This window comes from Hibiscus syriacus, unplaced genomic scaffold (genome assembly GCF_006381635.1).
Source record: "Hibiscus syriacus cultivar Baekdansim isolate YM2019G1 unplaced genomic scaffold, ASM638163v2 tig00111409_pilon, whole genome shotgun sequence".
NCBI classification, from domain to species: domain Eukaryota; kingdom Viridiplantae; phylum Streptophyta; class Magnoliopsida; order Malvales; family Malvaceae; genus Hibiscus; species Hibiscus syriacus.
The window spans coordinates 1,162,530-1,306,708 of record NW_024063086.1 but is presented as its reverse complement, the minus strand read 5'-3'; the positions used below and the strand labels follow the sequence as shown (position 1 = coordinate 1,306,708).

The 144,179-nt window shown below is 34.1% G+C and overlaps 1 pseudogene; it reads left to right on the top strand.

Moving 5' to 3' along the window:
• The first annotated feature begins 16,908 nt into the window (after positions 1 to 16,908).
• LOC120162899 lies at positions 16,909 to 17,516 on the top strand (annotated as a pseudogene).
• Positions 17,517 to 144,179: the final 126,663 nt, after the last annotated feature.

Sequence of the window (144,179 nt, the reverse complement as noted above, 5' to 3'; positions counted from 1 at the left end):
TGTTGCTCTAAAGGAGTCAATAACACAAATAAACATAACATATACGATAATGACCAAATAAACATACAAGCACGATAAAAGTAACTACACTTAACTAAAGATTCTCGATTTACCTTGATTTAAGCACTCATGAGAACCTTAGCTTTTCCTCTTGGAGTGGTGCCTTCCATTAATTTCTCTTGCTCTAGCAAGGTAGAAAAACACTTAATCAACAATAGTTCATCATCCCAAATGATTAATTTAAGCAAAATCCTTCAATTTTACCATAAACCCTAATTTGAATATTATTTAAGGTTTTAGTTAAACTTATCTGATTCTTGAAATTGACACTACTAATGGAAAATTTATGTAATAAGGATTCTAAATATGTATTTATCTTTCAATTTGGGTGAGAGAAATGCCTTTAATTATTAGAGAAAGTTTAGTGTTTAATGGAGTATTAAGATTTCAAAAGTGTCAAAGGTTAAAGACGATGGAGAAAGAAATTTGTTTAATGCCCTCTTTGCTTAGATATAACCATTGGAGCAAACCTCTCCAGGAAGGAAACTTAAATTATCTAATTTATATATTATAGAAATTGGGAATAAAATGTACAAGATGGAAATAGGTAGCTTATTCACCATTTTGGAAAAGGTATAATACCAAAAATGCCCTAACATTTGAATAAATAATCATTTTAGCCTCTATTCTTTTTGAAGCATAATATCTCCCAACATTTCATTTAATGGGGAAATGGCCCCTAAAATTTTACTAAATAACCATTTTAGCCCTAAACGTTTCATTTAAGGGGGAAAATTCTTATTTTATCAATAAATAAGATACCATTGTAAAGATCTCATGAATTCGAATATGAATAAATAAATTCATCATTCGAATCTCCACCTTTACCCATTAAAAATATGGCTTAAAGTTTTCAATTTATCATAACTTTTCCAACAATCCCTACATGAATGAAATTGATGATTTTATCAAAATATTTTGAATCGATGTGATGATAGACTCTACGATTGATTGTTGCATATGATAGGTAGGTTTCCTCCTATAGACCTACCCTTGTGACAACATATTTACTTTACTAGCTGACCAATAGAAGTAATGTCATTGAATTGTTCTGTTGTTTGCATAAATGATGATATGCTTCACACAAATGTCTTTCTGACAAGTATATTAGTTCTCATGGGTATTTCCATATAGTTGTGAACATCGTCTGGTTCTGCAAGCATTTGAAAGAACTATACCATATAGTCTTTTTGAAGTTGACACACTTCACTCTCACATAGGTGACTTAGGTTACTCAGCTCACCGAAGCACACAATGGTCGTTAAAAGCTTTTCTTAGCATGTACCTCTTTAATCATTGTTTAAATTATAGGAATAGACTTGGGATAAGAAATCCCCACAATGACTGCACACAGTTTATGCAATTATATTATCCTTTTGAACTTGGATCTTGGGGTCTTCATTCAATTAGGTAGTGTTTTCCTTCGCATAACACCTTTAATATTCGTGGGCTTTAGTCCATTTCCTTTAGAGATAATTCCATTTGAGATCAGTTGTCTAGCGATATTATGTCAACAATGCATATATCTTGATTTATCGTTATACATGAAATTTTGTGCTCTAGCAATTATTACTTGATTTACACAGTATAAACATATTGTAGGTATAGGTTTTGACTATTCGGAGTATTATTCTAAAACAGTAGGATCTCTAGAATAATGCATGCTATAATCTCGAGTATATCTGAGATATCTCAATACTCTTATTATTACTTTTCAATGATTTTCCCATGGATTACTTGTGAACCTGCTTAGACTGCTTACACTTAAAGCAATGTCTAGTCTAATACAATTCACTAAATATATTAGGCTGCCTATGATCCTTGTATATTCCACTTTGTGAACACTTTCACCTTGGTTTTTAGATAGATGTGAACAAGAACCTATTGAAGTTATGGCTATACCAACATCTCAATGTTAAATTTCTCAAGAATTTTGTTAATATAGTGCGGCTGAGTCAGATTGTAGCCTTTAGATGACCTTTTAATTAGGATTCCTAAAATAGTATCGGGTAACCTCATATCTTACATTCCAAATTTTGAATTTAACATGTCTTTGATACGTTTTAACATTTCATTGTTTCTTCTAACAATAAGTATGTCATTGACATACAAACATAGATTGATATATCTAATGTTTGTAGTTTTGACATATACACATTTGTCACACTTATTTATCTTGAAGTCGTTTGTCATCATGATACTATCGAATTTCACATGCCATTGTTTTGGTGTTTGTTTAAGTCCATACAAAGACGTTACCAATCTACAGGCTTTCCTTTTTGGACATAAAACAACATGACCCTCAAATTATTCCATGTATACTTCATCACCAAGATCTTCATTTAGGAAAGGTTTTTTTATCCATTTGATGTGCTTCTAGATTTGACAAAGTGAAAATTGCAATTATCATTCTTATGGATGTTATTGTTGATATAAGATAATACATATCAAAATAATCAAGGCCTTCTTTTTTTTCAATAATCTTTTATAATTAATATGGCCTTATACTTATCACTTTCTCCATGTGCTTTCATTTTTTGTTTGAAAATTCATTTAGAACTTCGTGGTTTAATTCTCGGAGAAATATCCACTAATTTCGATGTATGGTTTCACGTGATGGAATCAATTTAACTTTTAATGGCTTCCTTCTATAAGGTGCCTTCAGAGGATTGCATAGCATCACTATACGTTTGAGGTTTAACCTTTAACATAAAAGTTAGGAAATCGGATATGAAGGATCCTTCCACTCTTAGTCATTTGCTCTTTCTTGGCTCTATTTCAGTTTCAGCCTCTTATTGATCATTTGGATTATCTCCATTATTAGTCTAAAGTTTGTTTTATTAAACTTTGATCAACCACCATAGATTTATAAGGGGTTATATTTTCAAAGAATGGTGCATTCTTTGATTATATTATCATGCTCTTATGAATCTAAGGGTTATCTGATCATACACAAGAAACTGATATGCATTTCTATGTTATGCGTAGCCAATGAAAATGCAATCCACATTTTTGACCTATTTTTATTTGCTTTGGTAATGAGGTCATTACCTTGGCAAGACACCTCCACATTTTCAAGTGTTTATAGGAAGGTTTTCGACCTCTCCATAATTCATATGGTGTCTTGTTCTTTTTCCTTTTGAGGAACCTTATTTAGAAGGTAATTAGCTGAAAGAACATCTTCCCCCACATGTTCTATGATAATCCAATGATTCTTAACAAAGCATTCATCATTTTATTTAGAGTTTGATTTTTTCGCTCTACTACTCCATTTGATTGAGGAAAATAAAGTGGTTTTACTTCGTGAACAATATCGTGTTGTGAACAATATTCACCAAATGGTTCAACGTATTTATCACCACGATCGCTTCTCACCATCTTAATTCTTTTATAAAGTTAGTTTTCGACTTCATACTTATAGAGTATAAATTTCTCTATAGCATCATCTTTTCTCTTAAGTAAATACACATAGCAATAATTTTTGCCATTGTCGATGAAGATAATAAAATATGTATTCTCTCATCTCGTTTATTTTTTTTAAGTCACAAACATTACTATGTATTAAATCAAGCAGTTCAATATTTCTTTCAACAATTTGAAAAGAAGACCTTTTCAATTTCACCTGAACACATGTTTCACATTTATTATTAAAATTAATATGAAACGAAAGAATGTGTTGATAGTTAATTAATCTATGCATAGTATCATAATTAACATGTCCAAGTCTATCATGTCATAAGTTAAATCACTCAAGCATATAAATGGAAGAAAAAAATGATATTTTCATACATGCTCTTTGCTTTTAGAGAGATAACATTGAGTTTTCATATATCATTCAATAAATATCCTCTACCCACAAATATTTCCCCTTAGACAAAATCAGCTTTTTGGGATTCAAATATCATTTTAAAGCCGTTAACACTTAATAGTGCCCTAGAAATAAGGTTTTTCCATATGTCAGACACATACAACATATTTTGTAGCTTTAATTCTTTTCCATAAGTCATCTTCAAGATCAAAATTCCCTTCCCTTGATCTTGGAAGTCGTAACATTACTTATGTAGAGTTTCTCCCCATTGTCGCAAGGTATTAATTTAGAAAAGATGTCATTGTTACCACAAATGTGACGCATGGCTCCATTGTCAATCCATCATTAAGTTGGTTAGAGTCAACCATGTTGAATTCAAAGATCACAACACATAGATCCAAGTCCTCTGCATCCTTAGCAATTCCTTCCACAACATTACCCTCATGAGCTTTAACTTTCTTTAGATGTATGCATTCAGTGGACTTGTTCCCCATCTTTTCATGGTTGTAGCATTTTCCTTAGAATTTTCCTTCTTGGAAATTGCACCTTTAGGTTTCAGCTTTAACATGTTACTGGATTTTTCCCCTTATTGAAGTCCTTAAATTTTATCATGTTTGCCTTAGCCTCTTTGAAGGTTTCTTTGTTGATCTTTTTAACATTAACTATATTGTCATGTTCTATTTGAACTCTGACAATCAATTCCTCTATTGTCATTTCCTTTATTTTCTACTTCAGGTGATTCTTGAAATCATTCTATCTAGGAGGTAATTTTTAAATGATAGCTACCAGGATTCACTTATGACCATTCTTTTTTGCAAGAATTCCATGAATAATTAGTTGGAGTTCCTCTACTTGATTCACTACTGGTTTAAAATAAACCATAATATACTTTAAGAACTTGGCAACTAAAAACTTTTTAACTCCAACATTTAAATTTATATTTATAGACTAATGCCTCCCACAATTTCTTAATCGTTTGATAAACAGAATACACTAAATATAATAAGTCTTGTAAAATATTAACGATATGGTTTCAGCATAAGAAGTTGGAGTGCTTCCAAGCTTCAATAATATTGAAAGGCATGTAATATTTCTTATCTCTCATTCTCAATATCCCACTTTAAAAGCTAGAGGATCTTCCTTCAAGAACTTATCAAAGTTCATTTCGGTAAGATAGAACAACAATTTTTGTTGTCATGTCTTGAAATTCTATCCACAAAATTTTATCGGCTTCTCGTTGTAGGTAACTCCTCATCCCAAAGTGAATACATATCCATTTAAATTTTTTGTATCTTGAATATCATATATCAACTGGCATCAGAATATCCTTCTAAAATAGTAGGATCTCTAGAATAATGCAGTCTATAATCTCGAGTATATCTGAGATAGTTTTTGAATTTTCTTAGATTGCTCACACGAAAAGTGATGTATATTCTAATACAGCTCATGAGATACATTAGGCTGCTTATGATCCTTGCATATTCCACTAGGTGAACACTTTCACCTTGGTTTTTAGACAGATGTGAACAAGAATCTATTGGAGTTAGGGTTATACCATCATCATCATTGTTAAATTTCTCAAGAATATTATCCACATAGTGTGTCTGAGTCAGTTTAAGGCCTTAAGGTGACCTTTTAATTTGGATGCCCAAAATCATATCGGGTAATCTCATATCTTTCATGTCAAATCTTAAATTTAACATGTCTTTGGTATGTTTTACAATTTCATTTTTGCTTCCAACAATGAGTATTCCACTGACATACAAACATAGAATAGTATATCCAATGTTTGCAGTTTTGCATATACATATTTGTCGCATTCATTTATCTTAAAGTTATTTGTCATCATGACACTATCTAACTTCTCATGACATTGTTTTGGTGCTTGTTTAAGTCCATACAAAAACTTTACCAATCTATAGACTTTTCTTTCTTAACCTAAAACTACATGACCCTCAATTTGTTCCATGTATATTTCTTCACCAATATCTCTATTTGGGAAAGTTTTTTTAACATCCATTTGATATACTAGATTTTGCAAAGCGACAATTGCAAGTATCATTCTTATAAATATAATTCTTGATATAGGAGAGTACGTATCAAAGTAATCAAGGCCTTTATTTTGTCGGTAACCTTTTATAATCAATTTGGCCTTGTACGTAACATTTTTTTATATGCTTTTGTTTTTTATTTGAAAACCCATTTATAACTTAGTGGTTTAATTCATGGAGGAATATTCACTAATTCTCTTGTATGGTTTTTCATGATGGAATCAGTTTCACTTTTAATGGTTTCCTTCTATAAGGTGCCTTTAGAGGATTGCATACTATCACTATATGTTTAAGGTTCAACCTCCAACATAAAGGTTAGGAAATATGATGCAAAAGATCTTTCCAATTTTGGTCGTTTTTCTCCTTCTTGGCTTTATTTTTGTTTCAACCTCTTATTGATAATTTGGATTATCTTCATTATTAGTCTGTAAAGTTCGTTTTATTGAACTTTGATCAACCACCCTAGATTTATAAGGGATTATATTTTCAAACAATGATGCATTCTTTGATTCCATTACCGTGTTATAGTGAATCTAAGGGTTATTTAGTTCATACACAAGAAACAGATAAGCATTGTTATGTTCTGTGTAGCCAATGAAAATGCAATCCATATTTTTATAACCTATTTTGATTAGCTTTGATAATGAGATCATTACCTTGGCAAGACACCCACACGTTTTCAAGTGTTTATAGGAAGATTTTCGACATTTCTATAATTCATATGGTGTCTTTTTCCTTTTGGGGAACCTTATTTAGAAGGTAATTAGCTAAACTAACAGCTTCCCCTCACATGTTCTATGATAACCTAAAGCTTCCTAACAAAGCATTCATCATTTCTTTTAGAGTCTGATTTTTTTTACTCGGCTACTCCATTTGATTGAGGAAAATATAGAGGTGTTACTTCGTGAACAATATCATGTTGTGAGCAATATTCATCAAATGGTTCAACGTATTCACCACCATGATCATTTATCACCATCTTAATCATTTTATTTATCAAATATATAGTATAATTTTCTCTATAGCTTCAACTTTGCTCTTAAGCAAATACATATAGCAATACTTTTTGCTATTATCGATAAAGGTAATAAAATATTTATTCACTCCTCTCACTCGAACAAATTTTAAGTCACAAACACCGCTATATATTAGATCAAACGGTTCAGTTTTTCTTTCAACAGTTTGAAAAAAAAGACATTTCCAATTTCGCCTCAATGCATGTTTCACATTTATGATTATAATTAATATGAAACAAAATGATGTATTCCAAGTTAATTAATCTAGGCATAATATCATAAATAACATGTCCAAGTCTACCATGTCATAAATTAAAGGCTTAAATATACAAAAGGTGCCCAACCTATCCCCTTTTTCCAGTTTAGTGTCTAACATTTATTTCGTTCCAATTTGGTGTCTAATGTTTTATTCCATTACTCAAAATGGGTCAAGCCGTGATAGGTCATTAGTTTTCTCCTTTAAGTGACACATGTGACAATCTCATAATTTTGAAATTTATTATATTATAAAAAATTAAAAATATTATTATATTTATAAAAACCCTTATTTCTTTTAAATTACTCAAAACCTCAAAATCTCTAAAACCTCAAAATCCTAACACTAACCCGCTGCCGCCCTTTCCGGCCATGACCACCATCGCTGACGTAGTCCTTGTCATCATCTTAGTTATAAGTCGCCGTAGTTGTCATCGATTGGCTATCGAAATCGCTTGGGATTGCGATTTTCATCCTAGTGTTTGCGGGTATAAACTGTCGATTCGCCATAAATTAACCGTTGATTAATAATGATTTCATAGGGATTTTGGTCATCGGGGGGAGGTGAGGTCGGGTGGAACTTCGTCGACGGTAAAGGGCGGCAGTCGGCGTGGGTTTAGGGATTAAAAGTAAGGTTTTCAAAGTTCTTGGGTTATTTCGAAATTTATGTGTTTTCTTTTATAAAAATATATAATTCTATTTTTTTATTTTATATAAAATTTTTAAAATTATCAGATTGTGAAACGTGTTAGTTAACGAAGGAAATTAACGTTCTGTCACGCCTTGACCTATTTTAAGTAATGGAATGAAACGTTAGGCACCAAACTGGAATGAAATAAACGTTAGGCACTAAACTGGAAAAACGGGCATAGGTTGAGCACCTTTTGTATATTGAAGCCTAAATTAAATGACTCAAACATATAAATGGAAGAAGAAGCGACAATCTCATTCATGCACTTGGCTTTTAGAGAGATAGCATTAAGTTTCCACATATCATTCAATAAATATCCTTTACCCATAAACATAGAAAAATTAGCTTTTGGGATTCAAATATCATTATAAAATCGTGAACACTTAAGAGTGTCCTAGAAACAAGGTTTTTTATATGTTAGACACATACAACACATTTTGTAACTTCAATTCTTTTCCAGAAGTCATCTTCAAGATCAAATTCCTCTTCCCCTTGATCTTGGAAGTCGTAACATTGCTCATGTAGAGCTTTAGATTTTGCAACTTACGAGTTGGCGCCACGTAAGGGTAAGGTGCGAATCATCATTCGCGCCTTTTTGGGGTTCTGACATGCGCCTGAAAGGCGCAGATCACCATCCGCACCTTTCATTATTGGTTCCGAATTTCTCGTCCTTTAAACTCTCCCCTCGCCTATAAATAGCACCCCCTTCAACCGTAAACATCACCACACCAATTCCACCTATATTTGCTTCACCAATTCGTTCGATCTTTTGTTGTAAAGTAATTTTTTTAATATATTATATTTATTTGATATATGATTATTTGGAAAAAAAATATTGTACTAATTACTTTCTATTTTTTTTTTGCAGTTATAAAATTAGAAAGTGGGATCATACGTCGAGATATTTTTGCCGATACGGTAATAATATAAAATTATTTTATTTAAATTATTGTTAATATTTTTTTAAAAAAATTATTAGGTTATATTTTAATTCATATACTATTTATTTAATTAGGCGTATTTCATCTATTATTTTTGCAGATATAAGACTCTCAATCTTTCAAACTCTCAGAATGACTCGTATTTGAGCTATTGTTTACTATGATGGAGAAATTTGGGAAGATGAAACCAGCGTTGTGTTCACATCAAATCATTCTGTCAAAATATCCTTCAAGAGAAACATAACTTTTGAGGAGCTAATAACAAAGATTTCAAGGAAGGTTCATGTTGGAATTACTAGAAGATTGTCCTCACTTCAGTATAGATTTCCAACATCAGTGTTTCCGTTAACTTATACAGCGTTCGAACTAACGAACGATGATGATGTTTTAATGATAGTTGATTCTCAAAATCATTATTCAGAAGCCGATACGGAGATGTATGCAAAATTTTTTGAAGTGCGTGTTGTTCGTGGTATGTCATTATGCTCCCACTATAGGATGGCTCAACAAGCTGATCAAGTTGACAACCCAACTACAGTAACGTGTAATGATTTTAATGCCATAATGGGAAATCCGCATCATGGTGACATCCCATCAAGTTCAATAGGGAGACATTCATCAGCAACTTCTTATAATATGTACCAAGGTGGGTCCACAAACAATCTGTATGACAACATCGCGTCTAGTTCAAGGGGAAGACATTAATCTGCCAATTTCTTTGACCTGAATATGGAGATTTCCTCGATGCAACAATCTGTGCAGTACCCATTTGATATGATGCCTTCAAGCTTCAGGGGGAGGCATTCAACTGCGAGCTTCTTCGACCTCAATGTCGAGATGCCTTCAAGTTCAAGGGGAAGGCATGCAACTACCAGCTTGTTCGACCTAAATGTCGACAGCGTGGAAGAACCCTCATCTCAACCAGAAGAACCTCTTTGTGAGTCAGGTGCGGATGGTGCTAAGACTGGACTATTCGTTCACCCAGAATCACCGCAGTTCAACATAGACTTCGATGATGATGATGATGTAGATGAAGTTCCCACAAATACGGTACATACTGAACCTCCAACACACATGTATAAAGTTGACTATGGTATAATGTATGAGGCTAGAATTTGTGGATATGCCTAATGTCGGTGACTATAGATTTAACTCATCAGTCTATGATGGTGAGTTATATAAAGGAATGAATTTTTCATGCAAAGAAGAAGCGATGATGACAATTAAGAATTACAATATTCATAATTCTGTTCAGTCTGGAGTCGACCGCTCTACCACCGAAAAGTATGTCTGCCATTGTGCCCAACGTGATAACGGATGCAATTGGATGGTTCGCGTATCAAAGAGGAAGAGGAAAAACAATATATGAGAACTAACGATATACAATGGTCTAGAGTCGAGGGACGATGGGGTTGTGAAGGTGGATGTCTTTGGCGACGTCGATGAATACTCCCGTCTCGTGCTTCCTCGGAAAGTAGGAACGGTTTCCCGTTCCAGTTGAACCACTCATAATAACCATCGGCAACCGTCGAATGGTCCACATAAATGGGTTCTTTACGGGGAATACACCCACGTCGACCCTCCCCATATCATCACCCACTCATAATGCTTCAGTAGCCAGTCCACATCTTTTTTTCGCGTCGATCGGTGCTATGCAAATCGTCAAGATTTTTAGGTGCTTCCGGAATTGATTGTACAAAACCAAATTGGCGGAGCAAGCGACCGCCATCCAAACATCTAATAGGCCCCTTAAGTCATGTGGGATACAAATCCTTATATCTTTAGTACAATAAGGAGCCCATTCAAACTAAAACAAATATATATAATTCTAATCAAAATAATAATCTAATTATATAATGATAATTAAAAATATATTTTGTTATTTAAATACATACCTCTATGTCAGCCTTCTGATCAATGAGTAACCTAATTGATTCTAATTCATCAGGTAAATCCCGATGATATTTCCTTGCAGTAGACCACTTATTCAATGAAATATTTTTTATTATATACTAAATAAAATTATTAATATACGAAATCAGTATTGTAATTATCTCAATAATAGCGTGAAGACCAACGGATTCTTCACAATCGGACATAAAAATAGCATTCAATACCACGCCCAAGACTGCAGCAAAAAGAGACATCCTCCGATAGCATTTTTTCTATAGCCAATAGCTCGACACATTTCCCTATAGAGAAATATCAAAACTGCCGAGCCCCAACTCAGTGTGCCAGCCAGATGAAAATCGGCCAGGTGTTGCAACCACATACAATGAACTTGGTTGCGATTTGTCCGGCATCAGGAACCCTCCTATTAGTTATAATATGCAAGACCGTGCATACATTTTAACCTGCTCCTCCGAGGTATCGCTACTCAAATGCTTGAAAGTTGAATCCAACCAATTTAACGAAATCCAACCACCTTTAAAATTAGGCGAGACACCTCCAAGATACTCCTAGCACAATGAATGCTAGTCACCGTGCGCCACCCCAGAAAGCACATCTCCATCTACCGGAAGCCCCAAGTGCATGGAAACATCCTCTAGCGTAATTGTGCACTCTCCGCATGGAAGATGAAATATGTGTGTCTCCGGTCTCCTCCGCTCGACCAATACAGAAATCATGTTGGATTCTATGTTACAGTGCCCTTCGTATCCGGCTACATAACCGAATCCAGCCTCGACTAAATACGACTAGACATGGGTTGGTATCTCTAACTTAAGATTACGAATAAAGGGATCTAATATACGGTCTCTATACTAATTTAATAAATATTATATAAATTAATATATAAACTAATACTAAAAAATTAAATAAACAAAATATTAACAATAATTAAAATTAAAATAGAATTTAAAAATGTTATCGTATCAGCAAAATGCCTCGAGATATGATGTTCATCTAAACGAACTAGACCGTCTTCCATTTTATAAGTGCAAAAAATAATAAAAAGTAAATATAATACAATTTAATAAAAAACTAAACTATTCATTTATTATAATACAATATAATACTTTACCTTCTAAATAATATTTGACTGGGTTTGAGTTTTAAGAGGGTTTGGGCTTTGAGATGGTTTGAGAAGATTTGAGATAATTTGAGAATTTGGTGTGCTTGAATGAAGAAAGGATGAGATATTTATAGGGATGGGGGATGGGTTTGGCCTGATCGGATAATTAATGTAGGAGACATGAACGATTGAAAATTAATTGCAATGCGCGTGTCAGAACCCCAGAAAGGCGCGGATGATGATCTGCGCCTTACTCTTACATGGCTCCAGCTCGGATAAGGTGCGGATGACCATCCGCGCCTTTGATTATGTGGTGCCACATCAGGGTAAGGCGCGAATCATCATCTGCACCTTTCTGCAAATGGTGCTAGAACGGTAAATTTTTTTTAAACGATGCATGACAGGTAATTATTCATGTGATTTTTGGGTACAAACGCGGTTTATTCTTATGGTCGTCCCTTCTTAAACAAGAAATTGAAAGTGATATTCACTTCGAAGAAACTTCATTGTCCCAAAAAAAATCAAAATGAGAAAGAAACCACACAAATTCAGGCAAGTAAATACAAAATTATGGTAGGCCAAGCCAAGGTCCAATTTGACCAAATATTCACGAGATTAGAAAATTTCTTCTCTTTTAACAAAGTAAATAATCACACATTTTATTATTATTAAAGCAAATTGTCCAGCACAAACAAGAGTTTGTTGGATATTTTATTTTAGAGTAAAGTATACAAATAGTTTCCCTTCTATATAGCATTGTTTTATTGAATATTTTGACTTTTAAAAATTATAAAATAATTATTTGATTATAATGTGTTACTTAGTTGAGTTTTTTTTACAATTAAAAGTTATAAATTGATCACATGATTATTCATATGTTCTAAACTCGTCATTCTCTCTTAAAAGATTGACGACCTTATGATTTGGACGTTAACTTATTGTCTGAGATAAGATAAAATATGATCTTAGAACTGTTTCAGGTGTATTTTGTGGATCGAGTCTTTGTTTTCATTATGTCGTCGAGTCAGTGCTTGAAACATTATATTGTCGAGCTAATGCTTGAAAGCAACGGTGGTGCTAGTAGACATCATTAAAATATGATTTTACCATATCTCAATAGCATGTTAACGTCTAACTCAAATGGTCGTTAATTTTTTAACAGAAAAAAATGCATTTAAAACATATAAATAGTTGAATGACCATTTTATAATTTTTAATAATCTGGTAAATAAATTAAAAATAAAGTCATGCAAAGACGAGTGATCATTTATAAAGTCATGGTAACAAAAATGTATTAATATTATCATTTTATATAACACCTATATTACCAATTTTCTCATAATCACTTAAATTAAAATAAGGTTTATGTATACAAAAATGTCAAATATATGTCGTTTTTTTAGTTTAGTGCCTAATAATTATTTTATTCCAGTTTAGTGTCCAACGTTTCATTCTGTTATTCAAAATAGGTTCAGTCGTGACGGACCGTAAATTTGACTGTTAATCTATTAAAAAATGCCCTTGGTATATTTTTTAATATTAAAAAAATAATTTCTGAAAATAAAAAATTAATTAAAATGAAAAAGTAACCCTAAGAAATATTTCCCTCGTCCCCTTCTCCGCCTTTTTCTGAAATTGAATTCAAGAACTCTAAGAAGTTCTTGAAGCACTCGATGCGTGTTGGACTGAGGTTTGCTGAGCTCAACTCCCAGGCTGCAACACGAGATTAGAAGCTAATAAACAACCTTGAGTGGGGCTTAAAATGCTTCTGCTTTATCACGTAGGATTTTCTTTTCGGGATAAATTGGGTTCTTCTTCCTCAGATGAAAGATGATATGATGTCGGGGTTGACTGTTGTTGTTAATCATAGGACTTGAAATTGAAATAGACAACAATGGAATGCTTTGAAATCTTACCCACTTGTATAATAGTTTGATAATCAGAATGAGAAAGGAAACAAAATGGAGTAAAAACGATGGCTTATCTTTAAATTTAAGATTATGGAATGCATAAAGCAGGACCGTGTTCGAAAGGCACGACGTAATCAATGAATGATTCCGTTTACCTTACCAGTGAGTAGTTACATAAAACCATGCCAAGCTATGAAATCCGAAAGAGCTTTTTCAACAGAAAGTCTAAAATGTCCACCGGCGGCCAACATCCGTTCCCGTCTCCGGCCATGTCATCCCTTTCCTCGACCTTACTGACTGGTTACTCAATCGCTGTCTAGCTGTTACTATATTGGTTACACCCAACAATCTGCATCTCCTCGACCCCCTCCGGACCCGCCATGCTTCCTCTTCTCTGCGCCACCTGGTTCTCCCCGACCCAGACCCGTTGAAAACACCTCTTTTCATTCGTGAGCTTCACTATATTGGTTTAATTAATCTATTTTAAATAATTTCTTATTTTCAAAAATTATTTTTAATTAAAAAATATGATATGTGATAATTTTAATGGGCTAACGGTCATTTTGAGTAACGGAATAAAATATTAGGTAACAAAATAAAACAAAATAAACGTTAAGCACTAAATTAAAAAAACATACATAGATTGAGCATCTTTTAATAGTTAAGCCTTAAAATAATTAAGGTTAAATAAATTTAAATTTACATATTTAAACGTCATCTTATTCATTGGTAAACTATCGTCCTCTCTTTTTTTATTTTCTTATCTCCGATTTTGATTTAAATAAATATTCTCTCAATTTTTTCTTTTCGTATATTCTTAAAAAAATTATTTTTGTCTACATTTATGACACAATTGTTCGTTTACTTTTATGACACGATTATTCGTCAATTTTTATTACACGATTATGTATATTGTTATGATAATTTGATGTTTCATGTTGTATTCATCACGATGCACCTCTTAATTAAGTAAAGTTAGTTGTCTCATTAAATTCACATACATGTGTCGATTATGCTGCTTGAACCCAAGTCACTAAAGAAAAACAAAATTTCCTTAAGCATTAGGACTACCCCAAGAGTTCTGGTCTCACACAGTTAAATCCCTCTTTACGGTTAGGGATGGGCATGTAACCCGAATCCGACAGGTTTCGACCCGACCCGATCAGGTCGGGTTTTTTATAAAAAAATCGAGTTCAGGTCGAGTCGGTTTTTTTTTATGTGGTGTTCGGGTTTAGGGTGAAAAAATCCGACCTGACCCGATCTGGAAAAATATATAATTTTACCCTATTTATTTAAGGATAATTACAATAATACCCCTCTATATATAATTTTTTTCAATTAAGTCACTGTTTTTATTAAATAAAAATATTTTTTTATTATTTCGGGTCGGGTCGGATCTCGGGTGGAGACTTTCTTGTTCTCGGGTTGGGTCGGGTGGACCAAAAACCCGACCCAACACGACCTATACCCATCCCTATTTACGATAGTTTTTCGATATATTCATAACCCTTTCTGGAGTAATCTATCATATTAGTTCTTTCAATCTCTATGCCTGCATCAATATTACATCTAGGTTCGAATAACGACGAAAAGATTATTGATAGTTCTTGACTTTCTAGAAGATGAATCATGTATTAAAGGAAAAGTTTTGATTTTTTTTACGCCCTTTAAATTTCAAAGTTCGAATTGTGTTGCCTTTTTATTTAAAATAGGAACCCTGTTTATTCTTATGGCCGTCCCTTCTTAAACAAGAAATTGAAAGTGATATTCACTTCATTGTAAAAAAAATCAAAATGAGAAAGTCAAAGTTAAACAAGACAAGAAGCAAGTTCTAAGAAAGAAACCACACAAGTAAATACAAAATTATGGTAAGGCCAAGCCAAGGTCCAATTTGACCAAATATTCACGAGATTAGAAATTTTCTTCTCTTTTAACAAAGTAAATAATCACACGTTTTATTATTATTGAAGCACATTTTCAAAATTGTCAGCACAAACAACAGTTTGTTGACTAATTTATCTAAGAGTGAAGTATACAAATAGTCTCTCGACTATATAGTATTGTTTTATTGAATTATTTGATTTTTAAAAGTTAAAAAATGAATTATCAGACTATAGGTGTTACTTTGTTGAGTTTTCTAACTATTAAAAGCTATAAAATGATCACATGATTATTCATATGTTCTAAACTCGTTATTATCTCTTAAAAGATTGACGACCTTCTGAGTTGGACGTTAACTTATTGTCTAAGATAAGATAAAATATGATCATAGAACTATTTCAGGTGTATTTTGTGGATCGAGTTTTTGTTTTCATTATGTCGTCGAGTCAGTGCTTGAAACACTATGTTGTCGAGCTAATACTTGAAAGCAATGGTGTTGCTAGTAGACATCATTAAAATATGATTTTACTATATCTCAATTAGTAAGTTAACGTCTAACTCAAACGGTCGTTAATTTTTTAATAGAAAAAAATGAGTTTGAAACATATAAATAGTTGAATGATAATTTTATAATTTTTAATAATCGAGAACTCGACAAAGCAATACCCTGTATATTTATAAATAAGTTATATCATAATTTTTGTTGTGGAATTATTCAAAGGAAATGACCCGTATGTTGGAAATAAAACACTCACACAAACAACTTTTATTGAAACTCAAACAAATATTACAAGAGTACTCTCACTCAAAAACAAGAACTACAACTCACTCTTATAAGACTTTGCTTCTTCACTCACTTAGAAGCTCTTAATTTTTCTTGATGCTTAAAACTAAAATGGGAAGGGGTATTTATACTACTCAAGAACAATCCTACACCACACAAATAAACTAATTTAAACCATTACAAATTCAACAAATATCTAACTCTCACCTAACTAAATTGATGTAAGCAATGACATCATTAATTAAATGATGTAAGCAATGACATCTTTAATTAAATGATGTAAGTAATGACATCAATTTAGTTTGAATTTATGTTTAGGCTCCCATAATGGATCAAGTTTATGATCCAACACCGTATGTTTTTCTTAATTTATTTGACGTTGGTCGACTTGGAGATGAGCCTTACAGGCAGTTTCCCCCTTCCAAACCACCGTTGAACACTTACAAATACCTATCCAAACCTTACCATTCCATCAAATCCATGCTAACTATTCTCTTCATTGTGAATACCATTCTTTCTACTTAGAAGAAAACCCCAACATACTTCAATGGAGACATCATCTTTAAACTCAAACTCCAACCAGTTTCCATTGCTTGATATGGTCTTGTTGTTTCATGGTTTTTCATGTTATAACACCATCAAAAGTTTTTTCTCGAGATATTGTTCTTCTTCCCTACAATCCCAGACACCCAGCAGATTGGGACCTGAAAACCCAGAAATCTGGGCTTTCAAGTAAGGAAGGTTTTTCATCTGGTGAGAGATTGTCTGGAAAAGATGTGGAAACTTTGATGGGAAATCTGGGAATTGTTTGCAGCCATGAAAGTGGAGAACAGTTGAGTGAATCATTTGGTTCTGAGGAGATTTCAAGGTTGTTTGAAGAAGAGCCTAGTTAGGAAGAAGTGAAGGAAGCTTTTGATGTTTTTGATGTGAATGAAGATGGGTTTATTGATGCAAAGGAATTGCAGAGAGTCCTCTGTGTTCTGGGATTGAAAGATGGTTTAAAGCTTGAAAACTGAAACAAGATGATCAAAAAATTTGATGAAGATGGTGATGGCAGAATAGATTTTCAGGAATTTCCACAATTCATGGAGAAAAGTTTTTGCTGAATCACTTTCTTTTTTTCTTTTTTATTCTTTGTTATAATTATGTTTGTGGATGTGACTGGAAACTGAGAAATGAATAACATGAAATTATGATATCAGAAAATTTGTAAGAAGTTCCTTAAAAGATATTCTTTCCATCTCATCTCATTAAATGTGTCAATTATTAATTTTTTAAATTTTAATTATGATTATTTTAAATATTTTAAACAATTAAATTTGTAAAATATATATTTAAAAATTATTTGATTTATTATTTTTAAAATATATTTTTTTATATTTTTATCAATAATAAATTTTAAATAATAACGAGTCAAATTTAAAAAAAATTGAAGTCAATAATAGATAAATTTAATGTGATAAAGAGAGTAACTTTAAGACGTTAAGAACTTACAAAACAACGACTTAAATAATTTTTAAAATTATTATATATAATTATATTAAGTATCTAAACGATATTTTGGTAAAAAAATAAACCACTAAATTATGTTATTTTTTTACTTTAAGTCCCTAAATTATATTTTATCAAAACAAATATCTAATTTTGTGTGACATAAACATCTCATTAGTTGAAACAAAATATTTTAACAGAAGAAATGACAGGACTTAAAATGATTACATATAGTAGTTTAAGGACTTATTTTGACAAAAAAAAATAATTTAAGGACTTGAAAACAAACCCATAGCTTAGAGGCATATTTTTACTTTAAGCAGCTTACAATCAGTGGAAAACTTGATAGAATAAAGCATAAGATCAGGGGCATCCTAGCAGGGATGGACAGAAAAGAACGATCAATGTATCTTAGGGTTTAACTTCTCAAAACTCCGAACGTTCGAAAAGTGTGATGAAACAAGATATGAACAAGAGAGGATGCTCTAGGCAAGTTCAAAATCTCCTGTCGAACCAACTCCGCTGGTCGACTATGTGGGACACCACAGGCTAAGTATTGAGGATTAAGTTGAGATACATTGATCATTAATTTCGGTTGTTATCCCTGTGTTATTATGTTATATAATACCGGGGATTTAAACTGCGGTCGTTATGCAATAACAGTCTCAGACGGTACTTTTACCGTTATTCTTATGACAGACCGCTGTTTAAATCCCTGGTCGAAAAGTGTACGAAGGTATGTTCTGATGGAGGGATCTCATTGTAAGGAATTGGAATGTCAATGGCTGTGGTGAACTTCCAGAGGTGGATCCGTCTTCTGGATAAGATGGTGGTCTGAATCGATTGTTTGGTTGGCAAGAAAGACAGGATTTGATGGAGAATTTCATCTGGTAATGCGCTGATCCTATCCTGTTCTTCGGACATGGCGGTCAACAGGAACAAAAAAAGGTGGGAAGAAAAGAGAGCTTTGACTTTTGAAGTTTGCTGGAACGTATCATCCCAGCTGGTCCTGCTCTGATATGTTATACTCAAGTTGAAAAGCATCGGTGTTGACTTCCAATTTTTAATTTCATTTTATGTAATTGATCATTAAACTTGTGGAGGATTGATTTTATCCTCAAATCATTTCATTTTATTTTAAAATTTTAAGATTAAGATAATTGGTTTTGAAACTCGAACTTTTTAACTTTAATTGATTATAAATTTAAACTAATTTTTAAAACATGAATCAATCGATCTCAATGGTTAAAGGATTTATTGTTATCCTTTTGAATTTCAGATTCAAACATCACGTATCCCAAAGATATAAGCTTTCATTTTTAGAAGGTTACAATTCGTTGAACAGATACTACATCCATTGTCTATTAAAAAAGAAAGCTTTAAATTTTTAACTTTGGAATGCAAGATTTTATCCGCTACAGCTATGATATGTTATATTTCAAAAGGGATTGGTGTAGACCCTTTTATATTGAACTTTTATAATTAAATTGAGTGACCAAAACAAAACAAAACAAAAATGATAGTTAGGATACTAAATGTGTAATTTACCATAAAATTTAAGATTGGTTTTAATTTTTTTTTATTAAGCTAAAGCGTTTATAAAGTAATATGTATTCTAAATACTCTAGTATCATTTGATAATAAACGCTCAATCACCCTTACATTCGTTGATACTCGAACCTATAACTTCTAGAGACAACAATAATTCCTTTAACCACTGAGGTAAGTTGATTCATATAGACTAATTTTAAATTTTAAATGGTTCTGTCTACATTGATTGAATTTATTTATTTAATTTTCTTCATATTATTTCAATTTAATCCATTTAGGATTTAATAGTGACTCTCTTTCTCGCATCACAGTATCTTCTGCACAACCCACAGTAAGTGCTACACATGTGAAAACTCAAAAGGCACCCTTCATTCATCCTAATCTAATTGTGTTTAATTCAAATGATTTACATATCCGACATCCGACATCCGACATCCTAATCTAATTGTGTTTAATTCAAATGATTTACATATTCAAGCTAGAATGCGAGTTCAAATACAAATTCAAATGTGCCTACTAAGTTATGTTTAATATTTTTCAAGTACCCTTTGTATGCAAGAAAAATAAAACAAATATGCGACTTGAATTCAAATGTGAGCGTGAATATGGAAAAAATATGTATAATTTCTTTCAAGTATTGATACGCAAGAAAAGAGAACAAAGGTAGAAGAAACCTTTATTACTTGATTCCAGCGTGTGCGTTGGATATGAAAATGTCGACAGGGATAGAAGATGGATGAACTTGCAGGCACCTTCTTCTTTTTAAAGTCATAAGCAAACATCAATTTACAGAGGTTGAAAGGGAAAATACAGCATGAAACCATGTCTCTCACATTAATTTATCAATTCATTTTGATCGTAAGCTCCTTCTACATCAATCGTAGAGATGGTCTCGAAATGAGAAGGTACACTCTTCCAATCCAACATAAATTTAATTTCAATCATAACCAAGGGATCCAATCGGTGAATCTTTATGATGAATATAAGATAGAAAGACGAGGACTAATTTGAATTCATGACAGAAAAGACAGTTTCATTGACCATAATAAGGAGGCTGACCTGGCACCGGTGCACCATCTTGTCTGACATTAGCCCATGGCTGCTGCTGCATGCTCATGGAAGGCACACCAGCTTGTGAAAGAGGTGATTAACCAGCAGGTGTGGCAGGGTTCACATATGTAGGGACTGAAGATGCTTGATATGTTTGACCAGGAACTGATCCATAAGGTGGTCTACCCTGAAAATTTGGATCCCAAGCTGAAAATTTGGTCATATTCAAGATCAAATTTCTCCTCTCCTTGATCTTGAAAGTCGTAATATTGCTCATGTAAAGCCTCTCCTCCTTGTCACAAAGATGTAACTCAAAAAATGAGTCATTATAGCAATAAATGTGGCGTGTGCCTCTAGTTTCAATCCATTATTCTCTTGGATTAGAGTCAACCAGGTTGTCTTAAAAGATCATGACACATAGATCCAAGTCATTCATGTCCTTGGCAATTCCTTCCATAGAATTAACCTCATGAGCTTTGGTTTTCTTTGGATGTCTGCATTCAGAGAACTTGTTCCCCATCTTTCCATAGTTGTAGCACTTTCTTTAGAATTTTTTCTTCTTGGAAATTTCACCTTTAGGTCCCAACTTTGACCTGTTATTGGATTGTTTTCCCTTTTTGAAGTCCTTAACTTCTATCATGTTTGCCTTAATCTCTTTGAAGGTTACTTTGTTGAGCTTTTGACATTAACTATATTGTCATCTTCTATTGGTAGTCTAAAAATCAGTTCATTTATTCTCATTTCCTTTCTTTTGTGCTTCAGGAAATTGTTGAAGTGATTCCATCTAGGAGGTAGTTTGTCAATGATAGCTACCACTTGGAAGGATTCACTTATAACTATTCTTTCAGCTAGAATTCCATGAATAATCAGTTAGAGTTCTTCCACTTGAATTACTACTAGTTTAGAATCAAACATAATATACTTTAAAAACTTGGCAACTAAAATCTTCTTAGCTATAACATCTTTGAATTGATATTTATGGTCAAATGTCTCCCACAATTTCTTAGTCTTTTGATAAACAGAATACATTGAATACAGTGAATCTTGTAAACTATTTAGGATATAGTTCCGGTATAGGAAGTCATAGTGCTTCCAAGCTTCAACAATATTGAAGGCAAGTAATATTATCTACCCCTCCTTCTCCATCCCCCTCTTTAAAAGCTAGAGTATCTTGTTTCAAGAACTTAGCAAAGTTCATTTTGGTTAGATAGAACAACATCTTTTGTTGTTTGTCTTGAAATTATATCCATAAAATTTCACCAGATTCTCGTTGCGGTTAACTGTCACTATCGATTGATTCAAATTCTGAGTTGAAATCATCATTCTATCTAGGGTGAGCAAAACTCGACTCGAGTAAAAGAAATGATTTTTTTTTCAATTTTGAGTTATTCAAGTCAACTAGAATTATCAATTCGGTTTTCGGTTTCTAGTCGAGTTAAAATTTCAAAATTTCGAGTTACTCGAAAAACTAAAAATTTGAATGAGTATTTTGATAAATTTATGATTTGGTTCCTGATTTCCTATTCCTTCAATTTCTCCTTTATTCTAACTCAAATTTTCACCAAATTTGAACCACATGCTCCTAAACCATCATATCATATATATGCACTTTCAATTCCACTTTTGATAATAAATTTTCTATTTATTTCAATTCAGTTCCTCAATTTTGCATGATTTATGTATTTCTTCAATTTATCATTCATTTTAAGTATATTTTTTTTACCAACCCTTCCACTATAGAATACTTCTGTAACTTCAATTCTTATTTTTTTTATTAAAATTATACTCTCTCTTTTTAATTTAGTCCTTTAACTTTGCATTTTACTCAATTTAGTCTTTTGACTACAATTGTTTACAAATTCTTTCTTCACATCAATTCTTTGACTCTCTTACACTCTCATAAATATTTTATCCTCAAAACACCTTATTTAAAATATAATATTTTAAATATATTTTATAATTTTAGATTGTATGTGATATATTAAATAACATTGTAATGTGAAAGGAATATGAATAAATATATATATATATATCTTATATGGTTGGAGAAAGTTAAAAAATTAGAATAAATTCGTACAATAATACTATAAATAATTACAATTAAATTTGTGTAGAAACTCGAACAACTCGACTCGAATTTCTTAAACTCGACTCGAATTTCTTAAACTCGACTTGACTCGAAAAAATTTCAAGTCAACTTCGAGTTGTAAAATACGACTCATCAACTCAAATAACTCAAAATTTTTTGACTTGACTCGATCGAATGCTCACCCTAATTCTAGCATCTGAGCTAGGTGAATTGGTGGAATATTTCCTATTCACTGTTCTGTTTTAAAAAATGAATTATTAATCATTCCAATAAATAAAAAATTAATTCTCATTTATTTTTTATTTTACTATCAAACAAATAAACGTTCTAAAAAAATCATAAATCTTTGTTACTTTAACGATAATTTCTAGTAAACATATTTGTCCACTTTGAGATTAAGCAAACCCGTTGAAACGGTAGGATAAATTATGAAAACAAATTTATTTGCTATCTCTATTTCATCAAGATTTCTGAATCATTTCGAATTAAAGAAAGGTAAAATAAATAATTTGTCTTAAAATTTTTACAAGTATAACAATCTCAGACGAAAAGAAAGACAAAATATTTTTATTAATAATCAATGAGAACAATTTAAAAATAAATACATGATTTCTAACAATTAACAGATTGGAAACGAGTTTAGGCTTATAGCTACACAATTTCCTTAAGGCGGATTTTAGGTCACTCGTTAGTGCTCGAGATCATCGGTTATCTGTCTCCTAGTATACAACAACTAGATGATCAACCTACAGTAGCATATATGTAGAGATCACAAACTATATCATTGCCAGCGCTCATCACCGAAAACTAAATGATAAGAATAGAGGCTTTAAGTTGTGTTTAACCTAGAAGGTCTACACGGTATTTATAGGATTTCACATAGGAGAATAATTGAAAATAATATATTTTGAAATTAATTTCATTAATGAGTATCCGAATAAATTCAAAAATAAGACATTAATATTGTATTTAATCGAATATATATTCGTGAACTACAAGACATTGCCATATTAATATTTGAATTTAAAGAAACCATAAAACATCCTTTTAATTCAAAATATTAAAAAAGATGTCACATTTAAGGAAAATATTTAATTTTTAATGGTAAAATATCCACAAGCTCTCGAACAGTTCAATCATTCATGTTGCACATGTTGTGCAAGTGTCCCCAACCTCGATAAGGTTTGGCAAGCTTAGATTTACAACTACTACACATGTGCCCAAGGTACATTTTTAACCCAAATCTTTCAAAGATTAGTAAGTGGGTTGGTGTATATAAACACTTCTCATACTTGTTATCCTACCAATATGGGATATGGGTTTTCCATTTTCCTTACACAATTCACAAGTACCTTACTTTGAGCATCAATTTCTCATTCATCACTCAACCGTTTTGAGCATACGAGATACTGTTGAGCTAATCAATTGACGAAATAGCCAAGAGGGGGGTGAATTGGCAATTAAAATTTTGGTGGAAGCTTTTGCAGAAAATAGAAAATATTTGTACAGTGTTTTAGAGTGGTTCAACTTTCTCAACCAAAGTCTACGTCCACTACCTTAGCTATCCACACTAAGGATTTTCTAACAAATTCACTAATTTGTTCTTTCTTTTGAGGACAAAGAGTATCCTTACAACTCCCTCAAGAATTATATCCCAAATTCTTGAGAACACTTTATCCCAAAGAGAAATACACAAATTTGCAAACTTGCAGAAAAACCTCACAAGGTAAGATGTTTGTACAATTGTAGAACAAAGAAAGAACACTTAAAAATGAATACAATTGAGCACAATAAGTGTTCTTGAAAGCAAAATGAATATTGAATGAAAAATAGGCTTGAAATGCTCAAACTTGAGGTTTGATGCTTTCTCTTTGATTCTCTCTCAATTCTTGTTTCTTGTTATTGATCAATGGCTCCTAAGCTTATTTAAATACATCTTGAATCACTTCTGAACGTTGGGGATCATTGGTGAAGTCAATAGAGCCATTATTGTCTGAAAACAATTAAATAAAACAGTTGGGAGCGTGTGTGCATCAGTACACTCTCAGGGTGCATTGATACACTATGTGTAAAATTCAAATATTTTGATCGTTATATGACTTAGTGCATCGGTACACTAGGGGTACATTGGAACACTAATTACATTCGATGTTTCAAAAGAGCATGAAGATGGGTCGATGCATGGCTTGTCCATCGGTACATAAAATGCATTCGATGTTTCATTAAAATCAAGAGTACATCGATGCATGGTTGTGCATAGGTACGCAAAATGCATTCGAAATAGGGTGTGCATCGATACACTAATGAGTGCATCGATACATCCCTTTATAAAATTGATTTTTGGCTCAATTTTGGTTTGAAATACTTTGTAAAATTGTTTCAAAGATATTTTAAGTTTAAAACACAATTTTACACTTTAGTAAGGATTGGAATTGATCTTTGAAAAACTTGGAGTAATATTTTGATATTCGAATAATTTGATCAAATATACTTTAAAAATGATTATAAAATCTTAAAATTCAATAACACTTAATTTGTTATATCGAAACATCAAAATATTTTCAACAATCTCCCCCTTTTTGATATAACAAAACATTTGAGTAATTTTAAGATTTTCTTTAAAAATTGTTTTTGAAATCAATTTTGAAAATTACTCCCCTTACTATATTCTTCCCCGTTTTGTTAAATCAAAAACACTCTATAAATGTTTTTTAAACAATATTTTGAAAACAAATAGCCAATTGATTTAAAATTTAAAGCTTAAGCTGCTAAGATCACAAGCAAGAGAAAGGTTAGCCATCAGTTTCATAAATTAATATTCATTAATATTATGTAAAGGTAATTGGTCATATTTCAACTAATATGTAAATGATGCAAAAACTAATAAACATTAAGCTCAAATTAAAAATTCAATCAAACTAAATATATAAGCATTTAAGTTCAAACATCCAAACATCCATATCATCCAAATATCTACCTCCTGATGGTCTAAAACACCAAGAGATAATCAAGTGAAGGAATCGCTCATGATGAGTTCTTAAGGTACTTACACTACCCTTAGCTTGATAGGGAGTAGCCACAAGATTTCTTTTATTATCTAGACCCATGTTATCTAAACCAAAGGCATTAGTGATTGTGTTCAAGTCAATATAAATGAATTCACCTAAGAGATAGGATCGAATTCCTATGGTTTCGGGTTGACACTCATTTTGAACACAGACTGCATTGGAGTAGAAAATGCGGACTAATTGGTGATAAACGATGGGATGAATTTGAAACAGTTTATCAAACTTTCAATAACGGAGGAAAGGAATATATTCAAAGTTCATATCGACCATTGCTTGAATAGATGAGATATGTTCTTCCTGGATTTTGTATGATTAAAAAGAATTAACGAACCTATGATAGAGTTATTCACGATGACGACCAGGTTGGTTAAAACAAGAATTAAGAATGGTCATTTCGGGTTCGTTTGGATTTGGATTTTGAGGTGGAGAAATAGGAGGTCAGTTTTGAGTTGAACGACTAGATGACGACCTAGGGCATTTAGGATTAGACATGGTTAAAGAAATCAGAATAGGATAGATACCTGCAATTTAAAACATATGTATGCAATACAATCAATCCCAAAACTCAATTGAGTCTGCAATATTCAAGGTTCTCTAAACCAAACCCTAAAGGGAAATATTTGAAAATTATTTTTGAAAACAATGTTTGAAATTTTAAAAACAACATAATTATATCAAAATCAGCAATTTAAAATAAATAAATTATTTCGAAAGTTTGAATTTTTTTAAAAAAAAATCTTGTGTTTTTGATGAAATTAGTTGTAGAATTTAGTTTATAAACATCATATAATCAATGTCCGATATATAGTTCAACCTAGAACTAATCAAAACTAGTTTTAAGTTCAAAAATCAATAAAATAGGGTTTTTGAAATATTACCTTGAAAATTCGGATTTTGTGAGAATGTGATGTTTGCACGAATTTAATGAATGTAGCAGGTTTTGGAGTTGAAAATCGAGTAGATTCCAACTTGAAATCGTTGATTTGAACACTTTTTGAGAATATGACGATTTTGAGAGAGGAACGACATGAGAGGTTTTAAGTTTTAGGTTTTGAAAAAATATGAAAATTTAAGGATTTAAACCTGAAACCCGACTAGTGTATCGATACACTGCATAGTGTATCGATACACATTCAAGGAATGCATCGGTGCATCTTCATAGTGTATCGATGCATATTCAAGGGATACATCGGTAATTTTTCTAGTGTATTGATGCACTTTGCACAAAAATGTCAAAAATCCGTTTTAAACACTTAAAATGCTAAATTAATTAGATCTAATGACATTGGAAACTCATAGAACGAAAATTAACAATGTTCAATCAATCAAATCTATCCTTTTATTTGAACATAATATTATTCTTCTCTAAAGATCATAAACTCTCCCTAACTATTAGCAAAGAATGCAATCAAAAATATTATTTTTATAAGCATTTTTCAATTCTAATTTAAAAGTGCTAAAATTATTTTAAACACTAAGTCAAGGTAGGTTAGTCAAACCTAATTCTCTCCTAAGTGTCCAAAATCTTTCTTTATCTAAAGGTTTTGTAAAAATATCCACTAATTGGTGCAAAGTCTCAACAAATTCTAGAACTACATCTTCTTTAGCGACATGATCTCAAATGAAATGATGTCTAATTTCAATGTGCTTAGTTCTAGAGTGTTGGATGAGATTTTTAGTGAGACAAATAGCACTAGTATTGTCACACTTGATAGGTATGGTACCTACTTCAATTCCATAATCTAAAAGTTGTTGTTTCATCCATAAAACTTGTGCACAACAACTACCGGCTGAAATGTATTCCGATTCAGTGGTATATAATGCAACACAATTTTGTTTCTTTGAAAACCATGAAATCAACATATTTCCTAGGAATTGGCAAGTACCGGAGGTGCTTTTCCTATCTATTTTACATCCTCCATAATCCGCATCAGAGAAGGCATGCAAGCTAAAGTTAGAGTCTCTAGGATACCAAAGTCCTAAACTAGGAGTGTCCTTAAGGTATCTAAAGATTCTCTTAACAGCTAGTAAATGTAAATGTGATTCCTTAGGGCATGATTGAAATCTAGCACATAAGCAAACACTAAACATAATGTCTGGTCTACTTGCAGTTAGATAAAGCAAAGAGCCAATCATTTACCTATACAATTTAACATCCACATATTTACCTCCTTCATCTTTGTCAAGCTTTGTTGACGAGCTCATTGAAGTGGCATGAGGTTTCCCATTTTCCAATACAAATTTCTTGAGCATATCCTTGACGTATTTTGCTTGATTGATAAAGATGCCATCTTTTCTTTGCTTGATTTGGAGTCCCAAGAAAAATGAGAGCCCCCCATCATGCTCATCTCGAATTTACTCTGCATTAGCTTAGAAAATTCTTGGCAAAGAGCATCATTAGTAGAACTAAATATTATATTATCAACATAAATTTGAACTACTAATAATCTTTACCTTTATGCTTTAAAAACAATGTAGTGTCAACCTTCCATTTTGAAAAACCTTTTTCAATTAAAAAATTTGACAATCTTTCATACCAAGCTCTAGGAGCTTGTTTTAAACCATAAATTGCTTTTGTCAATTTAAAAACATGATCTGGAAATTTTTGAATCTACAAAACTAGAAGGTTGTTCCACATACACTTCTTCTTTTATAAAACCATTTAAAAATGCACTTTTAACATCCATTTGATATAATTTAAATTCATTGAAACATGCAAATGCTAATAACATTATTATTGCTTCCATCCTAGCTACGGGAGCATATATTTTCATCATAATCTATGCCCTCTTCTTGAGTATAGCCTTGAGCAACAAGTCTAGCCTTGTTTCTCATTATATTACCACTTTCATCAAGCTTATTCCTAAATACCCATCTAGTACCTACAGTAGATTTATTACTAGGCCTTTCAACTAATGCCCATACTTTACTTTTCTCAAATTGATTTAACTCTTATTGCACAACCATAATCTAATTTTCATCATCTAATGCTTCTTTGATATTCTTAGGCTCTATGCATGAAATAAATGTAACATAATTACATATATTTCTAAGAGAAGATCGAGTTGTTACCCCTTTGGATGGATCACCTATTATTTCACCATCCTTGACATAGTTGTATTCTCTTGGGTAAGAGACTTCCCTTTCTTCGATGGTTGGATTCTCAAGAACATCATGAGTTTCCTCATCTTTCACTTCTTCCTTTGATGATGGTTCTTCAACGTCATGTCTAACATCATTTGTGTTTACAATACCTACATCATCATTCACACAAGAATCCTTCCTCGGAAGGGGATTATCATCGAAAATAACATGTATAGACTCTTCTACAACTAAAGTTCTTCTATTAAATACCCGATAAGCTTTAGAATTTAAGGAATAACCCAGAAAAATTCCTTCATCACTTTTAGCATCAAATTTGCCAAGATTTTCTTTACTGTTGTTTAAAACAAAACATTTACATCCAAAAGGATGAAAATAGCTAATTTTAGGCTTTTTATTTTTGAAAAGTTAATATGGAGTTTTCTTCAAAATTGGCCTAATCATTACTCGATTAATAGCATAATGAGCGGTATTTGTGGCTTCCGCCCAAAAATATTTTGGCAAATTGTTTTCACAAAGCATGATTCTAACCATTTCTTCTAAAGTTCGATTTTTCCTCTCAACAACTCCATTTTGTTGAGGGGTTCTTGGTGCTGAAAAATTATGGCTAATACCATTAGAATTACAAAAATCAGTAAATCCAAGATTTTCAAATTCAGTACCATGATCACTCCCAACGCTAGTTATGGAATAACCTTTTTCGTTTTGGATTACTTTTGAAAACATAATGAACTTTTCTAATGCTTCATCTTTAGTACTTAAGAATATAACCCAAGTATATCTAGAATAGTCATCTACCAATATAAAACAATATTGTTTTCCACCCAAACAAACAATTCTAATTGGGCCAAAAAGATCTATATGGATCAATTGTAATACTCTACTAGTTGATACATCATTAACAGACTTAAAGGAAGCTCTTCTATGTTTTCCTTTAGCACATGCATCACAGATTTTATCATTATCAAATTTTAGCTTTGACAACCCTCTTACTAAATCTCATTGAATTAGTCGTTGTAAAACACTCATGCTAGTATGTCCTAGTCTCATGTGCCATAACCAACTATCATGTTCATCTTTAGCAACTAGGCACAAGTTAGTCATATTTATTGAATCTAATTGCACTATGTAAATGTTTCCTATTCTATGACCAACAAGCATAATCCGATTAGATGCAATGTCAATGACTTTAAAATCATTAGTTTCAAACATGACATTGAATCCCTTATCACATAATTAACTAATACTCAATAGATTATGGTTTAATCCATTCACATATAAAACATTTTTAATTTGTATGGAAGAGGTATTACCTATAGTACATATACATTCAATGTGACCTTTTGAATTATCACCAAAAGTTATCTCTCCTCCATTTTTATCGTTAAGCTCTATGAACCAGCTCTTGTCTCCGGTCATATGTCTTGAGCATCCACTATCAAGGTACCATGAGTTTGAATTTGTTTCCCGTGCCTTGTAGCAATGCTCCTTTCCCTACAAACATAGATTAATTTTTGATTTTTGGTACCCAATTTCTTTTGGGTCCATATTCATTGGTTTCTAAAATTCTAGTCCCCTTAGGTATCCATTTATGTAGGATATCCATATCTTTAGTGGTAATGAGTTCTTTAGAAACCCATATACTTCTAACGATTTTTCTATTAGAGGTTCTTCGGGGACCTCTATGATTGTAGTTTATAAAACTTTTTCTAACAAAGTTGGATTTTGAACTTTCTCCATTTTCAAAACTTTTTGTTCCAACTTTATTAAAAGAAGCTTTAAGATCATCAATTTCTTTTTGATGATCATCGTTGACCTTTGAAAGTAAATTATTCAAATCAGAATTTTTCTTTTCAAACTCATCTAGTTTGATTTGTAAATCTTTAATTTTACTTTCAAGATCATTGTTGGTCTTGGATATGAGATTATTTTCATTTTTCAATTTTGAAATATCATTTTTGTATTTTAAAAATAATTTCTCATAATCCGAAGCCAACCCAGTATATTCCTCTAACAGCTCATCAAAAGAATAATCTTCGAAATTAAATGAGCTAGAGGTTACCTGAGAGCTTTCCCCAATTGCCATCAAGCACAAGTTTGCTACTTCTTGTTCATCTTCATCGGAAGCTTCTTCATCGCTCCATGTAGCCACATGTGCCTTGTGTTTTTTCTTTGATTGACCCTTCTTTTTCAATTGTGGGCAATCGTATTTGACATGCCCCGGTTTTTTGCATTCATAGAAATGATCGGGTCCTTCTCTTTTGGTTCATTCTTGAAGCCTTCATTACATTTGAATTTTATTCCTCTATTGGGCTTCATTAGTTTTCTGAACCGTTTGTCAAATAATGTCATTTCCTCATCATCTCCATCTTCATCCAAATCACTCTCATCCTTTGTGGATTTGAGAGCAACTCCAATATTCTTCTTCTTCTCCGTCTCTTTCTTTATCCCGTCCATCTTTTAGAGGTCTACCTCATCTTGAAGCATCATTTCATGTGTGAGGAGAGAACCAATTAGCTCATCGAGGGTCAAGGATTTTAAGTTTTTAGCCTTGATGATCGTCGTCTTCTTTGATTGCCAAGATTTTGGAAGAGAGTAAACTAAATTTCTCACAAGCTTCTCGTTTGGAATGATCTCTCTATATGATTTGAGACCATTGGCAATCGTGGAAAATCTATCCGTCATAGCTTTGATATCTTCATCCGGATTCATCCTGAAATTTTCATAGCTATGAGTTAGAAGACTAATTTTAGATTCTTTTACCTCGTTTGTGCCTTTATTAGTGACTTGTAGTTTATCCCATATCTCCTTGGCAGTTGTACAAGATGAAACTCTCTCGTATTCATCTGGTCCAAGAGAACAAAATAAAATATGGATAGCCTTTGAGTTGAGCTGGAACATTCTTGTCTCTGCTTCACTCCACAATCTTGAATGAGTGGAAGGTATAAAGTATCCGTCTTCTATGATATTACACGCTCCCATGTCACTTGCTTGAATGAAGTACCTCATTCTATTGTTCCAATAAGCATAATTAGCTCCATTAAAGAAATGAGGATTGTTGACGGGCAATGAATCAAGACCGAAGTCGAAGTTTGAAGTGGAGGCCATTGATGACTTGAATATCGATATAACTCTTCCTGAATCGACTCAAGAGGCGATTAAACCTTCAAATGAGTGGGGCTCTAATACCAATTGTTGCGTTAATCGATCGACGAAATAGCCAAGAGGGGGTGAATTGACAATTAAAATTTCGGTGGAAGCTTTTGCAGAAAATAGAAAATATTTGCACAACGATTTAGAGTGGTTCGACTTTCTCAACCAAAGTCTACATCCACTACCTTAGCTATCCACACTAAGGATTTTCCAACAAATTCACTAATTTGTTCTTTCTTTTGAGGACAAAGAGTAACCTTACAACTCCCTCAAGAATTATACCCCAAATTCTTGAGAACACTCTCTCCCAAAGAGAAATACACAAATTTGCAAACTTACAGAAAAACCTCACAAGGTAAGATGTTTGCACAATTCTAGAACAAAGAAAGAATACTCAAAAAATGAATACAATTGAGCACAATAAGTGTTCTTGAAAGCAAAATGAATATTGAATGAAAAATAGGCTTGAAATGCTCAAACTTGAGGTTTGATGCTTTCTATTTGATTCTCTCTCAATTCTTGTTTCTTGTTATTGATCAATGGTTCCTAAACTTGTTTAAATACACCTTGAATCACTTCTGAACCTTAGGGATCATTGGTGAAGTCAATAGAGCCATTATTGTGTGAAAACAATTAAATAAAACAGTTGGGAGAATGTGTGCATCGGTACACTCTCAGGGTGCATCGATACACTATGTGTAAAATTCAAATATTTCGACCGTTATAAGACTTAGTGCATCGGTACACTAGGGGTGCATCGGTACACTAATTACATTCGATGTTTCAAAAGAGCATGAAGATGCATCGATGCATGGTTAGTGCATCGGTACATAAAATTCATTCGATGTTTCATTAAAATCAGGAGTGCATCGATGCATGGTTGTGCATCGGTATACAAAATGTATTCGAAATAGGGTATGCATCGATACACTAATGAGTGCATCGGTACATCCCTTTATAAAATTGATTTTTGGCTCAATTTTGGTTCGAAATACTTTGTAAAATTGTTTCAAAAATATCTTAAGTTTAAAACACAATTTTACACTTTAGTAAGGATTGAAATTGATCTTTGAAAAACTTGGAGTAATATTTTGATATTCGAATAATTTGATCGAATATACTTTAAAAATGATTATAAAATCTTAAAATTCAATAACGCTTAATTTGTTATATCGAAACATCAAAATGTTTTCAACAGATACCATTGTAAAGATCTCATTGAGTAAAATATGAACCAATAAATTCATCATTCGGATCTCCACCTTTATTCATTAAAAATATGGCTCAAAGTTTTCAATTCATCATAATATTTTTAATAAGAACAACATTCCCTTCAACCACTGAGGTCACTTGATGGATTCAACCACTAATATTTAAAAGGTTACCATGTTGTTACTAACACCTCGATTTATCATATTATATATGGACAGAGTCATAATCAAATGTTCGAGGGAAGCATATATATAACTATACATATTTGTATACATTTAGTCGGTTAATTATAATTGATGTTTCAATTAAAATAAATATCAATACTACCTTATAATCACCTTAAATTATTAAAAAAAATTAAATATAATTAGTTTTCATAAATAAAAATTATGAAAATTATTTGATATACTAGAGTCGAATTATTTTGTCCACATTTGACTTTAATTTATTGTCATTTGTCTTTAATAAATATTTCAACAAATAACAAAGATAATATGACAGTGAATTAAGGAATGTATCGAGTAATAATCTTATTGATTACTAGTATAAGATATAAAAAATATATAAATAAATAAAGGTAAACTACTCAAATGACCACCTAACTATGGAATTGATGCCGATATGACCACCATACATTCAATTTTATCAACATGATTGCATAATTATTTAAGTGGTTTTAATCAAGTCACCTGAAGTTAACATTTTCTTTTATTAATCTGGGGTATGTACAAGGTAGTATTTGTTCAAAGATAACTCTCAACCTCCAATGAATGCTAACACCTCTGGCATTTATGGTGCTCGAATAAGGGTTCTCAAGGATAACAATAATTCCTTTACCATGGAGGCCACTTAGTTTGTGCACCTGAAGTTAACATTTAATAGAGGTGCTGACATGGTAGTTAACAAAATTGATATAATTATACATTTAGTCCTCATTACTTACATATTCTATCAATTTAGTCCTAATTTTCATTTAATTCAAAAAAATTAATCTTCCAATCATATGACGACATGTGTTAAGGGTGACATCATCATGACACATGTCAAGACATGTTCGGAGGAGTTTTTCTTAATTTAATTTATATTTAATCTAAATAAAATTTTTCTCCAATCAGATGATGATATATGTCACCATGTAAGAAAATAAATTTTAAAAATAAGCTTACTGTTGGTTGGGTTAGAACAGGAGAAGGCATGCTTCTACCATTGCACCAACAAATAATATTTGGTTTAAGTTACAACATGTGTTATTTATCATATATTACAATGAAAACAAAAAATAACAATAAAAGGAATCAAACCTTGACTTATTAAAGAATATATAAGCACCAAAATCATTGAAGCAAATTTAATTATCGGTTTATAGATAAATATATTTTATTTATATTGTATATATATTTTAAAATAGAGTTAATATAGGATTTAAAAGAAAAATAAGTTTAATATTTTTAAACTAATATATATATATATATATATATATTTATATTAATATTTATAAAAAATTAGTTTAATATTTTTATATTAAATTTAATATTGTACATGAGTTTAGTTTAAAAATATTAAACTTGTTTTTATTTTAAATCCTACATTAATTATATTTTAAAATATATTTATGTATAAACCAATAGATAATTTGCTTCAATGGTTTTGGTGCTATTATATTCTCTAATAAATCAAGTTTTGATTCATTTTATGGTTATTTTTGTTTTCATTATAATACAACATAAATAACACATGTTGTAACACTTTAACCAAATATGGTTGTTGGTGTAGTGGTAGAATTACTCTTTGAAAACCTAGAGACCCATATTCTAACCCCTCCAATAATAGTTTCTTCTTCCGATTAATTTTTCTTACATCAGATAATGACACATTTACATCAGATAATTGGTCAGTCAACTATTAACGGTCGTTATACCAATCACAAAAGGTTGATGTGACACGTTTACTTAGCTTACCAGATACCATTTGACCACGTCAGACCAAGATTGACCGATAATTTTGACTGAAACAATAAAAATAAAGATTTTAATTTCTAAATTATGATTTCAAAAGGGAACAATTTGAAGAATTGATAATTTACTGCTAACTTATTTTCAAAAGGAACCACGTTTTTATTTAATTTCTGTAAAAAGAAAATACTCTTATAATCTAAAAATTAACTTGACATTTCATATTCAATTTCAATCCTGAGCTTCTTCACTCATCAACAACCCACAAATAACACAATATATTTTTTGGTTTCTAATAAAGTGAGAGAAAAGAAGAAAAGTAAATTGAGGTCTAAATCGATTAAAGAGGAGTCTTATCAGAAATAGACGCAAAATTTTATATTAGGGAACGAACATATAAAATTTTAAGAGATAGAATAATATTATTAATAGAAAATATAAAAGAATCTAAAATACAAAAAAAAAAATCAAGGAACGATTGTTCTTATCCGTCCCTCTTTCCAGTCCATTCATGCTTATCGTTTTATAATATATTATGAAGTATCATTTTGAAAGGAAAAAATTGAGTCACTAAAAATGATACAAAAATGATAGTTAAAGTATTAAACGTATAATTTATCCCTTAATATATCATATTTACTTATTACCCTCTTAGTTAAATGATCACAATTGTGTTAATATCTTTTCAAATATTAATAACTAAAAATATATTTATGCAAAAACGAGTGATCATTTATAAAGTCATGGTAATAAAATATATTAATATTATCATTTTATATAATACATATATTACCAATACTTTCTCATAATCACTTAAATTAAAATAAGGCTTTAAGTATACAAAATGTACCCAATCTATGCTCGTTTTACCAGTCTAGTGTCTAATGTTTATTTTGTTTCAGTTTAGTGCTTAACATTTCATTCCGTTACTCAAAATGAGTCCAGCTGTGATGGAACGTTAAATTTGACCGTTAACCCATTAAAAATATCACCTGACATATTTTTTAATATTAAAAAATTAATTTCTGAAAATAAAAAATTAATTAAAATGAAATATTAACCCTATACAGTCTTTCCCTCTCTTCCCCTTCTCCACCTTTTTTTTGGAATTAAAGAATTCTAAGAAGTTCTTGAAGCACTCGATGCGTGTAGGACTGAAGTTTGCTGAGCTCAACTCCCAGGCTACAACACAATATTAGAAGCTAATAAACAACCTTGAATGGCGCTCAAAATGATGTCGTAACCGATTTTCGACCGGGAATACCGATACGGCCTTTTTTGAAAAATGTATTTATGAAAAGACATAGGAGTCACCGCCAATCATTTTTAAGGTAAGATTGAAACACCTAAAATTGGGTAAGTTTAATAAAACATTTTATTTTACCAAAAATACCATGTTTTGGTATACAAAATAAGAAATCAGGTTCGACAGTCAGCTATGCGTGGGGAAGGATTAGCACCCCCACAGCGTACAAAATTGGTTCCTAATCGATTATCCTATATTTTAAAATTGAAAATTTTTAGTTCAAAATTTTATTTAATTTAAAATCCACTATGTATGCTTATTTTTAAAAAGGATGTCAATTTACCAAGACTAATAATAACCACCCCAGCAAAAGCAGAAGTTTCTTTATCAATCACAATAAATGGACATTACCTTAATAATTTAAAAATCATGATACGGGACTTTGAAAAGGATGTTGATTTACTTTGAGAATAAATAGCGGTCACCCCAGGGCAAAAGCGGGAGATACACTAACAACCCTTAATAAATGATCATTGCCTTATTTTTAAAATAAAATGCAATCAACCAATCAATTATGGAACCTAATTATTCTAAAACAATTAATGACTTCTCTCTAACTTAAAGTGTCAAAATATGAAATTTAAAGAAACTAAGGATTAAACCTAAAATTGTAGGTTATACTATTAACTTAAATTAATTTTAATCAATTATGCGATTCGAATAATTAAATTGGAACCTCAAGGAAAAGTGAGGATCAAATTAAGAATTCTCCTAATTTAAAGACTAAATATGAAAATAGGCCTAAAATGGAGGCTCTAATATTAATCCCAATTAATTTTATCCAAGTATGCCATATCGAATAATTAATTCGGAACCTCGAGCAAAAGTGAGGACCAAATTAAAAATTCACCTAATTTAAAAACTAAATGTGAAATTAAACAAACTAGATTGGGACTAAAATATGAAAAATCTAAGTAAAAAAATTTAACTTAAAGTCTAAAATTCTGGCACTAAATTTAAAAAAATTAAAATTAAAGACAAAATCATATGAATGACTGAATTAAAATAAATTAAAAATGCAAAGCTGAAATTAAAACATAAAGTAAAAGGACTAAAATGTAAGAAATTAGAATATAAAATTAAATTAAAATAGTACAAAAATTAAAAGCTGAAATTGAAAGGACTAAAATGTAAACAATTAATCTAAGCAGAAACTAAAATAACAGAATTTTAAAGGGCAAAAATTAAAATAACAGCAAATAAACTATCGAATATAAAATTAGAAGTTGTGGATTATTTTAATTGTTACCAAGACCATGAATAACGCGAATCATACCCCAGGGTGGGACATCGTGAGATCGTAAAATGATTCGAATATTAAAAAAGTTAGATGTTAGTAAATTAGCGGTTAAAAATTAGAATTTTACCCAGACCATGAATAACGCGAATCAAACCCCAGGGAGGACCATCGCGAGGTCATATTAACATTTAACATTCGTATCTTAACAAGGACTAAAATATAATAAAATATAAAAATAGTATCCAATTTAGAACAAACATAATAATTAAACGAGTTACTAAATAAAAAGAACAAAACAAAGCATCAAATTCAAAATAAATAAATAAAAAAAGAAATTCAGTGATCAAATTAAAATAAAACAAAAACACATCATCCTATTCGAAATGACTAAAAAAATGAATGGTGACCAGAATATAAACAAACAAATATAACATCAATATCAAAATAAAGAAACAAAAAAATAAAAGGGAAAATGAAAACAGTGGCTAATATAAAAGGAAAACAAATCAGAGTATCATATTTAGCATAAATAAAAGGAAAACAATGACTATTTTGCGAGAACACGGCAACAATAGGGTGACTTAGACGCAATACTTTAATATAAACCTAAAATCAAGTTATTTCTAACCTAAACTAATAAAAATAAAACAAACCCTCATTCTCTTCCTCTTCTAAGCTCTCCCATGCCACCGTTCGCCCAAATAAAACCATAATGAGCCTTTCAATGGCCGGCCACCAAGACCCAATCCTATTCCAAATGATTAAAAAAATGAATGGTGACCAGAATATAAACAAACAAATATAATATATCAAAATCAAAATAAAGAAACAAAAAAATAAAAGGGAAAATGAAAACAGTGGCTAAAATAAAAGGAAAACAAATCAGAGTATCATATTTGGCATAAATAAAAGGAAAACAATGACTATTTTGCGAGAACAGAACAACAATAGGGGGACTTAGACTCAATTTACCCTTAAACTTTAATATAAACCTAAAATCAAGTTATTTCTAACCTAAACTAATAAAAATAAAACAAACCCTCATTCTCTTTCTCTTCTAAGCTCTCCCATGCCACCGTTCGCCCAAAGTAAACCATAAGGGGCCTTTCAATGGCCGGCCACCAAGACCCAATCCGATGACGCCCCGTCCACCGTCCATCAGTGGCCTCCATGCTCTGACCAACCCTGATAAACACCAAGAGAGGACCTAAACGACCCTACGTGGACTGACAACTCCCCTCTTCCTCTACTTTCTCCGAACCCAACCCCCATGGAGTCCAAACAAACGCCCCGACCGTCAGATTTCGTCTGTGGATCATTTCCCGACTACCACCTTAGATAGCCAAGAAGACCAACTATCCAAACAAAACTCCCAAGGAACTTAAACCGAAGAAAAAAAACGAAAAGCCCCCCACTCATTCAACTCTTCACGCGAACGGCAGCCCCGACCTCAAAGGTAAAAACGTCACATCTCCTCTGTATTTTTTTGCTACCTGTTATCTTAGTTTGAAAATAAAATAAAAAGAGTAACATATTCAAAGAAGGGAGAAAACCTTGGGAATGTATTTTAATTGTTGTATTGATCTTGAAAAAAAAGGAAAGAAAAGTTTACAAAGCTCACTTTGCTTTTCTAGAGAGAAACGAACAATCTGGGGGAATCCCTGTTTACAATATATTTTTTGGGTTTTATATGATCCCGTATTAATGTGTAGAAAATTAAAATTTCCATTTGTTTTTGTTGCCTCTGATTTGCTGATGGGGAGAGGAGGCCAATCGTAAAACCTCTATGGGCCAATGGTGTAGCTGTGGGACCACCTTGTGCGTGTGTGTGTGGCTGGCTATTGGGGGACGACCTTGGTGCTGCTCATGCTTATTGGTGTGGCTGATTGTGCTTCTGGCATTGGTCCATACGTGGCTGGGTTTTGGGATTAAAAATAATGGTAAAAAATGGTGATTATAGATGCCTCTTTGTTCGTTGATGCGAAACATGAATGGAGCAAAGACATAAAACACCATTTTTGGCTTGAACTATTCAAACTTCTGAGTTACAAGTTCTTCTCATTATGAACTTTTCGCTCGCTTCGAATGAGTTCTTCTCATTGTAAACTCTTTCACTGGAAATGCCGATCTACCTCATTCTATGATGGATTTGAGTAGAAGGTCGAATAAGTTCTTTTCATTATGAATTTTTTCTCCTTCTTCTTACGAGTTTTCTCAATTTGAACCCTTCTATAGGAAACATCAATCCATCTCCTTCTGTGATGGATTTTAAGTAAAAGGTCGAACAAGCTCTTCTTATTATGAACTTGTGCTTCCTTCGATCGTGCTGATCCACCTCCTTCTGTGATGAAATCTAGTAGGAATGATAATGTTGATCCACCTCATTTTGTGATAGAATCAAACAAAATGTTGATATTGATCTATCTTCTTCTGTGATAGAATCAAACAAAATGTTGATGCTGATCTATCTCATTCTGTGATAGAATCGAGCAAAAGAGTAAACAAGTTCTTCTCATTATGAACTTCTTCTCCCTCTCTTCGGATGAGTTCTTCTTATTATGAACTCTTCCATTGAAAATGTTGATCCACCTCATTCTGTGATGGATTTGAATCTGCAAAAAGAATTATCATATGTCAGTAACAATTGTGTTTGAAGTACCTGAAGGTTTCACGGATCTTTGTTGAGATCCACTTCTTTCAAAAAAGATGTGGATTAATTCTTTGCTAAAATCTTTTTCTTCAACATGGAATTATGAGATCTCTGCTGACTTTTGGAATTCATGTCAAATAATGAATAAGCGAAAGCAATTTGTTTCAAAATGAGCTATTTAAGGTGAGATAAAATTTTGTTTCGAGTAAACAATTTTAAATTTTTGTGTTTCAAGGGAAAATTGGCTCAAGCGAGACGAAATTGATTTTAAGAAAGAGAATTTCAAGTGAGATGAATTTTTTTGTTTTGAGCGAAACAATTTCAAAATTTGTGTTCCAAGGGAAACTGTCTCAAGCGAGACGAAATTGATTTTAAAAAACAATTTCAAGTGAGTTGAATTTTTTTTCGAGCGAGACAAAATTCATTTTAAGAAAAATCATCTCAAATGGAATAAATTTTTGTTTCAAGCGAAACAATTTCAAAAAATTTGTTTTAAGGGAAAATTGCCTCAAGCGAGACGAAATTGATTTTAAGAAAAACAATTTCAAGTGAGATAAATTTTTGTTTCGAGTGAAAAATTTCAAATTTTTGTGTTTCAAGGGAAACCTGTCTCAAGTGAGACAAAATTAATTTTAAGAAAAATCATCTCAAATGGAATAAATTTTTGTTTCGAGTGAAACAATTTCAAAAAAAAAAAAATCAAAGGAAAACTGCCTCAAGTGAGACAAAATTGATTTTAAGAAAAACAATTTCAAGTGAGATGAATTTTGATCCTTGCTTAAAGATGTTAAATCTGGAGATTGTTGCTCTTTCTTGCTGAAGATGTCTAGTTGTCTCTAGTTTTATTCTTTTCCAAATGATATGTAAAGAATATGATGTAAGGTGAATCTACACTCTTCAGGAAGAAAGGAATAAATAGCCATATTGTGTTCCCGATCTAGGAGATATACCAAATTACGCCCTTGAATCCTAAGTATGGCTGCAACAAAGGAAAGTTAAAGAAAATATTAGAAATGAAATGAAATAAAAACTTAAGTAAATGAAATAGAAATGAATTAATGAAAGAGTTGGTAGTGGAAAGAAATAGGATGATGAGGATGGTCTTCAATGGTATTGATGAAGATGGTAGATGAAGTTGATGATGATGGACGACTATGGTGATGAAAAGTATCTCAAACTTTCCGAAGAAAAAACAATGCAAGTAACAAATCCCCGTTCTTTATAAACTTGCTTGAGGGATGGTAGAAGTGTCTTAAACCCAATAGATATTGAATCTATGAATTATAAGAATCAAAGTGAATAGAATGAGGCCAAAAGTATAGAAATACAGTTGCTTAATCGATATAGTTCTTAAAGAACTTGAAAGAGAGATTTAACTCATAATAGTTTTGATTAGAAAATGAGATGATGACAAATAAAATGGCAAAGTCTATTTATAGCTAGCAAGGGTTTGGCTGAACAATTAGATGTTGTTTCGACAAGTTACATGATTCATTTGAAGATACATAACTAATGGAATGAATGAACAAGTCCTTTGGTATAGAGATGCCTCAGTTAACTCTTCCAAGGAGGCATGATGATTCGGTTAAGGGGTATATGCATCTCGTTTGGCCGAATAGACTTGTGCTCTTTCATTTTGGTGCCAAACTCCTCTTTGTAAAATGTGCGTGTGGCTTGGCCGAATAGGCACCTTGGCTTCCTAATATCTTTTCGCAATTTCAGCATCTTTTGACCGAATGGACTTCACCAATGCACACCTTTCTTCAATGGCATCCTTTCATCCCAACACCTTTATGAATGGTCATGATGTTTGAATGACACCTCTTCATGAATAGGTAGGTTGCAAGGTGAGTGAGCTGATGATGAGCTGACCATTGATGCTCCTTAATGTGTTGGTTCATGTGGCAGCTCCTCATGAAAGGTATGACCTGAAAAGGTACGATTTAAGAAAATGTAACTTTTTCACAAATATGATGTCCTTTGGTCATAAATGATGTTGGTGCAGCTCCCCAGCTGAATTGAAGTCTCCTTCTAGTTCAAATCTTCAGCTCAATTCAGCTATGAGCTCACTTACCATTTGATCTTCATGCTCTCTTGAATAATCCTATATAAGTTTTACTAGCTCTTTGTCCTTTGTTAAGCTCAAATTCAGCTCCTCAAATTCAACTCCTAAGTTGTTATAGATGTTGAAACCTAAAAGAAACATTAAATTTAATTTAAGTATATGTAACAATGTGTATAATATAAAGATGTAGACTATAGGTTATATTAATAATGAATTAAAGATTATTATAACCATAGATAAAATGTAAATATATGAATATATCCATAACATAGTGAATGATATTTGTAATGAATACAAACACAATGAATGCAAAGTAGGAATTGAACAAGGTATAGAAAACTCCATCATGATTTTGATTAAAGGTTGCAGATGCAAGATTGCGTTGGTTGTTAATTTGTATCATATCACCCCCTTCTTTGTGGCAATTTGTCCTCAAATCGAAATGTGACTTTCCTTTAGTGTTCTTTATGGAAAGATTCTTTTCAAAAATCATGTCCTTTGAATATCCATGATTTGGAAAGAAAAGAAATTTTCATAAGTAAGGGCATTAATCATAAGCATATTAAAATTATACTCTTAGTTCATATCCTCTAGATAGTCAAGAGTTATGTCATTTGATTTAAGAATCTTGATGCGTTGACTGAACATATCCCTTGGACTTTTATTAGTAGCGTTCTTTAGTCCTTCTAGAGTCATATCATTTGAATTATGAATAGTTGTATCCCTTGGAAACTTAATATACATTTCCCTTAAGCATCCAATGGACACGTCCTTTGGTTCTTCAATCCGACCAATTGTCTTATTTGGAATGACTTGCAAGTCAGAAGAAAATATGCATACTAATGGTTAGAAAGTTTGCCTTCAATCTTCATTCTTGTTAAAAGACATTCTCGATTTAAGCACTTAGTTGAATAAGCACTTGTCTTTTGGTCTATTTCCTTTACTTCTATTTTTGTTTTCCCTTTCCTCATGGATTCAACACTTTGCTTAATCTTGATTTGGTCGCATTGAACTTGTTTGAGCGTCAAAGGTGTAAGGATGATTTCCTTGCCTTCATGATTGAAAGATTATTGATTTATGAAACAATCATGTATGGTATGTTTATCATACTGAAATGGCCTTCCAAGAAGTAGATGACTAGCATGCATTGGCACTACATCACATAAAACTTCATCTTTATATCTTTCAATTGAGAAAAGAATCATCACCTGTTTGTTCACGTTGAGTTCTCATCTCTCATTTAACCACTGTAACTTGTATGGGGTAGGATGCTTTATAGTTTTTAACCCAAGTTTTTCCACCATGATAATGCTTGTCGCGTTGGTACAACTTCCTCCGTCAATAATCATGAAGCAAAATTATAATTCACATGGCATCGGGTGTGAAATATGTTCTCTCATTGTGCATCATCCTCAATTATTTGAGTATTTAAACTCCTTTTCACAACCAGAAGTTCTCCATCCACCAGATCATCATAAACCCCTATTCTTCTTTATTGACTTCTTCTTTTGCATCATCTTCTTCATGTTTAGATTCAATGTCACCATTACCAAGGAGAAGCATATTATTCCGGTTAGGACATTGAGTATATACATGTCCTCTCCCAAGACATTTAAAGCATCGAATGTCCCTTGAACGTTCAGTTGTTTGTTTTTCTCGATTATTGTTCACTTATTGTGTCTTGGAAGATTCGCCTTGCTCTTTGCTAGGAGTAGGAGTTGACTTATTCAAAATATTTATCCCCATTTTGAAGGTATAGACATGACATTAAAATATGTATGCCTTCTCCATAGTTGCCTTTCTATCTTCATCGCCATTTGTACCATTTCATCTGTCTCAATGTAATGGTATAACCCCAAAGTGTTAGCAATCTCTAGATTAAGTCCTGCAAGAAACCTAGCCATGGTTGCTTCACGATCCTCCTCAATGTTGACTCGGATCATTGTCACTTCCATTTCTTTATAATAGTCCTCCACACTCCTATGGCCTTGTCTGAGATTATGTAATTTCTTAAACAAATCTCTATGATAATGAATAAGAATGAAACATTTTCGCATTATACCTATCATTTCATGCCAGGTTGAGATTCGTCTTTCACCATTCCTTCTTCTGCTTATAGTAACTTGATCATACCATATCAAAGCATAATCTATGAATTCCATGGCTACCAGTCTTTCTTTCTTTAATTCTAAATAGTTGTGGCAACTAAAAACATGTTCCACTTTGCTTTCCCAATCAAGATAGGCTTCAGGATCAGTTTTCCCTTGAAATTGAGGAATTTTGATCTTGATGTTACTCATGTTGTCATCAACATTAGCATGTCTGGGTCATTGTAATGTTGCTTGTTCTTCCTCTTCATAATTATCTTGAATGTTATCTTCTTAGAGAGGTTGTTCTCTTAGGAACACCATTATTTCGAGCTTGTTGTAGACCTTGTCGTTGATCCATCTTTTCATAAAGAGCATTAAACTCTTCATGAAACATTTGCATCATTTCTCCAATTAATGCTTGCATTTGTAAGTTTGGTTGACTTGTATTTTCTCTGGGAGGACTTTGAGACATTGTTAAAAATAATAATAAATAAAGAAAACCTTACCAGCACAATCACAAAGCCTCATAATTTCACTCCAAAGAAAGTTGATAGATCACTCCACTCGACTCTCATGTTTGCACTCGGGAATATATATTTGGCTTTTATTAATTCCTCTTCTGACCTTACTCTCTAAGTATTCCATTTACCACTCAATCTCTCTTATTAGGTCCTTTAAATAACTAACTCAAGATTAAAACAAGTTCTTTCTCTCTTGTGTGTCAACTGAAATTAAAGTTAGGATAGAAAGAAGATGGAAAAAAAGGAAATGGTTTAGGAAAATAAATGAAAAGAAAAGATAGACATCTTACAATCCAAGAATAGCACTTACTACACCCTTTCTCGAGATACAATAAGGATATCTCCTTCAAGTATGGTTGATGTAGATATGCCTCCACTGGTTTGCTCTTTGAATTGCAATGAACCTTCTTTTGTTTTTCTTTTCTTTTCTTTGCTTGAATTTCTTCTTTTTGTGCTTTTTGATTTTTTTTTGTTTTTGTACTCCGTTGTTTGTTGTAGGAGTATTGAATTTGCTTTGCACTTCTTTTTTATATATTGCACGCCAATGGCACATCTTTGTGTCAATCCAACTGAGCTCTGAATACCTCTTGATGTAAAGTGAATCTACACTCTTCAGGAAGAAGGGAATATATAGCCTTATTGTGTCCCGATCTAGGAGAGACAACAAATAATGCCCTTGAATCCTAAGTATGGCTGCAACAAAGGAAAGTTAAAGAAAATATAAGAAATGAAATAAAAACTTAAGTAAATGAAATAGAAATGAATTAATGAAAGAGTTGGTAGCGAAAAGAAATATGATGATGAGGATGGTCTTCAATGGTGTTAATGAAGATGGTAGATGAAGTTGATGATGATGGACGACTATGGCGATGAAAAGTATCTCAAACTTGTCGATGAAGAAACAATGCTAAGTAGCAAAGCCCCGCTCTTTATAAACTTGCTTGAGGGATGGTAGAAGTGTCTTAAACCCAATAGATATTGAATCTATGAATTATAAGAATCAAAGTGAATAGAATGAAGCCACAAGTATAGAAATACACTTGCTCAATCGATATAGTTCTTGCTCAATCTAAGAAACAATGCTAAGTAGCAAAGCCCCGCTCTTTATAAACTTGCTTGAGGGATGGTAGAAGTGTCTTAAACCCAATAGATATTGAATCTATGAATTATAAGAATCAAAGTGAATAGAATGAAGCCACAAGTATAGAAATGCACTTGCTCAATCGATATAGTTCTTAAAGAACTTGAAAGAGAGATTTAACTCACAATAGTTTTGATTAGAAAATGAGATGATTAAAAATAAAATGACAAAGCCTATTTATAGGCTAGCAAGGGTTTGGCTGAATAATTAGATTTTGTTTCGACAAGGTATATGATTTATTTGAAGATACATAACTAATGGAATGAATGAACAAGTCCTTTAGCATAGAGATGGTTCGGCTAACTCTTCCAATGAGGCATGATGATTCAGTTAAGGGGTGGATGCATCTTGTTTGGCCGAATAGGCTTGTTCTCTTTCATTTTGGTGCCAGACTCCTCCTTGTACAATGCATGTGTGGCTTGGCCAAATAGGCACCTTGGCTTCCTAATATCTCTTCTCAATTTAAGCATCTTTTGACTGAATGGACTTCACCAATGCACACCTCTTTTCAATGGTATCCTTTCATGGAAACACCTTTATGAATGGTCATGATGTTTTGATGACACCTCTTCATGAATAGGTAGGTTGCAAGGTGAGTGATCTGATGATGAGCTGACCATTGATGCTCCATAATATGTTGGTTCATGTGGCAGCTCTTCATGAAAAGCTATGACCCGAAAAGACACCTCTTTACGAAAAGGTACGATTTGAGAAAATGTAACTATCCACAAATATGATATCCTTTGGTCATAGATGATGTTGGTGCAGCTCCCCAGCTGAATTGAAGTCTCCTTCCAGTTCAAATCTTCAGTTCAATCTAGCTATGAGCTCACTTGGCTAAAAATAACTTTTCACCACTTGATCTTCATGCTATCCTAAATAATCTTATGCAAGTTTTCCTAGATCTTTGTTCTTTGTTAAGCTCAAATTCAGCTCCTAAGTTGATGTAGACGTTGAAACCTAAAAGAAACATAGAATTTAAGTTAAGTATATATTGCAATGTATATAATATAAAGATGTGGACTATAGGTTATATTAATAATGAATTAAAGATTATTATAACCATAGATAAAATGTAAATATATGAATACACCCATAACATAGTAAATGATATATGTAATGAATACAAACATAATGAATGCAAAGTAGGAATTGAACAAGGTATAGAAAAATCCCTCGTGATTTTGATGAAAGGTTGGAGATGAAGATTGCCTTGGTTGTTAGTTTGTATCCTATCAAAATATGTATCTGAATGTAACTATCCCAAATGTTTCTATGAAATACAAATGAATTTTGAATATGCCTTAATGAGAAGAGAAAATGTCTTTAAAAAAAACATGATTTCAAGAGAAATTTTATGGCATCCTCATAAAAGGGAATATGAAAGTTTTTTTTATTGTACATGATGATTGATGTTTGATTCAAAGATGTAAAATCATGTATTTGTATGATGATGCGTGTTTTTCTTGATTAATAGCAGTGAAAATGTGCTTAAGCGATCTTGATTCTTTTCTTGATCTGGTCGTCTTCATTATTTTCCCATACCAGAGTGTAATCTTGCATTTTTTGCGAAGATTTGCTCTTTTTGATTCAACGAATAATGCCCCTAACATTCCAATCCTTTGCCCCAATTTCTGATTCTGATATTCTAGGTCTGAGATACTTTTTTGAATTTCCAAGATACACTCTCAAGAGAGATTGTCCTGTTTGAAAATATTTTTATTCTTTTTATTTTCAAAATGTGGAAAGTTTGTTGAAGAGACAAAAATAGTGTCCTTCTTTTAGGCTCACAATTGAAGCAAATCACAGAACATGAGTTCACTAAGTATCAAAAGACTCAACAACTCTTTTAATATTTGAAAGTTATAACTCTTTCACAAATGTCAAAATTGATGGATTGGTTTTAGGCTAGCTCCTTAAAGTTTCTAAGGTTTCATTCATCAATGATGTCCTTTCTTTCTCGGTCATTGTAAACATTACGACATGCCCCTCTTTCTTGGTTTGACTTTTTAATTGGATGCAGACAAAATGACACAACTAGCATAATCAATTGCTAAAATTTCTAGAACACTTCTACTTCGGTTATCTGAAATCTTCCATTTGTTCAAGCTTCATATACTCCTTTAGTAGAGGTAGTGCAGAGACATCAATCTAAAAACAGAATTCCTGAGTGCTTATGTGAAGTTGACTATAATAGATTTTTATCAACTCCTTTAGTCCATTTTTCATCGAAACTCATTATTAGATCAACCATAGGCAGTGTAGCCTTTATTTATTGGAATATATTTAGTTAATTTGCCCTTGTTCAGGCATAGCTAAAGGTTCATCTCGTCATAAAGTCTTCGACTTGACAATCGTAGTGGAGCAAACACTGAATTACCAAGTACCGAGCAATATCATGGTTTTAATGCAATTTATATTCATAAAGACATGACTTTTGAGTTTCCTCTATAACCAATTGCTTTAGTGGAATAACTCAGCTTTATTCTATTTAATCTATAATAATACTTTATTAACTTTTAGAGTATTCAGATTTAGAATTTTTTAACTTCATCGAGAAGAACCTGCTATAGTCTAGGTATCCTTGATAGTAAAAAAATCCCATATTTAAAGTTTAGTTCCCAAACAAACTAACATATAATAAATTCATCTAATCTATCATTTTGTTTATGAAGATTAGGATAATCACTGAAAGTCCTCAATAGACGTATAGTCTAGTCAGATTTGTAATGTCATACATAGGAGATGCCCCATGTTGTCCGCTCCTATACATACCTGAATGCCAAACCTTTTGATTATCTCCTCATGAGAGGAGAAGTCTATATTGGTCCCTGGAAGAGAAGTGTATGGTGTACGAGTGTATCTTCTGGGTAAGATCAAAGGTCTTTGTTTTATTAGTTTTCAATCTTGTCACTTTGTCAAAGATCTATAACTCTATTTTTTTAAAGAGCTTTTAATCCAATTGATACTTAATGATTTTCAAGATTAAAATTTACTCATTGCTTATAACCTCATAAGGTAGCATTTTATTTAATATGTTTGATTGTCAAGTGACTTACAAACCTTAAACAGAAAAATAAAAAGAAAAACAAATTCAAACAAGAAAATATGCAAAGTGTGTCAAAGATTTCTAATGGGTGTAGTGATTCCTTCTCTATTTACATTAGAATGCCCCATCACATATTGAAAGACAATGCCCCTAAATCAATCAAATTTTGAACATTGCGCTTCAATGCCCCACAATTCTCTGTAGTATACCCCGAGCTTCCCATATGGTAGTTACATACTGTATTAACATCATACCCTTCAAGAAATAGGGAGTTTTTGGTTTGGACTGAACTGCAGTCACGAGATTCTTCTCAACCAGTAATGGGAACATTTCATCATATGTCATTGGGATTGAACCAATAGGAGCATTCTCTCAGGTCATCCTATAAGGCTTGGTCCCATGATTAGCAAAGTAAGATTTCATTGTATTGATCTCATCACTTTTATCGATGTCATTATTGTCAGTGCCCCTTATCCTACCAGTCTTGATAGTTGTTTCGATCATTTCTCCACACATGATGATGTCAGAGAAATTCTTCGTGGCGACCCCTATCATGTAATTAATATATGGATGTTTTAATGTATTGATGAACAAAGTAATGAATTCATTTTTAGTCACTGGAGGATATACTTGGGAAGCAACGTCTTTCTATCGTTGCGAATATTGTCGGAAGGTCTCTATACACTTCATCTCTATGTTCTACAATGTTGTTTGATTAGGGGCCATGTTAGTCATGTACTTGTACTAACCCAAAAATGCTTGAGAACACTCTCTCCCAAAGAGAACAATACAAATTTGTATACTTACAAGGAAATCCTCACAAGGTAGATTGTTTGCACAATTCTAGAACAAAGAAAAGAACACTCAAGAATGAATACAATTGAGCACAATAAGTGTTCTTGAAAGCAAAATGAATATTGAATGAAAAATAGGCTTGAAATGCTCAAACTTGAGGTTTGATGCTTTCTTTTTGATTCTCTCTTGATTCTAGTTGCTTGATGTTTCTTGTTATTGATCAATGGCTTCTAAGCTTGCTTAAATACACCTTGAATCACTTTTGAACGTTGGGGATCATTAATGAAGTTTTTGGAGCCGTTTAATTGTGAAAACAATTAATATTTCTGCTTGGAGCGTGGGGGGAATCGGTACCCCTAATGGGGAACCAGTTCACTAAGTGTAAAATTCAAATATTTCGACCGTTGAACAGTGGGGGAATCGGTACCCCTGGGGGAATCGGTTCCCTTCGAGCATACTGGAATTCTCGAAGCCAAACCATTCAGGGGGAAATCGGTACCCCCTTGGGGAGGAATCGGTTCCCTCTGAGCAATCTGGAATTTTTAGCTTTGAGATGGTTCGAAATATTTTGTAAAATCGTTTTGAAATTATTTTTAAGATTAAAACTTAATTTTACACTTTAGTAAGGATTTAAAATGAACTTTAAAATACTTTTAGTAATATTTTGATATTCGGTTTAATATATCGAATATGCTTAGAAAAATCATTTTCAAAATTAAAATTCTTTTAATTTAATTTGTTATTTCGAAACATCAAAATGTTTTCAACAATCTCCCCCTTTTTGATATAACAAAATATTTTAAGATTTTCTAATTTCAAAATGAATTTTGATTTTGAAAATACTATACTCCCCCTTACTTTAACACTACTCCTCTTAACACTACTCCTCTTTAAAACGCTTTTAACATTTCTCCCCCTTTTTGTTAAATCAAAAAATTCGAAAAAGATTTTAAACAAGGATTTAAAAACATTTAGCCAATTGATTATATATATAGTTTAAGATGCTAAGATCACAATCAGAGAAACGTTAGCCATTAGTTTCATAATCAATATTCATAAATAATGTGACATGGCAAAATTGGTCATATATCTAACATGATGTAAATGATGCAAGAATGACGAAATTTAACCTCACCAAATATATAAGTTCAAACATCCATAATCCATCAAATAAGTTCAAATATCCAACAACAAAAGGAAAACAATCCAAAAACATTCAAAATGTTTAAACAATAAGCTTTAAGTTCAAAGTACTAAAGCAAAACACATAATCAAGCATCCGTAGGAGGATCGGAAGGAGGAACATGAGCTCGCATAGCGGCCATCTCATGAGTGAGTTCATTAATACGAGCGTTTGTTGCTTCATTGTTTGCACGTATCTCCTGAAGAATTTCCAATTATTGAGCTCCCATTATGGATAAATGTGACTCTATAGAAGAAAAGCGCGAATCTATAGTAGCATATCGGAAATCGAATGTCTCCATAAAAGATTAAATATATGGAGGCATTTGATTCATTTGTTGTGCTTGCTCCTCGGGCTGTTCCTCGGGCTGCTCAGGCTCATCTTCAGCTTCATCGATGTCTCGCATTAATTGTTCAAGCTCGGGATCGTCGTCACCTTCTGGTGGAGCTCGTGAAGAACTAGCTCCCGGAGTATTTTCAGAAGATCGAACCCATTCACCGGTTTCCTTATCCTTTATCCATCCCGCTCTCGTTAAGGAAAGAAGATTAATTTGTTTCTTTAAAGGAAAGATGACATCTAGACCTACTCTAAGCCCGGCTTTAGAAAATAGATTACTTAGAATGCAACCATAAACTAGAGAGGAACAAAGTTTCTTATTTGGCACTAAGTTTACGGTTTCAACGATTTCAGCAAAAATAATCTCAGGAAGATTTATTTTAATACTGTTTTGGAAACAATGTAACCACCAAAGATCTAAAGCACGAAGAGTAGAGTAACGACCTTCGGATGGTCGAAACCACCAAGAAATCATTAGATGAAAAAAACGATCATGAAGGTCTAAGACACTTGCACTATCTCTTCTTTTATAACGAGAACCTAAAACCTGTTTTTTATTTGATATATCATCATTATCTAATCCTAATGCTTTGGCTATGTAAGTCGAGTTAATATGTAAGAATTGTCCTAGGAGGTAGGAACGAACTTCTATGGTCTCAGTTTGAGCTCGGTTTTTGACATAAATGGCATTATAATAAAAGATGCGAACAAGTTGATGGTAAACTATAGGTTCAAGGTCACAAAGTTTATTAAATTTCCACTCTTGTAAAAGAGGAAGATATTTAAAATTGATATCTAACATAGCTTGCCGAGAAGGGATATGTTCTTCTTTAATTTTGTAAGAGTCAAATATTGATAATACCAAAACGATGATTTCTAGGACCAGGATGATTGAAGCACGAGTTTTGGATAGTCATATTAGGATCAATGGGATTAGGATTAGGAATTGGAATTTCAGGAATAGGAGGAGGTTTTGGTTGACGGTGTGAGCGACTAGGTGATGACCTAGCACGTTTAGGATTGGACATGGTTTAGGAAGTCGGAATAGAATGGATAACCTGCAATTTAGAAAGCACATGTATGCAATTTAATCAATCCGAAAACTCAATTGAGTCCTCAATATTTCAAGGTTCTCTAAACCAATCCTAATGGGCAAAGTTTTTGAAAACTATTGAAAAATAAGATTTTGAGAAACGATATATGTATAGTTTTCATAACAACAACATAATTCAATTAAAACACAATAATTTGAAAAACAATTTTTTTTTTATTTCGAAAATTTCAAAATTTTTGGAAAAATTCTTGTGTTTTTGATGAAATTAGTTGTAATATCTAGTTTTTAATCACTAAACAATCAATGCCCGATCACTATTTCTATCTAGAACTAATTAAAACTAGTTCTATGTTCAAAATCAATGAAAAGTAGAGAGTTTAGAAAATTTATCTTGAAAGATGAGATTGAGTGGATTTTGATGTTTTTTGCACGATTTTAATGATGCTAGCAGGTTTAGAAGATGACATTTGAAGTGAATTCCGATTAAAAATATTGATTTGAGGCAAGAATGAAGATAGGGAGAGTAGAGAGGGGAAACGGTGGCAAGGAAGAAGAAGGTTTGAGCAAAAAATGAGGTTATGCCCGATAAAACCAGAACCCCAGGGGGGTATCGATTCCCCTGTGGGGGGGAATCGGTTCCCCTTCAAAGGGGGAATCGGTTCCCTCATGGGGGTATCGATTCCCTCTGCACCAAAAATGCTAAAATCCGATTTTAAACACACAAAATGCTAAATTAATTTTCTCTAGTAGTATTGGCAACTCATATATTGAAAATTAATCACGTTCAAACAATCAAATTAATCTTTAAACTATATTTGAACATAAAGTTAATTTTCATCAAGAATCATAAACTCCCCCTAACTAATAGCAATGAATGCAATCAAAAATTACTATTCTAAGCATTTTTCATTTAGTCTTAAAAGTGCTAAAATTATTTTAAACACTAAGTGAAGATAGGTTGGTCAAACCTAATTCTCTCCTAAGTGTCCAAAATCTTTCTTTGTCTAAAGGTTTTGTAAATATATCCGCTAATTGGTGCAAAGTATCAACAAATTCTAGAACTACATCTTCCTTAGTGACATGGTCTCTAATGAAGTGATGTCTTATTTCAATGTGCTTAGTTCTAGAGTGTTGGATGGGATTTTTTAGTGAGACAAATAACACTAGTATTGTCACACTTGATAGGAATGGTACCTACTTTAATTCAATAATCAAAAATTTGTTGTTTCATCCATAAAACTTGTTCACAACAACTACCAGCTGAAATGTATTCGGCTTCAGTGGTAGATAATGCAACACAATTTTGTTTCTTTGAAAACCAAGAAATCAGGATATTTCCAAGGAATTGGCAAGTACCGGAGGTGCTTTTCCTATCTAATTTGCATCCTCCATAATTTGCATCAGAAAAGGCATGCAAGCTAAAGCTAGAGTCTCTAGGATACCAAAGTCTTAAACTAGGAGTGTCCTTAAGGTATCTAAAGATTCTCTTAACAGCTAGTAAATGTGATTCCTTAGGGCATGATTGAAATCTAGCACATAAACAAACACTAAACATAATATTCGGTATACTTGCAATTAGATAAAGTAGAGATCCAATCATTGACCTATATAATTTAACATCTACACATTTACCTCCTTCATCTAAGTCAAGCTTTGTTGAAGAGCTCATTGGAGTGTCATGAGGTTTGCCATTTTCCAGTCCAAACTTCTTAAGCATGTCTTTGACGAGTTTAACTTGATTGATGAAGGTGCCATCTTTTCTTTGCTTGATTTGGAGTCCCAAGAAAAATGAGAGCTCCCCCATCATGCTCATTTCGAATTCACTTTGCATTAGCTTAAAAAATTCTTGACAAAGAATATCATTAGTAGAACCAAATATTATATCATCAACATAAATTTGAACTACTAATAAATCTTTACCTTTATGCTTTAAAAACAATGTTGTGTCAACCTTCCCTTTTGAAAAACCTTTTTCAATTAAAAAATTTGACAATCTTTCATACCAAGCTCTAGGAGCTTGTTTTAAACCATAAAACGTTTTTGTCAATTTAAGAACATGATCCGAAAATTTTGAATCTTCAAAACGTTGAGGTTGTTCCACATACACTTCTTCCTTTATAAAATCATTTAAAAATGCACTTTTAACATCCATTTGATATAACTTAAATTCATGAAAACATGCAAATGCTAATAATATTCTAATTGCTTCCATCCTAGCTACGGGAGCGTATGTTTCATCATAGTCTATGCCCTCTTCTTGAGTATACCCTTGAGCAAACAAGTCTAGCCTTGTTTCTCACTATATTACCACTCTCATCAAGCTTATTCCTAAATACCCATCTAGTACCTACAGTAGATTTATTACTAGGCCTTTCAACTAATGTCCATACTTTACTTCTCTCAAATTGATTTAATTCTTCTTGCATATCCATAATCCAATGTTCATCTTTTAATGCTTCTTTAATATTATTAGGCTCTATGCATGAAATAAATGCAACATAATTACAAATATTTCTAAGAGAAGATCGAGTTGTTACCCCTTTGGATGGATCACCTATAATCTCATCATCCTTGACATAGTTGTACTCTCTTGGATAAGATACTTCCCTTTCTTCAATGGTTGGATTCTCAAGAAGATCATGAGTTACCTCATCTTTTGTTTCTTCCTTTGATGATGGTTCTTTAACGTCATGTCTAACTTCATTTATATTTATAATACCTACATCATCATTCACACAATAATTTTTTCTTCGAAAGGGGATTATCATCAAAAAACAACATGTATAGACTCTTCTACAACTAAAGTTCTTTTATTAAATACTCGATAAGCTTTAAAATTTAATGAATAACCCAGAAAAATTCCTTCATCACTTTTAGCATCAAATTTGCCAAGGTTTTCTTTACCGTTGTTTAAAACAAAACATTTACATCCAAAATGATGAAAATAGCTAATGTTAGGCTTTTTAGTTTTGAAAATTTCATATGGAGTTTTCTTTAAAATTGGCCTAATCATTACTCGATTTATAACATAACAAGCGGTATTTGTGGCTTCCGCCCAAAAATATTTTGGCAAATTATTTTCACAAGCATGGTTCTAGCCATTTCTTCTAAAGTTTGATTTTTCCTCTCAACAACTCCATTTTGTTGAGGGGTTCTAGGTGCTGAAAAATTGTGACTAATACCATTAGAATTACAAAACTCAGTAAATCCAAGATTTTCAAATCTAGTGCCATGATCACTCCTAACACTAGTTATAGAGTAACCTTTATTATTTTGGATTACTTTTGAAAACGTGATGAATTTTTCTAATGCTTCATCTTTAGTGCTTAAGAATAGAACCCAAGTATATCTAGAATAGTCATCTACCAAGACAAATGCATATTGTTTTCCACCCAAGCTAGTAGTCCTAGTTGGCCCAAAAAGATCTATATGGATCAATTGTAATACTCTACTAGTTGACACATCATTAATGGATTTAAAAGAAACTCGCTTTTGTTTTCCTTTAGCACAAGCATCATAGATTTTATCATTATCAAATTTAAGCTTAGGCAACCCTCGAACTAAATCACCTTGAATTAGCCGTTGCAAAACACTCATACTAGCATGTCCTAGTCTCCTATGCCATAACCAACTATCATGTTCATCCTTAGAAACTAGGCACAAATTAGTCATATCAATAGAATCTAAATGCACCATGTATATGTTTCCTATTCTATGACCAACAAGCATAATCCGATTAGATGCAATGTCAATGACTTTACAACCATTAATATCAAACATGACATTGAATCCCTTATCACAAAATTGACTAATACTCAATAGATTATGCTTTAATCCATTCACATATAAAACATTCTTTATTTGTATGGAAGAGGTATTACCAATAGTACCAATACCTTCAATGTGACATTTTGAATCATCACCAAAAGTCACTTCTCCTCCATTTTTGGCGTTAAGCTCAATGAACCGGCTTTTGTCTCCAGTCATGTGTCTTGAGCATCCACTATCAAGGTACCATGAATTTGAATTTGTTTCCCATGCCTTGTAGCAATGCCCCTTTTCCTACAAACATAGATTAATTTCTAATTTTTGGTACCCAAATTCTTTTGGGTCCATATTCATTAGTTTCCAAAATCCTAGTCCCCTTAGGTATCCATTTGTGTAGGATATCCTTATCTTTAGTAGTAATGAGCTCTTTAGGAACACATATACTTCTAACGATTTTTCCATTAGAGGTTCTTTGGGGACCTCTATGATTGTAGTTTTTAAAACTTTCTCTAACAAAGTTGGATTTTGAATTTTCTCCATTTTCAAAACATTTTGTTCCAACTTTATCAAAAGAAGCTTTAAGATCATCAATTTTCTTTTAATGATCATCATTGACCTTTGAAAGTAAATTTTGCAAATCCAAAATTTTCTTTTCAATCTCTTCTAGTTTGATTTGTAAATCTTTGATTTTACTTTCAAGATCGTTGTTGGTTTTGTATATGAGTTTATTTTCATTTTTCACTTTTGAAACATCATTTTTATATTTTAAAAATAATTTCTCATAATCCGAAGCCAACCCATTATATTCCTCTAATAGCTCATCATAGGATATATCATCAAAATCAGATGTGTTAGAGGTTACCTTAGAATCTTCCCCGAATGCCATCAAGAACAAGTTTGCTACTTCTTGTTCCTCTTCATCGGAACCTTCTTCATCGCTCCATGTAGCCACATGAGCCTTGTGCTTATTCTTTGATTTACCATTTCTCTTCAATTGTGGGCAATCATATTTGACATGCCCCGGCTTTTTGCATTCATAGCAAATGATCGGGTCCTTCTCTTTTGGTTCATTTTTTAGGTCTTCATTTCGTTTGAATTTTCTTCCTCGGTAAGGTCTCATAATTTTTCTGAACCGTTTGGCAAACAAGAGGGGGGTGAATTGGCAATTAAAATTTTGGTGGAAGCTTTTGCAGAAAATTGAAAGAAATTTGCACAGCGATTTAAAGTGGTTCGACTTTCTCAACCAAAGTCTACGTCCACTACCTTAGCTATCCACACTAAGGATTTTCCACAAATTCACTAATTTGTCTTTCTTTTGAGGACAAAGAGTAACCTTACAAACCCTCAAGAATTATACCCATAATTTTTTAGAACACTCTCTCCCAAAGAGAACAATACAAATTTGCAAACTTACAAGGAAATCCTCACAAGGTAGATTGTTTGCACAATTCTAGAACAAAGAAAAGAACACTCAAGAATGAATACAATTGAGCACAATAAGTGTTATTGAAAGCAAAATGAATATTGAATAAAAAATAGGCTTGAAAGCATCAATGAGGTTTGATGCTTTCTCTTTGATTCTCTCTTGATTCTAGTTGCTTGATGTTTCTTGTTATTGATCAATGGCTTCTAAGCTTGCTTAAATACACATTGAATCACTTCTAAACGTTGGGGATCATTAATGAAGTTTTTGGAGCCATTTAAGTGTGAAAACAATTAATATTTCTGCTTGGAGCTTGGGGGGAATCGGTACCCCTAATGGGGAATCGGTTCCCTAAGTGTAAAATTCAAATATTTCGACCGTTGAACAGTGGGGGGAATCGGTTCCCTTCGAGCATACTGGAATTCTCGGAGCCAAACCATTCAGGGGGGAATCGGTACCCCTTGGGGGGAATCGGTTCCCTCTAAGCAATATGGAATTTTTGGCTTTGAGATGGTTCGAAATATTTTGTAAAATCGTTTTGAAATTATTTTTAAGATTAAAACTTAATTTTACACTTGAATAAGGATTTAAAATGAACTTTGAAATACTTTGAGTAATATTTTGATATTCGATTTAATATATCGAATACGCTTAGAAAAATTATTTTCAAAATTAAAATTCTTTTAATTTAATTTGTTATATCGAAACATCAAAATGTTTTCAACACAACTCTAACATATTTATTTAAGTTGAAATCCAATTCCGGACTCACCCGAAGGACAGTTACGACAATTATATTTATATGATTCTATATAAAGTTTTTCATGTCTATAATGTTTCTTTTTTGTACCGGACGGGTATTTAATTTTCGTCGATGGTCATCTTCTTAAAATTCTCAGGTAATTATTTTATCATTTGACTCCAAAATTACATTTTTATTATTTTTTTATCAGTACAATTTTTTTTAATTATGATTCCATTTGAAGGAATTAAATCAAACACATTTGATGTTATATTCTTAACAAAAGTATGTTTACTTTAAAGAAATATGTAAGTGACTAGATGCATGAACAATAAAAAAATTATTAGTCTCAATATTTATGAAGTTACTAATTTTTTAATATCATATTCTAATATCATAGTAAATAAAACCATGTATATATATATAAATTAAAATTTTATGTTAAATTATATTTAAATTATTAATCATTTATACATTATAATAACGATATAAACTTATTCATATTTTATATAATCTAATTTTTAATCTAATAAAATTAATAATCAATAAATAAATCATTTAATATAAAACCATGTATATATATATAAATTAAAATTTTATGTTAAATTATATTTAAATTATTAATCATTTATACATTATAATAACGATATAAACTTATTGATATTTTATATAATTTAATTTTTAATCTAATAAAATTAATAATCAATAAATAAATCATTTAATATAATTAATTTAATTATCATAATTAATTTTTTAATCTATTGATTATTATTAATTTATACTATATAGTCTATATATACTAATGAACTATATAATATATAATTTATATATACCATATAATTTATATATACTAATGAATTATATTGTTTATTAATATAATTATTTAAACTATATAAACTATATATTTTATAGTTTATTAATATAAACTATATATATATATATATAAATCATATAGTTTATATATAGTTCATATATACACTACATAATTTATATACAATATATAAAACTGTAAATATAAACTATATAGTTTATATATATTATATTAATATATGCTTTATATATATATATTAATATAATTTAATTTTTTTAATTTTTTTAACTTTTGAAATGAATGAAATTTATTATATTTTTCATATTTGCTGCACATTTTACAATTATTTTGATTTTATTCTTTTGTGTTCTTTAATTTATTTAAATTTTAATTCGTTCATTTTCATATTTATTCAATTTAAAATTTATAGTTACATATGAATTTTGGTCCATTCTTATTTCTTAATTATATTTTTGTAATTAGCCCATAACTTTTTAAATAGGTATAATTTAGTTCTTTTCTATATTAATTTCAACCTCACATTTTAAAATTATTTCGATTTGGTCCCTCATCAATGTGCGTTGTTTAATTTATTTAAATTTTTTTTGATTTCATATTTGTTCAATTTAGTCCTTAATTCTTAGTAATTTACTCCAAATCATATACAATTACCAATTGCAATTCAACGTTCGCGAAAGACGAAAATAATTAATTCAAAATAAAAATTGACCCGATTTGAACTCAATCCATATCTGATAAAGATCTAACATGAATTTATTTGCTAACGATGTAACCCGATCTGAACGAGATCCGCATGAAGTCCATCTTAACCTGAATTAACTTGGTCTTTAACTGCTCCGGACCCAAGCTGACATCGATCCTAACTGAAAGTAACTCGAACTGAACTTGGTGTCAATTCAACATGAAAATAACCCGACCTGATTTAACCTGGACCCGACCTGATCTGAGTCGAAGCATCAAATTGACATGCCTTGACTTGTATCCGATTTCATTCGACCTGACAAGATCCGAATTAAATCTGAACGATTACCCGATTTTACATCCCTAATCAAAAGGTGGCATGTGTCACCAATTCCTTTAACTACTAAACCAAATGCCTCATTTGGTTAATTCTTTACACCAACATTTATCTATTTCATAAGCATTTTTAATGATAGAAGACAGAAATAAAAACATACAAATGATATTTAATTTTAAATATTTTTATTTTAAACAAAAAAAAAATATTTCTATAATTTTAAATTTATTGAAAAAAAATACTATAAAAATAAAATATTTATTTTTTATTTATATGAACATAAGATAACTAAAAATATTTATACAAATTCCGTCAAATAAATTGTCAAGAAGATGAATCAAGACACTTGATTGAAGCACAAAACCCTCCTACAAACTTGTTATGAAACCTAAATTCGATAATTTGTATCAAGTGATAAACACTTTGCCAACAAAATCCTGCAAAGAACTCTCGTTCCAACACCGACAGCTCATGTCAAATACTGTGCCTGCAATATCTCACTTCATTATCACTCCAACTCTTTCCATATATATATATACATATATACAGAGAGAGAGAGAGACTACATCCTGAATTGTCTTCTAATTAAAATTATCTTGACGAATAAGGGGATAGAGGATCACCTTGAGGAATGCCCTTTGTCGGTTTGAACTTTTCAGTAACCTCCCCATTCCCCACCTTAATCATACGAATCATATTGCGACGACGACGATTAAGAGTAGAAGCATGGAAGAACCGAGTATTCTTATCGCCTTTGGAAATCCAAGTGCTGCGAGATTTCTGATGCCACATACTCCTCTTGATGAAAGATTTTCGTTTTCCGATATGGCCAAAGACCGCTTCCCATGAGTCCTGTAAGAGAGTTTCAAAGGTGGGTGCTCATTCCAGGCAGCTAAAAATCTATAAGGCCAATTGCCTATAGGATAGTCCGGTCGACCTGTAACAAGTAAAATAGGACAATAATCAGACCCCAATCTCTGAAGATGAAAAACCTCAGACCGAGCAAACATCTTATACCAAACCGAATTGCACAGACACCTATCAAGACGTTGGAAAAGCCTTCCCCGTTGCCACGTAAATTGAGGACCACTATATCTCATATCAATGAGACCAGAATCAAAGATGAAATCACAGAAGCGTTGACAATTCCCCAACTTTTTGTTCAATAGAACTGCATATAACATTAAAATCACCACCTAAAACCCACGGCATGTCAGAGCTAGGGTCAAGAACTTGCAGTTGATCCTACACCAAGTGCCTCTTAGCACTATCTGGACAAGCATAGACAAATGTAATGAAAAATGACGATTCTCCGCAAGGTCAGTGCAATAACCATGTAAAAACTGATTAGAAATAGCAAGGATGTCTATCTTCATTGAATCTTTCCACAACACTCGTATGCCACAAGAAAACCAGTAGCCTCTATCCGATATGAGAAATCGAACCTCGACTTTCTTATAAAATTGTCTGCTTCATCTCCACTTACTCGCGGTTCCAATAAAGCCATCGAATTAGGATTTATCGATTTACAGTAAACTTAAAATATCTATTAAAATCAAGGCCTAATATGCCCCGAGTATTCCAAAAAATAGCTTTAACCGTAATGGGAAAAATGAAAGAGCAGAAGCACCTCAAACCTGGGTATTACCGACCCATGTTGATTTAATGTGTCATTTTCCATCTATTGGGCTTAAGAATTCAAACTCGCCGAATCAAATTGAGCATCCTCATTTTGTTTTTTAATTAGTGCCACACCATGATTAAGTTCATTTGTCATGGCTTCCACCCAATCAACAAGAACAGGTTGGCTCGATTCTCGATTTTCTTTTTTATGTGTCTTAGGGCCCTTTCTCGAAAGCCCTTTAGAGCTAATCAGAGCTTTAGACACTGCCTTAGAAGTTGACCTCATTAACTTCCCACTAACCCTACCATTGTTATCACGAAGTACCACTTGTGGATCATTCTGAGCCATATGCATCACCAAATGCTTCTCCGGAGGGAGCAAGGTTCGAGCAGGAACCACATTATCTATTGCTACCACTGGTTTCACTCGATGAGTATCCTCCATAATAAAAACCTTTTGTGTAATCACACCAATAACATCACCATTAGTTTGTATCTCCATACCCTGTCCATGCTCATTACAACCTCATTTCTCCTTAGAAACTGCATTAACCTTTGCCTTGGTTACCCCACAACTGCTAGGCCCTGTCGTCACTAGCGCAATATCCTTTCCTCGAGCCAAAACAAAAGGATTCACACCACCACTAACACCTTTAGCGGGACTAGGAATATCTTTAAGTACACTTACTGTTTCTTCAATTCCAATAGAATTTGTATGGGCATCATAGTGAAAGCCTGACCCGCTGGAGATGTTGCACCATTGTTACTCACTTTTTTACTTGACTGAACCTGCTTCTTTCAGTTTCAGTTCATTACTTGCATCCATGGATCATACATATCATTTGGGCTAATATTCTACATTGGTTGAGAGGTTTGCTTAAGAGATGATACCAACCTTTACCACATGCCCCCTTTGAGTGACCATATTTTCCGCATTCATAGCATATCGACGATAACCCCTCATATTCCACCATCTGGCGATTGTCTCCAATCACAATGTCAGATATTAAAGGTTTCTCCAAATCAATAACCACAACAACCTAGCAAAGCGTCCTCGCTTACCTGCAGTTGTGTTGTAATCTATACACACCACCTCACCAAAAGTCGCAGCTATGTACCTGAAAAGGCTTTTAGTATAATATATATAAGGCAAACCAGGTAAACGAATCTAAACCAGGACCTTTGAAGGATGATCTTCTGATGTAAAAAAGTTTCGACTCTATGGTTGTATAATCAAATAGCTACCATACACCATCCACTGCACTCTAGCGAGAACCTTGTATAATCTACCTCTACCGCAAATAGAACGAGATAATAGTCATTATCAAGGTCAACAAGACTTATCTCTCCTGCTAGTGACCACAACATTTGGATGTGATTCAGTAACGCTCTATATCTAATAGATTTTCCTAGAAAACATGCAATCACTGATTTCGCTAACTTCTCATCTATGGATTTGTGAACTCGTTCTAAGAAGCTAACTGTAGGAAAACAACCCTCACTTCCTATACAAGCATCTTATGCAGTAACTACGTCTAGATCATCTATGAGACTTGAATGATTTGGCAAAGATCCAGCACCAGTCACCATATCACGAAAGGATAGACGAGGAGTATAGTGATTGATTAACTTGGTTGGTTTTGTCCACCCTCAACTCCAAGTACAGCATCCCCGACACCCCTTCCATCCTCTTAGGTGGCGTTTGGTTGGATTGGTGGGAATTGGAATCCAATTCCATCATTTTTTCATGTTTGGTTCAAGTTTTTCAAAGGAATTAGAATCCCTGATGGAATTTAATTCCATTAAATGAGGGAAAATGAATTCCATCAAAAAATAGATGGAATTCAATTCCCTTGTTGGAGGGAATTAAAATTTGACCATACTACCATCATCAATCTTTTGGTAACTTATTCATATATTGAATAAAAGTATTTTTTTTATTATTTCGGGTCGGGTCGGGTTTCTAATTCATTATTCGAGTCGGGTCGGGTGAAACTTTATTTTGGTCGGGTCGGATCGGGTTTTTTTAAGTGTGATATTCGGGTCGGGTTCAGGTTTAGGGTGAAAAAACCCGGACTGACCCGAAAATATATAATTCAGGTCGGGTCGAATTAAGTCACTGTTTTTATTAAATAAAAATAATTTTTTATTATTTCGGGTCGGGTCGGGTTGGATTTCTAATTCATATATTCGGGTCGGGTCGGATGAAACTTTATTTTGTTCGGGTCAGGTCGGGTTTTTTTAAGTGTGATATTCGGGTCGGGTCGGGTTCGGGTTTAGGGTGAAAAAAACCGGACCGCCCCGAAAATATATATAATTCGGGTCGGGTCGAATTAAGTCAATGTTTTTATTAAATAAAAATAATTTTTTATTATTTCGGGTTGGGTCGGGTCGGATAAAACTTTATTTTGTTCGGTTCGGATCGGGTTTTTTAAGTGTGATATTCGAGTCGAGTCGGGTCGGGTTTTTTTAAGTGTGATATTCAGGTCAGGTCGGGTCGGGTTTAGGGTAAAAAAACCAGACTGACCCGAAAAAAATATATAATCTTACCTTATATATTTAGGAATAATTACAATAATACCCCTCTATATATAATTTTTTTCAATTAAGTCAATGTTTTTATTGAATAAAAATAATTTTTTTATTATTTTGAGTCGTGTCGGGTCGAGTTTCTAATTCATATATTGAATAAAAATAGTTTTTGGTATATTTTTTGGTAACTAATTAACATACTCCGATTGGAATGTATCGAAATATTACTCTATCTTTTGGTAACTTATTAACATATTTTGATTGCGATGATTTTAACTTATAATATTTATTAGCATGATTTTTATAATTTATTGAAATGAATAATCAATCAATAAAATGAAAATTTAATATTTTTATAATATATTACTACATGTAAGTTGTAAAATAAACTAAAATAAAGCAAGAAAATAAGAAGGGTAATTATGTCATTTTACATTACTGAAATCAAATTCATCTGAAATGTCTGCGAACCAAACATAATATGAAATTGGATTCCAATTCTATTTCCTGCCAACCAAACAGAAAATGGAATTGGATTCTAATTCTTACAGATTCCAATTCCTTTACAGATTCTAATTTCCTAGTAAACATTCCAGCGAACCAAACGTCACCTTAAATTTGATAGGAACGACAAAACTCGGTGTACGTATGGAGGCTATACACATCCTCATCCTCACTTGCAAGCAGGTTAATGAAAGCGAAATATTACCCTGCGACCGACTTCTTGATTGCTAGACTAGGATCCCAACCATCATACGTATGGCGGAGTATCTGGAGCACTCGGGCTTGTTGGAAAAAAGATTTAGATGGAGAGTACGATCGGGACCATCAATCTCGATTTGGAACGATTTTTGGCTGCCATTAATACCACCAAAACGTGTCTCCTCCCCTCGCTCCGAACAAGTTGAGCAAGTATCTGAGCTTATTATAGAATGCAAGAACGCTTGGAATGAAGAATATGGCAGTCCATCTCTCTGCCAAAGATTAATCGACTGGAACCAACGATCGTTTCTGGATCAAAGAAGGTCCTCGGAGCGTGATGATGCAGATGGAGGAAGATAGGCGATTTTCTGACCCACCCTAGCTGAATTAGGGTGCCAAGTGTGAAGTGGACTGAAAGGTTCTATTTGTTTTCTCCCAATTTCCGTGAAGTTCGTCTATTGATTTTGTCGGAACCGTCTTTCGGTTGGACCCGGAAATTAGGCTTCGACTTGGATTAAATGAATTGGAGTCGCCACCGATCGTTTTAAAACGTTATTTAGGTAGATAGGACACCATCTTTCCTGATCTGCGTCTTACTAGTGATATGTCGGATTCGGGAGTCGGTTACAGTCAAGGAAGGGTTAGCACCCTTGAACTGTCCTTTCGGTACTATATAATTTCCAGTTGTCTTTAGTTAAGAAAAACATAACTTTAAATTAAAAGGTAAAATAATGATCCCAACGACTTACCTTAGATTGATTTGAAAATGTGCCTTTAAAAAGATAGTGATGTTAGAATCATAGTGTAATACAAAATTAAATTAAGTTAAAAACGTGTAAATATGAGAACAAACAGAAACAAGAAATAATGAGATAAGTAGACATAAGAATAAAGCAAAACTAAATAAAAGGGTAACATGAGTAAAAACGTAACAAAGTAAAAAAAGAATAGAAAAATATGAAAACATAAAACAAAAGCAAATACATAAAAAAAACGAAAAAAAACAAAACAAAAGAAAAATAAAATATGAAAACAATATATGTATGATAATAAGTTATGGTACATTAAAAAGAAAGATAATGAATACATTATACATATACGAAAAAAATAGATATATAAGTATATATAAATAAACTTTAAAAGATCCACATTAATAAATAAATAAAGATGGAGAGAGAGAAAAAATATATATACATATGTTTAAAAAAAGGTAAAAAAATAAAAAAAATAAAATACAATAAAAAATATACATATAATGATAATAATAGTGACAAAAGAGAAAATATATTTATATACGTTAATAGTAAAATAATAATAAATATAATAGTTATAAATATATATATATATAATAACTTTAAAAAACATTAAAATAAAAAATAGAATAAAAATAATTATTATATATATATATATTTAATAATACGAATTATCATAAAGAAATAAATAAAAATATGAAAATAATACATAAGGGACCGTTATGAAAGAAAAGATAAAAATTGGGGCCAAATTGGAATTGAATTGGGTTTTAAAAATTGAATTAGGGGGCTAAATTAAACACTTTGAAAACTGGGGGACCAAAATGCGAACCCCCTTCTTGTTAAAAACACGCGGGTCAGACGAGGTCACGGGTCGGGTCAGGCGTCTGATGGGTCTACTATAAAACCAAATTTCTTTTCTAATTTCTCATTTCCTTCCTCCTCCTACGAAAACACTCCCCCCTTGGCTCAAAAATTCTCTCAAGTGTTCTTGAGATTCAAGAACAAGAACCGTGCGCCGTCGCCTGAAAATGGTGGCCACCGCCTTGCCGCCGCTCATCGGCGGTGGTCCACCACAAAACCTATCTTTTTTAAAGACCACTCTCTTCCCTCAGTCCAGAAATCCAAGTGGTTTCTCAAAAAATCTGCTCAAAAAATACGAATCTAGGAAATAGGTTTCGAAAAAATAAAAGGCTTCACTTCGTTCATCGGCCAAAACGTTTGTTTATGGTGGTTTTCTGAGTCAAGAACAATGAAACGAATGCATGCAAGCCTCAAAACGAAAAAAGGTACAAACTTTACCTTCTGTTGCTTTCAAAATCTCAAAAACGTTTCTGCTTTGCCTTGATAGTGCTCGTGATTTTGCTCGAAAGTTTCTGCTTTTATTTCGTATCCACTCGTAGTGTACAAATGAACTGATTACATGTATTTATACTAAAAAATAAACTATTTTTAGCTTGATTTCTAAGTCCTACTCGAACTAAACTAATGCCTTATTTGTTATTTTTCCGGTGTCCCAAACATCCACGTTGCTGCGGTTGTTGTATGAGGGATGGAGTGCCTTGAAACTCGGTGTTGAATGTGTGAAAGGAGAGCTGGTAGCGGTGTGATACCCCTGGAGTCTTGGTGACGCGGCGCAGATGAGAACCGAATGGAAAGCTAGGGTTTCTGGAAACCTTTACGTGTTGTGGACCGTTGGATCACACCTTGATCTAACGGTTCCCATGGTTGGCGGCTGGGACAAGAGTGGAGTGAGCTAGGGTTTCTGAAAACCCTAACCTGTTGTGGGTCTAGACCATTAGGCGTGGTTGGGCCTAATACAAGATGTAAAAAATGTTTATAATAATATTTATACAATATATATATATATATATATATATATATATATAAATATATGTTCATTTCAGTCACAAAAAGTGTGTCTACAGCTGCCCCTCTTTGCCCATAGTCATGTAACGGGGATAGGGCAAAGATTAAAAGACACTTTTCATTAACCACAAATGTATCATCCCTATAGGGGTCAAATCCCATCGAATATCCTCTGTAGAGTTAAAATCTGATAATTGGATTAAATTACAAAATTACTCCATCGTCGTGAGGTTGGGTTAAACTGGAAACTTCTGAGCGCGATATCCTTGGTCGTGAAGTTGAAATCGTACTCAAAACCCTTGGTAAGTGTCCTCTGAACCGTCTTCTAGCTCACGATACTTCGTCGTGGAGGTGAAAAACTTGTCCTAAAGACTTCGGTATTGATGTGTCATAGATGACTCACTCGTCGTGAAGTTGGGTCAATCTGTTGGTGAAGTTGGAATTGTATACGGCCTCTTCGTCGTAAAGTTCACCCTGGGAATTGGATATCCTTCGTCGTGAAGTTGAAATCTAATGTAAGATGCGTTGTTTCGAGGCCAACATCCTCTGTCGTGAATTTGAAATTGACTATGAAATTAGAAAGTTTATTGACAGACACTCATTCTTTGAGTTGAATATCTTTCGTCATGAAGTTGAAATCCAATCTAGAGATGGATGCTGCTTGTGTGCACGATTCCCTTCGTTGTGAAGTTGAAATCATGGGTGGCCCCTTCGTTGTGAAGTTGAGCTTGAGAATTGGATATCCTTCGTCGTGAAGTTGAAATCCAAGTAAGTCGTATTGCTCCAAGTCCAATATCCTTCGTCGTGAAGTTGAAATTGGTTCTGGAACTGGAAAATTGTTTGTTGACAGTCAGCCGCCCCTTCGCCGTGAAGTTGAGCTTGTGCTATATTTGGGTTCAATATCCTTCGCTGTGAAGTTGAAATTGGATATGAAATTGGGGAATTGTTTGTTGACAGTCAGCCGCCCCTTCGCCGTGAAGTTGAGCTTGTGCTGTATTGAGTCCAATATCCTTCGTTGTGAAGTTGAAATTGACTCTGAAAGCTGTTTGTTGACAATCAGCTGCCCCTTCGTCATGAAGTTGAGCCTCAAATAACACGATATCCTCTGTCGTGGAGTTAAAATCGTAGATGTGTGGGTACGATATCCTCCGTCGTGGAGTTGAAATCGCGGATGGCCCCTTCGTCGTGAAGTTGAGCCTTGACTTGAATATCCTTCGCCGTGAAGTTGAAATCCAAGTATTGTATGTTGCGGGTGGACATGATTCCCTTCGCCGTGAAGTTGAAACCGTGGATGACCCTTTTATTGTGAAGTTTAGCTTTGAGTTAGATATCCTCTATCGTGGAGTTGAAATCTACTCTCGAGCAAATTGTGTCGCTTCGAGTTCAATATCCTTTGCTGCGAAGTTGAAATTGACTCAAGCTGAAACCTGAAAAAGTTATGCATATATGTGATGCTATGAATGCAATGCTCTTAGGTGTGCCTAAAAGGCATATGCAACATATGTTATCTTGGGGCTTTGGAGAGAAATCTCGATCTCTGATTGCCTGTCTGAAATCTTGATTTGGGAATCCTGAAATTCTGATCCCTGGTCTTGAATTCTTAAAATGTTGAAATCTGATATGCATATTTTGTTTTTTTTGACTCTTGATCCGGGAAATACTTCTCGACCATCTCAAGTATATGCATGAGCCTTGATCGGCTTCCGAGTACCTGTACTTTTCAATGAATCTTTGTACAGTAATATGCAGTTATCTTTTGCATAAGTAGATAAATCATTGAGTGTAAGTTCAATTCAAGATGCTAGAAAGGAATTGATTTAGAGAAAAAGATCGTCTTTATTCATAAGGGAGAAAAAGAACAAATAATACATGACAAACATTTTGGAAAATGAATACATGATGAAGTATGAGATCTCGATAATGTGGGCACTTCTGAGCTGAAAAGCCGTCAAGTGACTTTGAACATAGCCTTTGCCAAGGGATTTTTGAGAATGCGACAACGTTTTGGAGAGTGCAACCCTTCTCTGACTTGTTGAGTTTACTGGAGATTCAGATGTCGGGATGCTTCCACTGTCTGGATTTCTTGAACTGATATCCAAATTGCCTTTTCGGGTTTTCAAATTGGACTCATCCTTGGTTGCAAGATGCCCTTTGCGGGTTTTCATCTTGAACCCACCTTATTTTCTTTTCTTTCTCCTTTTTCTCTTTTCCTTTTCTTTTTTTCATTTTAGGGCGCCCTTTCGGGTTCTCACCCTAAACGATTTTTTTTTTTTTTTTTTTCTCTTTTTTTAACTTAGGACACCCTCTCGGGTTTTCATCCTAAGCGAAGTACTTTTTGACTGCATCCGAGTTGATAGGATGTGGCAGTTCAGGTTCGTCCATTCCAGTTAGGACAAGGGCTCCTCCAGAGAAGGCCTTTTTCACGACATAAGGTCCTTCCCAATTTGGCATCCATTTTCCTCGGAAATCTTTCCGGACTAGCCAAATTCTTTTTAGCACCAGATCTCCTTCGCGGAATATTCTCGGGCGCACCTTTTTGTCATGTGCTCGGATCATTCGTTTCTGATAGTTTTGACCATGATGAAAGGCTTTCAGTCTCTTTTCATCTATGAGATTACGTTGATCATATCTAGATTGTACCCATTCTGCATCATTCAGTTTGACTTCTGTCAAGACCCAAAGTGAAGGAATCTCTACTTCAATGGGTAGCACTGCTTCCATTCCATAAGCTAATGAAAATGGAGTTGCCCCAGTCGAGGTTCGTATTGAGGTTTGATAGGCGAACAAAGCAAAATGCAACTTCTCATGCCAGTTTTTGTAAGTTTAGTAGTTTTCTCCACTATCTTCTTAATGTTTTTGTTTGTTGCTTCTACTGCTCCGTTCATATTTGGTCTGTAAGCAGTAGAATTGTGATGCTTTATGTTGAACTGCTCACAGGCAGCATTCATCATTTTGTTGTTCAAGTTTGTAGCATTATCGGTGATGATCCTTTCGGGTAGACCATACCGACAAATGATTTCTTTCTTCAGAAATTTGTAAATAGTGGATTGAGTGACACTAGCATATGATGCAGCCTCTACCCATTTCATTAAGTAATCAATTGCCACGAGAATAAAACGGTGACCATTCGAAGCCTTCGGATGAATTTGCCCGATGACGTCTATGCCCAATACAGAGAAAGGCCATGGTGATGTCATTACATGAAGTGGATGAGGTGGAACATTGATTTTATCTCCGTAAATCTGACATTTATGACATCTTATAGCATAGTTGATGCAATCACTTTCTAGTGTGGACCAAAAGTACCCGCATCTCATTATTTGTCTTAACATCATATGTCAATTTGCATGTGCTCCACAAACTCCATCATGTACTTCTTCTACTATCATTTTTTCCTCTTCAGCATCGACGCACCTTAACAGGACTTGATTATGGCTTTTCTTGTATAAAACCTCTCCGTCAAGGACGTATCCAGCTGCCATCCTTCTAAGGGTTCTCTTATCAGTTTCGGTGGCTTCTTCTGGATAACTCTGATGCTTGATATATTGTAAAATGTCGTAGTACCAAGGCTTAATGTCTTTCACTTCTTCAATTTTGTAACAATGAGTCGGGTACTCATACGACTACATGTCGATTGACATCATTTCAGCCTCCCCGCCAGCCTTGAATGCGGCTGCCAAGGTAGCTAAAGCGTCAGCCATTTGATTTTCTTCTCTTGGCACATAGTGGAAGGTGACTTTGTCGAACTCTTCGAGCAGATTCAGTACTAGTTTTTGGTACTCTAACAGCTTTACATCCTTGGTTTCCCACTCTCCGCGGAGCTTATAGATTACTAATGCTGAATCTCCATATATCCGCAAGGTCTTTATGCTTTGCCCAGTGTAGCTCGAATTCTCAAGACACATGCTTCATACTCTGCCATGTTATTAGTGCAATCGAAGTTGAGTCTGCTAGTAAATGGGTAGTGACTCCCTTCTGGAGAAATTAGGATAGCCCCGATGCCATGTCCTAATGCATTTGACGCACCATCGAAATGCATTCTCCAGGAACTGTCCGTTGAAGTCCCTGCTTCTTCTAAGGAGATAGCCATCAAGTCTTCGTCTGGGAAGTTAAATTCCAAAGGCTCATAATTCTCACCGGTTCTGCCTGCCAAGAACTTCGATATGGAACTTCCTTTGATTGCTTTCTGGCTCACGTACTCAATGTCAAATTCTGATAAGAGCATCTGCCATCGGGCTAACCTTCCAGATAAAGCAGGTACACCCATCATGTATTTCAGGGGATCTAACTTGGAAATTAGCCAAGTAGTGTGGTACAACATGTATTGTCGGAGTCTTTTTGTAGCCCATACTAAAGCACAGCATACCTTCTCGATAGGAGGATATCTGACCTCGCAATCGGTGAACTTCTTGCTTAAATAGTAGATGGCTCTTTCCTTCTTCCCGAATTCATCATGTTGTCCTAGGACACACCCCATGGAGTTCTCGAATATGGAGAGATACAAGAATAGAGGTTTACCCGGAATAGGGGACATTAGGATAGGAGAGTGAGATAAATACTTCTTTACTATCTCGAATGCAATCTGACATTTTTCATCCCATGCTCCTGGATTGTTCTTTCGGAGAAGACGGAAGATTATGTCACACTTGTCGGTTAACTGGGATATAAACCGTGCTATATAGCTCAATCTACCCAAAAAACCTCAAACCTCCTTCTATGTTCGTGGAGGAGACAGATTTTGGATAGCTTTAACTTTATCAGGATCAACCTCGATGTCTTTCCTGCTGACTACGAAGCCTAATAGTTTCCCGGATGTTACCCCGAAAGTGCACTTGCTAGGGTTCAATCTTAGTTGCAACTTCCTCAATCTCTGGAAGAGCTTCCTTAGATTCTCGACATATTCATTCTCGGTTTGTGCCTTGACAATCATGTCGTCGACATAAACTTCTATCTCTTTGTGCATCATGTCGTGGAACTGGGTCACCATAGCTCTTTGATATGTTACCCCAGTATTCTTTAGTCCGAATGACATCACCTTGTAGCAGAAGGTTCCCCACATTGTGACGAACGTGGTCTTCTCCATGTCTTCAGGATGCATCTTGATCTGGTTATATCCCGAAAATCCATCCATGAATGAAAAGAAAGCATTCCCGACTGTATTGTCTACCAACGTGTCAATGTGAGGTAGAGGAAAGTTGTCTTTAGGGCTCGCCTTGTTAAGATCACGGTAATCGACGCACATGCGAACCTTCCCATCCTTTTTCGGAACTGGCACTATGTTGGCCACCCACTCCGGATACTTGGCCACTTGAAGAAAGCCGACATCAAATTGCTTCTTGACTTCTTCTTTGATCTTAAGGAGCATTTCTGGTCGTATCCTTCTTAGTTTCTGTTGCACGGGTTTGCATTCTGGCTTAATTGGCAGTTTATGAACTACCATATCTGTGCCTTGTCCCGGCATATCCTGATATGACCAAGCGAACACATCTCTATACTCCTGAAGTAAGACTATTAGGTTCCTGTCTTGCTTCTGCCGAGAGAGTTGTGCTGATTTTAACTTCTTTTCTATCATCTTCAGTGCCCAAATTCAAGATTTCTATCGCTTCCTCATGTGGTAGAATTTGTTTCTCTTTTCTTTCTACCATCCTCAACAATTCGGTAGGCAAGTTACACTCCTCTTCAGTGTCGCATTCATCAAATTCCCCAAGGAAAATGGCTGATTCAAAATCCACTTTCAGATCAAGATCATCAATGACTACATTATCATTATCTGGGGTCCTGAAGGAACAAAGAATGTATGGGTGTGTGAGAGAAAATATCCCACACGAAACAATCAAAGAATTAAATTTGAAAGAGAAATGGAAATGAAGTGTTGAAATGAAGAAAATAGACAATGAATTCAAAAAGAAATAAAAGAAAATTTGTTTGCCATGGATATAGAAAAAAATGCATCCTTTATTGAAATTAAACCAAATGTTTATTCACCCTTACAAAAGATCACCTATTACCCCGGGTATAGGCATATAGGGTAGTTCGAATATTACTCTGAAATACTCTTGTAAAACACAAGTAGTTCTTCCACCGACCAACTGCTAGGCACGAACCCAGGTGGCAGAGGGCATATCCTGGATCTATTTCCGTTGTCAACATCTTCTGTGGTCACGACATTGATATCCAAGATCTTCCAGAGTCGCTTCTAACTCGGATATGGTGGTTTCAAACACATAACCACCTGACTTGAATGTTTTGTAAAGAGACGGGAATGTCATAGGCTTCCATTGGAATTCACTTCCAGTCAACCTTGCTAATCTCCTCTCCTGACTCTTTTGGATCTCTTTCCTCTTTTCCTGATAACTGGGCTGAAAACCGAGCCCAAACCGATCTAGCTTTGAAATGGGAAGGACTGGATTAATCCTTCCGTGCAACTGTTTCCCAAACCCTCTTTCGATTTTAGCACCTCGACCTAAGGTTTGCTTGATCTCCATCTTTGTGCATTTGGAGAGCCGGGGTTTAGGAATATTCTTTCCCTCTGCCATGAATGTGGCATTCATAAATTCCAAGGAGCGGAATGAGCACTCCACCATTTCCTCATCTATTTCGATGTATGGGGCCTCCGTGGTCACACTTGCCACGATATCTTCTTCAGCGTTGATAATTACCAAGGCCCCATCGATAACAAATTTAACTTTTTGATGCAGCATGGAGGGTACTAAACCTTCTTGATGAATCCATGGCCTTCCCAAAAGATAGCTATAGGACGGCATGATATCCATCACAAGGAATTCAATATCATAGGTGGCTGGTCCAATGGTCAACGGTACCTCGATCTTGCCAATAACCTCTCGTTTGGTCCTGTTAAATGCTCAGACCACGTTCTGACAGGCTCTCATATGAGAGGTATCTATTGGTAGCCTCTTCAATGTAACTAAAGGCATCACGTTCAAGGTTGAGTCGTTGTCGATTAATACACTTGGTAAAGCGTGCCCCTTACAGTAGGTGGTAATGTGTAATGCCTTTGTTCAGCCTCTTCCTCCGGATGGAATCTCATCATCTGAAAATGAGATGAGATTATCAGTTTGAATATTGTTTACCAGTCGATCCATCTTGCTGACTGGTATGTCCTGTGGCACGAATGTTTGATTAAGGACTTTCAACAATGCTTCTCAGTGTGCCTCCGAGTTTAAAAATAGTGCTAGCATTGAAGTACGCGTAGGTAAGTTGTGGAGTTATTCTACAATGTTGTACTAGCTGTGCTTCAAGATCTTGAGGAATTCTTTAGCTTCTTCCTCCTTTATGGGTTCATTGACAGCTAACACATCTTCTTTGAATGGCTCCAGTGGTCTTTGTCCCACTTTGCCATCACATCCTTTTGGAGTACTCACTTGGAATTCGTACTTCCATGGCACTTATCGATTGCCCTTGTATTGAAAAGGCCGAGGTACTGCGATCACCACCCTGGCTTGTGTTGTTGTTGTCGTCTTCGCTTTAGGGGTAATTATCAGAGGACCACCCCTGCCATACCTCTTGTCGGATGATTCTTCGGTAGTGCAAACATCTTCTTCCGAAGAAACTTGAATTTCCTCGTAAAATTCTAGCTCTTTCCGGTCCATCATGAGCTGGACTAATGATATGAACTCTGGGCATTCTTGCACATTATGCCCCTCTTCATTGTGGTAATAACAATAGTCACCATCTCCTATCCTTGTTGCCCGTGAATGGGTGTAAGAATCCCCACATTTACCATTTGGCTCCATACCCAAGCCAAAGGAGCTTTAACTTCTGAAACACGAGTTTTGTTTTTCTTGCCATTCTCGGTGGTGATTGCGTTGATTCCTGTCTCCTGATGATTAGGCAAGGGATTTGGGGCGACGTTCGGCGCTCCAGAGTTGAAATGAATCTAATTTTTGTTTCGTATTCGTTGTATCAGTCTCTTAAATACGAGACAGTTTTCAATTGAATGCCCATGCACACCGCAATGATATTAACAGTAGGCGTTCTCGTCAAACCATTTCGGATATGGGAGCTTTATCGGATCCATTGGGTAGGGTGATACTGCGTGAGTGTCGAAGAGTTGTTGATATAACTCTTTATATGTCATGGGAATGGGATCGAACTGCTTCATTTCCCTTTCTCTCCTTGGTTCTCTTTGAGATTGGTTAGAAGTACCAGATGGTACAGCTGCAGTTGTTTTTGAGATCGTAACACCTTTGCTAGCGTTGTAGGTGTTGACATTGTTGATCTCGCGGTCCTTGTTCTTCACGGGAGGCTTTCTACTAGAGTCACCTTCTTCAATCTTTCCTTGTTTTATAGCCAGTTCAACATTCTCACCGGCCATGACTAAATCTGAGAAACTTCCCAACATGATTGCTACCAAATGCCCGAAGTAAGGTGCCTTCAGGGTTTATACAAACAACTTTCTAGTTTCCTTTTCATCCAAGGGTGGATGAACTTGCACAGATAAATCCCTCCATCTCTGTGTGTACTGTCAGAAACTTTCGTTATGCTTCTTTTCCAAGCTTTACAACATAACTCGATTAGGTATCATATCATTTATATGTTTGTAATGTTCTAAGAAAGACTTGGCTAAGTCTTTCCACGTCTTGATATGACTTCGGTTGAGCTGATTGTACCACCGGATAGCTAAACCGGACAGGCTCTCCTGAAAGTAGTGGATTAAGAGTTGGTCATTTCCCCCGTACCCTGTCATCTTCTGATAGAACATAGTGATATGGGCTGAAGGGCAGCTGTTCCTGTCGAACTTCTCAAACTCAGGAACCTTAAATATTGGTGGAAGCACCAAATCGGGAACCAGTCTTAGTTCTATTGCATCCACACCATAATAATCATGGTCTCCTTTTACCATCTTCATTTGGTCTTCTAACATCCTGATCTTTTCTTCCATCTTCCTTACCTTATCCTCCTCGTCAAAATCCAGGATAGGGCAGTCATCCGGATGACTGCCATGTTTCACCGCAGAAGTCTATAAATTTGCCACTGATGCAGCTTTCTCTTTGGCGGCGGATGAGTCACCTTGTAGTCCGGGTAAGGTCCCGGATGAGATAACCACTTGTGGGGTTGGTGGTATGGTTATCCCCTCAGATACACCTTCTCCTGATGTACTTGTATGTTGTTGTAAACCATATAACTTAGCCACGATCTGGTCGACTAAGGACTCCATGCTTTTCTTAATGGACTCCATGGTACGTTGACTGTTCTGAGCCATTTTGTCCTCCAATTCTTTCTGCAGTCTTGCCATGTTCTCCTCAATCTTCTCGATTCGGGCATCCATTTGTTTCTTTTTTGCACGAGTGTTGTGAGGGTGATGTGTATCTAATGCTTGCGGTGATACGTTTGGTGTCTGAGACATGTTCTGTTAGTTAATACGAATGTAAAAACATGGAAAATATAAAATAAAAACAAACATGAAAATATAAAATGCAAGAAATGCAATGCATGATGTATGCAATTTGGAGGCATTGATCCAAAAAAGTGTCCATTATTATAAATAATCCTTATTCAGACAAAAAGTCTTCTGCCTTCATCTGTCACTGGTTGAATGCCTTGTCGAACCACTCCTGCTTCCCTTGCCATGCCGTGAAGATGACGAGCCACCTTCTGTACTTGTTCCAGGAAATCTCGGATGGTTACATCTCTGGCCCTTACCTTTCGTTGTGCTTGCTCCCAACGGAAACACTACTGTAAACCTCCATCAAAGGGCACTATCTGAAGCTCGTTTTCTTGCCTTTTGAACCCATCTACAACAGTTTCTAACTGAGCTATTGTCTTGCCATCCTTTTCATGTTGTTTCCCTAAGTCCGTCACCCGGATTCTCAAGCGTTGGTTCTGATGTTGATTGTCTGCCAAGCACCTTTGAGCAGTCTTCAGTTTTTCTTTCCAAGCTCTTTCATCGAGCCCCTCAAATTTCCTTTTCAGAATATGAGCTTCGTCTTTCCAGTATTCAGAGGTTACTTTTAACTTAGAGTTATCCTTGACCTTATCTTGATAGCATTTTCTTAAGTCTTCGAGCTCAAAACGGACTCTTTTATGTTCCCTTTCCAGTTTATCTGCTTTACCTTTCTGAGAGTCAGCATCTAGCTTCCATTGATAACGTTCAGCTTCAAGTTCCTTAATCCTCTTCTTAAGCTCGTTATTCACAGCTTTAAACTCTGCCCTGGCTATCTCAAGTCCAGAAGGGATAGACCTGAGATGTTCCTACATAGTTCGGGTGTCTTTGCAGTCTGGCACCGAGATGTTATCATTCTTTCTCAATCTTCGCCACTCCACATAGTCCAAAGTAAGCATGTCTCTGGCAGCTACAACATCCATCCAAAATACTTACTTCCATGAATCGGCTGCTTCCTTGATCATCTTCTTATAACTGTCACCGCTATACAAAAACTCTGATTTAATTAGTCTGTATGTTGCGGGGACAAACTGAAGTACCCCATACTATCTCAGTTCCAGCAATGGAGCATACCCAACTGCACCCCAAAGTCCAAGTAAAGTTATAGTATCAGAATCCCCACAACGGAAAAGAATATCACCGAGGAACAACCAGGGGGCTCTCCAGGTAATATCCCGATCCTGAAGATGTGTAAAAACTTTCATCCACTTTTCCTTTGAAGCACCTTCATGCCATTTCATTGTGATGAACTCTCCCAAAGGTGAATATGTGGTGCTAAATCGGCGGTAGGAGACCCCGTTAGTCTTCCAAAAGTGGCTGTGAATCCAGACTTGAAGGAGCTTAATACACCCAATGAACCTTCATCCACCAGATCTTTGACAATGATTAAGTGACCGAAAAGTCTCTGTTAAGATGGTCGGTACTGGGTTGACTCGTCTTGGAAGTTGTTCGAATAGCTCTACTACAGCAGCATCAATGTAACCCAAAGTCTTCGGGAATATAATCAGACCATACAGACCCAGTGCAAACAGGTCTATTGCCTTCCACTCATCGGGATGGTTCTTCATCAGTTGCTTGATATGAAGCCAAGCAATTCCTTCCCCATTACCTTTACATCGAGATCGGTCAGTTACCCATTTTTCGTCAACCCTGTCAACTTTGGCTAGTGCATTCTTGAAAGGTTGGCTTTTAATGTGTTTAAGGTAGGCCCTCTCTAGTCTGATACTTTCACAGTGTAACAGTGTAGTGTATTCTTCAATGGTGGGCACCATGTCCTCTTGATTAAAAGTAAAGAAACTGTATCTCGGGTTCCAGAATTGAACCAAGGCTCTGATTAAGGGCTCATCGGTCTTGATATGAAGCAAAAGTGCAATGTCACCGTACCGTTGGCTGAATTTATGTTTCTGATCATTCTTCCAACTATCCCAGATGTCTTGAAGCTCTTGCATGTCATTCTCTTTTTGGCTAATAGAGGCATAATTGACCAGCTCTGACACATAACTTCTTTGAAGACTGTCTCCCTTTTCCTTTTGAGTCTTCTCGGACCATAGTCGTACCTCAGGGTTTTTAATCTCTTGTATTACAACACATTTTTCCATTTGTTCATATTATTTTGTGTGTAATAAATGCTTTTTAAGGATCAATGGCATCGTGTTATGATGCAAATGCTAAAAAACAAACACAGACAAAAAGTTAGTACAATAAAAATAAATAAATATATAAAATGATAAAAGGGAAAAAAAAAAGAAACATGGTTAGGGTAAAAATATCCTAGGTTTTGGAATGTGGTTTCGGGGTAGGCTCTAATTCTCCACAATCTCCCGGTTCAGGTTCTAAAAAAACGGTACCCGAGATCTCCTCGTCGGTGCCCCCTTGGGCTTACCAGACCCTTAGTCCTAAACCCATCATAGGCTTGTGTGGACTAAGTTAAACTCGAGAGGACATATTCCCTTATGTTTATGCGGAGAATAAATTCACACGAAGACATAAGGTATATGAATCCCGAAGGCTACTTGCTAGGCATATACGGTGAATAAATTCACACGAATACGTCGCTTTCACCCCCACTTAAAACAGGGTTTGGAGCTTAGGTTTAGAGTCTTAAGTGAAAAAAACTTTGAAGGATGAAATCATTAGAAAACGATTAGTACAACTATTTACTCGAAAATATAATCAAAAGTAAGTAAAAGGATCGAAATGTTACCTTAATATTTAAACTTACCCTTTTCGTTAAAAAGACAACTGGAAATTACCTTAGCCTGACTCACTTACCTGTATCCCCAGCAGAGTCGCCAAACTGTCGGAACCGTCTTTCGGTTAGACCCGGAAATTAGGTTTAGACTTGGATTAAATGAATTGGAGTCGCCACCGATCGTTTTAAAACGTTATATAGGTAGATCGGAGACCATCTTACCTGATCTACGTCTTACCAGTGATATGTCAGATTCGGGAGTCGGTTACTGTCAATGAAGGGTTATCACCCTTGAACTGTCCTTTCGGTACTATAAAATTTTCAGTTGTCTTTAGTTAAGAAAAACATAACTTTAAATTAAAAGGTAAAATAACGATCCCAACGACTTACCTTAGATTGATTTGAAAATGTGCCTTTAAAAAGATATTGATGTTAGATTCATAGTGTAGTACAAAATTAAATTAAGTTAAAAACGTGTAAATATGAGAACAAACAGAAACGAGAAATAATGAGATAAGAATAAAACAAAACTAAATAAAAGGGTAACATGAGTAAAAACGTAACAAAGTAAAAAAGAATAGAAAATATGAAAACATAAAAAAAAAGCAAATACATAAAAAAAAGGAAAAAACAAAACAAAAGAAAAAGAAAATATGAAAACAATATATTTATGATAATAAGTTATGGTACATTAAAAAGAAAGATAATGAATACATTATATATATATACGAAAAAAATAGATATATAAGTACATATAAATAAACTTTAAAAGATCCACATTAATAAATAAATAAAGATGGAGAGAGAGAGAAAAATATATATACATATGTTTAAAAAAAGGTAAAAAAATAAAAAAAATACAATAAAGAATATACATGTAATAATAATAATAGTGACAAAAGAGAAAAATATATTTATATACGTTAATAGTAAAATAATAATAAATATAATAAGTATAAATAATATATATATATATATAATAACTTTAAAAAACATTAAAATAAAAAAAATATTAGAATAAAAATAATTAATAATTAATAATACGAATTATCAAAAAGAAATAAATAAAAATATGAAAATAATACATCAGAACCGTTATGAAAGAAAAGATAAAAATTGGGGCCTAATTAAAATTGAATTGGGTTTTAAAAATTGAATTAGGGGGCTAAATTAAACACTTTGAAAATTGGGGGATCAAAACACGAACCCCCCTTCTTGTTAAAAACACGCGGGTCAGACGAGGTCACAGGTCGGGTCAAGCGTCTGATGGGTCTAATATAAAACCAAATTTCTTTTCTAATTTCTCATTTCCTTCCTCCTCCCACGAAAACACTCCCCCCTTGGCTCAAAAATTCTCTAAAGTGTTCTTGAGATTCAAGAACAAGAGCCGTGCGTCGCCGCCTGAAAATGGTGGCCAACGCCTTGCCGCTCATCGACGGTGGTCCACCACAAAACCCGTCTTTTTTAAAGACCACTCTCTTCTCTCAGTCCAGAAATCCAAGTGGTTTCTCAAAAAATCGACTCCAAAATTGCGGATCTAGGAAATAGGTTTCGAAAAAATAAAAGGCCTCACTTCGTTCATCGGCCAAAACGTTTGTTTCTGGTGGTTTTCTGAGTCAAGAACAAAGAAACGAACGCATGCAAGTCTCAAAACGAAAAAAAGTTACAAACTTTACCTTCTGTTGCTTTCAAAATCTCAAAAACATTTCTGCTTTGCCTTGATAGTGCTCATGATTTTGCTCGAAAGTTTCTGCTTTTATTTCGTATCCACTCGTAGTGTACAAATAAACTGATTACATGTATTTATACTAAAAAAACAAACTATTTTTAGCTTGATTTCTGAGTCCTACTCGAACTAAACTAATGCCTTATTTGCTATTTTTCCGGTGTCCCAAACATCCACGTTGTTGTGGTTGTTGTATGAGGGATGGAGTGCCTTGAAACTCGGCGTTGAATGTGTGAAAGGAGAGCTGGTAGCGGCGTGATACCCCTAGAGTCTTGGTGACACGCGCATATGAGAACCGGATGGAAAGCTAGGGTTTCTGAAAACCTTTGTGTGTTGTGGACCGTTGGATCACACTTTGATCCAACGGTTCCCATGGTTGGCGGCTGGGACAAGAGTAGAGTGAGCTAGGGTTTCTGAAAACTCTAACCTGTTGTAGGTCCATTAGGCGTTGTTGGGCCTGATACAAGACGTAAAACAGATTTATCAAAGAGAACGGGAAACATATGGCCGGTTTTGAGTTTATCCTTCAGTAGTTTCATTTTCATTTATGGCATTGATCAGGAAAAAGTTTTTTAGTTGTATTGATTTTATTATTTGAGCACCTCGAGACTTGTTTTTGTGGACAGATATATTTACTTGTAACAGCTGTTGATCAATGATAATTACCAACCGGCTTTTCAGTTCAAAATAATTAACAATAATAATATTAATAAAATTAAAATTAAAATTTAATAAATAATAATTTAAATAATTAAAGTTTGATTTTTGTACAATTAGTTCATATAATTATTTTTAACTTGTGATACTCAATTGAGATTAAAATTTCAGTTTTTTTTATAATTTTAAGGTAAATATAAGGTAGTATATTCAAAGAATTTCAATCATTTGACAATAAATGTTATTGCTCTTGCATACGTTGTGCTCGAACCCGAAACCTTAAGAGATGATAACAAAGTCCTTGACCACAGAGGTCACTTAGTTCTAGAGATAGACACATGACCTGAATCCTACGAGTTCCCACCTGACCCAACCCTATTAGGTCATATTTGTTTTTTTTTTAAAAAAATCAGCTTCAAGTTCGAGTCTGATCTAGTCGAGTTCGAGTTTAAAGTAAAACAATATCTGACACAACCCGACCCGAAAAAAATAATTGTACGTTATATATTTAAGAATAATTATAATAATACTCCTTTATATGTTATTATTTTAATTAAATATCTATTTTTATTAAATAAAAGTAATTTTTATAAATATATTATTTCAAGTTAAGTTGGGTTATGTTCAGTTTTATCTCAAAAAGACAGATTGAATTTAAGTTGGATGAAGGGTGTATATTTTTCGAATTAGATTCAGATCGTATGATGGTGTATCCCATCCCTACTTAGTTCGTGCAAATTTCAATTTTTTTAAATGCGTAAAATTGCAGTTAATTACTCATGCATTAAATATTAATGTTTTAAAAATAAATGGTGTCTTTAGAAAGTTGCAAAGTAGTTTGATTATATTTTTCTTTACTTTTAATTAATAAATCTCACTAAATCATGTATGATTATATTTTCCAATCCAAATATATATTGTCCTTTAAATAAAATTTTTATTTTTATTATCAATACATATCTTTTAATTTTTCAAAGAAAAATCTAAAATAAAATAAAAATATTTTAAAAAATGAAACGAAATAATATTTTATTTGTTTATTTATTCTACTTTTAGATTAGAGTTTGTTTTCTCCCTAGATTTTTCCTAGAGGTTTTTTTTCTTGTGTCGTTCTCCATTTTATATTTTTGTTTGGCTGCGGCGACACCGACCTTCGACCATCAATGCTTCTTTTTTTTCATTTTTTTATACTACATTTTATTTTCCTTTTGATTTTTAATTTTCAATATAATTTTCAATAATTTTACTTTTGTGACACATTTTCTCTATCATTATGATATTTTTTATGTCTTTTAACACGTTTACTTTGTTTTTATTGCACGTTTTTTTCTCTTTTAATATGTTTTTATCCATTTAATTATTCTTTTTGTTTTTATATATTTTTAATTTAACGTCGTTTTGTCATCACCAATATGCCTTTTAATATGTTAATATGTTCTTTATTACATTGTTATATCGGGCATATTAGGATTATGGCGATTCGACCTAAATATCACCCTATAATCCTAATTTGCCCGATATAACATTGTTTGTCCAATATTTCCCAAAGTAATACCCTTTCGGCTGATGTGGAAATAAGGCACGCTCCCGGGAACGCGCTTTAACGAGATTTGTTGATGTGGATATAAGGCGCGTTTCCGGGGAAACTCTTTCCAACTGATGTGGTGCCACATTGGAAAGAGCGTTTCAGGGGACATACCTTTTCTTTATATTTGAATTAGGGTTAAGGTTTAGGATTTATGATTTAGGGTTATTATAAATTAGTAATTTTTTATTCAAAGGGTTTCGATTATGATTTAAGAATTGTCAAAGGTATTTTTTTAATTTTGTATTTAAGGTGGAGTGATTTTAGGTTAAAGCGTTATATGTTTCATTAAGGTGAAAGTGGTGAAGGATTTTATAGGTCAACGGTTCGTTAAGGTTGTGTAGGTTAAATTGTTTTAGGGTAAGGTTCGATTAAATTGAAAATGTTAATCACTTGAAGTAAGAGGTGAGTGGAGAATTTAGGTAGAAAAATACACATACATTGGGAAATTATAGAAAATGCAATTACATTGAAATATTAGAAACAAAGACATACTTTTAAATAGATAATACAATTACATAAGTAAGGGTTAACAGTTAAGTGATGGTAAAAAAGCTGGACATTATTCCTATTGTGCCCGATGCTTCTACAATACCAACATCTTTTTTGTTCTGTTGACCTCTCCTGAATATCCATATCACAATGTATTCGAGTGGATTTTGGACTACCCGAGTCCCTCAATAGCAATAAATCTGGTACAATTGTAAGGCAAGTTTGAATCTCATCTGGGTCTTTTTCGTTATCTATGGGCAAAAACTCAAATTCATATACCTTGAATACTTGTGAAAGTTGGTATACGGGATCAAGATAACTTTTGTAGTCCAAATGAGAATGTGAGCAAGTTGCTATGACATGAGAGCATAGATATTTGAGTGCTTGAAAGAAACCACAATCACACAACTTCTCTTACAGATTAACTCTAAAAGAGTTAGCTTCAATCCATTGAACAAGACGTGACATTTTGGTTACACGAAATAATTCACGGGTGCGAGAAAAATTCGTAACCAACATCCCATTTGATACAACCACTTTTTTTTGTAAATCAGCTATTAGTTTTGGGGTGATAAATATGGTCGTTCTGCATCCAAGTAAGAGCTTGTCCACTGAGCTTTGCAAATAATTGACCCAAATGAAAATAAGTTGTTTTGACCAACATCGTGACTGGTAAATGACGCGCCCCCTTTAAGGTTGAATTGATTGCTTTAGCCAAGTTGGTTGTCATATAACCATAGCGATACCCCCCCGTCATAAGCATTTGTCCACATTTCATTGTTGAAGTCCATAATGTACTCATACCCTTCTTATTTTTGCCAAACAATTATTGTAGCATAGACTCAAACCTTTGAGGTAAGAGTTCGTTACCTAAGCCAAAAGGAATACGTAATAGTACTATGAAGTATAAATAAGTAATATGAAAATGATTGAAAAAATGGAAAAAAGTAACATACCTATACACGCGACTAACTGATGTTCACAATTCTTCTTGTATTTTCCATAATAGTTTGCAGCAATATGACGGACACAATAACAATGTTGAACATGTGGAGGTTTTCACATTGGACCCAAAGAGTCAATTGTTGCTTTTATCCCGACTCCTCGTCTGAAATGATGCATACGCGTTCCCCTTGTGACAACATGTAAACATAAATTTATAAGAAAAAAAGCCCAACACTTAGTGTCTTCTCCTTGAACGAGGGCAAATGCAATATGAAGAATATAGCAGTTACCATCTTGGACCAAATAATAATAAAACTTGCTTATATTTCCCATACAAGAAAGTAACATCAATTTGGACAACTGTTTTACAGTACTTCACTGCATTAATATACTGAGGGCAAGTCCAAAAACACGGTAGAATTGGCAGCGATCGTGAACCACTCGATCATTCACGTAATGATGTTGAGTTTTGAACTCAACAATTATCCCAGGATTAAGTCTTTGCATAACTTGAAACCAACTAAGCAGCTCGTTGTAAGAGGAATCCCATTTTCCATGAAGTTTGACAATGACATTATTTTTTGCCTTCTAAGCTTTTTTATAGGAGATTGTATAGCAGAAATCAACACTGCAACAACTATATGAGAGTTTTACTTCACAATAGGCATGATAGCTTGGAAATAATGTTCGAGTCCAAGTTGGGATAGTCCTGGTTTATACATCTTGCACAACACGTATGAGGATTGTTGTATCTGGTTAGTTCCCATAAGTTGTTCTTCCTCTTTCTCTTTAATACACGAACCATCCACTTACATCCGTTATCACGTTGGACACAGTAACAAACATATTTCTCCGTGGTAGATCGATCAACTTAGGAGTGAACTGATTTACGAATATTGTAACTATTTATTGCCATCATTGCTTTATCTTTGGATGAGAACTCCATTCCAATATATAAGTCACCATCATTGACTGATGACTGAAATCCATAGTTGCAAACATTAGGAGATCCAGAAATTTAGGCTCGTACATTACATCATAATCAGCCGTATACATATGTGCAGGAAGTTCTCCTGCTGTTGTATTTATAAGAACTTCATCCTCATCATCATCAGAGTGTACATTAAATTGTGGCGAGTCAGGTTCAACGAATAATCCCGTTTCAGCACCATATGCACTTGGCTCACGAAGAGGTTCTTCTGGTGGAGATGAGGATTCCTCAGATAATCTAATATTGAGGTCAAAGAAGTTTCCACTTGTGTGTTCTCCCCTTGAACTTGAAGCCATTGTATCATATGGGTTGTGAACAGACTGCTGTGTCGATGGCATTTTTATGTGCAAGTTGAAAACAGTAACAGATGAATGTTTACCCCTTGAAGTAGAAGAGATTTTGCCATATAGATTATTGGTGAAGCCACGTGGGTTGAGATCATAAGCAGTTGCTAATGAATGCCTTCCTATTGAAATTGATGGCATGGTATTGGATTTGCCATTAAAGATGTGAAATCATTATAGATAAGTTGCGTCGGGCTGTCAACTTGATCAACTTGATACGCAAAGCCATAGTGAGAGGAATATGAGAGACCACGAGAAGCACGAACCTCAATAAAAGGCATACATTTCAATAAGAGATTGTTAACTTCCTATATGAGCATCAACCATCATAATAACATCATCATCGTTGGAAAGATGAAATGATGTATACGTGACTGGAAAAAGTTCAGTAGGAAATCTATACTGAAGTGAAGATAGTCTTCTCCTACTTGTAACACGAACTTTTAACGAAAATTTTGATATTAACTCCTCAAGAGTGATATTTCTCTTCAAGGTTAAGAGAATATAATGATATGATTAAAAACAACCCCCTCTTCAGATTCCTGAATTTCTCTATCATAGTAAACAATAGTAGAAAGACAACTCATTTTCAGAGAATATAGGTTTGAGAGTTTGAGAATTTTAGAGTATAAGAGATTGAAAGGTTGGGAGCATATGTGTGATTTGAAATTTTAGAATATGTTGCATTTAATAATGTCTATAACTGGGGTACTATTCACGTGAAAGCGCTTCTTGTGGGACACGCCTTTCTTTTTTGTCAGAAAATAGGTTATAATTACCCTATTATGTGTAATGTCCCCTGGTGGGGCAATATTCATATCAACACCTATCATGTTTGAGGGACGCAACAATGTGGTGAAATCACTTCTTGTGGGATGTGTCTTTCCTTTTTGTCAGAAAATTGGTTATAATTGCCCTATTATGTATGATGTCCCCCGGAGGGGCACTATTCATATCAACACCTATCACTGAATGAATTGATCTTTGGTTCGATCACCCTTAAACACTTGTTTGAGCCAATTTATCCCTTTTTTCTTAACCATTAGTCATGGCCTACGTTACGTGCTTTAAAATTCCTTTCTAATCATACATGAATTTCTATGTGGAAGAGATTATCTTCAGATTTCAATCCACTTATCAAAGTTAGTCTTTTTAATTAGAAAAAAACTTCTAAATCTTTAATGCATGATAGGGAAACATGAAGAAAAAAAATAACAAACAGGATTCAAGTTGAAAATATGCAAAAGGTGTCTTGATACCAAATGAGTATTCGAGTTGAAAACCTAAAAACACGGATAGAGTATGAAAACCATACAACTATTTCATAAGAGATGATCTTTTAGATCTCTTGATAAAGCACCATGCATCTCAAATGTGCTCCTGAGAGCTTGGAACCGGTGAACATTCCTAAAAGATGAACATATAACTACTTCATCAAATCAAAGAATATTAGAGAATTGGAAGTGCTTGATCTTGACCAAAAAATCCAACTCGAGACACCTTACCTTTTCAAAATTAACCCATATCCTAAAAGTTTCATTAGTCTTACACTTATCAAAGAACTATATTTTTTAAGGATTAAAGAGTAATTGATTTGTTTGATATTCAATGAACTCATTTTTATAATTTTCTTCAATTGTGAACCTAAAGCAAGGGGCACCATTTTGTTTTTCCGAAATTTCCTTAAAATTTTCACATTTTAAAAAATGAAAGAGGATGAAAAAAACATTTTCAAGCAAGATAGTCTCTCTTGGGAATGAAAAATTGTCTTGAAAAATGGAAAAGGTCTCTTGAACTCCAAAGCTCATGATCGAAGCTGGGCATGGAAAGATGGCATATTAGGGGGAAATTTGTTGGGACAAGAAGAACAGATTGTTGTAAGACAAGAGGTACAAGGGTACACTCTAGTGTGAAAAATGAAGATGATCAAATCAAGAAGAGAATGATGACTACTTGTGCATATTTTCATTGCCATTAATCATGAAAATATACATCGACATTATTGACATTCACATACATAATTTTGCATCTTTGCATCTTTGCATCAGACATCCATCATCACATACAACATAAAAACTTTGAATTCCCCTCTCATGAGGATGCTTTTAGAATTTCTATTGAAATCTTGCCTTTTAAAGAACATTTTCTCTTATCACAAGGACAAATTCAGAAGTTCATTTTTAAAGGATCAAATACATCAAATGAACTTTATTTTTGTATCCGTGAAAACATTTAAGATAGTTGCATTCATAGGTGCACATTTTTAGTGATATTTCAGGAAAGAAAATATTTAAGATAACTAAATCTCCAAAACATGAATTAACAATGCTATCTCCAGCAACATATCACCCAAAGATAACCAGATCTCCTCAACATGAATAAACAATATGAAATTCTCTTGAAATATTTTTGTCTCACTCGAGACGGTTTCCCTTGAAACAAAAAACCTGAGATTTTTTCTTTGAAACAAATTTCATCTCACTCGAGATTTTCTCTAGAAACAAATTTTTTATCTCACTTGTGGTTGTTTTTCTTGAAACAAAATTTTATCTCATTTGAGATATTTTATCTTGAAATCATTTCATTCAAAAATTTTATCCAACTTGATATTGTTTCTCTTGGAAATTTTTTTGTCTCGCTTGAGACAATTTCCCTCTTTGAAGTATAAACTTGAAGATTGTTTCTTTTGAAATGAATTTTTCTTGTTCAGAACATTTGTTGAGTTTTTCTTGAAATCATTTCCTTTTAAAAATCAAATTTCATCTCTCTAGAGATAAAACTATAATTTTCAAACTCACATGAGGCATTATTGTTTTTAAAGAAAATTGAAAGAATGAACAAAAAATGATCATAATAAATAAATAAATAAATTATAGAAATAAACTCTCAAATGTATTAATCAACGATAATTGTGTCTTTTGTAGTGTCAATATTTATGGGATTGGGGCAGCCTAAAGGTTTTCAAATAATGGAGAAGAACTCACCCGGTGAGAGAGAAGAAGTTCATAATGAGAAGAACTTGTTCAACATTTTTCTCAAATCCATCATAGAAGGAGGTAGACCAACATTTCCAATGGAATGATTCATAATGAGAAGAACTCGTCTGAAAAGGAACAAGAAGTTCATAATGAGAGGAACTTGTTCAACCTTTTTCTCAAATCCATCACAGAATGAGGTGGATTAACATTTGAAATAGAGGGGTCCATAATGATAAGAACTCATCCAATGATGGAGAATAAGTTCATAATGAGAAGAACTTGTGCACCTTTTCTTAAATCCGTCACAGAAGGAGGTGGATAAACATTTGCAATAGAGGGGTTCACAATGAGAATAACTCATCCAATGAGGGAGAAGAAATTTATAATGAGAAGAACTTGTTCAACCTTTTCTCAAATCCATCATAGAAGGAGGTGGATCAACATTTCCAATGAATGGGTTCATATTAAGAAGAACGCATCCAAAAAGGAAGAAGAATTTCATAATGAGAAGAACTTGTTCAACCTTTCGCTCAAGTTCATAAATTTCAGCAATTCAACCGGATAAAAAGTGGTGCTTTATATTTTTGTTCTATTCCTATTTCACAACAACAGGCAAAAATGGGCAGTTGTCATTACCAATTTTCACCCTTATATGTATTTATTATTATTATTTTTTATTAAAATAATAATAATACAAAAAAGAAAATAGAAAAGTAAAAAAAAGGGACAAAAATCCCTTCATATCTGGGGCATTCAATGCCTCGGTTACTACTATTGCCTCCTACCATTTCTGTTGCTGTCACCGCTTGCACCAGTCGTTTGACCCGCCGATCCTTTAGTTGATCACTGTTTATCACCTTATTTTGGATGCTAGTAACCATCTCCACCAATTATTATGCTTAAAATATAATTCAAGGGAGGGCTGCAAAAAATGAAAAAAAATGAGAAGGGAAGTATAGGCCTCTCAGCCAAACAAAATCCTCCATCACCCACAATAACCGAGATTCACCTTCCATTGTTCTCACCATTGACCAACAAAATTATCAACACCTAAACCTTCATACCCCTTTAGTCTCACTGCCACTAAACTTTTACATCAACTCTCCATTCACCCGAGTAACCACCACCCTTTACACAAAACATTACCCCCTTCTCAAACAACCAAAACCCAATTACCCAGTCTCCATCAACACCCCAACCAAACATAAAGCCATCAATAGTAAATGGAGGGAAAATAGAGAAAGGAAAAAGAACATTTACCCTTTAATCGTTTAGTACTCGTGATGACTGGCAATGATTTGTAACGGTGGTGATGCAAAGACAAACAAAACAAAAAAGGAAATCAGAACCAGAGGAAGCAAAAATCGAAGAAAGGAAAAGGGAAGAGAACATTACCTCCGACCATCATCATTTTTCGGTGATGGGAGAGATGGTTGGCAAATCCGAACGGTAAATCGAAGGAGGAGACTGAAGGGAGCAACATATGTTGGAAGCAAGACGATCCAACGATTAACGACAGAGATCGGGTTATTATGAAGTCAAAAAGTCCATCATGGATTTTTTAAGACGTAGGTGTTTTGAGGTGAAACGGAGACGAGATTCATACAGTGTATTTCGGGTCAAACGACCACAAGTGATGGCGATCGATGCGGTGGTCGACGGCGACCGATGCGTGGCCGACAATGGAGCCTCTCGCCGGTTTCTGGAGTATATAAAGAGAAGGGAGAAAGTTATGGGGAAATTAGGAAGAAGAAACAAGAAAAAATGGGGAAAACGAGCATATAAGGGCCTTTTATACCCAACACCAAACTACATCGTTTCGGTCCAATAGGAACCCGCGCCAACTTCATCTTTTGGGTATTCGCTGTTTTAATCCTTCGAAATTTCACTTTTATTCAATTTCTTCCTGGTTAATTTATATATAGTTCTTATTTGTAGCTGTCATTTTGCATTCGACTTATTTTAATCTACGTTTCATATTTTTTAATTGCCTGCATTCGAATTTCATTGATTTAATTTCTGTTTTTATTTTAGTTTCCTTTATATTCGTCTGTAATTGATAAATGAATTACCCATTGACATTCAATTAACTTATTATGTATCTATTTATTTATCATAAATTCCTTTAATATGTATATATTTATTATTAAAGACTTTTGTTTCCATATTTACACATATATTTATGTTATTTTATTATAATATATATATAGTATTAAATGTGTTGTCGTTTATATATATAAATGTAGAGATATTTTATATTTATGTTTTGTATTAGGTATATAATATAAAGTATGTATTTTTCTCATATACTATTTATATCAATTTGTAATGTTAAATATTTGTTTAATAAATGTTTTTTAGTACATGTGTATATATTTTTGTATATAACTACTTATTAAAATATTTTAATATTATTACACATATAATATATTAAGTAATGCATTCTGCCTCATACGCATATTACATAGTTTTTTCTTAACATATTGGATATTATTATTATAGTATTTATGAATATTGATTTCTAACAATGTGAGTATATATTTTTACTTTAAATAGCATCTATTTAAGTATATATTTTGTAAAACGAGGCAATATTATTTTGTTAGAGGAATTCATGAGACCACCTCTTAACTAGCGAAAAGTGTTTAGATGGATTGTTCGTACAATATGATATCATTTTAAATTTTTCAGATTTGCAAGGGTCATAATTTAAGTGTATATTCAAGTTTGCTAGTTTTAATATTTAGATAACGTATAATCGATTAGGTATCGATTTAGGACATTGTGGGGGTGCTCACCATTCTCCATGTGTAATCAACTCCCAAACTCTTTTCAAAATGAATCCTAGTTAAACACATACTTGTTTTGTCTTTCAAAAGAATTTTCTTAAATTTATTTAAAAATTCATTTTTAGGTATTAGATCTGTCTAACCTAAAGGTCAAACCAAATCATTTCAAAATCCTAATTTCACATCTTTTTTCAAATTAAAAATTTAAAGCCTAATGTTTCCTCTCATCGTGAGCTAAAGGGACGTTATGACAGGTCTCAACTGATCAAGATGACGCTTATTTATTAACCTGATGGTCTTCTCTGCTTTGGACCCTCAGATTATATTAGTATATGTGGTTGTGTTCGTGGATAGTTTCTCATGTTGATGTACTCTGATATGTGATTTGTCGGTGGTCTTTAAGTAGTTTTCATCCCCTTTTGTGATTCTTTTGTTGATGTAATCTTATCTATTCATATCTATCTTTGTTCGAGTATTTTGGTTGGGTTTTAAACTTTTCCTTATATGGTCTTTGTATGATCACAATTGGCTAGTTTCTTGTGTTAATGATTATGAGAAAATATCATAATTATGTGTTTAGTTTACGGTGAATGATCGTAAACATTCATTGAAATTTTGAATTTTTTTCTAATAAAATGAACAACTTCTATTAAAAAAAATTAGAGTAGGCTTTGCAAAAAGTAACGAATCGATTTTAATTTCATCAATCATGTGACCTTAGTATATACTCTGACAAAATATTATTATCTCCATCCCACTAAATGTGTCTCTTTTGGTTTTTAAAATTGTCACATTCAAATGTCTTATTAGAAAATAAACAACACGTATTTCATTTTTTACCTTTGTATGTCTCACTCTTTTATACCTATCAAAATAAATCTATGAAATCTATCGATCACTTTTTAGGGATAATTTTATCTTTAGCCCATCCCTTCATTGACAACATAAAGTCCCTTCCCAACCCAACTTCCCTCTTTCTTTTGCTGATTCAGTTCTTCCCACTACATACTTACTATAACCAATATGGGCAGATCACCTTGTTGTGACAAAGTAGGTGTAACATCCCAAAAATCAGACTAGTGACTAAAATGAAAGTTTTTTAAACTTAGTGATCAATTTCATAAAAGATTAAAAGTTCATGACTTAATTTAAGAATTTTTGGTGATGGAGTTAATAGCAAAGTTTGAAAGTAGGGAGGGTATAATGGTCATTTGATAAGAAAGATTTTTATCTTCCCCTTATAAGGGAATTAACCACGTGGAAATGAGAAAGAAAAAGGAAAGGAAAATTTTGGAGAATGGGAGTTTCTTCTTCTTCTCTTCCCGTGTAACCATGAATAAGATAAGTTGGTCTCAAGTTAGTTATTTCTTTCATTTTAAAGTTTCTTTTTATCCTTAGAGTGATAAGAAAGCTTAAGAGAAGCTTAAAATGGCTTAAAACTTAAAGATGATCAAGTTATGAGAGATTAAGTAAAATGAGTTTTTAAGTGAATTGTTGAAATAGAAGGAGTAAATGGATTTTTAAGTTGAATTAGACTTGTCAAGGGTCTAATTAAGAAGTTAGAAGTAATAGAAGTGAACTAAAAACATGTTGGAAATTTGGTAAGATTTTTAGTTTCAAGAATTAAGATGAGATATCGAAGATGAGGAGGTGTTATAGTGATAAAAGATGATTTACTTATATGTATTTGAGTTTAAGGGCATAAAGGGAGTGGTATAAGTGAAGTTTAGGTAAAGTGGTGAAAATTTTCGGGGTAGTGAAGCATAATCTAGGCTGGTAGTATCGGTACTGGTTGAGTAAGTATCGATACTACAAGGTAATATTAAATGATAATTATGAGTGGGTATCGATACTGCATGAACAATATCGATACCATAAGGAATAAATGGGATAAATCTTCATGGGGTATCGATACTACAAGCATGAGGGTATCGATACTATAACAGTAGTATTGATACTACTTAAGTTGGGATTAAGAAAGTAGTGTTTTGTTTAGTTTATATTCATAAGAATCTTTTCGAGTAATTAGAATCCCGATATTTATTCTATTATATGTATCTTGTAGATATCGATCAAAGACAAGTCTGAGAAGGTTCGAAGTTATAAGAGTACACAAGAGTTGTACGTATATGAACAGACTAGTGAGGCCAGATGAGTCCATAATTGTATGAAATATGATCTGATGGGAAATTAGACTTACGACAAGTCTGTTTCCTACATTTTGAAATATATGATTGCATGAGTAGATTAATGATTAGGATTGATATTGTGTGAATATGACTTGTATGCATTATATGTTATGTGAACATAAGAGAACAAAATATAAATTATATGATATGAGATAAGTGAATGTATGCATATATGATAAATGTTATGAGATAAGATATATGTGGTTACATGAGACATTATATGAGATATATGAGAAAAGATATATGTGATGATCTAAGTGAACATATGAAATATTATATGACTATGTGATTATGTGAAAAAGAATACAAGTATATGTGATAAGTTATGTGATATGTGAATGTGAATCATATGGAAATGTTCTACGTGTAAGTGAACCATATGCCTATATGAATATGTGAAATGACATAAGTGATAATGCCCATGTTATATGTTATAAGAGCTAGGGGTATAGTTAGCATGCTAATAGTCAAGGGTTCTACGTGGTCCTTCGGGATATATATGTAATCCTTTGGAACATATATGCAGTTATTAGGGACACATATTTGGTCCTTTGGAATATATGTGATCCTTAAGGAGTGGTCCTTTGGGACATCTATGTGGTCATTCGGGACATATATATGGGCATTCGGGACATTTCTACGCATCATTTGGGACATTTCTACGCATCATAAGGGACAAATTCTATGTGCCCCTAGTGGAAATTTATACGATCTGTGGTGACAGTATATGTGCACAACTTCAATGTACTCACATATATTTAGTTCTCACAAGTGTACATGGGCAAATAAAAGATATAACATAAGAAACCTTTTGTAATGTTATGTGTTTTGCTTTGTGGAATGTATGATATGATGTGCATAAGTGTTAATGATAAGATTACATGATTAAAAGAATGAATGGAAATAATATTGATAATAATAAGAATGTGATATAATAGTATATATGTATGTAGGTAATGGTTATATGAATTGTTATATGATTTTGTATGACATTATTGTGTGGGTGTTCATGCATTATTAAGTAAGTAAAGTTCCATCATATGTTTATCTGCCTCACTAAGTCATCGACTTAACGTGTTATTGTTTTCACACGTAGGTTCCGATAGGCAAGAGGAGCAAAGATAAGCAAGACAAGTCAACTTATCCTTTCCGAAGATCAAATAGAAAAGAAACGAGTAATATGTATTTTTGTTTTAATAAATAAAGTTGGCATGTAATCAAGAGATTTGAATTGTATACACTCTGATCAGCTTTGTAAAACCAATTGTTTTTAATTAATGTAAACTATTTAGTTATTTTAATGAAAATTTGAGTTTTCAGCTACTTTGTACAAGTATATGATTTGAAAGGTTAATGTGACATCTCGGACTCGTATACGGGTTGTGGGTGTTACCGTAGGGTTGAATAAAGGACCTTGGACAGCTGAAGAAGATCAGAAACTCTTTGTTTACATTGAACAATATGGTCGTGGAAGCTGATGTTGTAACGCCTAAAACCCGTATAATTATACCTATACAGATTATAGATGTCACCTGAATTTCTCTAAATATTTTCCAATTCAAAACTGATTTAAAATTTATTTTCTTAAAATGGTAAATGATAATATAAAAATATCATATCACATCAAAGTGTTGCATACTATTTAAAACATATATTAGTATGTATTTATGCTATCCATACTGAAACTAGAGTAAACATTTTTAGTTTAGTTATTACAAACCAGTTTCAAAATAGTTCAACAGAGCAACTAGAACATTGGTAAGTACATGCCACTAACTAAGTCAAAATCACATCATATGATGTCTTACTGATATGGAAATATACTCCTCGATGCTTGATGTCGCTCCAAACTCTTTACTCTACTACTGACTTTTTACCTACGCGTGAAAATCATCACACGCTAAGTATATACTTAGTGAGACAATTTAAAACAATAAACATTGCAATACAAATCATGCATGAAATTTAATATCATCTTCTAATGCCAAAATTAAAACAACATAATATCAATAAAAATCATTTTTTTCAACAACTATTTCCCCCAATTCTCAATCCATGTGGAACCCGGTATAGGAGTCAAATATTGCAAAAAGTGCTGAGGTCAAGCATTGCTCACCTAATAATGCACTTTAGTACTGAGGTCGGGTTTTACCCACCTAACTTGTATTGTGTGTCTTTATTTGACACTATACTACTTCTTAATTCTGTAGCTGCTACACTCTATGGCATGCCATTAATACCACTGAACCTCAATAACATACTTGGGCATATATTCATGAATTAAATCATCCATGGAAACGTATAACCATGTATAAACATTAGGGTTGTTCATACCCAAAATAACATCCATGTCAAAATCTCATGCTGATAAAACAAGGTCGACTTGTCGCAAGTCTTCCAGATGATGTATAAAAAATATATGTACAAGGATGTATAAAACATCTATATACCATGTCATGCATGTATTGCACTCACCTCGACAATTTATATATCCAAAATATGTGCCTCACTACTGTCCACAATAACTCTTTTATACTTGACTTGCTTCAATCACAATTCAATCACGATCTGTACAAAATCACAAATTCATAACAATAATTATGTTAGTATTGTACTAACATAACACATCCCCAAAACAAAATCCATAATATACTTGAAACTCATTTTCTACCAAAATACTTAACACTTAATAATTCCTTTTTAACATTGGCACCAACTTTTCCAATTTACACAAAATGGTCCTTCACCGTTTTATCACTTAGATTCCTAATACCAAAATTTCAGCACAGAAATTTTTACCATTAAAATTCTTTTACAATGGTATAATTACATTTAAGTACCCCAACTATGCGAATGTTGTACTTAAATCACCAATATTTTCAAACTTACAAAATGGTCATATTTCACATCTAAACACTCATTTCAATTCCAAGACAGTAATTTCCAACATAGTAAATCAATTATTAAACAATTATACAATCATTCACAACTTTTCTAAAATTGTCGAATTGATCCCCTAACTTTTCAAAAATTACAAAATAGTCCCCAAATTTTTATAAGGCTTGTAGAATACTTCCTACATCATTTCCATCTCTTATATAATTTTTCCATAATTTTTCTCACTCAAATACCTCATGGTCGAATACTTTAAACTTAAAAACTAAAATTTCATCATTTTGCTCAATTTTAATTCAATTGAAGCATGAAATCAACTTCCAATCAACCTTACAACATCTCTACAATCAAATCCCTAATCAACTCTCATCAAAACACCAAGTTCTATAATTTCTTCATATGACTGAAATTTATAGAATCATATCTAGGAAATTTAAACATGTTTTAATTATAAATCAAGTTTGAAAATGAATCTACACCCTAAAAAATCAATATTCATCATCAATTTCATGAACCCTATCATAAACATAAACCCTAAGATTTAGGATCTTTGAAATTAAGCAAGTTGAGCAAGCATAATTGGTACCATAAGATAGCGTTTTTCGACTAGATCACTTTCCTATTTCACGGCATAACTAGAAATCCAAAGGAAATGGTGGAAAACAAATATTTTTCCCTTACCTTGATATAACTCACGGCAATGGAGAGGAATGATGAACAACTTTGGCATGAAATTTAGATATTTTTCATGCTGAAATTACCTTTAATGAATATTAAATTCATTAAATTAAGAAAATACCAATTTACCCTTAATGAAACTTCATAATTACCATTAAACCAAGACAACTAACCTTATCATATTTCAAATAAGACACCTACCCTTATCATCTTCTATAAGTCAAAGATGAACCAATAAGATCTTAGTTTATCGATTTGCCTTTGCCTTTTTCCAAAAATCACAATCTTGCCACTTCAATCTAACGTTCCAAAATAAACATGGAATCAAACCCTTAAATCTAAATATTTATATTATTTTCCAACATTTACAAATGTGAAAATAACATTTTCGGTCTAAGATATCATCCTTCTGATTTTCCTTATTTTTCTATTCGATCTGATTTATCAAATTTTTCCTCAACTTCCTTGCTCTAAAACTTTTATTACCCATCTCGGATTAAAATTTTGATTCCCACAATAACGTTATTCTTGAGATAAACTATTTATTTACGAGGCCTTAAAATATACTTTTCCAAAGTTTATACTTTGTTCATCAAACTTTCAAAATTTTCATTTTGGTCACTATATAAATTTTAGGGTATTACACGCGTTCCTTACCTACGAAAACTGGTGACTAAACCCTCACCCTAGATTTTTCCTTCTTTAATTACTGTACAAGTTAGCTACTTTGTTTTCTCCACATTATTCCTCATCCATTCTGGGTCACCTCTTGTTCTTAGGACTTTAAAGATGTGGGAAACGTTGTAGGTTTAGATGGACTAATTACCTAAGGTCTGATATTAAGAGAGGAAAGTTTAGTTTGCAAGAAGAACAAACTATCATTCAACATCATGTGTTGTTAGGGAACATGTAATAAAAGTTTTGTTCTTATTTGTTCTGGTTTCGACCCTACAAATATTAATTAAGTTTTATTATCTCTTCCATTTAACAGTAAGGTTCTGTTTCATCTGAAACATGAATTCAATATAATAGTGACTTTAAATGCAAAAAATGGATCTTCAATTCTACTTATCTCTACATTTAAAAAACAATATCAAATTAGTTTTTTAAAATCATTTTTTTGTCTTTAGATGAGTTAAAGATGGAAAATTTTCTAGGTTTTTTGAGTAGAGGTTAATATCTCTATAATGTTTTTTTGGGTGTGTATATATATACACGCGTGGGATATGATCCTATTACACAATGTAAAACTCTTTTAATTTTACATGAATTTGAACCGTTGGATGAGTGAAAATAGATCGTTGAGATTAATAGTAGTAAGCGAAAAATACATTTACTGGGAAAAACAAGAAATTAATCTCAACAATTTATTTTCACTCATCCAACGGTCCTAAATATGTGTAAAACTAAAAGTGTTTTACACATATTTAGGACCGTTAGATGATTGAAAATAAATTATTAAGATTAATTGTTTTTTCTTCTTTAGTGAATATCTTTTCATTTCTTACTATTAGTCTCAGTCATCTATTTTTACCCATCTAACAGTATTAAGCCTATGCAAAATTTAAAAAGTTTTAAATTATATAATAATATCATATCTCATAATTTCCACTACAAAAGAGAGGCTTTGATAATTTCACTCACTCGTTTACCTTTCTTGAAAAGGAACTATGGATTGTACTCCATCAAATTAGTTACTTTTGTTGTAGTTGATAGAACTTTAACATCATTTGGTGCAATTCAATGACATTTTTCCAACAGTTTGTAATGTTTTGTTTATTTGTGGGTAAACTGCAACAATTGTTTCTAAAGTATGGGTATGTTTTATTTTTCATCTCCGAGATTTTAAAAGTTAAAAAACAATCATTAATAAATGTTATTATCTTCTAACAAAACGATCATGTAGTTTCAGGTCAAGAAAGAAAAGTATGTAATTTCAGGTGAAATCTTTGTATAGACTTAAACAAGCACCAAAATAATGGTATGAGAAGTTCGATAATGTAATGATGATAATGACTTCAAGATAAATGAGTCTGACAAATGTGTATATGTCAAAACCATAAACATATGATATATGATTCTATGTTTATATGTTGATGACATACTCATTATTGGAAGTAACAATGAAATGGCAAAACGTACAAAAAATATGTTAAATTCAAGATTTGACATAAAAATATATAGGATTAGCCGACACGATTTTGGACATCCAAATTAAAAGGTCATATGAAGGCCTTATACTAACTCAATTACATTATACGGAAAAGATTCTTGAGAAAGTCAATAAGGATGATTCTGGTATATCCATAACTTCAATAGATTCTTGTTCACACTTGTCTAAAAATCATGGTGAAAGTGTTCACCAATTGGAATATGCAAGGGTCATAAGTAATCTAATGTATCGTATGAGTTGTACTATACCAGAAATCGCTTTTACTATGACCAGCCTAAGCAGATTTACAATCAATCCAGGAAAAGACCACAGGGAAGTGGTAACAAGGATATTGAGATATCTCAGATACACTTGAGACTATGGATTACATTATTCCAAAGATCCTACCATCCTATAAGGATACTCTGATGCTAGTTGGATATCAGATATTCAAGATACTAAAGGTACAAGTGGATATGTATTTACTTTGGGAGGAGGAGTTGTGTCATGGAAATCCTCAAGATAAATAATTATAAATAGATCCACAATGGAATCTGAGTTTGTAGCTCTAAATAAATCTAAAGAGGAACCAGAGTGGCTCCGATATTTTCTTGAGGATATACCTAAATGGCTGAAACATGTGCCCAAAGTATGCATATACTGTGACAACCAAGCAACAATTGCTAGAACACAGAATTTCATGTACAATGGTAAATCGAGACATATGCGTCGTTAACACAATATCGTTAGACAATTGATCTCAATGGAATTATCTATATTGATTTTGTGAAATCAAAGGATAACAACGCGGATTCACTCACCGAAGTGTTAAATCGAGATCAAGTTCATAAAACATCTAAAGGAATGGACTAAAGGCCATGAAAAATAAAGGTGTTATGTGAAGGAAAACCTTACCTTGTTGACAGGAGATCCCTAGATCTAGGTTCAAATGAACAATCTAATTACATAAACCATGTACGGTCACTGCAAGGTTTTTTATCCCAAGTCCGTTCCTCCAATGTAAATAGTGATTAAAATGATATAGGCTAAGTAAAGATTTTAATGACAATTGTGTGCTTCGATGAGTCGAGCAACATAAGTCACTTATGTAAGAGTGAAGTGGGGCCACTTCAAGGAGATTATAGGGCATAGTTCTTTCAAACTCTTGCATAACCAGGCGATGTTCATGGCTATATGGACATATCCAAGAGAACTAATATACTTTTCAGAAAGACAATTGTGTGAAGTATATCATCGTTTACACAAACGGTAGAAAAGTTCAAGGACATCATGTCTAGTGGTTAGCCAGTAAAGAAATATATCATCACAAGGGAAGGTTCAAAGGAGGACACCTACCTATCTTATACAACTATTGTTCATAGGGTCTATCACCACATCGAGTCAAAATGTTTTGATAAAATAATCAATTTCATTCATGTGGGGGATTGTTGGAAAAATTGTGATAAATTGGAAACTTTGAAGCATATTTTCTAAGGGTAAAGATTAAGAATAAAATAATGAATTTATTGATTCATATTCTACTATGTGAGATCTTTACAATAGTATCTCATATGATTAAAATGGTTGAGTGATGAATAAGAAATTGATGTTCAAAGTAGAGTATATGTGAATTGTGTTGTGTAAGGAAAATGAGAAAATTCATAACCTACATTGGTAGGATAACAAGCAAGGGAATGATTTATATATACACAAACCCACTTACTAATCATTGAATAACTTAAGATAAATTTTGCCTCGCGCGTAAGCGCAGGGGGTGCAAAACGAAACTCATCGAATCCATCGGGGTTGGGAACGCACCTGCATGACGTGAGTGACGCAAATGTCCAGACCGATTTGCCCATCGTGGGGCCTGCAAATATTTTCCCACTACAAATATTAATATGGTATGATTGTAATTCACATTGGTATTTGATTATTTCCGATTTTATTTTGATATTATTAATCAGTTCACATTGGAAATTAATTGATTATTTTTTATTTTACTCAGATACTAATCAATAGCCTTAATTTCCGAAAATTATGTTTCCAAATTTTCTCCTATTTGAAACTCTATAAATATCATGCAAAACTAATAGGTTTTACACAACTCAAATCCTCTCTTCTTCTCTTGTTTTCGGTGATATTTCTAGCAAGAAAAAGGTTTGTGGTATAGCAAGTTGTGCTACTTTGTGTTTATTATATAGTTGTTGTATCTTGGGAGATAGACGACCAAAGGATCTCGAGCACCAACGAGTGGCCGAAATTATGTCTTAAGGAAATTGCGTGATTGTAGGCTTCAACCACTTCCAAATTCGATATTCTACCAATATTCGAGTTTTTCACTTTAATTTGTATTTTCTTTTCGATTTCAATACAAGTTTTACTTTTATTTTATTTTTATTTTTCATCTCAGATTGATATAGTGTAACATCTTAAAGCCATGTGATCAAGCAAGGTTAGACCAATGAAATTAGCCTGAAGCTTGGTTTGGAAAGCATCCGTAATACTTGTTCTTTTACTGAATCCAAAAAGCCAGTTACCTTCATTATCTCGGACAAGACCTCCAGTGGAACCAATGCCCATGCTAGTAGATAGTGCTCCATCGACATTCAAACAAAACATCCAATGTCAGGGCCTTTCCATTGTATCATTTGCGGTAATAGTGCATTACTAGGGATGAAACTGTTGTTGCAATATCATGCCCATGTTAAGCTTTTATGAAGCAGAGACATCAGGTAAATTGAAACCATTGGAAACCAGCTCACTTTGGTTCTTCCAAATATGCTATATATGTGAGAGAAAGAGTAAATTCCGTGGAGTTATACCATCAATAGAAATGAGATTATAACTGAGGTTCAATTGAAACCAATCATTAAGACTCATGGAGAAGAACGAAGCCTGAAGAGAAGCACGAACCATCGACTTCCAAAGGTGTCGTGTATGGGAACAGTCTCGCAATACATGCAAAACAGATTCAGCGTGGGATGCACAGCAGGGACAGCCTGGGTGGTCCAAGAGAGATCGCTTGTGTCGTTCCAAATTTGTCATCAGCTTTTGCATATTGGCTAACCATGTGAAAACATGGAGTCTTTGAAGGATCTTCATGTGCAAAATAACCTTCCAAATGGATAATTGTTGTTCCCATGCAGTGCCCGTTAATTGAGAGTAAGCTGATTTCAATTGAAAGTCGTGTGTTAGTGTTCATCTCCATATACACGAGTCAGATGCACTTGAAGAATCATGGCACTTGATGCCAATAATGTGTTGGATGGCATCCTCAGAAAACACATTGCCAATTCTTCAATATTTTTTTGGCCACTTACGTTAACAAAATTCGCAAAGGAGCATGAAGAGGGCTCGCCATATTGGAAACGAACATAGAGAAGAAGAGGTCCCAAAGCTGGAATCCATATATCATAAAAAATGTTAACTAAGTCACCATTGCCAAGGGACCACGGTATGTTAGATTTCAAGATAGTCCATTGTGATGATAAGGCTCACCATAGGGCAGTGCAATTGGCTCGAGAGATTGAACTGTGAAAGGGTTCTGTAAGACGATATTTCTGACGCAGGAATTTCACCTATAAGGAATTTGGTTTAGTGATCAAAAGGAAACTCATTTCAGTATGAACGGCACATTATGTCCGTGGAAGAACCAAATGAATTTTCGAATAAGTGCCTTGATTTCCTTGCAAATTCTTCTAATTGGAATTTTGGTTATCTTTATCATCAATGTCCGAGTTATTAAAGACCGAAATATGTGCAAGCTCTTTAATTCTTTAATTTTCTTTTGGTTAATTGATTTATTTGGCATTATTTTATTTATTTAGAGTTAATTGCATCATATGTCCTCAAATTATAACTCTCATTTTAAATTGGTCTTTCAATTTTTGAATATTCTAATTTCATCCCTAAACTACGATTCTCATTCTAAATTAATCCTGAAACTTTTAAATATTTTAATTTCATCCCTAAACTATATCCTTCTTTCTAAACTAGTCCCCAAACTTTAAATATTCCAATTTCATCCCCGAATTCATCCAAATATGTTCAACCATAGTTCAAACTAAAATTTTTCTCAAACATATAATAATATAACTTGGTCTAATGATTTTATCGACAATGGATGTGATTAGTATATACGTATAGATTGGGATGAAATTGGAATGATCAAAAAGTTTGGGGATGAATTTAGAATGAAGGTCATGGTTTATGGATGAAATGGAAATGTTCAAAGAGTTTGAGGACTAATTTATAATGCTAGTCAGAGTTTAGAGATTAAATTGGAACATTTAAAAGTTTAGAGACCAATTTAAAATGAGGATCATATTTTAAGGACATGTGATGCAATTAACTCTTTTATTTTGTTTATTCTTTTGAATAATTTATACTCGGACGAAAGAAGAATAAGAAAATAATAAATAATTAAAGGAGTATCGAGTGATAGAAATTGAACAATGCTGTTGAATTTCGTTACATAATTATGTTTTTTCTTCTTGTCGATAGTTTTAGTACGCTATAAAAATGTTGAAGAAATGGTTTTGATTTCATTTTAACTCAATATAAATCAGTATTTTGTATAAAAGTTGCACATAACCCATCAAGTAGGGGTGTTTAACTTAAAACGTAATCATGAACCGATGAAACTTACACATTTTATAGGTTAATTAATCGAATCGTTAAGGATAAACGATTTTGGTTAACTAAATTGTTAAAAGTGTCGGTTAATGATTATGGATACGATTACGGATTTCGGTTAATCGTTAATAAATTAATTAATTAATTATAATTTTTTAGAAAATAAAATTAGAAATAAAATCAAAATGGTTCTTCCCTATTTTTTAGTTATCATGTTTATCTTATATGGGAGCATATTAAATCAAACATGGAAGAAAAAAATAAATGATTTTAAATTGGAAAAAAAATCCGAATATACCTCATAATATATATATATATATATATATATATATATATATATATATATTTCTATAAAAATAAAATGCATCTATAAATAAATAACATTTTTATGAATATATATGTTTCTATCATCGTAAATTTCATGAAAATTTTGAAACTTTCATGTTGTATTGTATTTGAAAAATTTTATAATAGGCTAACCTACGGTTAACCTGTAACTGAATCGTTAATAACGGTTAATCGACCGTTTAGGCTAAATAGTATGGTTAATCTACTATGAACACCCTTACCATCAGGTGGTCTCAGTGATAAAAGAAAATATTGATTCCTTAAGATTTTGCGTTTAAACAACTACAGAATGTATACACGGTTAAGAGATTAAGAAAATTATGAACAAAAATTATATTAAAATCAAATTATTCAAAACTATATATTAACTATACATATTATTCAAAACCCGCTAATACCGAATATAATTTATATAGCCCTATGTTCAATGGCTTGGAAGATAGATTTGGCAGTAGGAAACGACACCTAGTGCTTGAGATTTAAGAATCAACCAACGTGTGGAAGCTGAAAAATGGAACATTTACTCAATAGAAATATCACTTTTGGAGCATCAAAATGATGCCTTTGGTCCATTCTGACTCTGAACCGACATGCATTAGATTTTTTTTAAGGAAAAAAAAACATGCATACGATTAGTGTATGTATATGGGTTACAAATTATATATAAGAAATTTTTCCAATGATTAATTTTTTAAGGGTAAACTATATAAATGGTCACTAAAGTTTGATTAAGTTTTGTTTTTCTCATTGAATTTTCAAAAGTTACAAATTTATCATCAATATTATCGATTTGTAATAAAATGGCCACTCGACGTTAACATGAGTAACTAAGATAACAGAATGCTTACATGGAGTGTTAAGTTAGCTGACTTGGTTATCCAACAATCAAAATAACAGGTCAAAACCCATCAACATTGTCTTCTTCTTCTTCAAGGCTCTATTCTCGCCATTGTCATTCATGCCAAGCTTCTCTCATTCCTTTCAGCTTTGTCCAGCTGAGATAACTGGATATCCCTTTTGCTTTGTCCAACTCTCCATCATTGAGTTTACTTGAATTCCAAATACCTCTAAAGGCACTCCATAAATCTACCGTCTTTGCATTGCTCCAAGCATGCCTTTGCACGTAGAACTTAAGTATTTCTGGGGTTGGGAATGAGTTACAAGATCATAGTTCAAGATATGAAATGTGAAATTATAGCTTCACACATCTATATAAACAAGGCTTTAACTCAATAATGCTCATTAGTTCAGTTTAAAGAAAACAAAACAAAATGAAAGAAGAAAACGTTAGCCAAACCAAGGTTCTGATACTGACCCTTCCAATTCCAGGCCGCATTAACCCAATGCTACATCGCGAAAAGCCATGTTTCCAAAGGAATAAAACGTCTCACTCATTACCTAATGTGGTAACAAGCCTATAATATCAACGATCGCAATTTTTTCAACCTCAAGGCTGTTTTTTACGACCTCGAGGCCAATCATTTATTAGAAAAAACAATCAAAGATTACCTCGAGTGGATCAGAGATGTTGTCATGTTAAGATTACCGCAAATCTTGGCTAAACTCGGCATATCACATTTTGAAAACCCAGCGAGTTGCCTAGTTTACGACTAGTTATAACACAATGGGCCCTTCATATAACTAAAGAACGAGACATTTATGGAACTGAGTTCTTTAATGTGTCTTTTGCTGTGACTACAATGACCATGAAGGGTTGGTTAAGCTTCCCATTGTTGAGCCTTGTCTGTCAATGGCGGGCTTGCGTTTTCTTCAAGCTGACGACTCCCGTCTTTCCTTTATAACATAAAATCTTATTTGGCATTGACGCAACTCTTGACTAATCAGTTCTCTAGCTTCAAGAAAACTGATTGGATTTTCTTTAATAGCTTCACAAGCTTGGAGGAACATGTAATTTGCATATTCTGAGTTCTATAATAAAATGGGTTTGACTTTTTAGAAAGTTGAATGCAATTAATTGCTAAATTTGTTGTTAATTTGGTCGAACGGGTTGTAAACTGAATGTCAAAGGCGAGACCAATCAAGATAATTGGACCACGATGTTGGATCATAAACTTGATCCATTATGGGAGCCTAAACCCAAACACAAACTAAATTGATGTCATTACTTACATCATTTAAGTAATGATGTTATTGTTTACATCAATTTAGTTAGGTGAGAGTTAGATATTTGTTGAATTTGTAATGGTTTAAATTAGTTGAATTGTGTGGTGTAGGATTGTTCTTGAATAGTATAAATACCCCTCCCCATTTTAGTTTTAAGCATTAAGAAAAATTAAGAGCTTCTAAGTGAGTGAAGAAGCAAAGTCTTATAAGAGTGAGTTATAGTTCTTGGTTTTGAGTGAGAGTGCTCTTGTAATATTTGTTTGAGTTTCAATAAAAGTTTTTTGTGTGAGTGTTTTATTTCCAACAAAGTGGTATTAGAGCGAGTTGGAAAGATCGAAGGTCTAGACGAGAGGAATCCGATGCCGCCAGAATTTTCTCAATTTGAGTTCTGACGCACCGCCACGCACTGCCGGAAAACTACTGCCAAAAAATTGAGTTTGACTCACAGAGTTGGAATCCCTTGATCGAGTTGTCCAAGTCCCTCCCAAAGTTTTTTTGGCGTTCCGGATTCATCCGTGCAATCAAATTTTGCAAATTCTCATTCCATTGAGAGATATGGCAAATGGTATGGCACCATTCCAAGTTCCAATACTCAAAAACAACAATTACGACAATTGTAGTATCAAAATGAAGGAACTTCTTGGATCACAAGATGTGTGATATATCATAGAGAAAGGCTATAACGAGCCTGCGGATGATGATGCTTTTGCTACTCTTACACCAGATCAAAAGACAACTTTGAAGGATTCAAGAAAGAGAGACAAGAAGGCTCTCTACCTCATCTATCAAGCATTACATGATGATGGTTTTGAAAAGATTTCAAGTGCAAGCTCTAGCAAGGAAGCATGGGAGAAGTTGCAAACCTCTCACAAAGGATCCGAGCAAGTGAAGAAGGTTCGTCTCCAAACATTAAGAGGTGAATTCGAATCCTTACACATGAAAGCATCTGAGTCTATTTCAGATTATTTCTCAAGAGTAGTAGTTGTTTCTAATCAATTAAAAAGAAATGGTGAAAAGTTAGAAGATGTGAGGATAATAGAGAAGATACTCCGTTCGTTGGATCCCAAATTTGAGCACATCATCGCGACAATTGAAGAAACTAAAGACTTGGAAGAAATGACGATCGAGCAACTCCAAGGATCATTACAAGCATACGAAGAGAAGCATAAGAAGAAACATGAGTTTACCGAGTAACTCCTCAAGCTACAACTCAAGGATATGCATGAGAGCCAACGTAATGATAAAAACCAACATGGCCAAGACAAAGGTAGAGGTCATGGATGAGGTGGAAGTCAAGGTCATGGACGAGGTTGGAATTACAACAACAACAATTCCAATAACAACTATGAGAAAGGAGAAAGCTCAACACGAGGCCGTGGAAGAATCAATACGAACTCAAGGCATGACAAATCTCAAGTTCGATGTTATAATTGTCAGAAGTTTGGGCATTATCCTTCAGAATGTACAACTCCCAACAAAAAAATTGAGGAGAAGGCCAATTACGTGGAGGAAAAGATAGATGGCAAAGAAACTCTTCTTCTAGCACGAAAGGAAACTGATGGTGGCCAAGCAAATTCCTAGTATCTTGACAGTGGGCAAGCAATCACATGTGTGGAAGAAAAGATATGTTCGTGGAGCTAGACAAGTCAGTAAGCGGAAATGTTTTGTTTGGAGATGATACCACAATAGCAGTGAACGAGAGAGGTAACATTCTTATCCGTTTGAAAGATGAGAGACATCAATTTATTTCAAATGTCTACTATGTGCCCAATATGAAAAGTAACATCTTAAGTTTAGGGCAACTGGTAGAGAAAGATTATGATATTCATATGAATAATTATAATCTTTCTATAAAAGATGATAAGAATAACTTCATTGCTAAAGTGTCGATGTCAAAGAATAGAATGTTCTTGATCAACATACAAAATGATGTTGCAAAGTGCCTGAAAGCTTGCTACAAAGATGCATCATGGCTTTGGCATCTTTGATTTGGGCATCTCAATTTTGGAGGTCTAGAGCTATTATCTAAGAAGGAGATGGTGAAGGGATTACCTCGCATCAACAATCTTGACTAACTTTGTGAAGGGTGTCTAGTCGGGAAATAATTCAGGAAAAGCTTTCCAAAGGAGTCAGAGACAAGAGCTAAGAAGTCACTTGAGCTCATCCATACTGATGTGTGTGGACCGATCAAACCAAGCTCTCTCGGTAACAGTAACTATTTTATTCTCTTCATTGATGATTTTTCAAGAAAAACATGGGTATATTTCTTGAAACAGAAATCAGAAGTTTTTGAAGTCTTCAAGAAGTTCAAAGCATCAGTGGAGAGAAAAAGCGGTAGAAAGATCAAAGCCATGAGATCCGATCGAGGTGGAGAATTTGCTTCCCGAGAATTTCAAGAGTTTTGTGAAGCAAATGGAATTTGTCGAGCAATGACAGTTCTTAGATCCCCCCAGCAAAATGGTGTGGCAGAAAGAAAGAACAGAATAATCCTCAACATGGCACGAAGCATGCTCAAAAGCAAGAAACTACCCAAGGAATTTTGGGCGGAAGCAGTATTGTGTGCAGTATACTTGTCAAACCGATCTCCAACAAGAAGTGTATGGGGAAAGACACCGCAAGAGGCATGGAGTGGAAGAAAACCTGGCATTTCTCACTTGAGAACCTTTGGAAGTATAGCCCATGTTCACGTACCAGACGAGAGAAGAACGAAGCTTGATGATAAAAGCGAGAGTTTTATCTTCATCGGTTATGATGCTAATTCGAAGGGCTACAAGCTGTACAATCTAGACAATAAGAAGATTGTGATTAGTTGAGATGTGGTCTTCAACGAAGAAAGAGAATGGGATTTTAACTCTCATGTAGATGACTTCAATTTCTTTCCTCAGTTTGAAGAAGATGAGCAGACAATGAGGGAACAACTGGTGAACCTCAACAAGATCTTGAAACTCCACCCACTTCACCATCATCAACCACTCAAGGAGACTCATCACCTTCATCATTGTCAAGTGGGAGTCAAATTGAAAGAGTTGTGCAATGCACAAGAAGCCTTAGAGATCTCTATGAGGTAACTGAACGACAAGATAATCTTACATTATTTTGTATGTTTGCCGATTGTGAACCAGTGAGCTTTCAAGAAGCGGTACAAGAAAATAAATGGAGAGATGCGATGGATGAAGAAATCAAGGCCATCTAGAAGAATGACACATGGGAATAGGGATGACAAACGGGTATAGTTTTGTGGATTCCGCTCTGCATCCGCTCCAATTGGAGCGGGGATGGGTATACTTTTAGCTGGTAGTGGGCGGGTGTGGATTTATAAAGTGGTACCCATCGTGGGTAGTGGGCGGGTAATGGGTTTGAGACATTACCCGCCCCGCATCCGCCCGCCCCACATCCGCCCGCCCATCTAAATATCTATTAAATTTTGGACCATTATGAATTTAGGTGTAATTTTAAAGACTAATTTATAAATTTTGATATTGTATAATATATAACATATAATTTAACCAAATATTAAGGATATTTAGTCTTTAATCTGGTCTTTAATTAGGGAAATATTAGGCTCTTTGATTAAACCCATAATCCCACTAACCACGTCACTTTCCATATTTTTTAGCCCATGCTGGCCATCCAAACACAAATTAGCCGTACTATAAGCATTAACATCAAAAGCAGCAATTTTCATGTTCTTTAGCCCCTCAAAACCCATATTAGGCGCACTATGAGCATTAACATCGAAAGCAACACAACAATCCAGCTTTGTGACTACATGCTCCCTACAATCTGTCTCCATAACATTCGTAGAGCCACTCCTCTAATAAATTGAAGCATGCGATGTTACCCCATCACGAATAGTCTGGGAACTAACTCCAACATCCCATTTGTTTGCTGTCAGGCGGGTCTAGATGGGTATGTCACTAGTGGGTAGTAGGTATGGGGATGGATTTGAAAATGTACCTGCGTGGGCGGGTGTGGATTTGAAAATTTGTACCCATCATGGGTGGTGGACGGGTGGTGGATTGAAAAATATTAGGTGGGTATGGGGATGGGGGAGGGGGTATCCGCACCCGACCCGCCCGTTTTCCATCCCTACATGGGAACTTACCTCACTTCCCAAGAGACATAAGGCGATAGGTGTCAAATGGGTGTACAAAACAAAGCAAAATTCCAAAGGAGAGATTAAAGGTACAAAGCGAGACTAGTTGCTAAAGGCTATAGTCAAAAGGCTGGAATTGACTATGATGAGGTATTTTCTCATGTTGCTCGATTGGAGACTATCAGACTAATCATTTCTTTGGCAGCTCAAAACAAGTGGAAGATACAATAAATGGATGTAAAGTCTGCCTTCCTAAATGGATTTCTTGAAGAGGAAGTTTACATTCAGCAACCATCAGGCTATGAAGTCAAAGGGCACGAAGACAAGGTGTTGAAGTTGAAGAAGGCTCTTTATGGGCTAAAACAAGCACCAAGGGAATGGAATAGTCGAATCGAAAAATACTTCCAAGAGAATGGCTTCAACAAATGTCCCCCGAGCATGCTCTATATATCAAGATCAAAGATGAAGATATTTTGATCATGTGCCTCTACATGGACGATTTGATCTTCACCGGAAGCAACCCAAGCATGTTTAATGAATTCAAGGATGTGATGATGAAAGAATTTGAGATGACATACATGGGGCTCATGGCGTACTACCTTAGCTTTGAAGTTAAGCAACAAAAGGATGGAATTTTTATTTCACAGGAAAGCTATGCAAAGGAGATACTGAAGAAGTTCAAGATGGAGAATTGTAAGCCAATAAGCACACCAGCAGAATACGAGATCAAGATGACCAAACATGAAGAAGGCGAAAGTGTAGATCCAACATTCTTCAAAAGTTTGATAGGAAGTCTACGCTATCTAATTTGCACGAGACATGATATTCTTCACGCAGTTGGATTGGTTAGTCGCTACATGGAATCTCCAACAACCACCCATTTTAAAGCCGCAAAGAGAATTCTTCGCTATCTGAAAGGTACAATTGACTTTGGCTTGTTCTATTCAGTTTCTAATTATTACAAGCTTGTTGGATATAGCGACAGTGATTGGGGTGGAGACATAGATAATCGAAGGAGCACTACTGGATTCGTATTTTTCATGGGAGATATCACATTCACATGAATGTCAAAGAAACAATCGATTGTCACATTATCCACTTGTGAAGCGGAATATGTTGCTGCTACCTCATGTGTTTGTCATGCAATTTGGCTTAGAAATCTATTGAAGGAGATAAGTTTGATACAAGAAGAGCTTACCAAGCTTTGTGTCGACAAAAAATCAGCCATTGCCTTATCAAAGAATCCAGTATTCCATGATCTAAGCAAGCACATCGACATTCGCTACCACTATATAAGGGAGTGTGTTGCAAGAAACGATGTGGAAGTTGAATACGTGAAGTCACAAGATCAAGTTGTCGATATTTTTACCAAGCCACTGAAAAGTGAAGACTTTATAAGATTAAGGAACTTACTAGGGGTCACAAGATCAAGTTTAAGGGGGGGTGTTGGATCATAAACTTGATCCATTATGGGAGCCTAAACCCAAACCCAAAATAAATTGATGTCATTGCTTACATCATTTAAGTAATGATGTCATTGCTTACATCAATTTAGTTAGGTGAGAGTTAGGTATTTGTTGAATTTGTAATGGTTTAAATTAGTTTAATTGTGTGGTGTAGTATTGTTCTTGAATAGTATAAATACCCCTCCCCATTTTAGTTTTAAGCATTAAGAAAAATTAAGACCTTCTAAGTAAGTGAAGAAGCAAAGTCTTATAAGAGTGAGTTGTAGTTCTTGGTTTTGAGTGAGAGTGCTCTTGTAATATTTGTTAGAGTTTCAATAAAAGTTTTTTGTGTGAGTGTTTTATTTCCAACACACGATTCAATCCAAGTACTTAGGCAAACGAGTAGAGGATGATAATGATTATGGTATTCACTTGTTCAAGCCGGAGATCAATATTTGTGTCAAATGGTTGTACTCTAAGCAGAAAGGAATGAGAGAAGCTTGGCAGGAATGACAATGACGAGAATAGAGCCTTGGAGAAGAAGATGACAATATTGATTTGTTTTGACCAGTTATTTTGACTGTTAGACAACTAAATCTACTGACTCAACACTTCACATCTGTTGAAATGTCAAAGCTTGGAAAATTGGTTCAAGTTAGGCACCTAATATTGCAATGTCAAAATTAGGTGCAACAATGTCAAAATTAGGTGCAATAATGTTTGAAAATTAAATGGGTAAATTATAAACTTTAGTCACTAAACTTTAGGGTATTTATAAGATTAGTCCTTAAGTTTCAACTATAAATACCCTAGCTCATTTAGCTTCAAAATCATCCCAAAACATTCTAGCTTTCTTCCAATACTAGAGAGAATTTAGAGAGTTTCTTGAGAGTTGTTTTCTCCTTTTTATCAAGAGAGAATTATCATTGTTTTCTCCTTGGTAGATCGAGAGAAGTTGTAATTCCTATTTTCTCATAGTGAAATTCTTCTACCGTTGCCCGTGGTTTTTACCCTATTTTATTTAGGGGTTTTCCATGTAAATTTTGTGTCTTCTTTATCTTCATTTTTATTTTCTCAAATTATCAATTGTGATTTTGCTCTATCTGATAGCCGTCTTCCGCAACAATTGGTATCCGAGCTAGATTAGAGTGTGTAATATATGCTTATTGTCTTTGTGGTTGCCACCAAAAGGTGGATCCTCCAACATATGAAAGTAAGAAGTTATTACTCATTCTTTGAAGGTTCCAGAGAACTATTCACGATAGTAAAATAGTGGGAGCTATCCGTAAACGAAGCAATGGCAACGAAATTTGATATTGAAAAGTTCAATGGGAGAAATTTCTCATTGCGGAAATTGAAGATGAAGGCCATCCTAAGGAAAGACGGGTGTCTAGCGGCTATCAATGAAAGGCCGGTGGATTTCGCAGATGACATCAAATGGAACGAGATGGACGGGAAAGCTATGGCAAACTTTCATCTAGCATTAGCAGATAAAGTATTGTCAAGCATCGAGGAGAAGAAGACAACTAAGGAGATATGAGATCATCTCATCAAATTGTACGAGGCCACATCGCTGCACAATAAATTTTTCCTTAAGAGGAAATTGTACACTCTCCGTATGCCAGAATCTACTTCAGTGACGGAGCACTTAAATACACTAAACACCTTATTTTCTCAGCTTACATCCTTACGCTGTAAAATAGGAGAACAAGAACGTGCTGAACTTCTACTTCAAAGTCTACCGGATTCGTACGATCAACTCATCATCAACTTGACAAACAGTAATGTCACCAGTCTAGTCTTCGATGACGTTGCAGCTGCTGTTCTACAAGAAGAAAATCGGCGCAAGAACAAGGAAGACAGACAAGTAAATCTGCAACAAGCAGAAGCATTGACAACGATGAGAGGGAGATCAACAGAACGTGGCCAAAGCAGTAGTCATAAACATGGTAGATCGAAGTCGAGGAGCAAGAAGAATTTAAAGTGCTACCACTGTGGAAAGAAGGGTCACTTGAAGAAGGATTGTTGGAGTCTAAATAAAAACTCCAATCCACAAGGAAATACCGCAAACACTTCAGATGATGGAGATGCTCTATGCTGTGAAGCGTCAACCACCGTGGAAGGCAGAAAAAGATTTGCAGATATATGGCTCATTGATTCGGGAGCTACATATCACATGACCTCAAGAAGAGAATGGTTCCATCATTATGAACATGTCTCAGGAGGATCTGTGTATAGTTGCAATGATCATGCCTTAGAGATCGTCGGTGTGGGAACCATCAAATTGAAGATGTATGATAGAACAATTAAAGTTGTTCGAGATGTGCGGCACGTGAAAGGTCTGAAGAAAAATTTATTATCCTATAGATTGTTGGATAATAATGCTAGCAAGATTGAAACACGGAAAGGAATCATGAAGGTGTTCCGTGGAGCGCTTGTGGTGCTGAAAGGTGAAAAGATAGCTGCAAACTTGTACATGCTGAAGGGAGAGACATTGCTAGAAGCAGAAGCCTCTGTTGCCTCATGTAGTTCAGATTCTGCAATGCTATGGCATAAGAAACTTGGACAGATGTCAGAACAAGGAATAAAAGTCCTTGTGGAGCAAAAGCTACTTCCAGGCTTAACAAATGTATCATTTCCTTTGTGTGAGCATTGCATAACAAGTAAGCAGCACCGGTTGAAATTCAACACATCAAATTCTAGAGGCACAAGTGTTCTAGAATTGGTTCACTCTGACGTATGGCAAACACCAGTAACGTCCCTAGGTGGAGCAAAATACTTTGTCTCATTTATTGATGACTACTCCAAGAGATGTTGGGTGCACCCTATTAAGAAGAAGTCAGACGTGTTTTCAACTTTCAAAAATTTCAAAGCGCGGGTGGAACTTGATTCTGGAAATAAGATCAAGTGTTTCAGAACAGATAATGGAGGAGAATACACAAGCGAAGAATTTGATGACTTTTGCAGGAAAGAAGGCATCAAAAGACAGTTCAAAGTGGCGAACACTCCTTAACAAAATGGAGTGGCAGAGCGGATGAACAGAACCTTGTTAGAAAGAATAAGAGCAATGTTGAGGGACGTAGGCTTAGAAAAATCATTCTGGGCAGAAGCAGTCAATACCGCCTGTTATTTGGTGAATCGAGCTCCATCAACTGCAATAGAGCTGAAGACACCAATGGAGACGTGGACTGGTAAACCAGTTGATTATTCAAACCTCCATGTATTTGGAAGTATTGTGTACGTGATGTACAACACCCAAGAAATTTCAAAGCTGGATCCAAAATCCAGGAAATGCAAATTCTTGGGGTATGCTGATGGAGTAAAGGGGTATTGCTTGTGGAATCCCACTGCCCGCAAAGTGATCATTAGCAGGGATGTTATCTTTGTAGAAGATAAACTACAAAGAAAAGAAGACGATGATAGCGCTGAAAAGTCAGAGACTACTCAGATACATGTGGAAAAAGTGTTTGAAGAAGGAGATTCTTCTGAAGCAGAACCAGCACATGATGAACAAGAACCAGAGAGTTCTGAAGCTCCAACAACTCGTCAATCAGATCGTGTGAGAAGACATCCCAATTGGCACTCAGATTATGTTATAGAAGGTAATATTGCATACTGCCTTTTAACAGAGGACGGTGAGCCATCAACATACCAGGAGGCAATACACAGCTCAGATGTTTCACTGTGGATGATGGCGATGCAAGAAGAAATCGAAGCCCTTCATAAAAATAATACATGGGACCTTGTGCCACTACCACAAGGAAGGAAGCCAATTGGTAACAAATGGGTTTTCAAAATCAAGCGAAATGGTGACGATCAAGTGGAGAGGTATCATGCAAGACTGGTGGTCAAAGGATATGCTCAAAAAGAAGGTATTGATTTCAATGAAATATTTTCTCCTGTGGTTCGACTAACAACAGTTCGAGTAGTTTTGGCAATGTGTTCTACATTAGACTTACATCTAGAGCAGCTAAATGTTAAAACAGCTTTTCTTCATGGAAATCTTGAAGAAGAAATTTATATGCTCCAGCCTGAAGGTTTTGAAGAAAAAGAAAAGAAGAACTTGGTTTGCAGGTTGAACAAATCTCTGTACGGTCTAAAGCAGGCGCCGAGGTGTTGGTATAAGAGATTTGATTCCTTCATTATGTGCCTTGGATACAATAGACTTAATGCAGACCCTTGTGCTTATTTCAAGAGGTCTGGTGATAACGATTTTGTTATATTGCTGTTGTATGTGGATGACATGTTGGTTGCAGGACCCAACAAAGATCATATTGAAGAATTAAAGGCACAACTGGCTAGGGAATTTGAAATGAAGGACTTGGGATTAGTAAACAAGATTCTAGGGATGCAAATTCATCGAGACAGAAGTAATAGGAAGATTTGGCTTTCACAAAAGAATTACTTGAAGAAAATCTTGTCACGATTTAGCATGCAAGATTGTAAGCCAATTTCTACCCCTCTTCGTATTAACTTCAAATTATCCTCCAATATGAGTCCTAGCAGTGAAGAAGAGAGAATGGAGATGTCTCGAGTACCGTATGCATCAGCAGTGGGAAGTTTAATGTTCGCTATGATATGCACAAGACCAGACATTGCACAAGCAGTGGGAGTGGTTAGTCGGTACATGGCGAATCCAGGCAAAGAGCATTGGAATATTGTAAAGAGGATCCTAAGATACATCAAAGGGACCTCAAATGTTGCATTATGTTACGGAGGATCAAACTTACTAATCAATGGGTATGTAGATTCTGACTATGCAGGGGATTTGGATAAAAGCAAATCTACTACAGGATATGTGTTCAAAGTTGCTGGTGGAGCTGTAAGCTGGGTTTCAAAATTGCAGTCAGTTGTGGCTACGTCCACAACAGAGGCAGAATATGTAGCAGCTACACAAGCCAGTAAAGAAGCAATTTGGTTGAAGATGCTATTGGAGGAGCTTGGGCACAATCAAGAGTATGTCTCTCTGTTTTGTGACAGTCAAAGCGCCTTGCATCTAGCAAGGAATCCAGCATTTCATTCAAGGATTAAACACATACGAGTTCAGTACCATTTCATTCGTGAAAAGGTGGAAGAAGGAACAGTAGATATACAGAAGATCCATACCAAAGACAACATAGCAGATTTCATGACGAAGGCAATCAATGCTGATAAATTTACCTGGTGTCGATCCTCTTGTGGCCTGTCAGAGACGTAAGCAACATGATGGTACAAGGTAGAAAGAATGGTGTGAAGATATGATTGTTCCAATCAAATCTTCAAGTGGGAGATTGTTGAAATGTCAAAGTTTGGAAAATTGGTTCAAGTTAGGCACCTAATATTGCAATGTCAAAATTAGGTGCAACAATGTCAAAATTAGGTGCAATAATGTTTGAAAATTAAATGGGTAAATTATAAACTTTAGTCACTAAACTTTAGGGTATTTATAAGATTAGTCCTTAAGTTTCAACTATAAATACCCTAGCTCATTTAGCTTCAAAATCATCCCAAAGCATTCTAGCTTTCTTCCAATACTAGAGAGAATTTAGAGAGTTTCTTGAGAAATGTTTTCTCCTTTTTATCAAGAGAGAATTATCATTGTTTTCTCCTTGGTAGATCGAGAGAAGTTGTAATTCCTATTTTCTCATAGTGAAATTCTTCTACCGTTGCCCGTGGTTTTTACCCTAATTTATTTAGGGGTTTTTCACGTAAATTTTGTGTCTTCTTTATCTTCATTTTTATTTTCTCAAATTATCAGTTGCGATTTTACTCTATCCGATAGCCGTCTTCCGCAACAACATCAGCCTAGTGACCATTTTTTTACAAATCGATAACGTTAGTAATTAATATGTAACTTTTGAAAGTTCAGTGGGAAAAACGAAAATTTACTCAAACTTTAGTGACCATTTATATAGTTTACCCCTTTTTAATCAAACTCATTTTCCAAATTTAATATTCTATTCAAACTTTCTCTACTATCTAAATTTGACGGCTCAAGAGCTCAACAAAAATATATATGAAACCAGAAAGAAAAAAAAAGTGAAATGGATCGGAATAAAGTGGAAGATGTTCTTAATGAAATAATGTCGTCACAACTGTAATGAAAATTACTCATGATGTTGTAATGTATATGGTCCCCTATCATACATCGCCATTTTCCCATGTCTATAAATGCTTCAACATGAACAATCTCTTAACTACCAAGCTTTCTGATCATCAAATAACGTATAACACCTGCAAGAAACAAGGCTTTGAGATACAGGCTTTTTGATACGTACATATATGTATTAATGCATTAAGATTGAGTTTGTATTTCAAAGCCTTGGTTTTGTTGCTGCTGTTGTTTTAGAGTTGGAGATGGGTTTATCGTATACACCTCATTCACCTCAATGTTAAAGGTAGAAGCTTTTCTTTCTTTTCCTTGCCTTATTTTCATCCACACGGGTAGAGATAGACCGAGGGGATTTTGAGGTGAAATAATATCTCTAAAAATTTCAAATTCGAAGCCATATTAGCCATTCCGTCCGCAACGGCATCCCCACCTCGAGGAATATAGTGAAATAAAAGATACTATTGACGATACTATTTTCTTGGATTCCCCAAAGCTCCGCCTCCAAGACCGAACAGCAGCCGATTGATCTTGCAAAGCCCATAAGCCAAGCCCCGTTTGCATCTCGCATTATTCCTCCACAAGTCGCAGCCCCAGTGTGCGGCTTCAGGGCTCGCCTGTATTAAGTTTACTCCATCACAATGCTGGTGTCTCCCATCTTTGTGGACTTACAGCTTTATCCACTCGGGCAATGATTCTGTCAGCATGTAACTCCTAAGGGTATTTGGCTTCTAACACGAGTCTACGGCGAGACAGCACATTTTCAGTTTCTATGAAGTCTGGTTCAAAGATTCTTTTATTTTAAGGTCTTAGTCTTCCATCCGGATAATCTCTCTCTAACTTTATAAACCAGATAGTTATAGGTACCAAAAAGTATTCTCTCTCTCTTCTGATTATAATCAAGGTTAAGTACAAGATAATATATGTTGAAATATAGCTTCTGCGAATAAAATCAAGTCATCTGCAAAGAAGAGATAAGACAATGGAGGTTCGTTTTGCGTGAGCTTCACATGTTTTTAGCTGTCCATTTCTACTTCAGACTGAATTGCTTAAGCCAAACAATCTATACGAAGAACAAATAAGTAAGGTGACAAAGGATTCCCTTATTGTATTCTACGTGAGTGTTTAAACGAGTCTAAAGCAACGCCATTTCAAAGGATTTGAGTTGATATCCCTATTACACAATTCATTATTAGATTACGAAGAGCTATCGAACATCCAATATTTAGTAGGGTATCATCAATAAAAGATCATTCCAAACATAAAAATCACGCACTTATTCATGATACAGCAACGTCAACGTCGAGATATATATATATATATTAAAATTTATATTAAGTAATCATGGATAAATCAAAATAAGAATCTAATTTCAAGATACAATAAAGTTTTTTTCATGCAAGTAATTTACATGACCAAATATCATTTGAATTTATATTTGATGTATTTTTCGTGTGTAGATTGTAATAGCTCATTTTTATTCGACCTATCTTTTTTATCCACTTTTGACCATGTTCAACCCATTTTATATATCGATTCTTTTTCTTATTTTGACTCATTTTATTATTCAGTCTACCTTTATTTTATTTAATTTTTTCACTCATTTTATTTATTTATTTCATCATCCGAAAAACCAAAAATAATATAACTAAATAAATATTTTATTTATCAATTTCTTTGTACACTTGAAACTCAAAACAACCCAAATATCTGATAGCCCAATCCTAAACTCTTAGTCCATTTACACTCGCCTAGTAAGCTAAAACCAATACACCAATATAGTCGGCTAACCCAATAACTAAAGCCCCTACACCCAAATACAACAGACCCATTAGCTAAAATTGAGTTTGACTCGACTCGAAAACTCACAAGTTTAAAATTATCAAGTTTGATTTAAATTCTAAATAAAATAAAAAATAAAAGGTCATTCGGTTCAAAAGCTCACGAGCTTAAAATTTTCAAGATCAACTCGAAATCAAAAATTGAAGCTTGACTTAAGCTCGAAAAAACTTGAACTCGAAATATTCTTAAACTTAGCTTGATTAAAGCTCAAACTCGAGCTCAACTTGAACTTTAAGTACATGAAGTATTATATTGTATTTTTAAAAAAATAACAACATATAAATGTTATATAATTAATAATTTAATTTAAAAAATATAAAAGTTTAATGTATTATTTTCTCAAGATGTTCACAAACCTTCCGAGTTAAGTGTCAAGTAGCTCGCTTTACCTCATTAATAATTCAAGTTGAATTCGAGCTTGAGTTGAACCCATTCAATTTGATATTTGACTAAGTTTTAACTAAGTCAATCTTGAGTAACTTGCAATCTCTTTTATCTCATTTACAAGCCTAAATCTCATTTACAAGCCTAATTCTGCAATAAACTAAAATGAAAGTAGTATCGAGTCTTGCAATGTAATTGCAATTTAATCCTTTCAAATTGCCCAATGTCGATTCGTATTTTTGCTTGCTTTTTTCGATGGGTTTGATAGCTAGTACAGGATTGCTTATGGGGTAATGAGTTTGGCTAATGTTAATATTGATGTTGACATGCCATCATAAAGTAACATTATATTATCATTAAATTTAAAAAAAATATCACGTCAGTAATTCTATTAAATTTTTAATATGGGTTGTCAAAATAAAACTAAAACGTAACATTATGTATGATTTTGAAAAAAAATAAATTGAATGACCAAAACGGAACAACAAAATAGTTGAGATACAAAACATGTAGTTTACCCAAAAATCTAACCATAAAAAAAAATTCTCTCCATCTTACTAAATGTGTCTCTTTTGGTTTTTAAAATTTTTCCATTCAATATGTCTTAATAAAAAAAACTTAACAAATAACAACATTTATATTTTCTTTTTTATCTTTGTATGTCACGGTCTTTTATACCTATCAAAATATATCTATCGATCACTTTTTAGAGATAATTTTGTTATTTTCCTTTGTAAGATATATCTCTTAAAATTATATACATAATCAATATAAGACAAAAATTATGAGACGAAAAGAATAGAAGTTTGTATCCGTGCCAATCACAAACCTCGAAACTCCTAAACAAATAACATTACTAAGTTGTCTTTAGGACAAACTATAAAAATAGTTATTAATGTTTGAGTAAGTTTTAGTTTTTTTTCACTGAAGTTTTAAAAGTAACAAATTGTCACTAATGTTATTGATCATTCTTCGTTAACAATCATTACTATTGCTTTAAATGTACTGAATAAAGACTGCACCTCGAACCAGAAGTTCACCTTCTCTAGCTCCAACTACACCGGACTAGTAATCTTTTCCTTCTTCTTCTTTATTGATGTGCCTCTCAAAGATCTCGTTCTTTCAACGTTGAAACGATGATTGTTTTTCATTTTATTTTATTTTTACTAATTTTTCGTTCTGGGTTTGATTTGATGCTTATTAAAAGTATACACGGTTGGCTACAGGATGACTAGTTTTACATTTTTTTGTTGCCTGGTTGCTTAATTCTGGTATCAATTTGACATTTTGTGTTCTGCATTACTGCTTTACCGGTTTTAAATGGAGGAACCCAAGTCTAAAAAACCTAGTATGCTTTTTGCAGTAAAATGAAGATACGGGAATGAGCCCGAAGTCACAAGATGAACAGTTTCTTGCTGCAAATACAAGGCCTGCAAGTTCAAGGACCAAGAGAAAACATGGGATAAACAAGGGGGTATGGATGTGAAATCCATGTCAATACGACCACCACTGATCCGCCTTTATGTCCCATCGTGGAGGAGGGAAGTGTAAGTCGGATAACGTCGGCAGAAGAAAACAGCCAGTGGCACAGCTTCCACGGTAGGGACTCAACTTCTTTGAATGCGAGTGTCTTCTCCATTGCATCACTTCAGCGATATACAAACAGCTCTTGCGAGGAAAATTTTACCGGAGAAGGGATGCTTGGCGGTGTGTACAAGAGAAAAGAGTCAAACCTTCGATCAAAAGGTATCTCACATGATCAAATGATGCTAAGTCAACTGATTTAACACATCATATCAATATTATTTTACTACAGTAATAGTTTAACATGAGTCATTGATTTGTTATAAATTAGTAAGAAAAATAAAATCGTTAGTGATCGATTTACTACTTTTAAAACTTTGAAAATAAAAACTTAATAAATATTATCATTTTCCAATTTATTCACTATACTTTCAATTTGTTCTTGTTTTAGTCACTACAAATTATTATTATTATTATTATTCTATCACTGATATTTTTTATTATTAAAATATAAAAATAATTTAAAATAAAATTTTCACTTCTTTACCATTAGCATGACCACTACCCATTTTCGTCACCGTCAACTTTCAGAATCGATAATCGTTTGATCCCAAATTGTATCGAGAGACTCACTTTAACACGTTAAGTCTAATCTGATGGTTGTTTTATCAAAAATATTCAAAACGTGTGACCCTCAACTGAAATATTTTAATTTCTTCACTTTCGATCTCTTACCGTGGACTTAGGAGTATGCTCTGAAAAAATGGAGGTCGGATTCGAACTCAGAGAATTGAGACGAAACGATTCATGAAATCTGGGACCGAATGACCACCATCTAAGGTGATTGACGGCTATTTCAAAAAAAAAAAAGGTGATTGACGGCGGCTGACATTTCATTTTCTCACTTTGATTAGATTTGGAGCATGTTCTGATAAAAATGAAGGTCAAATTCGGATTCAAGGGATCAAGACGAAAGACTGATGAAATCTGATACCGAACAACCACTATTTACGACCGTCGACGTCGACGAGGACGTCCAACATCGATGAACAGTGAACGATCACCATATGTTTTTATTTTATATTTTAAATTATTTTTATATTAAAAAAATAAAAAAAATATCATGTCATATTAAAATAATAATCAAAATAATTTAGAATAATCAAAAACAAAAGTAATTCAAAGATTTACTATAAATTGAAAAAAAAAAACTAAAATTACAGTAAATGAAATATGAGATAAAATAAACTAAAATTACAGTAATTCAGAGTTTTCAGTTGATTTTTAAAGAGAGTTTATACTCCAAAAAATTAAATAAAAAAGATGAGTGAAGTTTTCGAAGGATACGAACGGCACTATTGCGAGCTGTCGGCGAATCTTTCCAAGAAGTGTACGAATGCTGGTGCTCTCAATGGAGGTTACAATTTGACTCTTTATGCATACAGTATATAAACAGTTTTTACTTTATTTTATTTTCTTGATTCTGATTGCGGTAACGTTATGGCATAATCGGTGCTTTTGCTTCTAGTTTGGCGTGATTAAGGATGCTCAGGGTTTTTTGTGCCAACTTTGTTGCAGTTATGTTGATAAAAAATTAGGATTTGATTTAATTTTTGAAAAAAAAAAGTTTGCTTAATTGGGAGATATGAAGAAGAAAACAAGATTGGACCTACTTTATCTCCCTCCTTGTTTCTAAATTTTAAATGTACTATCATTTATTTAGTATTCATGATTTCAACGATGTTTTTTTCAGCTTAAAGGATGTATTAGTTTATTTATTTTTGCTTCTTCGTATAATTTTCTAAAGGCATTCATATAGATTGGGGGGAAGCTTAAACTTTTCCACTTAATTTCAGGACTTAAGCACGTCTATGGAAGAATTTGAAATGACTTGAATTTAGCCGATGAATTAATATTTAGAAAGTAATTCTGAAGTGCAAAGTGGAATGCATGTTGTGATATGGGATCAGTTTGCAGTATATTTTAGTTTGCGACGATCAAGCTTTAAGAAGGTTCTGAGTGTGTTCTTAATTGCATATATCATGTGATGGAAAAGAGTTTGCCAGATGGAGATTAAGACGATTGAAGATAAAAAGAATACACAAATTAAAAAAGGAAAAAAATTGGCTATGTTACTGTGACTTGGATGTGAGTGTCGGATATACGTTTGTGTTTGAGATGTGTATATTTTTTTAATGTTTTCCCCTGCATCCCATACCTATGTCTGAATATATTTCGGATACAAATACTTTAAGAATTAATTTAAACAAGTTCTGGCTTGTAATAATTATCAAGCTGATGTGGCTTAGATTATACCAGGAATAACAAAGACTGAGTGTGTTTACATGGAATAAAGATTTTAATCTACTCTGTTTTAGGAAGAAGAAAAAACTGTATGAGGTTACCTCTGCGTCTACTGTGTGAATCACACCAAACTGGTAAAGAAAATACACTGGTAAGGACATTGGTAGAGAGGGAATTCAGGCAAGTTCGATATATGAATCCGGATAACGTGTTTCCTTTTATGAATAAGGCCGTTTGATATATGTTTCCTTTTCAAAGGGTTTGATGAGAAATTTTATCAATTTGTTCAAGCATAGTGTTTATAATTAGCCAATTGTTCTTGTTCCAGTTCTTAATCCATTTTCTTATTTGCAGAGCAGAAGAAGAGAACTAAAGATACTAAAAGCTTACGATGGCTAATCCAGAAAAAAAATTATGAGTTGGGCCAATATAAATATAATAAAAAATTCATCTAATATACTAAATATATATTTTAAAATTATATATATATAGATTAAATCTAGAAAAAATATATTAGTTGGAGCAATATATTAATTTTTTCAACATAATTCATACATATTTTTATTTAGGGTATACTACTTATTTGGTCACTCACCTATTACCTAATATATGTTATGATTATTTAATTATTATTTTTTTCAAAAACATACATAATGTTACGTTTTGATCACATGCTATTAAAAAGTTAACAATGGCACCGATATGATATTTTTTAATTATTTTCCGATCTTGATGTGACATTATCTTATGATGACACGTTAACATTACCGTTAAATTTTTAAAGACGAGTGGTTAAAACAGAACTAAAATATAATGTCAGGTATAATTTAAAATAAATAATAGTTGAATGATTAAAATAAAAATTAAATAATAAGTGGATGACTAAAGAGTTATTTATCCTATTTTCTGGCATAGGGTGGGCCATGACCTAGGTAGCTTAGATACGCATTGGAAAGGTATATGAGGTTATAGTACTTTAAAAAAATATTTAGTGTGATTCTCAAATTATTTTTGTACTTATTATGATCTTTCAATTTAGAAAATAGATTTAATGCGGTCATTTAACCAACATTTATCATCGTTGATTATTATAATATTGATGTGATAATTCAATGTGTTGACGTTGTAATTTAGATGGTTAATGACATGGTGAATGATATGGCAGATAAATTAAATTGACTTTTATGATCGTGCTCAAATGTAAAATTATTTTTTTAAAAATTTATGAGCTTATTTAATTTTTTTTTAAAATAAAATTATTTTAAGTTTAAATTTAAAATATAAAAATATAAGATATTTAGAAATATATATATATATATATATATATATATATATTATTAAAAATAAAAATTAAATTACTCAAAAAAGTAAATACATATTAAAAATATTATTAAAAACTTAAAAGAAAAAGTTAACTACATATATATTATAAGTTATAAAATGATCAATCATAAATTATAAAAAAAAATTAAACAATTTAATATATATATTATACATATTATATACATGTAACATATAGTTATATCATTAACACTTATACAAAGTATCCTGACTAATTTAATCGAGACTTAAAAATTTTATATCTATATATAATTAGGAAACATTTGTAAGTTACTCGCATCAATTTACAAATCTAATCATATTTTAGAAAATTTTAAGTTTCACTTTATATACTAGCTTATAATATGATGTGCAAGGCTTTACGAATAATCCTTAGAATTGTTTGAAGCATGATTAGATATGTGTATTGATAAAAAAAATTATTATGTTTCTTAATTATATTTAGATACAAAATTTGTAAGTCTTTACTAATCCAGTAAGAATATTAAGTATAAGGGTTGAGTTTATATATTATGTATAATATATCTTTTTAAAATTATTTTAAATTTTTTAATAGTTTATAATTTATCATTTTATAACTTATGATATATATATTCTTTACATTTTAATAATATTTATACTATATATATTTATTTTTTAGTAATTTAATTTCTATTTTTAATATTTAATTCTTTAAATATTTTATATTTTAAATTTGAAGTTTAAATAATTTAATTTTTTTCTAAAAAATTAAGTAAGCGCCTAAGCTTTTAAAAAAATCATTTACTCCTCGAACAAGATAAAAAAATAATTTAGTTTAATCGGCACATCATCAGTCATAATGAATCGTTACATCAATATCATAAATCGCCACGTGAGCACCATAACGTCAAACGACATAAAATATTGATCAAATGATCATATTAGATTTTTTTTTTAGGTTGAGGATTATTTTAAGTGCAAAAATAATTCTATCGCATTAGAATTTTTTTTAAAAAATACAAGAACCTGAGATACTTTTTGCCAAAACTAAAACTAAAATATTCCATCTTAATTTTTATTTTTGGTTACAAAGGGTGTCCACTGTGTTAACACTGGCTAAGGCTTCTTCTCAACTCAGCTCGATCCATGGTGAGGATTTGCTGGCCTCCATCCGGCAGTCGTTGCAGTAAAGAATGTTTCATTTTTCCCTACAACCAAGGTGAGCCAAAGCATCATCAAGCCTATTTGCTTTACAATGAATGTAAGCTATCCTGAGATTGCATTGACAATTAGGCAACCCCGAAACCTTCTAATGATTGTCAATTCATGCCTATGGTTGATAGAGTTAAGGAGCCAAATTGCCTCCATGTTATCCATCTCCTCCTAAAGCCGGAGGATCCCATTGTTCCACGCAATGGTGAAACAGTCAAGTAGAGCCCACAACTCGACTTGGAACGTTGAGCACCAACCTATGTTCCTGAAAAAGCCTACAATCCATTCACCATTGCTATCACGCATGGCTCCGCCACCTGAAGCCTCCATCGTCAAAGGATTCATTCCGCCGCCGTATTCAGTTTGATCATTCCTGTGATGAGCGAGTTCCAGTGGGATGTCCTCCGTCGACCTCTATGTTGGAAATAAAACACTCACACAAACAACTTTTATTGAAACTCAAACAAATATTACAAGAGTACTATCACTCAAAAACAAGAACTACAACTCACTCTTATAAGACTTTGCTTCTTCACTCACTTAGAAGCTCTTAATTTTTCTTGATGCTTAAAACTAAAATGGGAAGGGGTATTTATACTACTCAAGAACAATCCTACACCACACAAATAAACTAATTTAAACCATTACAAATTCAACAAATATCTAACTCTCACCTAACTAAATTGATGTAAGCAATGACATCATTAATTAAATGATGTAAGCAATGACATCTTTAATTAAATGATGTAAGTAATGACATCAATTTAGTTTGGATTTGGGTTTAGGCTCCCATAATGGATCAAGTTTATGATCCAACACCCTCCCTTAAACTTGATCTCGTGACCCCTAGTAGGTTCCTTAATCTTAAGAAGTCTTCGCTGGTCAGTGGCTTGGTAAAAATATCAGCAACTTGATCTTGTGACTTCACATATTCAACTTCCACATCTTTTCTTGCAACACACTCCCTTATATAGTGGTAGCGAATATCAATGTGCTTGCTTCGATCATGGAATACTGGATTCTTTGCTAAGGCAATGGCTGACTTGTTGTCGACACAAACCTTGGTAGGCTTCTTGTATCAAACCAATCTCCTTCAATAGATTTCTAAGCCAAATTGCATGACAAACACATGAGGTAGCAGCAACATATTCCGCTTCACAAGTGGATAATGTGACAATCGGTTGTTTCTTTGACATCCATGTGAATGCAATATCTCCCATGAAAAATACGAATCCAGTAGTGCTCCTTCGATTATCTATGTCTCCACCCCAATCACTGTCGCTATATCCAACAAGCTTGTAATCATTAGAAACTGAATAGAACAAGCCAAAGTTAATTGTACCTTTCAGATAGCGAAGAATTCTCTTTGCAGCTTTAAAATGGGTGGTTGTTGGGGATTCCATGTAGCGACTAACCAATCCAACTGCGTGAAGAATATCGGGTCTCGTGCAAGTTAGATAGCGTAGACTTCCTACCAAACTTTTGAAGAATGTTGGATCTACACTTTCGCCTTCTTCATGTTTGGTCATCTTGATCCCGTATTCTGTCGGTGTGCTTATTGGCTTACAGTTCTCCATCTTGAACTTCTTCAGTATCTCCTTTGCATAGCTTTCCTGTGAAATGAAAATTCCATCATTTTGTTGCTTAACTTCAATGCCAAGGTAGTACGCCATGAGCCCCATGTCTGTCATCTCGAATTCTTTCATCATCACATCCTTGAATTCATTAAACATGCTTGGGTTGCTTCCAGTGAAGATCAAATCGTCCACGTAGAGGCACACAATCAAAATATCTTCATATTTGATCTTGATATATAGAGCATGCTCGTAGGGACATTTGTTGAAGCCATTCTCTTGGAAGTACTTGTCGATTCGGCTATTCCATGCCCTTGGTGCTTGTTTTAGCCCGTAAAGAGCCTTCTTCAACTTCAACACCTTGTCTTCATGCCCTTTGACTTCATAGCCTGATGGTTGCTGAATGTAAAGTTCCTCTTCAAGAACTCCATTTAGGAAGGCGGACTTTACATCCATCTGTTGTATCTTCCACTTGTTTTGAGCTGACAAAGAAATGATTAGTCTGATAGTCTCCAATCGAGCAACAGGAGCAAATACCTCATCATAGTCAATTCCAGCCTTTTGACTATAGCCTTTAGCAACTAGCCTCGCCTTGTGCCTTTCAATCTCTCCTTTGGCATTTTGCTTTGTTTTGTACACCCATTTGACACCTATCGCCTTATGTCCCTTGGGAAGTGAGGTAAGTTCCCATGTGTCATTCTTCTCGATGGCCTTGATTTCTTCGTCCATCGCATCTCTCCATTTCTTTTCTTGTACCGCTTCTTGAAAGCTCACTGGTTCACAATCGGCAAACAGACAAAATAATGTAAGATTATCTTGTCGTTCAGTTACCTCATAGAGATCTCTAAGGCTTCTTGTGCGTTGCACAATTCTTTCACTTTGACTCCCACTTGACGATGATGAAGGTGATGAGTCTCCTTGAGTGGTTGATGTTGGTGAAGTGGGTGGAGTTGCAAGCTCTTGTTGAGATTCATCTAGTTGCTCCCTCATTGTCTGCTCATCTTCTTCAAACTGAGGAAAGAAATTGAAGTCATCTGTATGAGAGTTAAAATCCCATTCTCCTTCTTCGTTGAAGACCACATCTCGACTAATCACAAACTTCTTATTGTCTGGATTGTACAACTTGTAGCCCTTCGAATTAGCATCATAGCCGATGAAGATAAAACTCTCGCTTTTATCATCAAGCTTCGTTCTTCTCTCGTCTGGTACGTGAACATGGGCTATACTTCCAAAGATTCTCAAGTGGGAAATGCCAGGCTTTCTTCCACTCCATGCCTCTTGCGGTGTCTTTCCCCATACACTTCTTGTTGGAGATCGATTTGACAAGTAGACTGCACACGATACTGCTTCCGCCCAAAATTCTTTGGGTAGTTTCTTGCTTTTGAGCATGCTTCGTGCCATGTCGAGGATTGTTCTATTCTTTCTTTCTGCCACACCATTTTGCTGGGGGGATCTAGGAACTGTCATTGGTCGACGAATTCCATTTGCTTCACAGAACTCTTGAAACTCCCTGGAAGTAAATTCTCCACCTCGATCGGATCTCATGGCTTTGATCTTTCTACCGCTTTCTCTCTCCACTGCTGCTTTGAACTTCTTGAAGACTTTAAAAACTTCTGACTTCTGTTTCAAGAAATATACCCAGGTTTTCTTGAAAAATCATCAATGAAGAGAAGAAAATAGTTATTGTTACCGAGAGAGCTTGGCTTGATCGGTCCACACATCGGTATGGATGAGCTCAAGTGGCTTCTTAGCTCTTGTCTCTGACTCCTTTGGAAAGCTTTTCCTGAATTGTTTCCCGACTAGACACCCTTCACAGAGTTGGTCAGGATGGTTGATGTGAGGTAGTCCTTTCACCATCTCCTTCTTAGATAATAGCTCTGATACCACTTTGTTGGAAATAAAACACTCACACAAACAACTTTTATTGAAACTCAAACAAATATTACAAGAGTACTATCACTCAAAAACAAGAACTACAACTCACTCTTATAAGACTTTGCTTCTTCACTCACTTAGAAGCTCTTAATTTTTCTTGATGCTTAAAACTAAAATGGGAAGGGGTATTTATACTACTCAAGAACAATCCTACACCACACAAATAAACTAATTTAAACCATTACAAATTCAACAAATATCTAACTCTCACCTAACTAAATTGATGTAAGCAATGACATCATTAATTAAATGATGTAAGCAATGACATCTTTAATTAAATGATGTAAGTAATGACATCAATTTAGTTTGGGTTTGGGTTTAGGCTCCCATAATGGATCAAGTTTATGATCCAACACTCTATTGCTGTTAGAAAGAATCTCGTTCTTGATGGTTCTAGACCACGTCCACGCCGATCTTATGGTTGCAATCGCCGACCAGATTTGCCCATTGAAAACTAAATTGTTTTGCTGCTTCCAAATTCTCCAAATAATTATCTCGAACAAGTGCATCTAATGGTAATCAGGATGGTCAGGACCTACATCCATGGTGAGATTCATTAGAAACCAATCCAAAAGAGGTTTAGAGAAGAAACATGGATAATGGTTTCTTCTCCCGATCCTCAAATAGGGCAGTGTTGATCGGACGTAAGCCCCCACCTCATACGTTCACCATTGATAATTCAGCGATTGTGGAGCACGATCCAAATGAACCGTTTAATCCCCTGAGGGCCATCAAACTCTCAAGCAAGCTTTCAGATATTGTCCATCGCTGCCCAATCCTCTTGATGCATCATGAAGAAGGCTGATTTAACAGTGTAGACGTAGGTGTGCTCCTAGTGCTAGTTGGGTGAGATCTTCATCTAGAAACCGCCTCAGCTCGTGAGTGTTCCAAGATCCCTCGACTGTGGTGAAATCACAGACTGAAGCATGCAGATTCAGAATTTTTTCTGAGATGATCATGTCTTGAGAGGGGTTCATCCTCGGGATCAAAGAATCGAGCCAAAATTGGGTCTCTTCCATTTCTGATGGATCAACAGACGTTATTTCGAGTGCACTCCCAAGCCCGAGAAAGATCTGAACCCACAAGGTGTCCGATTTCATTAGAAGATTATGCCTCAGTTTTACGAGGAAGGTATCATTTTGGGGCTTTAAGCGTTTAATGCCTAGACCACCGTGAGAAGTAGGTTGGCAATTGTTATTCCAATTGAACATACTTACTTTCGGGGAGACCTGTGTACCACCCCAAATAAACCGACAAGTAATTTGCTTGATTTGGTCAGAAACACCGTTAGGGATAGAAACCGTTTGCATGAAATAATTAGGTCTGTGGAGCGATGAAACCCCAAAGAAGAACAAATTGAAATCACTAAGTCCACATCCACGTTAGAGGAGAAGAACAACCTGGTTTTATTTGAATTCAATTTGTGATCAGAGAATCTGCTAAGTTGATAGAGGGTCGCCCGTAGAAGATTAGATTGGTTAGGATTCACCTTGTAGAAAAGCATAAAGTCATCAGTAGAGAATAAATGCGAGAGGGGAGAACCACCAAGCGATAAAACCATAGGTTCCCATAAACCAACACCCATGGCACAATGAATACTGTGGCCCAGGCACTCTATGCAAAAAATGAAAAGATACAGTGAGAGCGGACATCCTTAACGAATGACTTGAGATGGTTTAAAATCATTCGAGAGGGATCCATTCCAAAGGATTTGCATTGAACAGGAGGGGAAAGAATCCATAATGATGCGACAAATATTTTCCGATCAATCCATATCCACTAAAGATTCATATAAGAAGTCCCATCTGACTTGATCATATGTATTTTCGAATTCCACTTTCATTGTCATCCATTTTGTTTTTCCTTTCTTTTTTCTCATAGAGTAGACCACATCTTGGGCTATCTGGATGTTAGCTGGCTTGAGCTATGCGTTTCGAAAATATTATTCGAAACCTATTAGCAATGATCTTCATAACCGCTTGTAGAGGATCGTGCACAGGCTAATCGGTCAAAATCCGTAAAGGATTCATGGTTTTCCACTTTAGGTATGAGAACCAGGAGAGTTTTGTTAAGATCAGGTTCAATCGAGTTCCCAACAAAAATGCCTTTCACCCAGTTGCACACCGAGCTTCCAACAAGTCCCATTGATTCTGAAAAAAAAAGCATGAAGACCATTATTTCCGGGGCTTTGAGTGGATTCATCTCAAAGAGAGCGCACTTAATTTCCTCGTCAGTGATCGTTGAGCTGAGGAACTGGTGGTCCAGAGGCGAAATACAAGGGAACTTTCTTCTAATAGGGAATTTGTCCCTATGTCTCTCATCATCCCGTTACAAGGACTCATAGAACTTGGTAGCTTCCTTGCGAAGAATTTCATAATCAAAACACTACTATTCGTTATTAAGCTTAAGAGCCTGAATACGATTATTATGTTTTCGGAGTTTAAGAGATTGATTATGAAAGAATTTGGTCGCCTTCCATGAGCCAGGAACTTCTAGATTTATGCTGCCATAAAAGCTCTTCATGGTCTAGAACCTCCTCGAGCTTAGTTCGAATGTTTAATTCTTCAGCAATGAGATGCTCATTATCATTTCTATCTATCGTCGCTTGGATGGCAGTCAGTTGCTTCTTGAGGTTCTTTTTTTCTTGAAAAATGTGACCGTAAACATCTCTGTTCCAAACTTTTAAGGAAATAGATATGCAAAGAATGGAGTTGAGGATAGGACCTTTAGAAGACTAATTGTCACTAACAAAGTTGTGAAATGTGGGTGTTTGGTCCATCCGGCCATGAACCGGAAAGGTAGAGGCCGGTATAAAGGGTGGTTCTTAAAAGTGCGCAACAAAATTAGTCGATGGTCAGACTTGATGCGTGGAAGATTTTGAATTGTCGAGGTCAGGGTGATAGCAAACCACTCGTTGTTAGCCACCATACGATCAAGTCTCTCATGAACACCTTTCGTCTAGGTGAACTTTGGCCCTTTGAATCCCATTTAGACAGGTTATGCTGGTCCATAAATTCTTATAAGAGATTGCAAGATTTACCCCTCCGAGCGCCACCTTTCTTATCTTCGATAGAGAGGATTGCGTTGAAATCCCCAACAAGGATCCACGGAGCTCTCCTAATGATACGGATATCGTGCAAGTCTCTCCAAAGAGCTTTAGGCTTATTTCTGTGTAGACTACCATATGTTGGATATATGAGCTGCAAAACTACACCGTTAGCATTGACTAGAAATATAAACAGTAATTAAAAGGAACAAATTTGTAAACCGTGTCGTGGTAAAAACCACTGCCTTAGAAACGAATTCGCCCTGATGTGTGTAATCGCTACAGTAGGCGGACCGTCCCCCGAGGTTAACACGGTCGCTCCGAATTCCGTACACCAGAAATCGGAGTGGACTGCTGGTGGTATTGCTCTTCTGATTGGAAAACATTCAGAGAGAACTCACAGAGAGAATTGTAGAAAACACTTTTGTAAGTGAATTGTGAATGTTTGAGAGTGAGTTGAAAAGTTGAATATAGCCCTCTATTTATAGGCTAGAAATAGGGTTAAAATCGTCCATAAAATTTCAGGATTAAATCTCTTCTTTTGTAACAGCTGAAACGTCTAGATGAACCTGACTCAAAAATAGTCCAGGTTCATTGCATCATTATTCAGCTGTTATAACTCCTGAAATTATATCATGTAACCCCTGGAATTAAATCAAATAACTCCTGTAACTCCTGATATTAACAGCTTGTCTCCTCTATACAAAGCTGGAAATCAGTCCAGATATATCTTAACATTTTTGATTTAATTTAGGAAAAAGCTGTTTAATTTTTGATAACTCTCATAAACCAGCTGTTATCATTTGAAATTAAACAGTCCTCAGCAGCCTATAAATATCAGTTGAAATCTTTCACATTTTTCCATTTGTTTCTTTCAAAGAGAAATTCCTCAAGAATTTTATCTAAAAAGATAGTATCCGCGCGGACGTGTCGAAGACACGTATTACTACGACCACGACCACGACCACAAGTCGTGCCGTGCCGAGACGAGACGGACGGACGGCGGCGGCGGTGCGCGAGAGTCCCCCTTTGTTCTCTATCACTCAACAAGGAAGTGAGAAAGCCAAGCCTTAAATACCATTCCCAATAGTATTTCCAATACTATGTGGGATTGAGCATTACCAACATTCCCCCACTAATTCAAAAGAAATCTTCTGAAACTCGAAAATAAATTTTCCAGAAGAGCAATAGCGAGATTAGTTGCTTAAGCACTAGTGAACGTATCTGGAACTAGTACATAGTGATGATGAGCAATCCTTCTCTTAGATAAGTGAAACTAGTCTGGAACTTTCTAAGATCAGGGTAAACTCATAACACACAACTAACCCCTTCATCCACCTGAGTCCTCGATGTGTAAGATATATATATACAAAGTATATATTTGGCCATCTTACCTCAGGATTCTAGTAAGTGTGCTAGAAAAATGGCCCAATATTTTTCATAGAAGGCGGCTAACCCTTCTCACTTATATAGGTTATTTTCATCAAGTTTATCTCAACATAAACCACCCTTTAAAAAGGGATATGAAATAATTAAGAGCTTTTATAATAGCTCAACCTCACAAAGGGTATGGTGACTTTCTTCAAGTTCATTATAAATGAACCACCCAAACTCTGGGCTAAGAAGTCATTAAGAATAAATATTCAACCTCATTTATCGATAAATTCAATAAGTCATTCTCACTAGAATCATCCAAATACTTGGATTTGAATTTATTAAAAGTTTAACAAACTCAACCTTTCTGTCGGTAAGTTCATCATTTCCTACCCACTCACTCTGGGTTATGAACTTATTAAGAATAGATATTCAGCCAAAATCAGTAAATTCATCAAGTCTTTCTCACTAAGACCACCCAAATCCTGGGCTATGAATTTATTAAGAGCACTTAAGCTCATCCTGGGCATGCACATTATTCATCATAGGGATAGGCAGTAGGAATGTGCACTATGAGTCTTTCCATGGTTTCGTTTGACCATATGGAACTTAGATAACTAAGTTGGGTATCCACCATGAATTCCTCAATCAATGGGCTTAAGACCCATCCCCCTCGACGAATCTAGGACCAACTTCCGACTTAACCCTTTGGTAAGTGGATCTGCTAGGTTTCTTTCCGACTTCACATATTCTAAAGAGAGCACTCCATTCTTTATTAAGTGTCTCATTGACTCATGTATTATACGAATGTGTCTTTTCTTACCATTGTAAGCTTGGTTCTTAGCCACACATATCGCAGCTTGTGAATCACACAATAATGAAATTGGAGGAGTCGGTCTTCCCCACAACGGAATATCTGCTAACAAACTTCTGAGCCACTCGACTTCTTGCCCAGCAAGATCAAGAGCTATAAACTCTGACTCCATAGTAGAACGAGCAATACAAGTCTGCTTTGATGATTTCCACGAGATTGCTGCTCCACCCAAAGTAAAAACATACCCACTCGTAGAGCTTACCTCATCATTATCAGAAACCCAGTTGGCATCACAATATCCTTCCAGTACCGCAGGAATGCCAATGAACTCAAGTTTCCAATCCAAAGTACCCTTAAGATACTTCAGTAAGCGTTTAAGAGCAATCCAGTGCTCACCACTCGGATTATGAGTATATCTACTCAGTCTACTCACAGCATAAGCAATATCAGGCCGAGTATAGTTCATTAAGAACATTAAGCTTCCGATTAACTTAGCATATTCAGTTTGGGAAACACTACTTCCTTTATTCTTAACTAGGCTAGGGTCATAAGGAGTTCAAACAGGGACGACATCAAAACTGTCAAATTTCTTTAGCACTTTCTCTATATAATGTACTTGACATAAAGAAAACCCCTTCTCAGTTTTGGTAACTTTGACTCCTAAGATTACATCTACTTCTCCCAAATCTGTCATCTCAAACTTAGTGGACAAGAAATTTTTAACTTTGCTAATGGACTCAATGTTAGAACTGAAAATCAACATGTCATCAACATAAAGACTTATGATAACACATTCATTGTCAAATATCTTCGAATACACACAAGCATCCGAACCATTCACAACAAAACCAAAACTAAGAATAGTTTTATAAAATTTCTCATACCACTGTTTAGGAGCCTCTTAAGTCCATAGAGTGACTTTTTGAGTCTACAGACTTTGCCTTCCATACCAGGTGCTTCAAAACCTAGAGGCTACTCCATGTAAATCTCCTCATCTAGATCTCCATTCCAGAAAGCAGTCTTAACATTCATTTGATGTACCTGCAACTTATGAATAGAGACTAGTGCAAATAATGCACGAATCGTTGAGATTTTTGTAACGGGAGAATATGTATTAAAGTAGTCTAAACCAAACCTTTGAGTGAACCCTTGACGACTAACCTTCCTTGTACGCTGAATCGAACCATCTGGCCTTAGTTTCTTCCGGAAGACCCATTTGTTGGAGATTGGTTTGAATCCCTTAGGCAAGTAAGCTAATTCCCAAGTATGATTAGACATTATCGATTCTAGTTCATCATTAACAGCGCTTTTCCAAAAACTAGCATCGATAGATCATATAGCTTCTTCAAAAATTTTAGGATCCTCATCTAACAGAAAAATTTGAGCTATAGGATCTGAAATGGAGTCTAAATCATTTATCTCAGAAATAAAGGAAGTAATAAAGTCTGGTCCAAAAGAGGCTTAGTAAGGACAACCATGTTTAGCTTATGATCTTGAGTATACTCCTTTAGGACTTAGGAAGTTTATACCCATCGCTACCTTGGACAGTTTCACGACATTAATTTGAAATTAATAAACAAAATGGTGAAAAAGTACCTTTATTGGGTGAGGAAAGAGGCATGTCTGTCATATCACCTTCATGTGAGTGATTCTGAAGCTGGTTTGGATGTTCTTTAGAACTCCTTGCATTGCTTCTCGCATAGCAGGCCGAGGTGGGGAGCTAGTTTTGAGTTTAACCTTCTTGGTACGTATAACATAAGATGCCACCCTACCCTTGGTTCCAGAGATACGTCGGTTGTTAGATGACGTTGATTGCATTACGAATATTTTGGCTGGTAACTGTGAACCCTCCTTAAACGCGATAACTTTGTGTATATTTGAATCCAAAGAAGTCGGAACCAGTTGCCCTTCTAAGCCCATAGGGTTTTCAAAAATCGGATTAGTATTCCATAGAAATTGGAACCATTAAGGCTTACCACCTTAGTAGACTGTGGCTCGTTGGTTGGTTTAGATTTTGGAGCTTGCATGATTTCACGTACATTCACCTTTTCCATGAAGTCCTTGCTGATGGGATCCACAGCATTAGATAGTAATCCCAATATGTTCACGTGATTGCCTTGAGGTCTAACATGTATTTGGGAGTTCTGGCCGTGATTGCCGACATTGATGTTACTACGACCAGTTCCATTAAAGCAAGAAAAGTGGGGATGATTGCCTGCCTGTGAGTCCACCCCATTTTTCTGGAAAGGATTTTCATATTGGTAGGTGTCTGATTTACTCTAGAAGCATCTCCTATAGATTGAGTTTGTTTTTCTTTCTTATTCTCGATCTCAGACAACGCATCAAATTGGGATCCGTACTTTTTTGGGTTCCTTGATTTGTTCCAATTTCTTTCATGTTCCAGTTGGCTAACGTTGACGTCGTCTTTCCACGATCATCCAGGGTCCGTAGGGTGTGTCAGGGTCCTTCACGACTGGATTCGTTATGCTGGTTCTTGGAATTGCGTTTGAAGTTATTGAGGGAGGACAAAGGATCGACTGGGGGTTAGGGGCGGTAAGGTTCTGCCCATGAGAATGTGAGGTATAGGTACAAGCCTCTTTCATATGGCCAAATATTCTGCAAGCAAAACAAATAAGAGGAATATTCTCATATTCCATTATTTGAATTCTATTATCAACCACCATGCGAGACTCTAGAGGTTACTTAAGATCAACGTGGACAACTACCCTAGCAAATCTTCTTCTGTTGCTAGTAGCTTTGTGGAAATCCAGTTTCGTAACTTTGCAGACAAGTTTTTCGATGTTGTTCAGAATCTTTTTCTTGTACATGTACATTGGTAGTCTAGGGAAGCGAATCCGCACAATGACCATTGTTGGGTATGGTTGCGATGTGAAAAAATCCATTGTTCATGGCTGAACCGTAAGGTATTGGTCATAGATGATCCAAGGAACTATAATCTTCTTTGGTTTGGAATCTTGCAAGAAAGTATATGTTTTTCAACTCCATGAGTGTGTACGGTTGGGAAGGTCTCCAAAGGGAATGTGTTTTATTTGTGAGAGCACTGAGACTAATGTTTCGTCTCAGCAGTTTCAAGAACACTGTTTTTGCTATGCTAGCCTCGATAAGTTTGAAGGCTCGATTAGAAAATTAGATGGACGGGAGGGCATTCCGATTATGGTATCTTCCTCGTCATTAACAAGAGATCCTCACCACGGTTTGTTTGAATCCAAAACTGAGCCTTGGGAAGGGAAGAGGGAAAAATACAAAAATTTCCATATTAATTAATAAATAAGTATTTTCATTTAATTTTTGGAAAAGATTGACCGAGAAATGCACCTTACCATGGCACGTTTGAATTTGAGAGAAAGAAAACTAGAGGAGCTTCTTCCTCTCAAGAAATGTCTTCAAATGTAATAGCCATGAAATTAAATTGAGAGTCGCCATTTTTTACTTTATAAGAAAACATGGAATCCAAGCCAATGGAAAGCTTGTAATCTATTGTATTCAAATTTTGGATAATTTTCTTTAAGGTATCAATACTCTTCCTAAATATTAGTATTAAAGAGATGATGTGATCCTATCTAGCAGCCTACTCAATCTCAAATTACTTTAATCTTTTTACTTGATAAGGATCAAAGTAAAGGGTGTTCATTCTTTCCTTACATTACTTTATACACTTTCTACATTCATATGCTAATATATGTCTAGGATATCATGTCATTCATATTATATATGTTTATGCCATGATTGCATCTAGCATTATACATCATATCATATCTTAGGTTATCATAATATGTTTCCATTCATTATATATTGTGGATTGCATATCATATGATCTACATGTTCATGCGTGCATATAGTTAACATCTTTAGAGCATATGAGCATATCATATAGTTTATAGCCTTAGTTTTTGTTATGCATGTTTAGGTTGCATCTTACCTTATATTATGCATGTTATACATTCATTTATATAGTTGCATTTTGACAGGTGTCCTATTATTGTCAAATAATTCAATTCTTCTCAAAAATAAATAAATAAAAGGAAAGAGTAATAGAGAGAAGCAGGGTCGATCTATAGGGACTTTGGAGTTTTTGAAGTTGTGGACTTTTCGATTTATTATGGATAAAGATGAAAAGGGATAGGGATTTGGATAAAAAGGAAGATAAGATAGGGGTGAGAGAAAAATGAATAGATAAATTAAATAATAGTTTAAAATAAATAAATAAATAAAGATAAAGATAAATAGATAAATGAATAGAAAAGGGGATTTAAATAATTTTAAAAAAATTGCAGATAAAGATAAAGTAAATAAATAAAATTAAAATAAATTGAGATAAGAAAACTTATTGTAAAAACAATCTCAGGCTTCAGTTTTGCCTTAATTCAATCTGATCATCGAAATAAATTTTTACTTCAGATATTTTTCGGTTACAGTTTACAAGGCTCAACCCATGTAACTTGTAACACCCTAATTTAGGGGTTAAATTTTAGGAATTTTAAAGTATTAAATTTAAAGTGGTATTTTGGGAGAAATTGAGGATTAAATTGTAAAATTCCAAAGTTGATAGACCATTTTAGGAAGTTCAGGAAATTCAATGACTAAACTCATAGTTTAACCATTTTTATTTTGGAGAGAATTATAAACCCCTATTTCTCATATGTTTCTACAGAATTATTCCCCATTTCCATCCCCGTTGACCCTCCTTTCCACTCCGATCTACTCAACGTCTGATCATCGTTTGACGAACCAAAACCACAATCGTGTTCGTTATCGACCGAAGAACAAAACCCTTGAAACCTCTCATCGTGAATCGGCTTCGTTTGTCGTAAATTTCAACCGGAAGTATCATCAATTTTAACTCAATCTTCGTTGGCTTTTCGTCGATTCACGTTGACCCGACCACTCGTTTTCGACACCTCCTGCACCATCGTGTTCCTTACATCATTCCGAGTTCACCGGTTCCCTTCTCGTCTCCATCGTCGCCGGCGCGTAAAGGGGTGAGAAAGTCAAAGTTTTGACGTTTCGAAATCGAGCTCTCCTTCGTTCAAAATTGTGAACCGAGCTTTGTAAGTGTCTCAAAATCCATAAAATATTTTTTAGAAATTTTCGGACACCGTAACACTGTTCACGCGCCCCACGCACCCCCCTGAGAGTGGGCTTCATTTGACAGCTTGGTGAACAGTTTACCCGAGCCACTGAGCCGAGCCGACTTAGTCAACCTGCGCTGAGTTAACTCACTGGGTCAACTCGTTGACTTTGACCGAGTCAACCCGTTAACCGTTGGCTTTGACCGGGTCAACCCGTTGACCTTTGAATTTGACCAATAGTAAAAAAATTGACAAGTCATATTAATGTTTTTTGACGTCTTGAGTTCGATTCCGCAGTCCGTTTTGCCAAATTTAGACCCGAAAGCCTCAAAATTGTCAGTCAAACACGTTGACTTTGACCGAAAAATTAAAATTTTTGAAAAGTCATATTTTATGTTTTTTGACGTCCTGAATTCGAATCCGAAGTCCGTTTCACCAAATTCAAACCCGGTAAGCTATTTTTCACTTATTTATTACCTGATTCGATCCATTTTTTGTAATTAAGCTCCGTTTTTAATGAAATTTCAGTTGATATGTATCAAAGGAATTATTGGAAGTTGATTTCAAGATCGATGGTATTCAAATGGAATTTATATGGTCTATTAGTATGGCATAAAAATCGAGGTAATACATTACTACCTCTTTATGCTTTATGGAACATGTTGATAATAGATAAATGCATGAATGTATATGATTGGTCTATTATGCCTATTTGATTATGGATGGAGTGGAACCGAATACGGTTTAAGTGATAAATTAGTTAAGATTCTATTGAATTACAAGTCTTGTGATTAAGTGATAAGGAATCAATTCTGAATATAAATTATGATTTATCTCATTAAAGGTATTTGGATGATAAATTATGAGAATACTTCGATTGGGTAAAATTACGAAAATAGTCTTATGTTGTAATAAGGACAAGAATTGACTTTGGAAGTTGGATAAGAATTTTTAAAGACATTGATATGAAGAAACTACTGATGTGTACAGAAATACTGGTTTTGCTTTGGAAATCGGGATAACCTATTTCTAAATCCAATATGGCTTGTACAAGATACTAGAAGTTTTGTTAAGAAATAATTTAAAGTTTAAAGATTATCCAGAAAGGAGATAAATCCTAGAATCTATGAATTATAATTATCTTTGTTAAGAGTTTTAATACCGAAATTATATGGTTAAGAAAGTACGAAATTACACTTGAGAGGGAAAGTAGTCCGAATTAACCCTGAATAAAAAGTACTCAAGAAGTCATGCCTATATCGATGAATTACTAGTTTCATCGTTAAGTTACACGTTTATACAGCAAATTCCTGATAATCCGTAAATCTCCGAGTTATGAGTAAATACCTGAAGAATAATTTATCGATGGTGCTCTTTTGACAGAATTGTTTGAAAGGACTGAATTAAATGATAAGTTTGAATTTGATAATAAGATCGGACGAAAGAAATGATTGTAATACACTGGATCTATGAAATGACCAAAATACCCCTGGAATGAAAATGACCCAAGAATATCACTAAGCTCTGGAATGATTGGATATCCTCGAGCTCTAAAATGAATGGAATAAAACCGAGCACCAAAATGACCAAAATACCCTTATGGCCTAGACTAAGTAGATGTTTTGGATTAATTAAGGAATCCAAGTAAATATGGGTGTTGTACTACCCATAAAAGTTATGGAACACAACTTAAGTGAGCTTGATCAACCTTAATGATATGTCAGTACCTAAACGGCATATATATTACTTGAGTGCGTGTTCGTCTTCTCAAGTATGGCTCGATGATAATTTTGAAAGTATTCAACTCAGCTCAACTCTAGATTGCATTCAGTACAAAGAATTTGATATTTGTTTGACAAATCAACCACGAATTCAGAAAATAGCCAAATTACTCTGGAAAACTCTGAAGTAACCGGGATAGACTTGACTGTTAAATGAAATAAGTAACCTCAATGATTGAGGATTAAATAAGTGATTTGGTTGAGTCTGGAAACGTTAATGAACATACATGATGTAATGTTCTTATGGGTCATGAACTACAAATCAAGCACGTCAGCATTTCATGATATCGTGGAAGAGTGAAAATGAAATAAAGAGCATTGGAATATCTGTTAGTTTCCTTAAGATCTATTCAGTGATTATTCCGAAGATGATCTATGGATAAGAATTTTTGGTATTAAAGAGTAAATACCCTAGAAGGCCAATGAATTAACCAGTCAACAAGCATAAGTTCTTTGAGTTGTTCAATAATCCGATCAATCGAAATAGATTGAATCTTCGTTTCTTCCGTATCAGTTGAAATCACATTCTGCATAACTGATGATTTTTTCAGTTAATGAACTCTTCCAATAGTGATTCTAACTTCCGGCATTCTATCGGTACACGGAAGATCCTTGTTTCTCTGCCTGATAAGATTATCCAGTATCTCTGAATAATATCTGTAAACACTAGTGTGTTCTCTAATCACATAAATATTTTATCTGATTTCCCGACTTGAATTCTGTTCGTATACATGACCTGAATTCTGTTCTGATTTCTGATCTGGATTCGGTTCTGATATCTGATCTGAATTCTGTTTTGAATTCTGATATCTCCGTTTACTGACGGAGAAATGTTTTATATGGGGGTTCATTGTTGGAGGAAGTAAATCTGCAGGCTTCTCGAGTGCGTGCTCAGGGCCTTACTGGTTGTGCGGGGTGTATGGTTCTGGGGAACCTACACAAACAGATTGTGAAAGGATGGGGGTAGTGTTCA